Source organism: Trachurus trachurus (genome assembly GCF_905171665.1).
Source record: "Trachurus trachurus genome assembly, chromosome: 3".
NCBI lineage: Eukaryota > Metazoa > Chordata > Actinopteri > Carangiformes > Carangidae > Trachurus > Trachurus trachurus.
The window spans coordinates 39,386,714-39,512,768 of record NC_139893.1 but is presented as its reverse complement, the minus strand read 5'-3'; the positions used below and the strand labels follow the sequence as shown (position 1 = coordinate 39,512,768).

General features: G+C 42.1%; 1 protein-coding gene across 1 annotated transcript; it reads left to right on the top strand.

Annotated features, from left to right (window-relative positions):
• The first annotated feature begins 32,601 nt into the window (after window positions 1-32,601).
• On the top strand, window positions 32,602-114,456 carry glceb (glucuronic acid epimerase b). The gene is made up of 6 exons (XM_083997517.1): window positions 32,602-32,754; window positions 71,631-71,730; window positions 87,553-88,085; window positions 96,952-97,197; window positions 109,884-110,176; window positions 112,241-114,456. Exons 3-6 carry the CDS (start codon window positions 87,566-87,568, stop codon window positions 112,970-112,972), a joined length of 1,791 nt encoding a protein of 596 aa, XP_083853643.1. The 5' UTR covers window positions 32,602-32,754; window positions 71,631-71,730; window positions 87,553-87,565; the 3' UTR covers window positions 112,973-114,456.
• Window positions 114,457-126,055: the final 11,599 nt, after the last annotated feature.

Below are 126,055 nucleotides of genomic sequence, written 5' to 3'. Positions count from 1 at the left end.
GCATATTCATGATAGGAGGTGTGCTCAACTGCCAATAACGGTAGGCTATTAATGCCATTTTTACCAGCCAAGCCACCACCAAGTATTAATTTTCTCCTAATTATTTTAATTCTTTGTTATGTCCAAAGGGGGGAAAATAGGGTAAAGAAGATTTCCCAGAAACCAAAAGGTAAGCTCTTTAAAAAGCTTGTTTGACAAAACCACTCCATAGATATTCAGTTGACTTTTAAGAGACAAATAAAAGCAGCACATCCTTTCATTTGAAACCTTATTAGCAGCAAGTGTTTGAAAAATGACAGTTATCACTCATCCAAAAAGTTTGTAATAACTGATTAATCAACTACATAATTATTGCAGCTCTACATGTTATCAGTCTGCTCTGCTCCATTAGTGTCAAATACACTGCGTCATAAAAGCAGCACACATGCATCATGGATAATGAGGCTAGCCATTTAACAGCTCAACATAGGCTATTATTAATTCAGTATTAATAATTAAAAAAAACAATGAATGCAATCCATGAAAAATAGAGACAATAACTAATAACAATAACAGTCCAAGTTTTGAAGTTGGTGAATTGATTTCATAATTGTGACTGATAAAATCCAGTTTTTCCCTAGAATTCAGCTTGAACATTGGAAAAATGATTCCAATGTCCCACAGAGTCCCACACTGAATTATGTATAATGCATAATGCATTGTTCAGTATAATGTCACATTAATCATTTTATAAATACAGGAACAAAATCAACGTGAATGTTTGATATCTGTAGAAATGTTCACTCTGCTGGAATTTTAAAATGTCTCTCCAGGCTGCATAAAGTTTAGCAGCAGAGTTTGAGTCTGAATGGGTGATTTATGGTTTGAAGAGATTAAAGTAGTGGTACTGCCACCAGAGGGCGGTGCAGTCCTTCTCCATCAACAGATAAGCACTGGGCCGTGTTCATCAAACTGCTGAAAGCACAGCTTTGGACTGAAGTGAAAGATGCATTATATAATATATAGAATTATACAATAGTAATTTTTCCCTCAGGCCATCAGAATTATTAATGGTCTGTGTCCTCTTCCAATGCCACGCCCCATCTCTGATCTGATCTCAGCACTATTATTGATCATTTTTAACAACCACTGTGGTAGCCTACTGGTACTTGTTGGGGGAACTAGCCATTGGTGCATAAGAAATTACAAATACAATTCTTGTAATTTTGTAATCATTCACTGTCAGGGGAGCATACATCAGTCCGACCGCCCAAAAGTCAGACAGCTCATTTCTCCGACTACCCATTCTACAGTGTTAAGGTTAGGTTTAGGGTAAGGTTAAGGGTTAGGGCTACTTAAGTCGGAGAAATGGGAGGTCGGACTAATGGACGCAAAAATAAAGAAATGTATGGTTGGAGAAATGGGTAGTCGGACAGACGCCATGCGCCCTCACTGTCACCCCCACTCAAACAAAACTATCAAACATAAAAAGCTCAAAATAATAACAATACTAGTAGCCTACTTCTGTCAACAATAATAAAACATTGGCTGATGTATTAGTGGAGTTAGTGGCTTTTGTGACATTTTCAGGGGGGGGCTAAACAATAATCATTCATTGGTCTTATTTATATCCATGTCTGTACTTGCATCTCAATTATTGCCAACTGTTTAATCCCCAATTGCAGATTTGTACAGTACAAATGTATTATGGTTCATTTCCCATGTTTATTATCATGTCAACATACAGTTTTAATACATATAAAGTGAACTTATACAGTACATACCACCACTTACTGAACTGTGAGGAGTGACATATGAGTTACTATCAAGTGACTTTGCTGTAGGAAGTCACTAAATGTGTCTTATTGATGAGTGAGGAGCTTTTTTGACTTGGAGCTTTTTCAAAGACCTCTGCAAGTTTGATGAATACAGTTCCCTGAAAAATAGAATTTATTGAGTCTTCATGAACCACAACTCAAACCAACACTGTTGTAAATATAAAATGAGTCATACACTGCAGCTGCATGATGTGTTTTTGTTTTGTTTTTTGTTTCTGAGACCAATGGTTGAGGATAATTCTGGAAAATGTACAGTAGACACAAACTGTTGTGATAATTCTCTTCTTGCTGTAGAGCTTGTAGGTTCACACAAACTTCATTTAGCACATAAATAAACATGTCTGTGTGTGCCTGTTCATTCAGTTGTAAGCGTGTGTGTGTGTGTGTGTGTGATTTGGTGTTTGTGCTTGGAGTGTTTTGGGGGCCACAAACAAATTCTTGTTTAGGACCACCAAAATTCTAGGGGCAGCCCTGTGGAAACGTGTAAGTTACCGAGTTAAATACAATTCTATTTCAAAATACCACTTGTAAATGTAAGTTTATATTTAATATGTTTTTGTTTAAAAAAAAATGTTTTAAATAATATAAAATCTTGCCAATTTCACCTCTATCTGTCTCTGACAAGAGTTGAATCCACAGGTTCAGCAGCTGCCCCTTCAATTGAATCATCATATATATTGACATATAAAATATACTGTGTGATAATCTCACAAAAAAGGACAATCGTTGATTAACCTGCCCAATCTTTTTAATGAATGCTTTAACAGATCTGAACAGATGGTGGCCTCAGCGTCCCTGTCTGGACCACCAACCTGTGTATTAAGAAAAATCACATGTAGCTGTCTCTGCTCAACACATTCATAAGCTAACTGTGGAAAAAAACATCACTGCTGCCAAACAGGTGTATTAGTCCACAGCTCAAAAAAAGAAAAGAAAAGAAAGACACGTTTTTCCTTGGCAAGGGGTTTATGAGAACATGGCCTACATAACTCCTGTGACAGACAACTTGTAGATGAATGACTTATTTTACTTGGCTCATGGAGTTTGTTCACTTCCCTTGATGACAAACACGGGATTGTGCTGTAACTGTTGGTTAATTTCCCAGAGTGACAAACAAATCTCATCAGATGTGTAAGCATGCAGCCTGGAGTCAAAACTGATGTTATTGGCCTGTCTAGAGTTTGAATGTGTGAAATTTGAAATGAAACACTATAGGCTCTATGCACAGCTCCACTACTTCCTGAACTTAAGGCAGCTCCCTTATTTCCTGTCTTACATCATTGGACAAACTGATTAATCCAGGTGTGTCTGAGTAGTCACAATGGTCAGACACACCTGGATTAATCAGTTTGTCCAATAATATAAGACAGGAAATAAAGGAGCTGCCTTAAATTCAGGAAGTAGTGGAGCTGTGCATATGTGCCCATTGCTTCTTCTACTTCATTCCACCTGTAGCCTATATAGTGGGGCGGATTAGCTAAACAATCGTTCACTTTGTGATAAAAGCATGAAATTTGGTGGATGTGTTGGTGAATATGTTTCAAACAAATCTGGATATTGGGCCACCTCAAAAGCGCCCCCTAGTGGCCGTGGCAGCCATTTGTTATGCGAATAAATGAATGATTAATATAAACTGCCCTTTTAATAATACCAACTGGTGATGTATTGTATATTGTTGGAAAGCCTGATTAGTCACCTTTACAACGAGGTACAGCTTGTAAGGATCGTGCATTCATGGAATGAGTAACGGGGCTAAACGTGTGGGTAGCGCACCCCAAAAATGTGCATCCCCATGTGGGGCAGATTAGCTCAATAAATCACAAGAATTGTTTATTTTGTGGTAGAAGCACAACATTTGGTGGATGTGTTTGTGGATATGTTTCAAACATTTTTGGTTTTTAAGGACCCTTAAGATGTCTACTTAAGATTTTTGCTTGTTGCCCGGGTCAACTAGTGTTCCATGGGGGTTTTTTGCCGGTCATTTTGAATTTATGTCCGCACGAATGGCGAAAACGCCAATTTTCATAACTCCTAAACCAGACATCATACAAAGACAAATGAACACACTTTTTCATATAATTATGACACCAGGAATCAAATGGAAAGGTCACTGAGATGGTAAAACCACTCTTTATCAGAGAAAAATGAACTCTCGTGTAGTATTTTAGTATAAATTACTCAAAAAAAAGTTTGGAAATGTTTTTTCAGTCCATAATTTCTCCCTTTTAATAATTCCGGTTGGTGCTGTCTTTTAGACCGATGGAAAGCCTGATTAGTCACCTTTCCAACGAGGTACAACTTCTATGGGTTGTGCATTCATGGAATGAGCAACACAACTATATGGGTCATTCCATGAAATTTTTGGTAATAATATATATTAATTATTATAAATATTTACCAATTTATCGGTGTCCCCTGATTTTATGTCAACCCTGTTACCCTAACCAAAAAACCCTTGAAAAACAATGGTACATCCCAGATTTGACATGATTGACAGGAGTTTGCATCATCTCTGACCCAGGATGCTAACAGCTCAGTAATAAGTAGCTTTCTCTCATCTCTTATGTGCTATTTTTGATGTTTTTTCAAGGTTGGACCGGGGGGGACAAGCATATAACGTCAACCCTGTTACCACTTTTTAACATATAAGTCTAAACAATTTTCTATTTCTCATAATATAATCGATATCTACAGGTAATTACCTTTCAAAGTACACAGTTTGCCCTTTAGCTAGCATTTATTTCAGCTAGCAATGGGCAAATTAGCTTGAAATAGTCAACCCTGTTACTGTCAACCCTGTTACCTTTGCAGTGTAGACAATAGAATGTGTGTCCTGTCATCTATTACTCTTGTCAACCCTGTTACCATAACTTCAACCCTGTTGTTGTCATTAATTTGATAAAAATGGTTTAAAAAAATTGAATTTCAACTGTTACCATTATAATTAAGAATATATAGACTATATATAGAAAATATTCTCAATAATCTCTAATTAGAAATACTGTATATTGTAAAGTTTATGTCGGTAACAGGGTTGACAAGATTAGGAAAACATTAAAACTATAATAAAATATTAAATTCCACAGCCTTAGATGGCACAACATAATTTCTTGTCATTTTAAACTTTCTTTGATTCCTGGCTACTTAAAAAATAGCAATTAAATATACTTTAAATTTTAACTTTTCAAAGTTGAAAAGTTACCAATTTCATGGAATGACCCATATGTGTTGGAGCGACCAATTTATTTATACTAAAATACTACACGAGAGTTCATTTTTCTCTGAGAAAGAGTGGTTTTACCATCTCAGTGACCTTTCCATTTGATTCCTGGTGTCATAATTATATGAAAAAGTGTGTTCATTTGTCTTTGTATGATGTCTGGTTTAGGAGTTATGAAAATTGGCGTTTTTGCCATTCGTGCGGACATAAATTCAAAATGACCGGCAAAAAACCCCCATGGAACATTAGTTGACCCGGGCAACAAGCAAAAATCTTAAGTAGACATCTTAAGGGTCCTTAAAAACCAAAAATGTTTGAAACATATCCACAAACACATCCACCAAATGTTGTGCTTCTACCACAAAATAAACAATTCTTGTGATTTATTGAGCTAATCTGCCCCACATGGGGATGCACATTTTTGGGGTGCGCTACCCACACGTTTAGCCCCGTTACTCATTCCATGAATGCACGATCCTTACAAGCTGTACCTCGTTGTAAAGGTGACTAATCAGGCTTTCCAACAATATACAATACATCACCACCAGTTGGTATTATTAAAAGGGCAGTTTATATTACAGTAATCATTCATTTATTCGCATAATAAATGGCTGCCACGGCCACTAGGGGGCGCTTTTGAGGTGGCCCAATATCCAGATTTGTTTGAAACATATTCACCAACACATCCACCAAATTTCATGCTTTTATCACAAAGTGAACGATTGGTGTAAAATATTGAGCTAATCCGCCCCACTAATATGCAAACAGAACTCCATAGCTTGTATCAGTTGACTCAGCGCTCTCTGGTGTCTCATCATGTCAGATCTTTGAAATCATGTTTTAATGTTTCATAAGCCTTGAGGCTCCGTTCTTGTCCCAGGAGAATAATATGTATAGAAATATGAACAAATATATGGCTCAACCATATTACCGCACATGTATTTAGCTCATAAGCTTAGAGTGTGACTCCATTGCTGTGGTTGACATCAATTCTCTTGGATGAACTCACTTGCTCTGACCGAGGCCCAATCAGCCAACTTTACTGATTAAGGAAGTGAATAGCTGTTTAATTTAGAAATGCCCTGTGCCTTGTCTTCCTGTGCTCCCTCCCTCCCTCCCTCCCTCCTGTGATTACCTCATATATATCACCTGTGTCCCATTTCCCCCTCATGTATTTTACCTCAGTGTTTTCCCACTGCCTGTTGTTGGTTGGGGAACAAAACAACCAAATGTGGCAAGAGAGGTGGGACGGAGAGGGTAAAGGGAGATGTTTATTTCAAAATAGCATCAACGCCAATTGGGCAGGTATTGGACACAGGACAGATAACTAAACCTTTACCAACCTTATCATTGATGGGGTTAAGGCTGTAGGTTACTGTACACTAAACAAGTCATGGAATATCAGACAGGATTGTGTGAGAGTTGTTGTGGTTTGATTCCCAGCTCCATGTGGAAGTGTCCTTGGGAAAGACACTGAACCCACACTTCCCCCTTTATGTGTGCATTAGGTGTGTGAATGGTTAGCTTTCAAGCACTGTGTTATTGCTCTATGTGTGTGAGAAAGGTGGATGTGACATACAGCACAGTGTTAAGCGCTTTGAGTGGTCCAAGTGACTAGAAAAGTGCTGCTATATAAGTGCAGTTCCATTTACTATTTGCCATCGTTAGGAGGAAGAGTGGAACATGTATCTCCAGGGGCGTCTCTAGGATTTTGACACATCCGGGGCTTAGCCCGGAAGAGTGACACATGCAATATATGCCGAAATTTTTAGGCATAGAGACATTCTCCATCATTGGTGAAAAAGGTGAAAACGATGCAATCCACAGATCATCAAATGAATAACCCATTTTGAATTTAGTTCTATGTACTGACATTAGCTAGCTACGTAACAACACATTGTGTTTCCATTTAACACATTAGCAGCTACAGTAAAAGAGGCAGGCTGTGCGGGATCCCTGTCTGCTAACTAGCTGCTATCATGCATGAAAAAGAAAATAAACAAGATGGTTCGATGTTATAGCACATTAACTTCAGCAACTTTCCCCTCTAGAAGAAGCCCAAACTTAGTTATTTCTAGGTACACAATTCTCACACCCTACAATTGCATTTACAGATGCCAATAATTACAGATTGCTTTTTTTCTCATGTAATATCAACCAGAGCAATATCAACTAGCTGCTAGCTAGCTAACGTTAGCTACTACCCTCTTGTAGTTCCAGCTGCAACACTCTTTTCGAAATTATACATTTTTACATCATTTCTATTCCCATTACCTTTTTGATTGCTGACCACCTTTGGGGGAAAACATGGAAATCTTTTTTGTGGCATCTTGATACACTTTAGCTGCTACTAGCTACCAAAAGACAGCTGCAGCTTGCTGTTGTCAAACCTGCCTGCTGTCAGGTATTTGTTGTCAAGTTAAATGTGCCGCTGTTTTGGGTAAATGACGTCAAGTGCGACCTGGAGGTGTTAACCACTTGTGTGCCAAAGCCAAAGTAGTGGCTTTTTAAAAATATAATTAATTGTTACTCAAACCTGTCCAAAAACACTGTTTTATCGAAGCATCAACATAAGATAACCGTAGTTTGAGGATGTGATCTTAAAAAAAAAAAAAAAAAAATTTTTTTTTTTTTTTTTTTTTTTTTTTTTGAAATTAATATTCGGGGCTAATTAAAAAACATCCGGGGCTTTAGCCCCGAATGTTTTAGCCTAGGGACGCCACTGTGTATCTCTAAGGTGTATGGGGCACAGAGAGAGGTGATGAGGAATAATCTGAGGTCGTAGGTTCGGGAATTCAATTTGAAAGGATTGCTGGACCTGATTGAGAGGGCATGGATCAGGGTGGTGGTGGATTTCTTAAAGGCCATTTCCAGTTGCATTGTTCCAGAGAACAAAGGCATGGAGTCCCTCTACTGTTGTGTTCTCTGACCCGGAAAGGAACAATGTGGAAGCCGCGGTAAGTCTGAATTTTGATTTAATTTAAAGCGAATTTTAAAATTTAAATGATGGTCAAAAGGACAATTACCTGCGACCACAGAACAATTTTAAAATTAGTCCAGAGCCCATTAATGAATATTGAAAAAACGATAGATTCTTGTAAACGAATATAAATGTCCACATGCTGCAGTTGGGAGTATGGATGGTATGAAATGAACTAGGTGACCTGATATCTGAGGTAAACATTCATTACGACTGGAAATGCCCTTTAAGGAGCACAAGGACATGAGGTCAGCTAGAATTTATAGGCTATCTGTGTTCTGTGTTTCTGTAAGAGAAACAGTGTGAGTCTATTCTCCACTCCAGAGCAGACGGTGGCGTTAATGCAACAAAGGCGGGGTGCGGGTTTAGATCGATTTATACCAGTTTATTCCGGTTTATACCAGTTTATTACGTTTTAGATCGATTTACTCCGGTTTATACTGGCTTATTCCGGTTTATACCAGTTTATTCCGGTTCAGATCGGTTTACTCCGGTTTATAATATTCCGGTTTATACTGGTTTATACTGGTTTATACCAGATTATTCCGGTTTATACTGGTTTATTCCGGTTTACACAGGTTTATACCAGTTCATTTCAGTTTAGATCGATTTATACCAGTTTATTCCGGTTTAGATCGGTTTATACTGGTTTATATCGGTTTATACCAGTTTATTCCGGTTTAGATCAGTTTACTCCGGTTTATACTGGTTTATTCTGGTTTATACTGGTTTATTCCAGTTTAGAGTGGTTTACTCCAGTTTATACAGGTTTATACTGCTTTATTCCGGTTTATAATGGTTTATACCAGGTTATACCAGATTATTCCGGTTTAGATCGGTTTATTCCGGTTTATACTGGTTTATACCAGTTTATACCGGATTATTCCGGTTTAGATCGGTTTATTTCGGTTTATACTGGTTTATACCGGATTATTCCGGTTTATTCTGCTTTATTCCGGTTTATAATGGTTTATACCAGTTTATACCGGATTGTTCTGGTTTAGATCGGTTTATTCCGGTTTATACCAGTTTATACCAGATTATTCCGGTTTATACTGGCTTATTGCGGTTTATACAGGTTTATACCAGTTTATTCCAGTTTAGATCGATTTATAACAGTTTATTCCGGTTTATCCAGTTTATTCCGGTTTAGATCGGTTTACTCCGGTTTATACTGGCTTATTCCAGTTTATACTGGTTTATTCCAGTTTAGATCGGTTTACTCGGGTTTATACAGGTTTATACTGCTTTATTCCGGTTTATAATGGTTTATACCGGATTATTCCGGTTTAGATCGGTTTATACTGGCTTATTCCAGTTTATACAGGTTTATACAGATTAAAGGCTAAACTAAACCAGGCCTAACCAGGCCATACCAGATCCTGATCCAGAACCAGATTAAAGGCTAAACTAAACCATGCCAAACCAGACTAAACCATGCCAAACCAGACTATCCATCCATTGTCCGCCGCATTATCCGAGTCCGGGTCGCGGGGGCAGCAGTCGGAGCAGGGATCCCCAGACTTCCCTCTCCCCGGACACTTCCTCCAGCTCTTCCGGGGGGACCCCAAGGCGTTCCCAGGCCAGCCGAGTGACGTAGTCACTCCAGTGTGTCCTGGGTCTTCCTCGGGGTCTCCTCCCGGTGGGACATGCCCGGAACACCTCACGAGGGAGGCGTCCAGGGGGAATCCTATACAGGTGCCCGAGCCACCTCAGCTGGCTCCTCTCGATGTGGAGGAGCAGCAGCTCTACTCCGAGCTCCTCCCGGGTGACAGAGCTCCTCACCCTATCTCTAAGGGAGCGCCCCGCCACCCTGCGGAGGAAACTCATTTCGGCCGCTTGTATCCGGGATCCCGTTCTTTCGGTCATCACCCAGAGTTCATGACCATAGGTGAGGGTGGGAACGTAGATCGACCGGTAAATCGAGAGCTTTGCCTTTCGGCTCAGCTCCTTCTTCACCACGACGGACCGATACAATGACCGCATTACTGCGGCCGCCGCACCGATCCGCCTGTCGATCTCGTGCTCCGTTCTCCCCTCACTCGTGAACAAGACCCCAAGATACTTAAACTCCTCCACCTGAGGCAGGAACTCTCCCCCGACCTGGAGGGTGCAAGCCACCTTTTTCCGGTCGAGAACCATGGCCTCGGACTTAGAGGTGCTGATTCTCATCCCAGCTGCTTCACACTCGGCTGCAAACCGCCCCAGTGCATGCTGAAGGTCCTGGCTCGAGGGACCCAACAAGACCACATCATCTGCAAAAAGCAGAGATGAAATCAAGTGGCTCCCGAACCGTACCCCCTCCGGCACTTGGCTGCGCCTAGAAATTCTGTCCATAAATATGATGAACAGAACCGGTGACAAAGGGCAGCCCTGCCGGAGTCCAACACGCACCGGGAACAGGTCTGACTTACTGCCGGCAATGCGAACCAAGCTCCTGCTCCGGTCACCGTACAGCCCTCAGCAGAAGGCCTCCGACCCCATACTCTCGAAACACCTCCCACAGTATGCCACGTGGGACACGGTCGAAAGCCTTCTCCAAGTCTACAAAACACATGTGGACTGGTTGGGCAAACTCCCATGCGCCCTCGAGCACCCTGCGGAGGGTGTAGAGCTGGTCCAGCGTTCCACGGCCAGGGCGAAAACCGCATTGTTCCTCCTGAATCCGAGGTTCGACCATCGGCCGAATTCTCCTCTCCAGCACCCTGGAATAGACTTTCCCCGGGAGGCTGAGGAGTGTGATCCCCCGGTAGTTGGAACACACCCTCCGGTCCCCCTTTTTGAAGAGAGGGACCACCACCCCGGTCTGCCAGTCCAGAGGCACTGTCCCCGACTGCCACGCGATGCCACAGAGGCGTGTCAGCCACGACAGCCCCGCAACATCCAGAGACTTGAGGTACTCAGGGCGGATTTCATCCACCCCCGGTGCCCTGCCACTGAGGAGCTTCCGGACTACCTCAGTGACTTCCGCTTGGGTGATGAATGAATCAACCTCTGAATCCTCAGCCTCTGCTTCCTCGACGGAAGGCGTGTCAGTGGGATTGAGGAGATCCTCGAAGTATTCCTTCCACCGCCCGACCATATTCCCAGTCGAGGTCAACAGCTCCCCTCCTCCACTGTAAACTGTGTTGGTGGAGCACTGCTTCCCCCTCCTGAGGCGCCGGATGGTTTGCCAGAATTTCCTCGAGGCTGACCGGTAGTCCTCCTCCATGGCCTCCCCGAACTTTTCCCAGACCCGAGTTTTTGCTTCCGTGACCGCCCGGGCTGCCGTCCGCTTGGCCTGCCGGTACCCGTCAGCTGCCTCGGGGGTCCCCCGAGCTAGCCAGGCTCGGTCGAGGTCTATGAAATAGCTGCAGGGACCAGTGCCCGTTTTGTCACAGTAAGCCTAATGTGAGACCGGTGCAGAGGCAGAAAATCACTCTTTTTCTCGACGTTTCTGTCTGCCTCACACCCCGTCCTGACATACAGCGATGCGACAGCGACGCGAGCGAGGAAAAGTGATTAGAATGCGTACTTTTCAATCAGCCTGTCCTGACATGCCGCGAATGACGACGCGCCGTCCAGCGATGTCGCTCAACCCTGAAATTAACGCTTGCGTTGTCTCTATCTGGACGACATTTTGCGGCGGTGTCCTGCCCCTAAACACTTCTTATTGGTTGATAAGTACACGCTGCTTCCTGTTGACAAGCTAGTTAGCAGAGACGAGTCTGGCAAGATGGACGAGGAGAAGATAAAATAAGATTAAGATAAGATAAGATAAGATTATACTTTATTGTCAGATCACTCTGAAATTTGTCTTGTGTCCCATGACGTCCAAAGTTTCACACAAATAATAACAAAATACAAAAAACATACATTTACAGAAAGCATAAATGTTACCCTCAAAAGTCACATTTAAAGAAAAACACAAACTACCTCCTAACTCCATTCACAACATAAATCCAACATTACAATGTGTCTTTGGTGCAACACCCAGTGCTCAGTCTGTACATGAACCTTAGGGTCTATTTAGAGACCAAACTCTGATTTAGCAGTTTGACAGACTGAGGGACAAAAGAGTTCCTCAGCCTGTTCAGTCGAGCTTGTGGAACTCTAAACCTTCTGTTTGATGGCAGAAGCTGATATTCCTCGAATAACACATGAGAGGGGTCAGATGAGATATTACTTGCAAGAGACAACATTCTTTTAGTGTATGCTGCTTGAAAATGTAACTCCAAAGTTTGACCCACAATCTTTGAACAGATATGTAGCAGTCTGGTTAGTTTGGTTTTAAGTTGGACAGACAAACAACTAAACCAGGCACTAATTCCGTACTGCATAACACTCTGCACTATAGATTGAAAAAATAATAACAGGATGTGTTTGTTTGCTCCAAATGACCTCAATCTTCTCAAAAAATAAATACGTTGTTGTACTTTGCAACAAATAAAGTCTACATGTACACTCCAGGACAAAGTAGCGTCCACGTAGATGCCCAGATATTTATAGGTGGAAACTTGTTCGATCTCAGCATTATGTACAGTAACTGGTGGAGGGTATGAACCCACTGGGAGACCAAAAATGATTTATTTTGTTTTCTTTGAATTAATAATGAGTGAATTGTTTTCACACCACTTCACTAATCTGTCTGTAGCATGCTGATGAACACAAGGATCATCTTCAGGGCTCAACAAAGACAACAGTGTAGTGTCGTCTGAAAATTTCAAAATAAAAGTATTTGGACATTCTGTTTTACAATCATCAGTATAAAGTGTGAAAAGCAACGGAGAGCTCAGACAGCCCTGAGGTGCTCCTGAGTTAGTAACAAGAGAAGATGAGTATGTCTGGTTAACATTGACTATCTGGTTTCTATTCGTGAAAAATGAATGGTACCAGTGAACTAGATGAGGATTAATCTCCATTTGAATCATCTTTGCCAGTAGAAGTTCTGGCTGAATTGTATTGAATGCAGATGTAAAATCAAAAATCAAAATCCTGTAATTGAAAATGGCATTTCGCCTTGGGAGCCGTCTTCCAGCATAGGGTCGTGTTAACTGTTAGGCTTCACTGCCTACTACAGCGGAATAATAATTCTATAGAAGAACGGTGTCTCTTCAGCCAACCGGCATACTTTATTTCGGTGCCCAGAAACATGTTGCTCTCCGTGAGAGCCAGGTACAGGAGAGAGAGAAAAAGCTGCAGTATTTTTCCCTTCAGGCCACGCGACACACGACCACATCCAGCGCAACAGCGCCTCCCCATGGACAAATACAGTTACATGCATTCATACACTTAAACCACTCTCAACAGTCGCATGAGGTACGGTTTGAGGGGCAAGGCGGCATCTCCAACCATAGCGTAAGGCATTCTTCCCAAATCCTCCGCACCAGGTAGGAAGGCATCATCTGGGACCTGCAGGGTTTTTTCTGCCATCCCTCTTCCCAGTGCAGAGCTGGCGTAGACCCCACCATCGCTAGCTCTTCCAAAGTCACCCACTTGTACAGCCGTAAAGTGGTAATTGGCGTCAGCGAGGGCCAGAAGCACGTTTGAAAAATGCTTCTTGTAGTTGAAAAACAGACTCCCTGATCTTGGAGGTGCAGTGATGGAAATGTGCTTCCCATCAATTGATCCTAAGCAGTTTGGGAAATCCCATTTCTCCTTAAACTGCTTAGCGATCATGCGCAACATGTTTCCTCAATACAGGTGGAGACTGTCTCAACTCCGAGACGATAGCTGTATGCCATGCTGTGCATTGAGTCCCCTGATGCCATGTATCTGTAAAAACAAACAAACAAACAAAAAAACAGTTAATTTTCAGTCAAAGGTAAATTTCTCTCTCTCCCTCCCCAGATGTGGAAGCAGTGAAGGCCAAATGGAAGAACATAAGGGACACGTATGTCCGAAATGTCCGTGTCAGGGCATGTGCTCCAAGTGGATCAGGAGGAGGGGCCGCACCCAAGGAGTACAAATACTACCACATACTGAGCTTCCTGCAGCCTTCAGTGCAGCCAAGAAGGTAACATTTTTTCCACAAGTAACAGTATTGTGTATATATGTGTAGAATTGTTCGTATTTTTCCATATTTGCTTTACTTTTTTCATTAATATTTTCTGTAAATTGTTTGCCTTTAACAGCAATGCAATTAATTCAGTTCCAGGGGAAACCCACCACACAGCCTCTGTCCCCTGCCGAGTCAGCCTCTGTCTTCTGGGTCAGAAGACCAGGAAGAAATAGAGTCCAGTCAGGAGCCAGTTGCTCGCCCCCAAGCATGTACAGGCCCCTGCGCTACTCTAAGCACACACACATTCAGCAGAAAGAAGAAGAGGACCACCCTCACCCCCAATGAGGAGCTGCTTGCAATGCTGAGGAGCCCCATACCAAAGATGATGAAGATGAATTGCTCTCAGTCTGGTTCCTGACGCCGGAGAAACGGGGAGGAACAGCGGCGAATTGGAGCCTGTATCCCCGGGAAATTGTGCGTAACACCCACGGTGAGGCTGCGATTGCTTTCCAATTTTCCTGTTTGAGGGAAAGCGGAGAAGCATAATGCAGTCCCTGCTCCATCACAGGAGGTCCCAGCAGCGGTGCTGTGGCGCCCTCTTGCGGTAGAGCGGGAAAACAATCCCCGAGCTGTACTGCGTATGCGTGAGTGGGCACCACAGGGACAGCCGGGCCTGTCGCTTTGCTCCGCGGGAACGGTGATTCCGATCCCGGGGGCAGAACTGCAGAGGGCTCGGTGACCACACTGCTCATAGACGGGCTATTTTTGTTTATTTGTTTTGTTTTGTTTGTTTTGGCTTTTTTTGTTATCTGCACCCTCGGCTCGTGGCCTGGCTGTGACAGATTTCTTTTTATTTTCACACTTTTGGGAACGTGTGTGTGTGTGTGTGGTTGTGGACATTTGTCTCGGGGCGCAACAGCGCAAACCTCCGAGGCGATGTCTCCCCTCTCGCAGACTGGCTCTGGAGTGGGCAGCGGCGGCGCGGGACGCACATGAACAAGCCAACGGGGAACGACAGGATGTTCCACCCGGAGAGAGGAAGGCTGTCAGGCCGCTCTCTTTTAGTTTCTCGCCTGGGGGACCGAGGCCGCGGCGGTCGGGGGCGGCGGTGGGACTGCGGTCGGGGCGGGAGGTTTTCGGTGCCAGCCGGCTCCCGGCTCCCTCCTCGGCGGGGTGGGCGCTGGGAAGCAGCAGCAAACGGTTTGCGCTGCACCGGTGGTGAAGGCGTGGGTGCTCTGCAGGGAAGGCAAAGTTTCAGGGCTTCGTTGTCCTTTTTCTTCGCCTCGCACCTCTGCTGCATCGTGGCCAATGCAGAGCCGAAGATGCCCTCCGGGACGATTGCCATGTCGAGTATGTCGTCCCGCTCCCTGTCAGACAGGTTAGCGAGGCTGAGCCATCTCGCTCGCTCCTGAATGACGAGGGTCGCCATCACCTTGCCCGTGGCCTGGACTGAGACACGCTGGATGCAGAGGGACAAATCGGAGATCACCGCCATTTCCTCCCACGCGTCGGGGTCCTGCTCGTTAGCAGACGCCCCAAACAGCTCTGCCTGGTAGGCAGTGAGGATGGAGAGAGCGCTGAGAGCCCTGGCCGAGAGGGCGGCTGCCTTGTACGCCCTCTCGGCCAGTGCAGACTGGAACCGCTCGGGCTTCGTGGGCAGCGTCGGACGCCTGGAGGAGGACGCGGATAGCTGGCTCGTGCTGCCCGGGCAGAGATGCGCAGCCACGGGGGCTTCCACCGGAGGCATCGAGAGGAGACCCTGGGCTTCCATCCGCTCGCAGTCGAGGGATGCAGCGATGGGGCTCCTGTTGCTGTAAGGGCAGCTACTCCAAGTTTTGGACAGCTCGCCCAGCAACTCGGGGAAGACAGGGAGAAGCTGTTTCACCGCGCTACGGGCCAGGGGGAGCCGCTTGCCTTCATAGCGGGACCGGGTGGGCTCCGCTATTGCAACCGGCCAGGGGTAGGTTGGGACAGCTTTTCAGCCGGGGCTGGGGCCACGAAGATGTCGTCTTCCTCCTCGTCCTCTGATATGAGGAACGAGGCATAGTCGTCATCCCTGCAAGGCCGATCTCCAGCACGTCTTCCTCTGGAAACGGGGGGACCTGGAGCTGCTCGCACTGGGTGGCCCAGTCGTAGTCGGTCTCCGGGACTTCCCGAGACATGTCCACGTCTTCCTCCGCGGCTGAGCCTTGGTCAGCGGTGGGGAGAAACGGGTCACGGTCAGCGAGGCTAACTTGGCGGGCTAGCCTGCGCCTGAGGCTCTTCACTGTGAACACTTTGCAGTGTCCACAGGACCCGGGAATCTCAAGGGCTAACCTTGCGTGGCCAACCCCCAGACAGGTACTGCACACCAGGTGGGTGTCCTTCCCCAAGATTTTGTTCCTGCAGCCACAGGGTCGAGAGTCTCCTCTGGGGTGAGGGTTTTTAGCGGTCGCCATTTCGCCGACGAGCTGGAGTGCGCGCGGGAAAAAGGGGGGACCGTTGCTAACTGGTGTGTTAGTGGGGGTCGAGGGGAGTAGCTGGCGTGCTAGCTAGCTCGACCGACTCGAGCGTCCGTGGAGGGGAGTCGAGAGAAAAAATCCGCCATGGAGGGGCTGGAAAAGAAAAAAATCTACTGGTCCGGTCTGGTGTGAACGGACAGACAGATAGACACTGGAGAGACACTAGCGTCCGGTGACGGAAGCTAGCAAGATCCGTCCTGTGGACAGTTAAACTAATGAAGCTCCAATGTGAGATAAGCTCTCAAGGTGAGAAGAGGTTTTGAATTGTGGGGGCGTTATCCGCACACACTATATATAGTAGGTGGGACTACTGTGTGTGACGCGGATGAACACCTTCCACCGGCCAATCAGGATTGGCGGATTGAGATAAGTGCTTCTATCAGGGCTGCAGGAGGCTGCATCCCATAGTGAGACACCGAGTGAATAGTATGAAGAAGAACGATATATTTATCAAAAATGGGCCCATTAACAAGCGTGGGTAGCGTAGATTCATCCACATTAACGTGAGACTTTTTTATAACCAAATAGAAATTCCTCGTTAATTAATAATAACCCATAACTAGTCCTACAACTAACTACTAACTTACTTTTTACTTGAGAATTACTGTTCTGAAGTAACAATAAGCACAATATATATATATATATATATATATATATATATATATATATATATATATATATCTATATATATATATATATCTATATATAAACTCTATATATCTATATATAAACTCACTCATTCCGTCCACAAGATATCAAATGGCAACCAGGAAATGACAGGAATCTAAAAATTGCGCCAGAAATGTGTTTACATCCCTCGATGATTTGATTGGTTTGGATTCTGAACCAATAAAATACACTCGCGACAAAATCGTCACGCTGCATATCAGGACACCTTCGCGCAAGTTTTCGTCGCTGTTTCGCTCGCTCGCTGTATGTCAGGACGAGGTCAGCCTGGGGGGCCCCTATCGTCATTGGCAACCAGCTCAAGTTGCCGTGGTAATGTCTGATTCTCATAGCCAGGCTAGCGCCGCCTACTGGTTCCGGCAAATTTCATTTGCCTCAACAATGTAGTCAGGACACTAGCAATGCGTTTCGGTTTGCTCCGTCCGCCAGAGCGGACGGACCAATCAGCGAACAGACGGGTAAGTGAAGGCGATGACGTTGAACTCAAGCGCTCAAGATTAACCTATGAGCTTAACCGGTGTATAGCACACGTGACCACCAAGCAGCAGCGATTAGTTGAAGCAAATGTAAGCAACCGCCTCCCGGAAGCAAACGAATCCCTATGGCTCGTGTTCAGACGCTATATGAAATGTAATGAAGTAAGCGGCTGATGCATCAGGCTATGATTCTCAGGCCAGAGCTTGTTAACTTCATAAACAATTTTTAGTTTAGTTTATTTAGTTTAGAAGGACAGTGTGCCACACACACCAACACACACACACATCAAAACACACAGGTAACGTACACATGCGCGTGTATGCGCGCACTCCTCTCCCACACTCTAACACACACACACACACACACACACACACACACACACACACACACACACACACACACACACACACACACACACACACACACACACAGGTAACCTAATGTGGTTACAGCTCCTCCATATCAGTGCTTATAGAAAGATGATCATGTGTCTGATCAGCTCTGTCTTGACCTTAAGATCGTGGGTTTGATTCCCATGTTGACAGAGATGGCAAAACCGGCCGTAGCTCCCGTGGCCCTCTCAAAATTTCCCAATTTTTGCTCAAGATGAGTGCCTTGGTATTTTGTCTGGTTTTCCTTAGTCCTTAGTATAGTTCCAGGCAGCAGTCATACTCTTCGCCTTTTTCTTCCAACATCGTGCTGAATAGGAAATGGGTTGCAAATGCAGAATGAATGACTGGGGAAGTGGGGCCTGGACACTGAGCTTCAGGCCTCCCAGTGAAATCCATCATGTTCCCCCTGTCATGATGGAAATTTGATTGCTGATAATCACAGAACCAGTTCCCCCTTTTCCTCCTGTTGGGTTAGCAGGATGAAAATCAAAGGACTTGGGCCTACTGGCATGAGAGCTGTGACGTTCCTTTCCTTCTGAAGCTCTCCATTGGTCAACAGTGGTACGAGTGTTTGGATGGGGGCGGGGCTGAAGGGGAATGAGAAACAGATCTAATATTTTACTTACACATACAAAGCCAGGGATCAGTTTGCTATTCAAAGTATAGAAATGGAGCATGATAATAGTATAGTGTAAACTGTGTCTTCCTGCCTCTTCCTACCCAACCGACTTCCTGACTCTCACAGGTGTGAGCTGCTTTTACGAGTTTGTTGTTTGTGTGTAATTATGATTCTTTAATTTTGTTCTGATAAGCTTTTGGGCACACAGGAACGAGTAACCCAGAAAAAGCATCAGCTGCTGCATGTCACTGCAATGTTCAAAAGTTCATGCAGAGCAAACTACAGCAGAAAGTTCAGCCTGTAAGACATTTTTCACAGAGAACATTTTGCCACAGAGGAAATGCACAGATGTGTATAATAAAAATTATTTATGAATTCCATCCGGTGTCTGTGCTAGCTATTTCTCCCTACGTCTGAATGCTGCCCATATGCTCAGGTTTCTCCTACAAAAAGAGAACTGACAACCTGATTTTACGACTTTCTGGGGAAAATGAACAAAACAGAGGCCTTTTTTATGTTATTTGTGACACCTGCACTTCTCATACTAGATATAAGATATCTGTTGTGGAAAAAGGTCTATTTTAGCCTCAGCAGATTTTGTTGAACCTTTAATGAGCATCAAAATCCACATACTGCATAGGAAACAAACCCTTAATTATTTCAGTCCCTGACAAGCTAACAAGACTGTATCATAGTGGTTACTTATAGAAGTCTACTTTTGAAAATGCAATTGTACATATTACATGTGGAAGAAATGAATGAAAATGAAGAAAACATTCCTTCAGTTGCAGTTTCTTTCATTCTTCCAGTATGTGCCTGTGATGGAGTTGAAGAACCACAAGAGGGTGGTATTTGGTAAGAAGAGAGAAGGTTGACAGCACGTGATGAGCAGCTTTTGGACAAATGGCAGTGGGCTTTTTAGTAATATCAATTGTGTTTAGGTTTAAAGCTGTGAATTGCCTTGTTGCAAAAAAACAAAAGCACATTGAGAATTTTAAGAAATTAAGTTATGAAATTTTAGTTTCTGTTTTTATTTCATTGTTAAGATTTTTTTCTTACACAGAATAAATGTAGTTAGTAAGGAACATTAAAAACGGTTTTCATGTCAGGACAGTCAGACAGGAACAGCTGCTGCAGAAATAATCAAGCTTTTTTTTTTTTTTTTTTTTTTTTACCACATGGCAGCACTTTATGCTGGTATCCCCCAACTTAAGTGCACTAAACCCTTTTCATAATGTTACTTAAAGCAGATATCAGCTTCACGGCCGTTTCGGCTAATGCTGCGTTCAAGGCAGGCTTTTGAAACCGTAAGTTACAGCTTCAAGTCACAACTACGACTTGGTAGCGTTCCAGGTAACCCGTAGCTCGTGTTTTTACCATGCTGTTGTCTGTGAAAGTTCCCTATAACGGCCACTCGTAACTTCCGACCCGTGAACTCGTACCAGATCGAACTGGTATGACTTCACAGGAAGGAAAAACACAAAGTACGAGTTTCTTTGAACGCACCATGAGTTAGCAGCCCCCGCCCTTGTCAGGCATCAATTGGTCCTCGTGCTACGTCACCACATTCACGCGCATCCCTTGGCTGCACACACAGCCCTTCATGCCGTTCTCTCTCCTCATTGGATAACACTTGTATCCCACAAGGAAAATTTTCTCCTCGGGTTACAGCAGAGCAGAGTGACGGAGAGACTCGTGTTTAGGCTGAAATACTTCATGTAAGTGATTGCTGACGGAAAATAGGACTATTTAGGACTTATATTAACAAAAACATTCCACTGATATCTGCTTTAATTAGTGGCTGTAATTAAGTCTTCCCCCACAAGCAGCTGTCTTCAAATTTAGAAGAAAGTCTGTGCAGGCTCGGTTTTAAGGTTTCTTCTGTTGGAGTTTGGAGCAGTTTGACAGCTTGCCTGGATAGAAACCAGATTTTCAGATGCAGAACTCAAAGCAGATGCAATGATATAATATGCAAAGTCAAGAGAGCGACTGTGTTGTCAGTGCTTCATTTTGCAGACTTGCACCACATACAGGAGAAATCTGGAAATAATTCTTTAATGTTGTCAGTTGATAAAGTATGGGAACATAAATGATTGCCTAGCCTCTTGGTCTACATAAAAAATATATTCTGTGAAAACAATATACATCCAATTGTAATAAATACACTTTTAATTAAAATGTTTTCTTCTGACAATCTGCCCTTTTTCAAAGACATCAAATGCTTAAATGTTCTGACCATGACCATCTAAAATGTTCTAATATGGAACAACTATTTGCAGCCAATGGGTTATCCTATGCTTCAGTGTTCATCAACATTAAATTCAATCCTATCTCAGCTAATAAATGAAAACCCAACAGGTCATATTTGAACATGCAGCTTAAAGGGATAGTTCAACATTTTGGCAAAATGACCCATTGCCATAATCTCTATAGTTTTAGGAGTAGGTTAATTACCTTTAATTGTCAGTGCAAGCTGTTTTTAGAACGGCAGAGCAGAGCCGCAAGCTGCTCAGAGCTACACTACGGAGGCAAATGGGATTTCTTGGTTTCCCTCATCAAACTCATCAAATACACAATCCAACAACTCCAAAACGCTCTGGTGGACAAGTTGTGACCTGCACATTCACCACGCTATGAGATAATAACGGAACGTTATGAAACAGAGTTGTTTTCGAGGCAAATGCAGAGACTGCTTGCCGAAAAACTGCCTCCAACGGGAACGCGCATCAGCGGTTTTGCACAAATTTACCTCTGTGGAGCTGCTTTTGTTTCCCAGCTGCCCAGGAACTGCCGGGAAATAGAGGAGCCCTTCAAATACACTGCCATAAATAATGCTCTTGTATCATTATTGCTAAAGGAGGATTCAGGAGGGATAATGAAACTTAAGATACCCTGAGCAGAGAGAGCAGGAGAAAAAATGTCTGCAACAAGACTTCATTTATGTGACCACTTGCTTCTATAAATTAAATAGTAAAAGTTACATATAAACACCTATTTTTTTTAAATTGTGCTACATCCTGCAGTTGAAGAAAATAAAGGCTAAATAGACAGAGGCTCCTATGATCACTAGGTGGTGCACAGGCCATGGGGATCTTTTATTCTTGGGCTCACATCTGCCCTGTGGCTCTTCACTGTCTCTCTCTCTCTTTCTACACAATTTTCCCATCTCTCTCTCTCATATCACTATGGTTGAAGTAAAGGCAAAAGCCTGAAAAAAAACTTTAAAAAAGAAAGACACATGATACATGAGCTGCACTCCTAGTATATAGCGCTTTTCCAGTCTTATTGACAAGCCATATTCACCCATTCACACACACATGCGTGCACAGCTCTTTTGTCTACACACACTAATGCAGCACCAGGCATCTAATTAGTGGGCAACCTGCTCCACCTCCTGAACCGCAGCCACCCCAAATGTAATGCTTGGTGCTACTTAACAACCTGCTTAATGTGAGCACGTTAGCATTGTCATTATGGGCATGTTTTCACAGAGATGCTAGCATGGGTTAGCTCATTTAGACTTGATCTGATTTGTTTCTGTCTTTTATTCATAAATTTGATCGTGATAGATTCTAATCTTTATGTTAATTACTAAATGTAATGACTTACAAACTCTTTGTCAACAGTACAGTGGATGAGCACATTCTACATTTGTGCTGCTGTACACTGAGCAGGAAATCAGCATTTTGAAGTGTCTGCTGGTGCTTACCGGCCACTGGTTAGTGCCTGTTGACCTGGATAATATGTGCGAGCCCTCCAGCTGTGGCTGCTGAAGTGTGTAAAGAGATCTTAGTAGGGTGAGTAATACCATCATTGTCTCTTGATTTAACCCTCCATGTGAATTAGATCCATTTTCAGGAGCCAGGATATAGTTCATGATTTCTTATTGTGGAGTTGATTGTGTGAATCTCATTGAGAACAATGTGGTGCCATTCAAATTTATTTGAAAATACATGTATTTTAGTGCAGGGGTTCTCAACTAGTCTCACTCTGGGACCCACATTTTCCCATGGTCATTAAGTTGAGACCCACTTTTATAGAATTCAAACCAAGATTTTTTTTTAAGCCTTTAAAAACTCATTTAGCTCTTTATTGAGCAAAGTGCATTTCAGAGCACATGAATGAAACTGAGGAGGACCATGACAACTGCATGTACGGAAGTGGATAAAAAAATATCAAACTGCACAAAATGATATATTTGACTTCTAATGCATCTCTGCATTCAGAGCATATTCACAAAAGTGAATAAATATCAAATTGCACAAAATAAAGACCCACAAAACAAAACAAGATTCACTGCATTCAGGCCATATTAATAAGAAACTGATATCTTTGCATTCAGAGCAAATAATAAGAAACTGAGGAGGACCATTACAACCGCATGTGTTCACGTGACGTGTGCCTTTCAATACAAGTTATTTTTCTAAATAAAAGACATGTCCAACATCAGATGTGCATTAAATATTATTTACTTTTTTGACCAGCTGTCCGCGACCCATCCAGAACGGGTCCGTGACCCACTTTTGGGTCCCGACCCACCAGTTGAGAACCACTGTTTTAGTGACTACCTTTTAATCTGTAAAAGAATTAGCTTCTCGTATACCTTTGTGCAAAATTAAACCTCTCTGCGTTTTGCAAGAACAATGGGAGCTGGAACAAAATGAGCACTCAAGACCAGCAGCGTCTGTAGGCATATATTATTTATGTTAATTGATTCTGGCAGTTTGGAGACAGTACCTTGTAATGCAACACCCATCCAGGACAGGAAGACGATAAACACACACTAGTCTCCTCCAGCATGCATACTGAACAGGCTGCTTCCTGCTCACACGACTCCTCCCTCTCACATCAACCTGAAACAGCCAGAAACTGAGTGACTCAGGTTTTATTCTGGATGCTGAGGTGTGTTTTGTATTGTTAGAGAAACTTCTCTCAGTGTATTTAGTGATCTTTAGGTGGGGAGTTGTTCATGCAGCTAAAATGACCCCGTTTGTGAGGATTTGGGGTGTACAGTAGTGTTTTACATATTTATCCACCTACACATATTATTTTTCATATCTCAGATGGACTACTCCCACATTATGCAACTTACTGCAAAGCTACAAGCTGGATCTCCCATGCCGAACATGTGTAACATTCACCACAGTGCATGTGAAAGATGCTCATATCCACAAACGTAATGCAACGAAATGAAATGCAGATTGTTCTCATGGGGCGTGGGAAATGCTTTGAGGGGTTTTCTGCTCGTTTCTCAGTTCTTTCAGATCTACTGTAAACTGTGAAAATTAACTGAGTCCATGTTTTCTCCGACATCCTTTTATTTAATCACATGCTGCTAAACTGACTAGAGCCGAGATGAGACGTACACACTTACTTGGTAGAAGTGGAATGAGAGAAAAAGAAGGTCAAATGCATCCTCGTGTAGATGGCAGTGCACTCAGAAACGTGCTGCAATTAAAATTTAATGAGGCCTTTCCATTCTGCTCAGCTAGAGCAGTCAGATGTTACTGTGCAGATTCACAGTTCCTCGCCCTCTACCCCCCCCCCCCCCCCCCCTTTGTGCTTACAGCCTCATCACCTACTAGCTTCTTTTTTGTCCTCTGGTATCCAATTTCAAAACAAACCCACATGAAAAATAATATTCAGGTTAGGCTGCTGATGAAAATCTCCAGCTCAGATTGATCTGGATCTTTGGAGATAGGGGTTGTGTTTCATCTACTAGGATCAGATTTCTTTATAATATTAATGTGAGATAACAAGGGAAGATTTTCAAACCTACCTCTCTTCTGAGACATATGGTTAGACCTGGAGTATTAACCAAAGAACATCCTGTCTTGTACTGAAACACCTCCTGATACATTCACTTGTGCTTCGTGAATCCTGGATTCAGAACATATTTATTGTCATCCCTGTCAAATACGCTCCAATATCATGTGTTTACTGCTTGCCTTTTCTTTCACATTCATACACAAACACACACACATATACATGCCTACATGCACACATACATTCAGACAAATGGAAAATGTACACTCTGTCATTTCATCATCTCTCTCTGTCTCTCTCTTTCTCCCTCACACATTCACACAACCCCCCTGCCTGAGCCTAATCGTATTTCAACACGGTGGATGACACATAATTACATATTTTCCATGTGCTAATCTGCAACAGTGTCCTCATGTTAATTATGAGGTGGAGGAGCATTTGACACAGATCTGATAATCTGTACGGCAAACTGGGATGAGGGAAAGTGGCTCCACTGTAGTGGTTGAGTCACATTTATATTGTCAAATGCTTCTTTTTTTTCAGACTCTGTGTTATGGATTTTAAGCATGCTGGCAGCTTTTTGGATAGCAATGTTGGTCAGTCAGACAAGTAAATGGATTGTCATGGCACTTTGTTCAACATGGTTCGTGGTCCTCAGAGGATGAATCCTACTTCCCCCCAAATCCTCCTCTGGCACCATGCGGCTGGCATCGATGGTCTTGAAAGAATTGCAACTATTAGATGGATTGAGAATGAATTAAAATCTGCATCATTTGAACATTCATGTTCCTCCTAGGATGAAGTGTTATATTGTTGGTCCTGTAACCAACAAGTCTGAAAAAAAAAAACCAAAAACAATCACATTATCAGCAGTGTTCACAAATACCAAACTAACATGGTGAACCTGTGGAAAGACCTTCACAAATTCATATTCAATTCAGATTGTATTGTCAAAGCCTTGGCACAGCAGCAGCTTCAGTATTATGACTGACAGTCATCAAGGCGAGCAGGTGTTCCTCTCAGAGGGAAGCACCATCGCCTCATTTTGTTTCAGCTGAACTGCTCCGAAAAAAACACAACAAAATGTGGTATTCAATATGAGAAACTGTGGAGATAAAATCTGTTATAATTTTAGTGGAATGAAGAACTTTCGCAATTTGCATGACTTCTCCGCATTTGCATAATTTCCATTATTCCATAAGAGGCAGCTTCATAAAGCTGCTCTCATCTGCTCCTGCTCTCTTCTTGCAGCAGACTGGTGTTCTGTCTTAGTTTTACTAGGAAAGTCATAGGTGGAGCGTGGACGGCTCCTTATTGATCAGCTGCTAACAGCTGGAGACTGACTCAGCATGGTTGTTGTCTATCTTGTAGTGTTTTGTGATGTTAGACCTCTCCGTAACCTCCTCGTGTGGAGACATTAAAGTGAATGTGATGTGAGCAGTGTTTTCTAACAAGCTGTCTCATGGTAAATCTGAGGTAAAATCCCCATTTCTGAACTGAACAAATATGTCATTGTGTTTGAATCATGAGAAACATACCTGTATGTTTTGACTAACCCTTTTGTATTGCAGTCTTTTGACTCCTTGCCTGCAGCATTTGGTAGAGAATGAGCACCGACAGTTTCCCAACTGCTGGAAAAATGCCAAGAAAAAAAGGCAACAACAAATTAACCAACTGCCTTTGTTGTCTGAATCCAAATGAGCAAACTTGAGCAATGACCAAACACTTGTCAGTCTGTTTAAAAGGAACAGTTCAGCATCTTAGCATAGCAGAAGACTGATAGGAAGGGAGGAAACTGTCCCTGTGCCAATCAGTCTGAAGGGAGGATGGGGCCTGCTGGGCTGTGGTTATCTCCATACCAATCATCTGCACCATATAGTTCAATGTGCAGCCCCCCCCCCCCCCCCCCCCCCCCCGCTTGCTCCACTATTTCTACAGATTAGTAGTAGATGACACATAAGGAGCAGAGTTGCCTCTAACAGGCAGTCTGATAGCGAGTAGGCATCAAGTGGTCGTGATTCTAGATCCTGTCTCTTAAAAAGAAGTGATTTCCACTCAGTGAAACTGTGGTCAATACAAAAATATGCATCCACTGAAAAGTGCATATAGACTCAAATTTGTCAGAGCACGCTTGCTTGAGTCCCGTGATGGATTACAAGTAAGAAAAGCTGAGCTTTCATTTGGCTGTCAGGAGGAGCTGCCAGCTTCAGCAGTTCTATAACCTCTTAAAAAATGAGCAGCTTTATGGTAATTGCCACAAAAGTACTAAGGCAATAAATAACCAAAGGGAACTGTTGCAAGTGTTTTAACAAAAGCAATACACACATTAGCTGGTGTAACTGTTTTGTCACATCATTGTTGTGGAGCTTTGCATTGGAATACATTATTGTCAGACGAGCTGTGACTTTGTTTAGACTCAATCAATATCATCGTCTGAGGTGCTCTCTGTTGATATTTGTCTGCATTTGTACAAAACATGTAATCACAGTGCATTTCAAATTTGTATGATTCATTTTCTTGAATTTTTTATATCTAAGGTACAGTCAGCTGTACTGGAGACACAACTGCACAAAGAGTGCCTTTGTTCATTGATCTAAAGTCAAAGTGGAGTGAGTGAGAATGGATTTGCATATAAAGATGCAAAACTGTAATGCTTTGGTTTTTAAAAGCTTGTTTTTCTCACTCAGCGGCCATTTTTCTTTTGCTTTGTTCACTGGTTCAACATATACATATTTTTTTCATTAGAGGGAGGATGGCTTACCAAATATTTATTTTTAAAAAATCAACAAACCACTGTTCTCTGGTGTCTCTTTACAATGCTCCACTTAACGTAAGGGAAAGTTAGGTGGATTAAAAAATAAAGGTCTAAAAAGCCACAGGAGATGAATATTTCATGACCTTGAGAGAGCAGATAAAGTGAAAGACAAAAGCTCTGCTCGTGGTGCACTCTGGACGCTCAGATCAATCAAATGTCGGTCGCACTCATCTCTGTGTTGAATCTTAATCTGAGCAGCTGAGACTCGGACATTCAGCGTCTTTGAGGAATGCATCAAGTAAAGGGTTTTTGCTGCAGAGGGAGTGAAATGTCTTATGTGCATGACATACAGGATATTATGTAAAATGAGTGCAATGAGTGGCTGTGCAAGACCTGCAGAAATGTAGACACAAAATTCAGCAGGAGCTTTGTTTAACTGTCTCTTCCCTATGGAGTCTTATTACACTGTAGTGTTAATGAAGTGGTGACATGCAGATACACCACAGCTAACAGTATTGTTAACAGAATTTGCATTTAAAGCTAAATACAGACATAAATGTGACATGATTTGACTCATTCAGAAGATTAACTGGCATATTTTGCATAGATATATAAAGCTTTATTTTTACAGTGTTACAATGTAATACTCATAATGCTTAGTGCACATTGTTCCAGATGTATAGAGAAAGATATTGTGATCAAATGTTTATTTAACAAGAACACAAGTTACAACCAAAAAACATGACTCATTAATTGACAATAGAGACAGTACAAAATTGACTGTAACAATTACATCTCAAAATAATAATAGCAATAGTGTTAACCTTGCACTTCGGTAAGGTGCAAGCTAAACCAAACCAAACCAAAGGTAGGCCTACATAAAAATAATAATGAATAAAATTATTAACAATAATAAAAAATAAAAAAATAAAAAAGAGAGAGAAAAAGGGCACCACCCCCCACCCCAGCAATGTATAGAGAAAGATGTGTTCTTTTCTAGTCCTTCCTTTCAAATTCTTTAGTATAATGTTACATGTTGTATGTTTCACTTCTGCAGCAGTGTGTCTTATAAATGGGTACGTGTATATGTTTGATGCAATAAATGACACAAATAACAAACACATCTGGCTCAGTCTCAGTTTTCCTTGAGCATCTGGACCCTGTCACACGCTTTTCACACAGCAGATAACTCCCAGTAATTATATAAAGAAATGTCTTTCTTTCTTCTTCTTTTTTTTACCTGTTTCAGTGTGGCACATCGAGATGTTCTAGGGAGAGCTTGCAGGCGATTCATTTCTAAAGCCAACTGCATACAGGCATCCAGTATCACTAACAAGGTACCTTGTATGAAAATTAGCACTTGATTATTCCCCTTTGCTTCTTTCTTCTTCCATTACCAGCACAACTTTATCATTCTCAAGGACTTAAAATGTAAATTAGCACTGTAACTAACAAACTGTTATCAGTCTGACGGGTCTCTGTGGATGTTTATGCATTTTATGAAGCCAATCTTCATCAGTGCCGGTTCTATTACAATCAGGTAGCAAAATAAGCGTTGTTATGAATCTTAAGTAAAAAAAAAAAGAAAAAGGAAATAAATCAGTGAGTGGCAGCACAAACTGTAGAGCTTTGAGAAAGAGATGATTACACATAACAAATGTTACACTGATGTAGCTGTACAAGAGAGAAGTTTACTGTGAACGTGTCCATCTGCAGTCCGACCCCGACCTCCACCTCCACCCGCACCCCCCATATCCTCACCTGACTATCTCCGCCCTAGCACAGCTCTGTCTGTCTGTTCACTTCTCTTTCTCATGCCCGAGGTTGATATACTGTACGATACTGAGCACAGCACATTAAAGCCTGCTCTCTTTTCCCAAAACTTGAAATGAGAAACACACTAAGAATACAAATAGCCGTAGATCAAATGAATGGTTGGGGGATTTTCAGGACCTTATCTCACTCGGTTAGTCAGTTTGGAGTTGGCGCCTGTTACAAAGGCCCAGAGAGTGGACTATGGCCTCAGAGATCCTCCCAGCTAGCCCTCTGGCTGCGCTGGAAACAGCTACATATCACTCACATATCAAATATTAAACTTATCTTCAAATATTTGATTATTTTATGAAAGCTTCTTTGAAGGATTTCTCCTTTTTTTTTATTTTACATTTGCCGTATTTTGTCTATCCGATGCTGAATATATATTTTGTTTGTTTTTGAAAAGTTGACCCAAGAGACGCCACGCAGCATCTTTAAGAAGGGATTTTTTTTTAAAGGCAGACATTAAGCCCACTAATCCCTATGTTATGCTTCTGTTGCTCTGGAATGATTTTTGACAGGTATTAAAAGTGGGGCTGGTATTTGAAGTTGTCTTTAGTCCATAGTTTGACGTTGGAGGTAAGTACAGACTTTGAGAGTTTGAGCCACACAAAAAAAAAAAAAAAAAAAAAACCCACAGACATCTCTTCAGCTGTGATGTGTTTAATCAGCAGTCATCATCCGACCATGAGAATTTAAAAAAGGGCCTGTTAATTTCCATAAAATTTCAGTTTAGTCAGGATTGATGGAGGGGGCTGCTGCTGCGTGTCAACCAGAAATGTGATTAAGCTCTGAAATATTCGCTGTCAATTGCAGAACCCTTATTGAGCTTTCACCAAAAGCAACTAACACATTTGCTCACTCGCTATGCCTTCTACAGCAGAAGAAATGAAAAGAGAAAATTATCTGCTTTGAATAACCTTTGTTTAATCCCAAATTCAGCTTTTGGAGTCTGCACTTTTACTGGCAGAACATCCTCCGATTGTGCCCAATATTACGCTGCATATACAGTAATAGGGTATACAGATATGAGCTTCTTTCTGTTATCAGTCCTCTTGTTTTGGATATAGTTCACCTAAATTACAGTATAACGTCACAAGCACACAGTACAATAGCAAATGACCCTCTGCAGCCATGTGTCAAAACTGCTCTGTAACAAAGTAGATCATGCCTCTTTATAAAAAAGAATAGTCCAGTGTTGGCATCCCCTTCCTGTTAGGTGATTAGGAACTGATAACTGATAACTAGGAGTCGTAGGTAGGATGAATATACCTCACACTGAAAATAAAGCTCCACATAACACTGTCCTCCCACAGTCATTTTCACACAGTGCTTTAGGGAGAATGTATCACCAAGGGATTCTTTTTTTTGTAATAGAGGAATATTACAGTGCCTATAGAGAAGCAACATAATAAAACAATGACAAATCTACCTTTAAGAACATTTCTGCGTAGGAAATTCACAAACAGCTCAGTGAACATATTTCCCCCAGCTCCCTGATTAATTTGAATGATCATCATATTTTGGGTTCATATCTGACTTCGAAAGAAAAAGCAACAAAAACAGAGTCTACAACCATGCAAGAGGCATTCTAAGGCAACATCACATCACAATGCAAGCATGTTCATGTTTAGCAGGCATACTGTTTTTAAAAATCATGTTCACTATCTTAATCCGAATTCAACAGATGACGGTGATGAAGTTGGCATTAGTTTTACAGGGATTTGCTCATGAACCATCATGTTGGAGACATTTCTTTTTTTTTTTTTTTTTACTAATGGTGATGTTACATTAATTTATCTTCCCAGGAAATGGGTACCACTAATTAATTTAATTAATATTTAATATTCATCAAGGCGTTCTGACAAGAGATTAAAAGAGTTCATCCTCTGGGAACAATAAATGTCTGTAGAAAATTTGGTGCAAATTCATGTTGAGATATTAGATAGGCCTAAGAGAAAACTGTCACCTGCTGCAACATGAAAAATAAGGTCACAAAAATCTGTAAAATTCCACCTCCTTCCTTCAGCTCTGTCCGTGTCAGTTTACAACTTTAAATAGATCACAAAGAACACCAGCTGACTGTATTCTGGGTTTAATAAGGGCATCAGGAACAGTGATAATGCCAGTCAATTGCGTGGATATGAGATACTCTCAGTGAAAGTGTGTGAGTGCATACATGTTTTTTCAAAGGAGAGAGAGATATGCAGTCTTGCATCATATATGGCTGTAGCCTGAGAGCCGTTTCCCGGTGATGATATCATCCTCCTCTCTACTTTTCCATGGTGTTTTATCAGAAACTTGCCATCATGTAGCTACTGAAGAGTGGGGAGTGTTGCATTGCTTTGAAACTTTGCTGAAATACCCTCATGCATATTTATGCAAGACACATTCAGGAAGAAACATTGAAGCAAGTTTATGACCATCTCTACATCCCAGTCAAAACTACTGCAGCACACTGTTTGATTTACAATAATATGGGACAGGTGTATTTATTTCCTGTTTTATTTTTTTCAGGTTTGCAGGGGTAAGTTGATTAGAAAGCAAAGGAGGGTTTGTCTTTTAAACACCCTGTTGCACTCGACATTTAAGAACATAACCAATTGTAAATTATAGGGTACTTCAGGCAGGCTACTCAATGAAGTTATATTAAGATTCACAATAAGCCAAAATCAAGAACATTTGACTCCACCTTCCAATGGCTATTAGTCTTACATAAAGTGTAGAGGAACAAATGTAGCCTATAGAACAAAATGTATATAGGCTATGTAGCCTATAGCTTTCTACTTAAATAGTTTTTGTACATAACAGTACAAATCTTTGTTAGCCTATAACAAAATGTATAGCCTATATAGTTTTCTACTTAAATAGTTTTTGTACATAACAGTACAAATCTTTGTTAGCCTATAACAAAATGTATAGCCTATATAGTTTTCTACTTAAATAGTTTTTGTACATAACAGTATAACAGTTTTTGTACATAACAGTACATATCTGTATATATATATACTGTATACACACACACACACACACACACACACACACACACACACACACACACACACACACACATATACATGTATCATATTCTTGTAGCTACATAGGCCTAGTAATGCTCTGTAACAAGTGAATTTCCCACACGTGGGATCAAGAAAGAGTCTTATGTCTTGTGTCAAACAGTTACATCAAGTGAGCAAACATCAACTGTGTGTCAGTGTGTGAGAACTCATAGGCTAGAAATGTGAACACCATAATGTGTCACCAAATCATCATTTAACAAAATAGCCTAGAGGAAATGTTGTAGCCTACATTTGACCTGGATTATGAAAATGTTCAAAGAAAAAGAGAGAAAAAAAGGGGAAATGGTTGTATCTTAGATAGGATATGTTAGCTTAGTTTTTATTTTGCTTTGTTTTATTTTATTTTATCTGCCAATGCATGTCTCCTCCTCAGCCTTCTGCCACTAAGCAGCCCGCTAATTTGATTGGGTCGTGGGCGTGATGGAACCCTCGTCCTATCTCGCGATACTGAAAATCCTTCCCAGTGAGAAGCAGATCCCGAGCTGCACTCAGTCGCTGTTGTGGCTGGGAGGCGGTACAGCCAGCCACCCTGCTTGGCCCGAACCGAGGTTTCTAGTCAGAGGAAAAACCAGGACTCTTTTAAACTGACCGAGCCACCGAAGACCAGAACCCAGTCCTCTCCCGGGACCAAGTCCTGCTCTCCACGACACCTTTTGCTCCTCCAGGTAAGGCTGCTAACGTTGCGTCTTGTCGGCTCCCTCTTGTCCAGACACTCATATGCAGTGCTGCTAGCTGATATTTCCACACTTCACTTTCACATCAGCGGAAAAAAGAAAAAGAAAAAAAAGCAAAGAAACATTAAAACCCCAGCGGTCCTCGTCTCCTCTTCTGTCACGTCTTAGCCCCGCGAAACACTTGACTGTTGAGTCTTTAATTCAACCTTCATCTGGTCGGCTGCTGACCAGGAGCCCGGGGGGGAGTGCAGGAACTTCAAACCTCACTGTTGACTGTCTGTGAAATGCATAGGCTCCCCCTGTTAGCTTGTATGCTAACGACACATCTGCTTACTATAAAGTAGCGGTCCGCCGGCTCACTAGCTAGCTGCTGCTGTCGCCACAACGTTATCGGCGTTTTAAAGTGTTGTCTTGTCTTGTCGGTGAGGTCGAGATGAGGAGGCTACGACAGAGAGCCATGACAGGCTGTGTGTGTGTGAGTGTGTGTGTGTGTGTGTGTGATGTTTTTCAGTGTGTGTGTGTGGACAGACCAGGTCAGGAAACCGACAAACTTTACTCGTGCCACGGGTCGTTTTTAGGTTTAGGTAAATATATGTTTTTTTTACTACAAGAAGTTGCAACAGAATGGCGACAGTGCTTTGTTTGAAACTCAATAGGCTAATTGAAGTGTTCAAATGTAATATAGTGAATAGGCTTTTACTCACCAAAAAGCAACAAAATAGGCTAAGTATATTAATAACTATATTATTACATTCAATCAATACTTAATGGGATTATCTTTTGCATTTAAAATGGCACCACCAGATGTTCTTGGTAGCTACACTCCTTGGTTTCCCAAGGTGTGCTTGTCAGGTAGCTGTCCCAGCATGTCAGAGAACTTGACATAGTTCCTCTGTTGATTTAAGATGTTTCAGTGTCTTCCGCCTCTTTGTGTAATTTCAGTCTGACTCCATGATGTTGCAGGACTTATGTTTACCTTGACGCTACAGTATAGCTGATATTTTGGGGTGGTGGTGCTGCAGACAGGGTGGATCCGGGACCCATAAGAAGATGCTTCCCTGATGAAAAAGAATCCAAACACCTAAACGTGCTTAAAAATTTGCAGTATTTTCCTTTCTAATTGCAAGTTTACCTCAGTGTCTCCGTTTAACGTCTCCATCCTCAAAGATTTTTTTCCCCCTATCCTTGAATTCTCCACCCACACATCCGTGCAGCTGTCCTGTTGTTGTAGACTGGATAGAAAAGACCGTCATGTGCAATTGTGCTTGAGGGAGTACAGAAATTAGAGATGCAATGACGTTTTACTTTACTTTTTAGTAATCAGTGCCATCCTTGACTGCACATCTTGAACTGTCTAATACCTGTCTGTCTAAGTAATTACAGAACTGCTAACAATGTGTATTGTTAAAGGTGTACAGAAAAGAAAATTGAATTTGAGCCCACTTTGGGTCATAAAATTAATGTGATAACTCATCTTTCAGACGTTGTAGGCCAAACTTTGTGCAAAATTCTATTTTTGAGTAAATCCGGGATGAAAGTGTGTATTTTTTTTTTTCGCATTGGATAATGCAGGCGCACGGATTATACGTCAGCCTGTACACGATTCACCAGCCACTGATATTGGATCCGTCATCCGTCATTCAAACGTCTGAGACACGCACACACACACGGATCTCGGGCTCGCTCCAAGCTTTGAATATCCCGCCCGCTCGATAACGACCAATCAAATTCGTTTTCCTTACTCGGGTAAACTCGTGTTGCAGCTCGTGACAACTCGGCGCGACAAACAGGACAAACGGCCATTTCTGTACACCTTTAAGGCTCTTCTCTATTTGGTGATGAAGGTGCAGGAGTGAACGATCCCAAAAATCTTAATTCCAAAACCATTACCTATTGAAAATCCGGGTATTCATATAGTATATAGCTACAGGCTTTATATTTCATTGATATGTGATGGTCAGAGCAGAGGTGTAGTGCTTTGTTTGATTACTGGAGCACTCCTGTGACATGACAAAATAAGCCACCACCCAAATTTATTAAAAACATTCTGTGCTTTGTGTATGTCAAAGGTATTTTGGGTGTTATGTTCATATCAGACTTTATCAGCTCAACTTAGAAATAAACTGAAGACTAAAATAGAAAAGAACAAAAATGAACACATTTTATATCTGATGTCTAATTTTGAACAAACACGGCTCACTTTGCTTGTTTTTTTTCGATGTCGACTGGCATGCTTTTACCACTATATCTGCAATATGCAAATGTTGACCGATTTGTCCCAGCCCTAGTGTTATTGATCTAATGGGCAATCATACTTAATTAATCCATTCATTTATGTGAAAATGAGGATTACCCTGAAGGAAATGGAAATCCTTTGTTAAATGTAAATTGTGCCATATGTCACATAATGAGCTCCAGATACTAATGTATATTCCCCAAAAGGAGCTGAGAAGGTTAGAGACTGTGGATGTGACTGAGGACTTTGTTTCCCTACTGGTCTGCACCTCGCTCACTTCTCCCCTTTGTGCCTTCAACAGAACAAATAATAATTCATGCTGGTCAACTCTCTGATTGTGCCGGTGGTTGCTGCACACTGGGTCTTTCTGCTATGAAGCAACACCATAGGTCACACTATAGGTTTTTATGGTGGCTGACTATAAACACCTTAAATGCTTCACGTTTCGCTCAAAATGAAGCAGAAACATGTTTTAGCATATCATAAATCCCACACCTCAGTAAGCTGACGTGTGCACAGCCACAATTTTAAAATAACTAAGTTAAAGTAATACAAGATTGCATTTTTAAAGGAATAGTTCACCCAAAATTCAAATTTCACTCATTAGCTACTCATCCTCATGTCGACCAAGAGCTGTGAGAATTTTCAGAGTCCTCCGTCCCTTCTCTGAGTTATGGGGGGGTCCGTGCAGCAGTATTTGTCCATATAATGGTTGTCAATGGATACCACTTTTCTTCGTCCAAAAAGACACACCAAAAAACATCCAAATACCTCCACACTGCTCGTCTGTAATGTCCCTCTTGTATTGGAGCCCCGACATGAGAAATTGTTCCGCCGGTCAGGAAGAGCAGTGAACTGAGACACTGGGAGATTCCGCTACAAACAAGCTCAAAATATAGACTTATTTAATTTTCTTCTGAACAATTTCTCATGTCGGGGCTTCAATACAAGAGGGACATTACAGACGAGCAGTATGGAGGTATTTGGATGTTTTTTGGTGTGTCTTTTTGGACGAAGAAAGTTGGTATCCATTCACAACCATTATATGGACAAATACTGCTGCACGGACCCCCCCTGTAACTCAGAGAAGGTACGGAGGACTCTGAAAATTCTCACAGCTCTTAGTTGACATGAGGGTGAGTAGCCTAGATAATGAGTGAAATTTGAATTTTGGGTGAACTATCCCTTTAAATGGTGTAAGAACAGGATGATCATTTCATCATATGTTCATATTTTCATCAGTGTCACTCAAGACCTACTGTTGCTGTTGGTGACTGCTTTTGTGTTGGGAGGGGTTGAATCACCCAACTCTTCTCCAGACTCTTGTCAGATATGCTGAACAATTGAGAAGGAAAGCAGAGCTAATAAAGCAGTAGGTAGCTGAGAAAATCAGAAGCAGATATTTCTATCTGGACTCTAGACTCCACAGCTAACTATGCACGTCAGACACGTGTCCTTTCAAAGCCTTTCAAAAGCATTTATTAAATTATGGGGGGAAAAAAGGACTTGTTGAGTCTTTGTTTGCCACATCCACGTGTCAAAAACTGCTTTGTCGGAAAACTGCTTTATAAAGCAGTCAAAAACTGCTTTATAATTATTTCTCAAACTGAATATTACCATTTAAATTAATAAACTAGTTTTATTGCTGACTTTGAGAATTCTCTAAATTCAAAAGATATGATAGATCTTAGTTAGGAAGTTAAAAGTGAAATATATACGGGTGTAATTATCCAGAAACATTTTTGCTCCAGTCGTAATCTGTGACATTATGGCAGCCATTCTGTCAAACTTGGCAACCAGCAGTGATTCCTGGCAGCCCGTCTGGCTACCATTTCTATAAGTTGCTGTCAGGCACTGTCTGGTTTCATTTGGTGCTGATGAACCAGAAAGGCAAGAAGGAGAAAAAGTGAAGGCAGAAGACTTAAAGTGATGCAGAACACACTGACACTTCAGAGGTGGAAGTGAAGAGCTACGGTTTTCATGGTGCCGCTGAGAAATGATGTAGACAAGATGCACACAATCTGGAAATATATTGTTCATGTAACACATTTCCATTATATGTCTGTGTACGTGGATAAAGATAATCTAGATACACTTTATTTTTTAGAGTTTGTGTTGTTGACCTTTACAGATAATTTTCTAGACCTTTTCTGAAAACAAAAAGCTGCATGAGGAACATCTGATAAGAATGGTGCTAGTTTAAAGTTTAAACTATAAATATACCAAAATAAATGTTGGTTCAACTAGCTTTAACCATAGATTGTCTGTTTCCTGGTTTACACGTTGTGGAATTTCACAGAAGTTGAAGCTTAGTTTGGCAGAATAAGAGCTTAATACTACTTACTGACGAAAGCTGCTTAAAACTAAGGTGCCTGTGTTTGTGCCAGGTGGCTGGTGCAGAGCCGTGGGAAAAATACATGGAAATACAACGATGAAAACAGAGTAACTGTTAATTAATAAGAGGTGGTATATGGCTTGTGGCTTGGTATATGGTTTCATAGGCAGACAGGGTGTGAAGAAACGTGCTAACAAAGACTTAAAAACACAACTCTGCCCCGTACAGTGTGGAAGTGAACTATTTTTGACTACAAAAGTGTTGGCAGGTTGCTAATTAGACAGTCAGCGAATAAGACGACAGCACTGACAGGAAGGGAAGACAGAATAGACTTTATCGTACTAGAAAGTATTATAAGTATTATATATAAATATAGATATAGGTAAATGGTATGTAAGTGAATACTTCATTAGCAGGAGAGGAGATTCTCAGTGATACTTTAAATACCAACAACAAGCTTTTGAAATCCATAAATCTCAGAACCTGGCAAAGTAATCCTTTAGTCACTGGTATTGATCAACAGCTCTATCCGCCCCTCTTAGATGTATTAAGGCCACTTCCTGCTGCGGTGCAAAATGTTCCTCTTCAGAACTCCAGCAGAAAACATTGTGCAGTATTGTGTTGTATTTATGTGCTATCATATTGCAGTTTTGTTCTACTACTATTATTAAATTACTGCTCCATTCGACCACGTTGGTATTTGTCTTTCACGCCACCCGTGACTTGTTAAGAGTTTCCCACACAAAGAGCTGATGACGTGTCTCTGACGTTTTGGTTTCTCTTTCACACATAGAAACTCATATGGACGCAGTCATTGTCACAAAGACCTATAGATGCAGCTCTGATCTGCGAGCCTGTTGCTGTTTTGTTCACAGCTTCTGTGGTGTCTTGGCAGAGTCTATTTACATGATTTTACCAAATCCTCACGACTCAGTGGCATTAAACACGTCACAATCGTAGTCTCCATCTTCCCCCATTCAGTTCCTCATCTGCAGTAAAAAAAAATCTGAAACGCACACAGGAGCCTATCTTGTGCTATCTGCCGAGTTTGGCAGAGTGCGGTTTTGATTTATTGTTGATATATGTCCTTCCAAAGCCATTTCAGTCTCTTCTCTGATGAGTGCCCTTAATCAGCACATTTCACCACACTGCATGAAACAGTCAAGTGTCCTTGTAGCTCAAGTTCTCTCTCCTTGTTTCAAATGGTAACCGTGTTTTATGTTGAACTCTACTCCTTTCTCCCCTTCGCTGTGGTATTTGAGCTGCAGAAAGTGGATATGCAGCTTGTAGCACGTCCAGGCCTTTGCTGTGTTGAGCGCAGTAATTAGTATCATTAAACCTGGGACCACGGCTCACTCGTCTTTGATCTACCCACTCGCTGGATTATGCAGTTGCCTTTAAATGAATATCACTCCTTGTTATTACATTGTTATGTCTACGTTTTTTTTTTTTTGCCATGTCTTAACTCATTGAGTGCCAACCACGTAATTTCTCGTTTTTCGTTCCCATGCGTTGAGTGCCAAAAAGGAGATTTTTCGTTTTTTGCTTTTTTTTTATATTATGAAAATAGACACTTTAATACACATTATATGTAAATTTGGGGACTCTACGACGAGGAGAACTGAAATAGATGACGATCAAAGTCACATGACAGCTCATGATCTGGAAGTTTTTATCATAACTCGGCTTCTGCAAACGGAGTTCTGCATGCAGATGCAGCGCAGCTGCTCCGCTGCTGCTCTGCTCTCACCCGCGCTGCTGCAGCAGCTCGGAGCTGAACCAGGAAGCTCTCAGCCGACAGTCCCGCCCGGTCTTCACCTCGAGCAACACCGTGTCCTCCCCAAAGTCCTCCCGCGGTAAAATCTGATGGTCTCTGGGCCAAAGCAGACCGGTACCACCGACCCGTACCACAGCAGGACCGCGACCACCGGCGGGACCGTTGTTCGCGAGACGCTGTGGCCGACAGACCCTCACGCTCCGCGGCGAGTGGCTGTGACATGGCACGGTGCGTCTGTGTTATTGTTGTTTAGTGGCGCCCCCCCCGCCCCCGCTGGTGGATTTGTGAATAGAACAACCAGTGTTGTATATATTTATCTTATACGAGCCCTTTGATCCAGAAATGCGAGTGTCAGAAGAGCGACAGGCACAAACAGAGCACCTTTCATAAAAGACGCTCTATCTCCTTTTCTAGAAAAAAAGGAGGGATTTTGGTGAAACCCAGCCATGTTTAGCTTGAGTTTTCTCAGGAACGGAGGCACGTAGAAACAAACGGTTTGTGGTCATTTGAAGCATTAAGTTAAACCTTTCAATTGAGCTACAGTATGTGTTGGTGGCAATAATATAGAATACACTATGGCTCTACATAAAAAGTCAAAAATGGTCTAAATTGCCGGTACACTTGACTAAAACTTTGGAAAGGAGCGCGGCACTCAATGAGTTAACATGCCCGTGGATCCACGGGAGAAAGATCCGAGTCCAGGACTGATTACATATCCTGACGTGTGTAGGACAGTCATCTGCCTGTAGCTTGAATTTCTACAATAATGGTCACAGCGTGGACTTGGACTGAAGCCTGTGTCATCTGAGCAACAACTGATGTCAGCTGACGGTACTAATTTAGTCCTTCTTATCATATTGTATCATATTTTGTGCTTGGCTCTAGGGGACTTTCTATTCGGTATATTTCAAAATTTTGATTCAGACCTTTTGAAAGTGTAATTTGCCGCTTTTTTTTTCCTCAACTGATGATCGGAAGGAAATGTAATATTAATTTTCATCTGTGTTGACACATCTTGATTTTGGAGTGTGTTTATCATCTTAATTAAGCTTTAAAAGAAAGGTCTCAGTTCACTCCTCACACTCTTTCCCATCTGTTTTCCTCCAGCAGCCCCAAAAAGGGATAATGTTGCCAAATGATATGCAGAGATAAGGGACCATTTATATGTCTCATACTGGTGCAACAGATCATTGTTGATCCGTACGGTTCTCTCTCCACATCGGCACACAAGTGGTCCGCGGACTGGTCGATGAAAAAAGAAAAGTTGTGCGTGTCGTGTGGGAGCACTGAGACTGACGCGCACTGCCTAAGTGTTTCTGCCCACCGCCCCAGCCGAATGACGGACATTTAAAACAACCCAACAACAACTGCTTGTATCCTTAAAGTTGCAGCTCTGCGTCATGCACAACAACATTGTTCATTCTACAAACATGTGTATACCACCCACCCCCCCGATCCCAAAATGATCCGATCCGTGACTCAAAACCGTGAAACAATCTGTGAGGTTTTTGATCTGTTGAACCCAATCTCATACTGTAAGTTAGCTTCCCATGGTTTTTGAAAATGATGCAAAAAAAAAAAAAAAAGTTTCTGTCTTAGAACTGTGAAAGTCTCAAATTGCTCATCCCACAGAGAAATGCGCACAGACTGGATTCTGAAACTGAGCCTTAAAGCAGATATCAGCTTCACGGCCGTTTCGGCTAATGCTGCGTTCAAGGCAGGCTTTTGAAACCGTAAGTTACAGCTTCAAGTCACAACTACGACTTGGTAGCGTTCCAGGTAACCCGTAGCTCGTGTTTTTACCATCCTGTTGTCTGTGAAAGTTCCCTATAACGGCCACTCGTAACTTCCGACCCGTGAACTCGTACCAGATCGAACTGGTATGACTTCACAGGAAGGAAAAACACAAAGTACGAGTTTCTTTGAACGCACCATGAGTTAGCAGCCCCCGCCCTTGTCAGGCATCAATTGGTCCTCGTGCTACGTCACCACATTCACGCGCATCCCTTGGCTGCACACACAGCCCTTCATGCCGTTCTCTCTCCTCATTGGATAACACTTGTATCCCACAAGGAAAATTTTCTCCTCGGGTTACAGCAGAGCAGAGTGACGGAGAGACTCGTGTTTAGGCTGAAATACTTCATGTAAGTGATTGCTGACGGAAAATAGGACTATTTAGGACTTATATTAACAAAAACATTCCACTGATATCTGCTTTAAATGAGCTGTCCCAATTTCCATAATTTTGTGTCTCATTTTGAATACTTCCATTTGAGTATGTAGCCTAGGTGCGTTCACACTGACAAGTATGTCAAAATGCAGTGAACTTGGGATGTCCCGATACCACTTTTTCACTTCCGATACCGATATTGCAGCCTTCAATATCGGCCGATACCGATATTGATCCGATATTAGGGGTGGTGAAAAAAATCGATTATTTATATTTTTCAAATTCTAATACAAAGGAGAGTCCTCCTGTTGCTGACTGACAGGCTGCTGCTGTCATGTTCTTCTATGGGACAGACAGTAGTGAGCTTGCTTTTAAACAGTAAAATATTAAAAAGTAAACCTTATTTACAACTGTTTGTATGTACATCAATGTCAAACAAAAGGCAAAATCTTCTTGCTTCAAGGTTTTATTTGTCACTCCAAATTGAAGATTATAGCCTGCCCTACAGTAAAAATGGCATACATAAAATAAAAAGAGGAGTAAAGCAATATATTAAGCAGCAATATTTAAGCATCAAAGATGTTCAATCAAACCCACATAGTTTGAAACACACACAGCCAGTATCAAAACTAAACATAAAGTCTGCTAGCTTAATGCTAACGTATAATATAAAATCTCATAGACGGGCTAACAGAAATTAGCATCGCAGCCATAGCAGTAAAGCTACTGTGTTGGAGTGTGAACGAGAGAAGTGCTGGAGCGGAATAATGCACTGCTTTTATCGGAGCGTTTATATTGGAGATTTTAGATGCAGTCCGATATAATCTGATATTCGTTTTTTTGGCTGATATCGGACAGATATCTGATATCAATATCGGATCGGGACATCCCTACAGTGAACTGTAAGTACCCGGATGGTGCACTCAGAACGGTCAAAAAGTTGAGTGTGGAATGATGGACATTTCCCACCTTCGATGATCGCCGTCTTGGCCACGCAACGGAATATAATATGTAAATCAACATACTGGCAGGCCAATGTTTTCTGATGGTAAGAGAAAGGCGATGTATATCCACCTCACATTAAATAGGTAGCAAGCAAAAAAAACTTAATCTGAAACTGAAATCTACTGTAGATTGTTTTCAGTCAGTCAGAAAACAGTCAGCTAGTGACTGAGCCTGATGGACTTATTGAGCCCAGAGAGGAGGTTTAAAATGTTTTGTAATGATGTGTTGGAAGAGCTTTACTGAAATGTTACATTACATTTTTCAGCTGGAACAGATTTTACTACAAGGTGTCCCTTTCTAAATTATTTGTATAAGGGCATTTTGGGTAAAAGTTGTAAATCAGCAAGCACAACAACTTTATTGCAGCACTCGGCATATTTTTAAATTAGTGCGATGCACTACTTTGAGTTTGCAGCTACTTTATTCACAGGATTTGCCCAAAACATTCCCACCTGGTTGGATTTAGTTTTCTTTCTTGAATATCAAGACGATCATCTTGAAATTTGTCTCTTTTTTTTTCATGCTCCTCGACAATGACCGTCAGCCTGGAAGCAGTCAGACTGGCTGCATTGTGCATGTTGGACCTTTGAGAGCTGTTACTGCTGTGACCTAGTATTTGTGCTCTTGTAGTCTCGCCTGCTCAGTGGATATTTCATATTAGTAAAACTGGCTGGTTGTGTATCCACTCTACAGACCTCTGTGTAACCGTCTGCCCCAAACTTTAGAGCAGCCAGTTCAAAGGCTCAAATATTGTGAACATTGGCAGTAAAAAAGGGACAACTGTTCTACTGTCCTTGAGAGTCCACACTGTCATTGTCTGGACCATCCACACCCTATAATAAGAAGTGCTTGATGCCGCCTCTCACTGGGAACTGAAACACCCCAGCTTGGACCTGCTGGGTGTGAACTTCCTTCTTTCCTCTCAACACCGGAAAATAAAGTGCGCTATTAAATTCACGTAATGCACCACATACCGCCTCGACTAATCTCACAAAGCAAAGCTCGAGTTGTGTTGAGAAAATGCAACAAAGGCAGCTGGAGTGAAAGAATGTGGCCCAGTATTTGCTGGATAAGTTGCTTTCCATTAAGAATAGCACCTCTTTAAAAGAATGAGAGGCATTAAGAGCTATTGTGGATTGTAAATTGTTGAGGCCAAGCTATTATACCCTCCTCCTTCAGCTTACCTAAATAATGTTGTGTGAGATCTGCCACACCGCTGTAGCTGCTTGAGCTTGCACATGCAGGGGTTTATCTTTAAAGGGATAGTTCAACATTATTTTGGCAAATTGACCCATTGCCATAATCCCTATAGTTTTCAAGCTACGCTACAAGAAATCCCATTGGCCTCCGTAGTGTAGCTCTGAGCAGCTCACGGGTCTTCTCCGCTGTTCTAAAAACAGCTTGCACCGACAATTAAAGGTAACGAACCGACTGCTATGACTATAGGGATTATGGCAATGGGCCAATTTGCCAACATGTTGAACTATCCCTTTAACACAGACAAAGCCAGGTTGAAGAAAAAGAAAAAGGTCTGCTTGCATGACACTTCCTGAAGCCTTACCCCCCTGGGGCTCAAAACTTACCCCAGTCACAAGAATGGCCGCTGTGCCCTGATAAGTGCATCACTGTTCTCAGTGCTAGGAAGCTGCAGGTCGAAGGTTGTTTGTCTGTTCAGTTGTGCGAGAATTCAACAACATGAACTGCACAATGATGGTAAAACATCAGAGGACATAGTTTCATGCAGGGGTCAGACCTTTGAAATGCTCATCGTGTCACATTAGGCGATCAGAGAGTCATAAATTCTTACCGTGACTTGGCAGACTGCGCAAAGGACCGACCAATCATAGCTTGTCTTTCATGACTTGATGATTGATGATCAGGAAAGAGGTGCCATGGACTGATTTCACTGTTCCACCTGACAGCGCCATCATCCTTCTTCTTTTTTTCTTCTCTGGCACTGTTCAGCCACAACAGCATCGCTGCTACGGAGTGCAGAGGTGATGTTGAGTCCTCTGACTGTCACTGCAACAGCATCACAACATCATCACTAAACTGTGCTGGTGCTTATTTGTGATTAGAGGGATGGCTGATCCATGAAGACTGACACATTTATGTAATGTAGTAATGAATACACAACCCTTGTGTCATCAAACATAAGGTGTGAGCCCACTGCAGAAGGGTCTCATGTTATACTCATGTATGGAAGCTGCTTGACACATTGTGATCCTTTAGGTCAGTGGTTAATTTGTCCATGAGGAGGTCCCAAAACACCGAGGGGAGGGGGGGGCTATACAGGCACTGATGCACATATGCCCACTAGGCCTGTTGGATTAATCGTTTTAAAATTGTAATCGCCATTATTTCGTTAGGACGGTGTTAAAAACGTGAAATCATAAAATCTATTTTTTACTCTAACAGCCCCCGTTCATGTATCTGGACTGCGCTGGGTTACCTGGTGACTTCCGCCTCCTTCCTCAGCTTGACTCGGTTTAGGTCTTTTTCCAGTACAGCTGAGTTCTTCAGCGGGGGCGGGGTCGTCATTAGATTGATTCGATTCTTCTACGATTGTTTGGATGGCGATTCGATTTAAATTGCGATTCTACGATATTGCCGATTCTCTCGATTTTTAGTCTGTATTTTTAACATTTATCTGCACACAAACACTGTAGGAGCCTATAAATGAACATACTCCATTATAAAGTGAACTTAATCCCTTTTCAAAACCTGTACTCTCTGTATGTAAAAAAGGCTAAACGGCCTAAAAAAAACGATTTTTGAAAAAAAAAAAAAGATTTAAAAATCGTCAAAAAAAATATCACGATATTTATGTGAATCGATTTTTTCTCCCACCCCTAGTCGTCATATCATGGCGGCTACGGCCACAGTGTCTCGTCCTTTTTTTTCGATCCTCACTCGTCTGCACCTCGATTACGGACCACAGCGTTGTTTTCCACACAGCAGCCGTTTAACTCAGTCTTGGAACAGATCAGTGGTCGCTGCTGTCGGTGTGTTTTTAAAATTAGCGGGTTTGAATAATTTTTTTCCCCTTTCCCCCCCTCTTTTCTTTTTTCTCAGATTAAAATGCATCCAAAGTAGGCAAACAGCGATCTATAAGTAACTTCATAGAGAAATAAAACACAGACGAAGCACAAATACAATGAGATACACCCATTACACGCAGTTTATGTACAGATTTTGATTGACAGATGATCGAGGTTCAGGATCCAATCAAATAGGTAACGGTCCCGACTGGCCAGGTGCTGGATCTTGTTCCGGCAGGATCCGGCACAAATTAAGCACTGCTTAAAGGGACATTGTGTAACTTCTGCTATTCTCTATTAACAAAAATCGATTATTTGGTTCTTCAGTCTGTTTTTCATTCATCAATAATCCCCCCCCATCAACAAAGTGAAGTGTTCCTTTCAGCTCTGAATGAGCCGTTCATATCATTCATATCTCCATGGAGCGGGTAAGCTCGGTGCTGCTGCCATGTTGTGTCTCCATGTTTTTACGTTCAGTGGCAGCGTGACGGTAGGAAACCACGGAAACTCAGCGGAGACACCGGAGCTGTCGGCTCAGGTGGAGGTGGCGTCTGTGAAAAGTCACCGTGGTAACGCAGTGAGGAGGAATGGAGCGTTACACTGATGCTGCATTCACCTGCAGTCGGGCAGACGGCCGTCGCTAACAAACCAGATGTCATTTTAGTCACAGAAGTCCAGAGAAAGACGGTAAAACGTGGGTCAGGTAAACAATATCACATCGCCATGACAACATATTGTCACGTGTATTGTTTTGCCTCGTGCTGACGACCACTTGTTTACATAGAGGCTTGTTCATGGATGCAAACAGCGCGCCGAAAAGCGAAACTCTCTTTTTTCATGACCAATTAGGTGACTTGTGTGAATCGTTCAGATCCGAAGAGTTTTTGTTTTTGGGAGGGGGGGGGTCTCAGCGTCTCAGCTTGGGTCAGTAAAATGTTTTTCTAACAGGCTGACAGTAACAATCACGTGAAACTGAGGCAAACTCATTCATGGTTGTCTCTGATTATACTGATAACAGCCTACCTCCAATGTAGACGCGCGACATGCACGCTCATTAAAGCGGCGCGTATCCGCGTACATCGGTGCGACAGCGACGTCGTTTTTCCCCCCGTGCATGTGGAGCTGTGCGCCGCGGACATGCACGGTTCCCTACGTTGCTGTGTCAGGCAGGTGTCTCCCACGGAGCTCTGCCCCGTTTCAGAGGTGAAGGAAGCTCTGAGTGGAAAGACGTCGCCTCCGCGATGTAGAATGTGTTCAATTAAAGTGAAACTAACACATTATATAGGCCTATATGTCCATTACACACTGAATGAAACATCCCATGTCTTTATTTATTCAGTTTATTTTAATAGTAATAATTATGACTAACATTCAGTGAAGACCTAAAAATCAGTAGCCTATCTCCAAAATGGAAATATTGCAAAGGTTTTTTTTTTTTTTAAAGCATTTTTAATATAGAAATGTTGGCCTTCTGAAAACTATGTCTATCTGTATGCACTCAATACTTGGTTGGGGTTGAACTACTGGAAATTGCCTTTCCGTGATATTGTAATGTACTTATTTGTTAAAGCAGATATCAGTGGAATGTTTTTGTTAATATAAGTCCTAAATAGTCCTATTTTCCGTCAGCAATCACTTACATGAAGTATTTCAGCCTAAACACGAGTCTCTCCGTCACTCTGCTCTGCTGTAACCCGAGGAGAAAATTTTCCTTGTGGGATACAAGTGTTATCCAATGAGGAGAGAGAACGGCATGAAGGGCTGTGTGTGCAGCCAAGGGATGCGCGTGAATGTGGTGACGTAGCACGAGGACCAATTGATGCCTGACAAGGGCGGGGGCTGCTAACTCATGGTGCGTTCAAAGAAACTCGTACTTTGTGTTTTTCCTTCCTGTGAAGTCATACCAGTTCGATCTGGTACGAGTTCACGGGTCGGAAGTTACGAGTGGCCGTTATAGGGAACTTTCACAGACAACAGGATGGTAAAAACACGAGCTACGGGTTACCTGGAACGCTACCAAGTCGTAGTTGTGACTTGAAGCTGTAACTTACGGTTTCAAAAGCCTGCCTTGAACGCAGCATTAGCCGAAACGGCCGTGAAGCTGATATCTGCTTTAATGGTGACCGGGAAATTCCTCTCTTTTTTGGTCCTGACCCGTTTGCATCCCTGCTTGTTTATGCCGTTACATGCAGCGGCTGTCGTCCGTCTGCCGTCTGCCCAATTTCACCTGAATGCAGCATGAAAAATATGATTGAGTTGCATACAACCGCAACGCTATGGGAGGAATTCCTACACAATATACCTTTAAGATCAAAGCCAGGAAATATTGCAGAATTTATTGAACCAAATGAGACAAGGTAAAATAAATAGACGTGGGAGTGTTTTTTATTTGAGAGTTGTGAAGTGTTTTGATTCTTACCTATTTTCTTCTACTATGACACGGTAAAAATAAGCAATTTGAAATGGTCTCTCAGCGGCTGTGAGGTCATTCAACCCTCATCCTGACATCACATATTTTGTCATTTTTTAAAGCATTGTATTTATGCAAGCCACGGTATAAGTGTGTTACAAAGTTTGAATGTGGATTGCCCTTGGAAATTCTTAACCAAATTCTGCTCAGAAGTTCAGAGCCCAACAAGCCCCTTCATAATGGCTGCTTTGTTGGCTTCTAGTTCACTTGTTTCTTGTTTTTCTAGCCTTCATTCTTTGTTAATTTCTGGCAGGGTTTGGAGGAGGGGGGGTGGTGGTGGTGGTGGTGGATGAGTCCAGCCTCTCTGTGGGACACCACTGTTCTAAACCCTGGCCCTGTGACCCCCACAGTACAACCAGGCATGGCGTGCTTCAAAGGCAACACACAGACAGCTTATGTCTGCATACTTTGGAACCATAACCCTCCCCCAGGCACCCTCCTTTATACCCCTCCTCAGCGCTAAGCACCAACGACCCAGCACAACAAAAGATAGTGGCCCCAGATGCCCCTGAGGCACGCAGACAACAGATACGCTCCCCGCCTCATTATTCTCCCTACCTTTTTGGCTTCCATTGAACACATCTTTCCAAAAAAAAATATGTCTTGTATTGTGGATGCAGCCAGGATTAAGAGCTGGTAGGTCCAAATAGGCTTTCCAAGGAATTGTAACACTCTATGGGGAGTGGGATGCTCTGGTTGGCTGGTTCATGATCATGTGTGGACTGCTTGTGCCTCTGCCTTCTGTGCTGTCTGTCGGTACCCGAAACCCAAGAACCCCACTGCCCTGCCCCTGCCCCTCCACATGTTTGGCTTTAACCACACATGTAAGTCCAGAATGAAGTGCATGGTCCTCTCAGCCAAACGTGTCCATTCAGTGGCGGTGAATGGAAATGCAACTGTGTCGTCTCTCAGCTTATATTCTGTGGAGCCAAAGTTAATAACATCCCTCTTGTTATACTAACAAGATGAATGCTTCTCACTTCATTTTTTTTTTACTTGCCACAAACTCATCATTCACTTCTCCAAAGAGCTCCGGTCCATAATGGAACTGAGGTTAAAAACTCAACTTGGCACCAGCTATACAAACAGCATGTTTGCCTTCCCCCGTCCATGATTGTTGGTTATTTGTGCCAGTGGAGTGTCTGTATTGACTCTTCATTGTTTTCCTGCTACTTTGTATTCATTATGTATTCAAAGTGAAATTACAGCATTATGCCAGTGGGTCTTGCTAACTGTGCATTCGCCACCTGAACTTGTACTGAAATAAAAATAAATTGCTGCAATTTTGAAAGCCAATTTGAGCTATTTTTCAAGCCAAAATACCAAACATTACCCGATTCCAGCTTCTCTTATGTAAAGACTTGTTTGTTTTTTTCTTTGTGTTGTTTGATAGCAAACATACAATCTTTGACTGCTGGTCGCACAAAGCGAGTGGTTAAACAAACACACCAGCTCGAACATTCAAAACAGTAATTGAGAGATGAAAATCTCAAGTCAACAGTAACTTCTGCTCTGTGCTGGAGCTACAGAATTACTGAGCACTCGCACATTAGAGCAGTCAACCATGATGCCAGTGCAACTCACATGAGGCTGCTTACAGCCATGCTTTGGCCTTGCTCCCAAGCAGGACCTTGTAAGTGTGTTGCATGGTGCTGTGATTTTCTTTTCTTTCTTTTTTTCAATTTTGTCCTTTGTCGGAGAATTTAAGCAGTTAGTCATAGGACTGAGTTCAAACCTTCGAATGGTGCTGTATTTTTATGAATGAGTTTCTTTGTCGTCCAGTTTGATGATTGAAGGACTCAGTTCATTAACCTTGTGAAGTAAAATGTCCCTGGACTGCAGTTTCGTATTCACTCTCATAAGAGTCATCCCCTTTTTACTACTCAGGAAGGATAAAGGATGTCTTTGTTAATTGTTTTAATGGCCTCCTCCACAACTCAAATATTGCAAAACTGGGAGACTCATCCTCCCTGAACTGAATTAGCCTCCGTTGACCCTGCTCTGCTATGCCTCTGTGACATTCACGCTTGATTAGGCTTGCAAATGAAGTTTTCCTTCTTTTGAGGTAGGAGGTACGACCTTGGCCCCGGAGACCTCTTAAGTCTTTATTGGATTGACCAGACCATAATAAGCTAGGAAGATGTCCCAGCAGTGTTTGGCTGCAGCCAGTGCACCTGCTTCATCAGCAGTTCTTTCAGCTTTTCTTGGGAGCTCCATTGTAGCCTCATGTTTGGACACTTAAAGTGTAAGGTAGTGTCCAAGTGCTTTGTGTAAAGATGAACTAGCAGGGTCAAAGGAACCTCCATTTCTCACTTGATTATTCTATTGAAGCTTCAACCCACTGACACTGCAGACAGGAAGTATTCAGACGCTGTCACATTTTCACATTTTGTTATGTAGCATTTTTGTCCTCAGCTGTCTACACTCCACACCCCATAATGACAAAACAACAAAACTGAAATTTACTGAAAAAGGAACAACTGAAATATGGCAGGTGCCTCCCGTTTCTATTGATCTAATGAGATGTTTCTATTGGGGGTAGAGCCTACCTCCCAACAGAGACAGAGGAAAGAGAAGACATATCCTTATAGGGCTGTCAAACTTCCTCCCAAATCCGATTCAAATTTCTAATGTGTGTGTGTTTTTTTATTTTTTAGCTCATCATATACACCTATACCAGCTCATTATTACGTCCCGTGTCCACTAAAGGGCATTCCAACCAAATATGTTATGTAACATTTGCAACACGCTTAAAGCAGAAGGAAGCGATCCGGTGGTTTTGGCTAACTTCTTGTCAGCCGATGGAGTTAGCAGTCCCCGCCCTCGTCCCTACGTCACCACATTCATGCGCATCCCTTGGCTGCACACACAGAGAGGACCGCCCCTTTATGCCGTTCTCTCTCCTCATTGGATAAAGGTTGTAGGATACACGGAAAGTTTTCTCCTCGGCTTACAGCAGAGCAGAGTGACTGACAGACCCGTGTTTCAGACCAAACACTCTATAGAAGTGATTGCTGTTGGAAGATACAACTATTTAAGACTTATGTTAACACAAACATTCCACTTACTTCTGCTTTAAGTTTTACCAACTCAATATAAAACTCGAAGAAGGGAAATCAAAATATTATAAGTAGCGGTGCAATGGATCACAGTTGATCTATGATTGGCACATAAGTGGTCCGCCCGATCAATAAAAAGAAAAAAAGAATGTGCGCATGTAGTGTGGGAACACGTAGTCGCACCGACCCAGCCAATAAACAGGCATTTAACAAAACTGAATTAAATTTGAAGCTGCAGCTCTACAGTACGTCAACAGCAACTAAATAGTTTGTTTTATCAACATGTTTACTACCCCGCACATCGCGACGCACTACGTTAATTTGCGTCATTGGAAGGCACACATTCAAACGTCAGTTTTCACCTTCGAATGTTCTCATTTTGAAAATAATTTGAATTCTGTTCGAATAGCGAAGTTCGATCTGAGATCCCTAAAGAAAACCTGGTCCAGGAACAGCAGGGCGTCAGGACCGTGTCACAGGTTTCACCTCTACAGCCAAGCCGACTCAATTCTGTGGACTCTTTTAACATCTTAAAGGGGACGTATGGAAATATCACTGGGTGTTTGTCCTGCTGTCCAGCCCCCAAAATAGAAACATTCACGTAACAAATCTGTATTGTTCAGGCTCCTGGGATTGAAATCCTTGTGGTTTTTACGAGCTGTTACCTCATTTTTCATCCAATGATGTCATTAGTTTTTGAATTTGCATTATAGCCTACCATCCCTACCTGTGAATACTAATTTGCGTTTAAAGGGACAGGCACTGAAAGCAGCCGTTCTGAACAAGGCTGTTTAAAATGGATGAAAAGAGCTGTGATGTTATGTTGGTATTTTGACCAAAGCATGTCACAGACATGTCTGTAAGACACCTGGGGACTGTTTTGATTTGTGGAAAAGGGGCAGAATATGTCTCCTTTAAGTGAGACTTGAAAATGGCTGTCTACCGATGACCTCATCCAACCATTTTTAACACACACATTGTTCTCAACTCTGCACCCAGTCTGCTGTGTGTGTGTGTGTGTGTGTGTGTGTGTGTGTGTGTGTGTGTGTGTGTGTGTGTGTGTGTGTGTGTGTGTGTGTGTGTGTGTGTGTGTGTGTGTGTGTGTGTGTGTGTGTGTGTGTGTGTGTGTGTGTGTGTGTGTGTGTGTGTGTGTGTGTGTGTGTGTGTGTGTGTGTGTGTGTGTGTGTGTGTGTTGCTTCCAGCAACGAATGTAAGAGAACCGTCACAAATATTGAAGTTTTTAATTGCAACACGTCTGCCTCCACCGGTATGACAGGTCACAATGCGCAAAAGGACAAATGACTGTTTTTAAAAGCTTTCACTAAGAGTTACAAAAAGAGTGATATTGATTGGTCTCCTGGATGTCCAGCATTTTGCATGAACTTAGATCGAAAACTGTGTGCAGTGCCATTTCTAACCGCATCGACTCTAGATCTTGTTATTGTTAAGAGTGAGTCCAGTGATGAGAAGAGTTCTTTGAATGTGAGCAGGGAGTTGGCTCTAATCGGCCTCTTTCACAGCACACATCCTAACTCGTCATAGGAGCAAGCACAGGTGTTACTGATAAATTGAACCACGGCTTTGTTGTAACTGAAGTGGCCCATAAGTCGTGACAGCTCATGTTTTACAGGACCCTGAAACCCAAGCTATCAGCTGCTGTTAACATGGATATTTACACCTGTAGGCCTCAAACTATCACATAGTTATATGAGTTAAAGTTAGTGCCTGTGTTCCCAGTGTAGCCCAAGCTATAAGTGTGTGACTGTAGATGTAAACCACAGCACTTATTTAGCAGTGCTTATTGAATGTCAGACATGAATTTGTCAGATTTAGGTTTAAGATTAGTTAATTAGTTATTTTAGCTAACATTTTAGGGATGTCACGATTACTTGTTTTCACAATTAATCGCGGTATTAAACTCCACAATTAATTAATCATAAAGATTCCTAAATACCGTTACTTTCCCAAAAAGATGATGTTGGAACCTTATCGGCAGATGTGCGCAAAAATAAAGGTAAATGCACAGATACTGGTCCATTTAACTAACGCAACACTGAATTGGTAGGAATTTAAATGTTAGTGTCATATTTAATTTTAAAAAAAAAGCAAAACAAAACAAAAAAGATTAAAATAAACACAAACATTTGGTATAGATGACAATTTATGACCTGAATATTTCAAACACTTCCCCTGGGGATGAAGAATTGGTCATACATTAATAGATACTTGAAATATTTAGTGTAAACAATGAGTAATGTAGTTGGCTATATTTTATTTTACACATTCATAGTGTTGTGAAATGAATTAATGCATAATAATCGTGATAATCGTAGTACCGTGATTATTTCTCTGACAATAATCTTTTTAAAATAAAATGTATAATCGTGACATCCCTAATACATTTGTCTGCAATCACCAAAGCTGGTATAGGATATCATTGTAAGTGTCTGCAGTTTATTTCTTAATTTCTCTTCCACTGTGCATCAGTCTCAGACTTCCTAATTTACCTCACCATTGCTTCTCTTCCTCCTACAAATGAGCAGGATGTTGTTTTGTCATTTCTACTAATGAGCTTCTGCTCACATTGGCAGGCCAAAGAGTATTTAAGTTGCAGTAGACGGCTTGATTTCAGCCAACTTTTTTCCAAAATGACTACAAAATGAAAACTTGTGGCGCAGTCAGTCGGTGGCGTGCGCTGTGCTGTCGCTCATGAAGAAGGGAGTTTGCTTCCTTTCCTCATGAGCAGTTCTCCTTTGGGTGCTCTGGTTTTCCTCCCACAGTCTAAACACATGCAGGTTAGCTGAACCGAAAAGTCATGCAGGGCCCCGTCGATGCCCTTCAGAAAAATCAGATATTCAATGAATTATTAAAGGGCAGTTGTGCTTGTAAGCATGTCAACTTGTAGCATGCAGTCTTCTCATTTTCAGATTAGCTTCCTTCAGTTTAATGGTAGTTAAAGGGATAGTTCAACATCTGTAGTTTTAGGAGTAGTTACCTTTAATTGTCGGTGCAAGCTGTTTGTAGAACAGTGGAGCAGAGCTGTGAGCTGCTCAGAGCTACGGAGGCTAATGGAACTTTTTGATTTCTCTCATCAAACTCATCCAATACACAATACACAACCCAAAAACTCCAAAACGCTCTGGTGGACAAGTTGTGACCTGCACATTCACCACGTTATGAGATAATAACACAACGTTTCATCAAGCAGTCTCTGCATTTCCCTCTAAAACAACTCTGTCTGGTAACGTTGTGTTATTATCTCATAGTGTGGTGAATGTGCAGGTCACAACTTGTCCACCAGAGCGTTGTGGAGTTGTTGGATTGTGTATTTGATGAGTTTGATGAGGGAAACCAAGAAATCCCATTAGCCTCCGTAGTGTAGCTCTGAACAGCTCACGGCTCTGCTCCACCGTTCTAAAAATAGCTTGCACCGACAATTAAAGGGACAACGAGGAGTTTTGGAAAAGCGAAGTGTTTTCACACTACATTTATGAGCCTCCGCGCACCGTAAAATTCTTTGACCGGCGCAAGACAGACTCATGTTTTCATTAATCGATAATTAAAGTCAGAGGTTCAAAGAGGTTCACATACCGTCGTAGTTCCGACCATAAACGGCGATTTGGCGGCGTTATTCTCATGACTCGCCACGAAGGAAACGCTGGTCGGCTTGACCAGCATTTCCGCCACCACTAATGATAACAAAATAACGATAGAGACAAAACGATATATTTATCGAAAATGGGCCCATTAACAAGTGTGGGTAGCGTAGATTCATCCACATTAACGTGAGACTTTTTTATAACCGAATAGAAACTCCTCGTTGTCCCTTTAAAGGTAACAAACCTACTCCTAAAACTATAGGGATTATTGCAATAGGCCAATTTGCCAAACTGTTGAACTATCCCTTTAAAGATAAGCATTCAAAATTCAGTCACTGGTGATGTTCTGGCCAATACTTGCATGATAAGCCACAGGTGTGATGCATAAACAATTTTCCAACTTAGACTTGTCAAGCTGGGACACTGAGCTGGGCTACAATAATAATCATCAGTGTTGTTTATTTCTAAGCCCAGTGGACTGAGACACTCATTTCTGATTTGCTTCCACTAGCATTCTAGCACGACGTCCGACACAAGAATCAAACCCGCTAATTTTAAAAACACATGGGCGACAGCGACCACTGATCTGTACTGAGACTGTTATTCTGTCACCTGAGTTAAACGATGCTGTGTGGACAAACACGCTGTGGTCCGTCATCGAGGTGCAAAGAAGAGTAGATACTGAGCAAGAGTTATCTGTAGTTTACCTTAGTACTCGCGAATGCCCGACCCAGCGCTGGACTTTGCTGTGAAGACATGCGGCGGTGGTGTATTTGCCACAGTTTTTTAAAAAAGAAAGAAATTTGAAGGAGCGGCAGCTAGGATTTAGGAATGGCGGCCTGCCACTCCTAAATGAATGTAGAGGAAACACCGGTGTTGTTTGACATCTGCCTCGTCATTACGAATGCTGCTGAAGTCAGTAAGTCTCCTGTATGCCGACTGCAGGACAGGGATTGAATTGACTGTCTTATCTCCAGTTACCACATAAGTACAGGAAAGTGTCCTGCTCCTCCACCGCCTCTAACTACTTTATACCACCACCCGTGCCTGAGTAGAACATTGGTTACTCAGCTCAGCTCTGACAACAATGACAAATGTGATAGACAACAGCTATCTCAATGTCCTGTCTTCACCCTGCTGTGTCCATCTACTCTAAAAGACAGTGTTTGAATGTCCAAACAAGCAAAGACTGCCCATTCTCTCACATTAGCCGTTTGATTGTGTGTTATTTCCTTTTTTCTTTTGGGTGTTATTTACCTTTGACTTAGTGTAGATATTGTGAATTAGTTCATCCTTATAGCTGCAGTCATCTCATATTATACATTTATGTGTATGGTTATGAAAAGGTAACTATGGTGCCCACGAGTTAACACACAGACACAGATGCGCGCACAGCACACACACTCTAACAAATGATGTGCTGGCTCAACGTAAAAAAATTGAGGTAAGAATTTCCATGGACATTTTTAAGTTATTTCAACTTAGCTAGTATTAAGTACATGCCACAAGACTTCTCTAGTTAGGCCAACTTAATTACTTAAGTACAAGCAACATGATTTCCCTTGTCCTCTACAAGCTTATTTAAGTCAAACCAACTTAATTTTAATTGTGTTAAAATTACCCCTTTTAGTTATTCTAACTTATTTATTTTCATTTCATTCTACTCAGAAATGTCCATGGAAATTCTTACCTCAATTTCTTTTAGTAGTAAGAACTTATTTATCTAAGTCAGAATATATCACACATTGAACTTTCAGTTTGATCTAACTGTTTATTCAAAGAAAAGTCAGCATCTCACTCTACAGCAACAGGACTGAGTGTATATGATATTTAAAAAAAAAAAAAGTAGCATTCATAAAATAAATTAAGAAACTTACAATATAAAATATCCCTTTAAAACAGTATTTTGAACACAGCATACAATAAATTAGGAAACTTACAATATAAAATAGCCCTTTAAAACAGTCTTTTGAACACAGTCTGAACATTTTGACAGTCATACTCTTGAGACTGATTTTCCCATGAATGTTGACTCCAGGGCAGGCTGACAGTGGTGATCTGTCTTAATTCTTGGTTTATCTGAATAAAAAGAAAAGGCACAGATAAGTACAACATGCTAATTTATACAATTAGCACACAAACTACTGCAAAGAAATGGCAGTGCACACTCATGCTATTCTAACAACTAGCTTATAACTAGTCCTGTGGCATCTCAACAATATTTGTTTGTCAACACACAGCATCTAGTGGTGAAAAACGATTTCTTGTAGCCTACTAACTGTACTGATAGCTTGTGAATAAAACGAGTCAAGATTGTACTCACCAAGCTGTAAAGTTTGCAAATGGGTGTCTCCAACTCTGTGCTCTGGTCACTGGTGTCTTTCCAATGTGCTTCCAACAGGCGTGCCGCATGGTTCGCACTAAACATGTACTAGCAGTTAGCCTGTACTCAACTTCTAACAAAATACAGACACAGATTTTTAAGTTGTGCTAACTGAATACACCTCTATGTTAAGTTAAGGCAGAAATATCTGTTCAAAATTCATGTATTATTGAGTTACGACAATTTTATTTATTTTCATTTAGACCAACTTATCAAATTAAGTTATCAACTCATTATAATGTATATGCATAACAAACTTAATTTTTTAAGCAGAAAAAGCTCTTGATTTTGAGCTATACAAACTAACCCCATGAATCACTTTTTAGACTTCTGTCATGGTCAAAGTGACTGTGGGCACATTTTAAAGGGATAGTTCACCCAAAATTCAAATTTCACTCATTATCTACTCACCCTCATGTCGACTAAGAGCTGTGAGAATTTTCAGAGTCCTCCGTTCCTTCTCTGAGTTACGGGGGGTCCGCGCAGCAGTATTTGTCCATATAGGCTAATGGTTGTCAATGGATACCAACTTTCTTCATCCAAAAAGACACACCAAAAAACATCCAAATACCTCCATACTGCTCGTCTGTAATGTCCCTCTTGCATTGAAGCCCCGACATGAGAAATTGTTCAAAGTGCAAATCTCGCGTGATTTGCACTGACCGGCGGAACAATTTCTCATAGCTCTTAGTCGACATGAGGGTGAGTAGATAATGAGTGAAATTTGAATTTTGGGTGAACTATCCCTTTAAAGTTAATGTCACATGAATTGTTCCAGTCATTGTGGTGGATGTTCTGGGTTCAAGCTGATAGATTTGTCCCCATAGTCAAAGAAAAGGCCCGGCCTGGTACAATCTGTAAAACCTGAACAACATTGTATTCCTCAATCACCTGAACTGCAAACAAACAGACGTATAATAACATCAAGGCTTTTAACATGCGGCTGCAGAAACTCGTATCACGTAAAGACGATGCAGAGATAGGGGGAGGAAGTGGCCTCAGAGAGGATGAAGAGATTTATCAAAGAGCAATTACGGAGAAGAGAGAAAACGGGAGGATTGGCAGGACACTGCTGCCCTGACTGGAGTAATAATTTGCTTGGAAAGGCCTCTTCTAGGTAACCCTGCAGAATATGGCAAAGACAAGGTCAACCAGAAAGAGCCGTTTTTACATCACCCCCAGGCTTTTACCTCTTCTCTCTCTGTCTCTCTCCTCATTGCCCCACATGTTCAGCCTCGTCACTGGACGACCCACACACTCTTGACATTTCTGCTGAATTCTTAAGCTTGGCGAGACAAGGTGCTTTACATATTAAGTCTCACCACTGACTCCGTCTTGATTATCTCCACTGCAGCTCTTCGAGTTTTGACAGTTTTGCTCAAGTTGGACATGGAAAGTCTGAGATACTTGAACCAAACACTATTTTTGTTTTAAAGGGACAACGAGGAGTTTCTATTTGGTTATAAAAAAGTCTCACGTTAATGTGGATGAATCTACGCTACCCACACTTGTTAATGGGCCCATTTTCATTAAAGCAGAAGTAAGCGATATTTTTGTGTTAACCTCTTCAACTCCCGGGGGACGCCGGCGTCCCCAAGCCCCGCCCCTTCTGCAGTCTCAGCTTGCCCAGGCTTACTACAACACTAAACATGGCATTTTTAACCAAACCAAAGTATAACCATCGTTATAAATCTTTTTCTTTTTTTTTTCCTCGTTTCAACCGCTGTTCAACCGAGGGAGGCGGTCTCATGATTTTATTTTGAAGTTACAGGAAGACGGATGTTGATGTTAGCAGCTTCCGGAAAAGTCAATGGACAATATAAATACAGATTTAACTTATTCCATCGTAAATGTTTACAAGATGGAGCAGAAGAAGAGTTGTAAATGTAAGTGTGCGCAGATCCGCGGTGTTGTTGAACGTCATGTCAAAACACGGAGCAAATCATCACGATCGTCACACGTGTGTGTGTGTGTGTGTGTCCCTGCTGTAACGGCTGCTCGCGGTCGCGGTGTTACTGTAGCTGAACGGAACGTCACAATGTCACAACCATAGACTGTATGGCCAAAACACGGAGCCCCCCCCCCCCCCTCCTCCCGTGTGTGTGTGTGTGTGTGTGTGTGTGTGTGTGTGTGTGTGTGTGTGTGTGGGGGGGGGGGGGGGGGGGGGGGGGTTGATGACAATCAAATCAATCATGAATCATTCATTGATTCATTGATTTCAGTGATTTGATTCTCAATAAATTGCTTGACTTGGATTCAGATTCAGCCTATTTTTCCCATTTTGACTCTCATGTCCGCCTGGATCTGGTCTGTCAGTCACTCTGCTCTGCTCTGAGCCGAGGAGAAAACTTTTCTCGTATCCTACAAGTTTTATCCAATTAGGAGAGAGAACGGCATGAAGGGCTGTGTGTGCAGCCAAGGGATGCGCCTGAATGTGGTGACGTAGGGACGAGGACCAATAGATCCATGACGAGGGCGGGGGCTGCTAACTCCATCGGCTGACAAGACGTTATGGTGCGTTCAAGGCAACTCGTAACTCGTGTTTTTCCGACCTGGGTCGGAAGTTACGAGTGGCCGTTATAGTGACTTTCACAGGTAAAACAGGTCGGAAAAACACGAGTGGGTTGCCTGGAACGCTACAAAGTCGTAAGTCGTGACTTGAAGCTGTAATTTACGGTTTCAAAAGCCTGCCTGGAACGCAGCATTAGCCAAAACGACCGGATCGCTTACTTCTGCTTTAAATATATCGTTTTGTCTCTATGGTTATTTTGTTATTATTAGTGGTGGCGGAAATGCTTGCCGAGCCGACCAGACTCTGACTTTAATTCTTGATGAATGAAAACATGAGTCTGTCTAAATGTAGTGTGAAAACGCTTCGCTTTTCCAAAACTCCTCATTGTCCCTTTAAAGTCCCCCTCCCGTGACCCTTTTTGGTCATTTTAAAACCAGCTCATTAGCAATGCACCTCTGGAGGGTGGGCGGAGACTGCGCTGCTCTGCACCCGCCCAGCCACCTCCTCGCACCGACCCCCACGCTCGCTGACAGCTGGACATTGTAAAACTCCACATTGGGATTCGATCCCAGACTGGAACATAGTCCTTGCTCACGGTACAAGCTGCTCTACCAGGTGAGCTATACCTGTCATACTTCGATAGCTACACCGAGCTGCCAAACCTTTAACCTCTGAGCCAGATGCAGAGCGGGGCGGGAGCTTGTAGCACTAGTGCCCTCCCCTGTCAGCTCCAGTCTCCCTGAAACTGCCAGTTTGCGTCTGCCATTGGTTCACAGCAATTTGAAGGCAGAAAAACTCAGAAATGCAATTTTGCACTTCCTTTTCTGCTGATATGTGCTCTAACACAAGAAAAATGCCACAGGAACACGTGAAAAGCTCAAAAAACACAATTTTCACGGGAGGGGGTCTTTAATGGGTGAAGGAAGGACATATAGCAAAACACATCACCAGGCTCAAATCTAATCTCCTTGCAAAGTAGATTTTCTCTGCAACAGGAATGATGTTATTAAATCAACAGTTTGTCTTAGAGTAACACAAAGACATACACAGTGCACATTCATGACTTTTCAGCAGGACCTTGTTTGGGTAATTATTCCTGCAAAGACCTCTGGCTATCTAATCATTTATCACCAACACGACCTTGGATCCCTCTGGAGAAAACCCTATGAAACACTTCCTCTCCCACGCAGAAACCACGGCGAAGAGTTCCAATCTGCTTCCTGCCTCCGTACCCCTCCTCATCTGCAAAAAAACAAAACAGTGTTTTCTTTTTCCATCGTCATACCCTCATTACCCCCCCCACCTCCCCTCCACCCACCCCAGCACTAGGAGAGCCAGGAAACAGGGAGCGGGCTTTCTGTGTCGTCCAAAATGTCATCTCATCTGGTTGTCTTTATCTGCAGCTCCTTCCCTTTCCTCCACAGTGTGTGTGTGTGTGTGTGTGTGTGTGTGTGTGTGTGTGTGTGTGTGTGTGTGTGTGTGTGTGTGTGTGTGTGTGTGTGTGTGTGTGTGTGTGTGTGTGTGTGTGTGTGTGTGTGTGTGTGTGTGTGTGTGTGTGTGTGTGTGTGTGTGTGTGTGTGGGGCCTTACAGCACAGAGCATCACACACATGTAACTTATTAATGCTGCAAATGCCGCCTGCATTTAGATATTACTGGAAGTGAGACAACTGAGTTTGGCTTACTTGAGTGCGCCTGTTATGATCAATGACCCGAAACATTTTGGCGTCCCACTTTCTTTTCTTTTTTTTGTCTATTTCGGTCTCCGTTGCGCTCCCCTCCGTCTCTTCAGTCGAAAAGTCTTGACATTTCATGAGCAAGACTCTCTGATTGAGGAATAATGATATATGCATATGCAGAATTTGTTCGGAGAGAAGAAAACCTCCGCCACCCTCCTCTCTCAGGAGCCCCTTTGTTCCCCTGTCTTTATTTTTTCATTCCGTCATATCTGCTGGAGATTGAGCGATATATACCATCAAAGCCTTTTTGAAGCCTCCACTCTCTTCCAAAATCCTTTTGATTTCCGACAGCACGAGCTGCTTAATATTCCAAACTAGTCGGTGGCCTTTTCAGAGAACTAACAAGGTTCTGAAGATGCAAGTCTTGTCTTGGTGTGAGAGGCAGCTGGGGCACAGCCCTCTGCTTTTCCAGAGCTCACACCCAAGTGTTTGTGCTTCCAACAAGTTCAGAGCTGTTCGTCAGAAACACACACTCTGATAAGACATGCTCTGGTGTCATTTGTCTTTCTTGTACATGGCTCTGCTAGAGTGCCCGTCCTCTGTCCTGTCAAAAACCAAATGTTTTCGCCGCATCGCATCATGGTGTGGTTCTTTATTTTTGTATTCTAACGGAGGGAAATATTAGTTTGTGTGTTTTGATCATTTAAAAAAAATTTAATCACATTGAGGTTAAATTGATCTGCCTGATTTTAGAGCTAAAACTAAAATATGATCAACAGAAAATTAATTCAAAGTGATTTTGACAATGACACATTTAAATTTTGTTTTACTGTGTGCAATGAAAAACAAAACATATCAAATGAACACAACAATGAATCTCAATAAATTAATTGAGAATAAATGAGTGCATGTATGTAGTGCTGCCCCCAAATAGTCGACCAAAATTTCATGGTTGATTGGTCGCAGAAAAAAAAACAAAAAACATTTGGAGCCGTGTTTTGTCAAAATAAAGTCAAAAACAATATGACTGAACTGTATATGGAAGGCTATAGGGCTTTTAATTTGAAGGACCAGCTACAGGAAGTCGTGACACTCCCTATGTGTCCCTATTTTATTTTATTTTTTTGTCAAAAGCAACTTTTTCCGATGTTATTACGTTTCTGGTTTGGAGACTCTTGGAGGCTGCTGTTGGGGGGGTTGATTAGTCCACTAATCGCCCTGAATGACTAGGGGTGGGCAAAAATATCGATATGGCAATACGATATCGATATAAAAAATTTGAATATCGATTTTTTTTCTTTTTTGGGGGGGGGCTTTTGATGCCTTTATTGATATTATAGTTGAGAGAGACAGAGAGAGGGGGGATTGAGGACTGTAGCCTCTACATGGGGCGCCTGCTTAACCTCCTGCTCCACTCGACGCCCCCCAATATCCATATTTTTTCAATTAATAAATCATGTTTCAGACGTAAATCCAGTACGACTTCCACACCTCTGCTCCGCGAGGTGTCACTGTACTGCTACCTCAGACAGTGTGTTGTTCATGCAAATATGTTGTTGAATAAAATGGCATGGATAATTTGAATTACATTGTTTTGACTCAGTTTGTCCCATAAATTATCACTATCATCTGATGTATATACAATTCGGATTTTAAGATGCATAATGCCTTTTACATTTTTCAGTGAACTATGTAGAATATCGTAGAATATCGCAATATATCGCAAAATTTGGATATCGCAATATCGTATCGTGATGCATATCGTATCGTGAGGTCCTTGGCAATGCACACCCATCCATTGGTCGACCAATAGAGTCTTTGGTCGGGGCGGGGGCAGCCCTACATGTATGTGCATTGTGCGATTTGCATTTAGAGTTTTAGAAACTAGCAAGATGGCAGCTTTGCTCTCTGTGCCAGTGTTGCTTGGTTGTGTGTGTGATCTGTGTAGGTTTCTGACGTCATCGTTATCTAAACGTCTTTGGTGTTTGGACTGTTCCAAGATAAAAGAAGACATTTGAAGCTCGGTCTCTGCAAAACTGATAGCTGTGTTGTTGTTAATATTTTTTGTTCTTTCAATGACAAAGCAATGTGTTGCTGAAACAGTAAATATGCAGAATAGTTGGTGATTAAAGTTGCAGCTCTCTTTATTTAAAAAAAGAAAATGAAGATTAATCTGGTCCTATTCTTTGGAAGCCAGGTCTGCTACAACAGTATCTTCTTTTGAAAGCAGACAAGCAAACATTTATTTTCTCACAAGCTTTTTAAAAGTTTTTAATTGTTTTTAATTGCGCTTGTCATTTATGTTATGTTATGTTATGTTTATTTATTTGATATGGACATCACAAATACATTAAGACTGTTCCAGTGGACAGACCAGATGCTTCGCTTGAGTGTGTTTAGCACAAGTGCTAATTTCAATGTGCTATATAAATAAAAATTGAAATTAATTGAATTAGCTAAACCTAACACAGGGAGCTTCAGCTCTGGGTCTGCAGCGTGATGTGTGGTGTAGCAGTGGTGGATGCTACTTTGGTTGCTGTGTGTTTTCAGTTTCAGTTGTTTTGCATACTTAATGAGATACTGGCTAATTCCTGAGCCTACAGCTTCATCGCTGGTGTTTGAGCCTATTTATTTGCTCAGTCTGTGGTTTATTACTAGAATCTGACGGTATACAGTCTTTTCCATCAGCAGCTTTTTCTTCCAAGCATGAAAGCAGAGTTCACTAGAGACAGCGCCACAGAGGCTTGACAGGCACCAAGGGTATTTACTCAGCCTCCAAAAACTTCCAAACTCTTATTTACTTTCATCTTGGCTTCCTCTTGCAAGCTTGCCTTTGCTGCCTCCCACTCCAAGTCGTATTCTCTCATCCTGTTTTCTTCACTTCAGAGTTGGAGAGTGAAGCAGGAGACTCTCTCAGACACACTTGAGTTTTCAAGTTTCTCTGTTTTGTACCGCATTTGTGCACCGACTCCACCCGCCTCCCCCGAGCCTGAGTTTTTGTTGCCTCAGCCTTTAACTGTGTCACTCTTAACACTGATATCACCACAGACTAATGGCTGAATACTAAACAAACGGAGCTTAGAGTATATGTTTGTTTAAAGAGGTTACTTATGAACACATGATGGTGCTACAGGTGAAGCGTGAGAGTGTGTGGTTTGTGGGGAATTCACACAAAAAAACAAACAAAAAAAAAATTCTGCATGGGGGGAAAGAAAGAAAGCGAGCGGGTAAACGGCTTCACCCAATCAGAGTGTATTTCTCTGCAACAGATCTGCATTTCTCCACAAGCACAAAGAGAGAGAGCAGTGGAGCCCCTGAGTGTATGCAGAGCAGCACTAAACAACATCAGAATCTACTGTCCGTATCCCTGAACGCTTGTGACAGCCACAACGCATCTCTGGTCACGTGATGCAGCCCCGCTGAAACCCTCTTTGTTCACTAAATCCAGTGTGAAAATTACCCCAATGTTTTGAGAGTTGGGAGAGGGCGGCATGGGGCCAGTGCTCTGGAAGAATCTGCCTAGCGTTGGTGACTCGCTCCAGCCTGTAGGGTTTGTGGCTTTTCACTGGGGACTAGGGATGGGTACCGATACTCTGTACCGGGAAACTGGTACCGGTACACAACAGTACCTGTTTTTGGTACTTTTGCGTGTATATGTGGTAATTAAAGTTCTGAATTTTGAATATTTATTTCTCAACAACCTCACAACTCCTCAGCCATTAAAGGGATAGTTCAACATTTTGGCAAATTGGCGCATTGCCATAATCCCTATAGATTAGGAGTAGGTTTGTTGCCTTTAATTGTCGGTGCAAGCTGTTTTTAGAACGGCAGAGCAGAGCTGTGAGCTGCTCAGAGCTACGCTACGGAGGCTGATGGCAGTATTTCCTCTAGGATTATTTTAAGGAGTGGCTGAGTGGCTAGCACAACACTTTCACCGTGCACTGCTGTCATGCATGCGCGCTTTTCTGTGTGTGTGTGTGTGTGTGTGTGTGTGTGTGTGTGTGTGTGTGTGAATGACAATATAAGAAACAGCGCTATGCGGAGATGAATGAATGGAAGACATGTGGCGGTGGTGTATTTGCAACAATTAAAGAAAAAACTGTGATGGGGTTTTTGGGTTTCCCTCATCAAACTCATCAATTACACAATCCAACAACTCCACAACGCTCTGGTGGACAAGTTTGTTTGTTTGTTTGTTTGTTTGTTTGTTTATTAAAGACTCCCATACTCTCCCTGGGGTCTTGTTGTGACCTGCACATTCACCACACTATGAGATAATAACACAACGTTACCAGACAGAGTTGTTTTAGAGGGAAATTCATGCAAAACCACTGATGTGCGTTACAGTCGGAGGCAGTTTATCGACTAGCAGTCTCTGCATTTCCCTCTAAAAACAACTCTGTTTCGTGACATTCCGTTATTATCTCATAGCGTGGTGACGGCTGTTTTTCAGTCGGGGCTCTAATATTGGCATCAGACAGACCATCCCATAGACTACTGACGCATGCGACTCGAAGCCTTCAGGTACTGAAATGTGGTACCGTTTGACTTTGGCTACTCGTTACTTTGGGGATTTGGTCGGTACCAATAAAAGTACCAAATTAGGGACCCTCCCTACTGGGGACATGGATTAGACTCTGTTAAAAGGACTCAGGATGTCATGGAGAGGTGCACAAAGCAGTGGTCAGAGCCTGTATTTTCTGGGTGATGATGGAAAAACCTTAATTGGTAATATTTAGTTTTTGTGGTCAGGACATATTTCTCTGATTCAATCAGAGCAGTACTGTATTAATGCAGCTCTACATTACATTCTATCACTGCAGTCTATATTAGGATGTACCCCAGGCCCAGACTGTCTCATTCTTATTGCTTGTGACAGGTCATAATGAATAGGTAATGAGCAAGAATTTCAATTATTTTTGGAGTGCATTTTTTTTGTTTAACCTTTTGGTATAAAGCACACATAATGTAAAATAACCTGAAAAGAGACACCTTGTCTCTTTTTTTAATTTATTTTTATCTCCCATCCAGTGATGGACCGTCTCTTCTAAATTTAGCATGTTGTCCCTGTGTGTCTTTGTACGCACACAGAACAGAGCGGACCACGCGCGTTTATTGGTTTTGACTCGGCACACAGATGTGTGCCTTCAAAAATACATAAATCACCGTATGCAAGCAGACAGCACCTGGAGAAAAAAAACAACTAAGGCTGTTTCTCACCCAGCAGCTGCTTTCCTGTTGAACTCACTCATTCTGAGCGTAAAACTGAAATGCACGATACAAAGTGATCCCATTTCATCAGTTTGTTTCCACTCTGCAAGCAAGAACCCCCAATTCCTTGAGCTCTTAACTTTACAGAGCTCTTGGACATTGCTCTGGGCATCAGATGGCCACTGATAGCTGGCACCGTGGTGGCATCAGTGGTGCGATCATTCAGTGTTTGGCTAGCCACCGTCTCCCCAGAGGAAATCTATGTATTATGAATGCCCAACAGATGGGTCCCCATCCCTCTCCCCCCCCCCTCCCCACTACAAGTCCTGATAGATGTCCGCTTGTGTCAGGATGGCAGCAAATGAAGAGCGACTAAAATAATTAATGACCTAATATCATTCTCAGTCAAGCTGCCGTTAAAGAAATATCCTCGGCCTAATGTTGAAAATGTATTCACAGGAGAGAGCCATAAAGTGGATGTTGGTGATTCATAGCCGAGGTGTCAGCGCCCGGCCCAGGAAAGGTGGATTGAATGGGACGGTATGTAAAGGCTATGAACACAGTGTCAGTGCGGCGCTGAGCTGCAGAGCCACATGCTAACTAAGCCACCTTGAAGAGCTGCAGCAGAGTGCAGCTGCAGCTCGACTCTCACTATCCCTGATTACACATCCTGAACAGACTCTTTCTGCCCCGGTTCAACTTCAACTTCAGAAACGACAACTTCACAGAAATTTGAACATGTAAAAATCTCTTGGAAAACGAACTCTTTCATCATCCACTCTGATGTCAGTCAGGTTTATTTTGGAATATTTCAAATAAAATAACTTCTGCCACGGCCAAGATGCTAATTTGTGATCACACGTCAAAAAAAAAAAAATCTGAATTTCTGGTAAGTCCAGATCATCATGAAAAGTAACTAACTTCTTTTTCTTGGTGTACTTTTTGGCAATACTCACTTTTGGATAAACACTTACTGAAAATGATAAATGTTCTGACTAAAACATATCGAAGCAATTATGTGTCATTATTCAAATTAAAATAGGTTATTAACAAGAAATACCTTTTCATTTACAAAATATAGCTCTTTTTTTTGGACTCATAAATAAATGAATAATCAATAATCCAAACTTTCATCTTCTTCTTTAGCCACTGGTCCCGCTCGGCTCTACACTTCTCCTAAAAAGTCCAAGCAAACTCCCTTCTTTCTATCTATCTATCTATCTATCTATCTATCTGTCTATCTATCTATCTATCTATCTATCTATCTATCTATCTATCTATCTATCTATCTATCTATCTATCTATCTATCTATCTATCTATCTATCTATCTATCTATCTATCTATCTATCTATCTATCTATCTATCTATCTATCTATCTATCGCATTTTCAAATTGAAATTTGGTAACTTTTTGCTGGAGAATGTTTTGAAAATTAAATCTTAAATGTAATTTTCTTCATCATAAAGCTCTGTTATTTGGACCTAACCAACTCACGTATCCCTCCGCCCAGGGTTAGCGCCCGCCGATCAGCAGTTGGTTAGGTCCAAATAAAAACTGTGTTTTTCCTGCACTTTGAGGAGCTGGAAAAAATTAGATTGTAGCGAACAATGGAACTGTGTATTTTTTTTCAGGTAAAACCTCTTTTAGGCCGTGAAAATAGGCCGTTTCTTTGGGTCTGTTCACAACACTGTATGTTGTAAATCTCTGGGCAGGGCTATGGGCTGGCGTTGCTAACGGGAGGAGTGTAGAGAGTCTTCTACTGCAATTAAAGTACTTAGGGGCTATTTGTAGATCATACAACCCCACTTTTTAAAAAAAATGCTACTATCCCTTTAATGATTATAACGAATATCATGGTTTTCAATGCATCTTCTCGGTCTGGTCTGGTTAATGGGAAGAAGGAAAATAAGGAAATCTATCTAACCAACCAGTTTTAGCTAATTGCTGTAGGTTAAGGTTAGGCTATGTTTTTTTTATATTATATTGTCAAAGTGGAATAATAATAGTCATATAAACAGACATGCTCACTAACATTAGTTAACGTTAAAGTTACATTACACAGTGTAACCAATTTGTTAATGAATCTAACAATCAATATATCTGTGCATGTGTGTTGTTTCATGCAAGCAAAGCAGGTGAAAATGCAGATGTCAGACAAAGGTCACTTCTAATAGAACATGTCAACAGACAATCAGAAAAATGATCTGAATCATCCCCTGTAGTGTAAAGACGGCCTTATTCACACAGAGGAAGCTGGTGGCACCTTTAGTAGAAAGAAAACAGAATGGTGTTATTTATTTTTGCTTGTCTACACACTGCAACATGTACAGATTAGTATGTACTCTTGACCATCTTTTTGGGTTTTTTTTTTTTTTTTTTTTTTACTTGTGACTCAACTGAGATGCTTCTTTAAGGTGCGCGAGGTGATAACCAGATGTTCAGAGAGTGAGAGGAGATACCTGAAACCAAATGTTGCCTCGATAGCAGGAGTGGTGCAGGAGAAGCTCTTAGAAGAAAGAGCCAGGGTGACATTTGCTCTCATTTTCTACCTCTCACCATCTGCCTGCAGCACACCTGCCTCCAGAAAAAAAACAAAAAAAAAGCATCAATAGTACGCCCATACAGTAGCCAGGGAATATTGATTAAGACTGCTGACATTTCTACTTCCCTTTCTCTCTGGATGGGTACAACCTGTGCCATCTTTCAGATGAAGGCGGGTTACATACATATACATCACTGCATAATGCCCTCGCTGTGATATTAGCTCAGAAACACATTGATGGAGCTCTAACCTTATGCAGCTTGGATCGTATGTGCAGCTTGTTGCAACAGGCTTTGAACATAAATTACTTTTAATCACAGGAATTTGGCTTCTAGGGCCGGAGTTGTGGCACAGACTGACTGACATGCAGAAAGGCTGCAAAGCTGCTGCATCTTGTGTAATTCCGGGTTGGTACCAGACAAGCTGTTGTATGGTAATAAGAGAGTTTTAGTTCCTTACTCGGTTAGGCATCGGCAGTCTGATCTTTTACTGATCTTTACATTCTTCAGATTTATACATTACTTGTATATACTGAAGAAAGAAATGTGAATCAACATTAAGTATCAGATATTGATGTGCGGTTAATTACACCGATGGCAGCTAAGTGCTACTTTGACTCATTTAACTCATCCCTAATTGGATTGCATCATGATAAAATACCACTGTTTGGACTCGTCTCATTCCGGGCCTTCTCTGTCTGTCTTCTCTGTGAAACAGCACTGAGCCATGTGATGACAGAACAGAAGCAAGCCCAGCTGGTTTCATTTTCAACAATATTTAATCTAAGTGCTTTGTCAATAAGCACATTTCATGAAAAGATCAATATGCTGTCTTTGATGTGGCGATTTAGCACCTTCTTTAGTTTAATAGCCTGTTTCCACGGCAGGCTAGAAATACATTGGTGAGATTAATTGCAGTGTAAAGTATCCATGTCACTCTCTGCATATTTGCACTGATAGATTGGTTGTACATTAATGACCCTGCTGTCGGAAAGCCTATAAATTCATCACGGCTGCAATTACAAATATGAGTTTGTTTCTTCATTTTGGTTTACAGTGCATCAGTGTCGCAGTCTATGGGCCATTGATTTAAGGTTCATAATTAGCCTCAGTGGGGGGAAAAAATAAATAAATAAAAATAGTTCATTTTGTTCCCCTCAGAAAAAGTTTCTATGGTAAAGTGCTTAGCATGCAGGAGCCATCAGTCACGTTTCACCTGCAGATACATTGATCCTGTCAAAGGATTTCATGTGAAGAATGTAGCGGCTGCTTGAACCCAGATGCATGGAGGGAGTACTGACTTAATCCCTCTGTGTGATTATCAGCTGATCTGAAACTGTGCTGCTGCTTTAAACCTTGCATTTGACTTGATTAAAATGAGCCTGGGAGCTTGTCACCTGTCTAGTGTTTTTTCTTAACTTTCACACAGTGTGTAGTAGTGAGATCGGTGCCTTAACCTCCATATGACCCTGAGAAAGGCAGCTGTTAAGATTAAATAGCCAGACTGGCTTTGAAGCAGTTCATTGTTTATCGATGGCCTTGGTCTGTCTCTTTTACATCCCTTCATTTACAGTACATGGAAATCAAATCGAACTCAATGCGTTTTACAACAATTAGAACAGTAACAATACAATTGAGGTGCAATAATAGTGCAATGAAAACCTTACATACACAGATACAGTATAGACACTCAAAGACACACAGCACACACCCACCTACAACACAGCACTGTTGTATAACGGTGTTTCCACTAGGATTTTTTAAGTAATAACCCCGCCAACGTTGTTTATTGATAACCCCCCTAAAGTGTCTCAATCTGCTGAGCGTTGTCCACTAGCGCGACTCGGCTCGATACGTCTCTAGGCTACTCGTTTTTTTGGGGGGGTTTTGCTTTTCCACTAGCACTCGAACGCATCGTCCGACACCAGAATCAAACCCACTAATTTTAAAAACACAGTGGCAGCAGCGCCCATAGATCTGTACTGAGACTGTTGTTATTCTTTCACCTGAGTTCACTGACCGCTGTGTGGAAAACCACACTGTGGCCCGTTGCCGGGGTGTAGACCAGCGAGTTTGGAGCTGACGAGAGGATCAAAAAAAGAGACCCAGATGATGCGGCCGTAGCTGCCGTGATATGACGACCCCGACCTCGCTGAGGAGGAACTATGAAGAACTCAGCTGTCATGAAAAAGCACCTAGAGCTGTAACTGTGTAGTGGAAAGAGATGCAAAGTAATGGTAGGCCAACTAGTAGTGGAAACCTGCTTTACATTGTTTTAACATCTAAAAAGAAAAAAGAAAAAGATAATTTGCCGTGCGCCACGATCAGTTACATGTAGCAGAAACCCTGTATAAAGAATTTTTTTTAATCTGTTTTGAAAAGAGGTGACTGATGCTGCTGATGTCCATTCATGACAGACTGAAGGACTCTTTTGTCCCCTGCACAGCACTGCCCAGCTACAGCATGGGAAACAATGATAGCACACAGCTCCTTTCTTTCTTCCTTTGTACAGTTTTATAGCTTTCTACATTATGCATATTTACGTTGCTACAGTTTTTTCTTTTTACTCTCTATTTATTCTATTTTACCATTTTATTCATAACATATACATGTATATAGTGTATATATTTTTCTTACTTTTCTGTGTTATGTTTATATATTGCTCTTGCCCATATCTGTGCTACTGGATACTTGAATTTCCTTTGGGATCAATAAAGTATCTTTAAGTCTAAGCCTCTTAAGTCTAATGTCATGCATATGAATGAGGAGGTATGGTTATATACTGTACCTTCATTCATAACTTTGAGCTGCAGTAGTGGTAGTAACTCTTCTTTATCCTCTCATCTACAGGTGTTAAGGAAGCTGCAGACAGTGACAGAAGATCCATCTGTGTCAACACTCTGATGAACATCAAGAGGATGCTGTGCATTTCTTTGTGAATGGATTAGAGGTCAGTGTGTGTGTCCGTGGAGTTCCAACAACAAGCCTGCATGGAGCGGTTTGTGGTTCAGCTCTCTCGGATTCAGTGTCGATCGTTTGTCCGTGCGCGCTCTGTGGTTATTATCATGTAGTTGTGACACTGGCTAATTCAGTTTGATGAAATTAAATAACATGCTGCATATGCAGTCTAACCTCTTTTGCATGCAAATTTGGTGCTAGACTTCATTACATGGACAAATTAAATCTTCTGCATAGTCTTCTCTCCACTGTGGAAAGGGCCTGGACTTGCTGGTATGATGAAACGAATAAGCATGGCTGTAACGAGTCGCCCCTAAGCCCTGCATTCCTCCTCTTGTCATCACTGAATCATTTCTGATTGCATAAGGAACGCCAGAGCTCTTTGAACTAACTCTGGGTGCATTAGCTTGTATAACTGGGGTAATTGTGTCTGCATGAAGAAAAGCTGCTATACTCAGGGCGCTGACACACACCCCGATACAGCACTGCCATACTCACACACATTTTGTACATAGACAACATAATTGGAATGCAGTTTATTATTTGTTGACGTTTTTTTTTTCTTCTTCTTCTTAAGTCGCTGACAAAACAGTTAGCATTCAAGAGCTGCTATTTCCCTGCTAACTGCAGATTCTTGTTACAGCCCTTGCAGAGCATGTGCACCAGATTCTACCGTAGCTTTTAGCACCTTATACCAGTCCATGCACCATATCTTAGGTCCATATTTGTTTCTATGTCGCTGTGCGGCAAGCAGCTAGCACGACCCGCCTCTAAAATGATGCATTCATTTTTTTTTTCTCTTGTCTCCCCTCCATTTGATTAAGAGTCCGCTTAATCCCTCAGTAGGCCGCAGTTATAAGCCTTTTGGTAATGACCTGCTTAATCCTTCAACTGGAGATAAAACACACAGGCACATTAACTTCAAAGCAGTTTACTCACTTCCTCGGCTGCTTCTAAACAAACTTGTGTTACTCTGTTGCTTTATTAGACCAGCGCCTGCCATTCTTTTGAGTTATTCTAGAAGACAGGTGCAGGAAAGGCGTGTTGAGATGCTGCATAGTTTTACAGGTTAATGTGCATCACACCTAAAACCACCATGGAGTTGTACATAATGTGAAACTGTGTCACAGTGAATTGATTCACCACCTGACAGGGTTAGGTTAACCTGAAAATTAATCTCAATATATTTTCTTTTTCTCATTAATCATTTTAATTCATTTTACATAATTACTGAGGACTAGTTCCTTTACACATGTCATAATAAACTGAATATTTCTGGCTTTGGAGCTGTTGCATAGTAAAAAAAAAACTGTGAAAATGATATGTAGACATCACGTTGGAATTTAGGGAATTGTTACAAATCATTAATCCAATAACTAGGATGGTATTCTGAGTTTCAGACATGATGTCACTAAATGGTAAATGGTCTGTATTTTATATAGCGCTTTTCCATCGGAAACGATACCCAAAGCGCTTTACACTATATCATACATCACATTCACCCATTCACACACACATTCACACACTGATGGCGGAAGCTGCCATGCAAGGTGCTAACCACGACCCATCAGGAGCAAGGTGGGTAAGGTGTCTTGCCCAAGGACACTACGGCAGCAACCGGGACAGAGCGGGATTCGAACCGCCAACCCTCTGATCATTGGACGACCCGCTCTACCACCTGAGCCACTGCCGCCCCAACTTAACTAGAGTTAAAGGAGACATATTCTGCCCCCTTTCCACAAATCAAAATAGTTCCCAGGAGTCTTAAAGACATGTCTGTGACATGCTTTGGTCAAAATCCCCCAAGGATCAAACATCACAGCTCTTTTCATCCTCTCTAAACAGCCCTGTTCAGAACAGCTGCTTTCAGTGTCTGTCCCTTTAAATGCAAATGAACCACTGCTTGCCCCGCCCCTTCTACTGGTCCCAGGTAGGGGTGGGGTTATGCAAATTCAAATCCTAGTTACATCACTGGAAGACAACTGAGGGAACAGCTCATAAAACCACATGGATTTCAACCTAGGGAGTCTGAACATTACTGATTTTTTGGTCAATTCTCACATTTTGGGGCCGGAAGCCAAGACAAACACCTAAATATATGTTAAAGAGCCTTCAAAAAGTGATATTTCCATAATATGTCCCCTTTAACAACACTTATGAACCATTTAGAACTTGATTTTAAAAAAGGGGGGAAAAAAGACACTAATACATTTAAACATTAGTGAAAACACAGTCGGCGTCCCCGGTGTTGCCCTATGAATATGCAGGCCTCTCTGCTCGCTGTGACTGCAGCTCTGTGGCATCAGCTGCAGTCACAGCGAGCAGAGAGGTGAGAGAGGGAGGATCTGCAGAAACTGATCACTGCAGATTCTTCAGAAAATGTATGAAATGACATTGATTAGCTTGCTCTGGTTACCAACTGTACAATTTAACCTGAGCCGCACACACAGTGAAGCGGCGTAGCAGGATGTGAAGTGAAGGGGATGAAGGGGTTAAGGAAATCTGTATTCGTAGCCTTTGATTTCTAGGCGTAGGATTTGATTTGAGAGTTCAGAGTCACATTTCCTCTGCCTGGATCCTGGCTCCTGCCAGACAGGATGTATGTGTTGTCGATGATGGGGCCGTATCATGTTACATCTTCCTTCCACTTACTTTGTTTACACTCTTTTATTTGCATAGCGATACAGAGCGAAGGTGAGATGTACACATATGGTGGAGTACAAAAGTCGATCAGAACCTGTGGGAAGGGACTGAGCCAGTTGGTCCCATCCAACTTTAAATCACAATCTGATTGTTTCGTTCACCTGCCGCTTTCCAGACAGACACATGTAGCTGTAGGAGCTCTAGGCCCTTTTCTTTACCAGTGATGAACCCATATCAGTGAGTCAGCTAATCTCATCTAATTTTCTGTCGTTTAAAGCAACACAATGTAACATTTAGTAGCTCTGGTTGAGAAGGGCAACTGTCTACTACTTGCTACTTGTGTCGTAAACAGGACTGTATGCTGCATCCCCAGAGAAGCACAGTAGCCTTAAGTGAATTTGTTGCCGGTGCCAAGCAAAGAGGGTTTTGTGTGTGGCAGGAGCTCCGGAGGGGGGGTCGGGTCGGCCAGCGGCCCAGCACAGGACGCTCATGTGTGGGTGAGAGGAGCAGGGAGACTGGAGTACCAGGACCACTGCATCCATTATTAACTGTTAACCGATAAGATTACAACGTGCTGCACGATTTGATAAAAATGTGCGATTGCGATTATGGTGGAAAATATTGCGATTTGCGATTGCGATTACAATATTGTAAATCAATGCTGTAATGAGTCTATTTGCTTGATCATCAAACACAACACAGGAAATAACCATATTTTAGGAGTGTATTTTTCAGCTCAATCATAGCCAACACATTTTAAATAATAAGTGTTTCCTTACAGTATATGCTCTTTGTATTACATTTTATTTATTTATTTTATTTAACATTTATTTACGCAGGCGAGCAAATTAAGAACAAAATTCTTATTTTCAAGTGCAGCCTGAAGGGGAAGGGGGAGGGGAGTGCTAAAAGTGAAAACAAGGTTATATAAATTCCACTTAGAAAAATTCAATATAACATAAAAACAGGTAATTTTTTGTGCAGTTTTGTAGTCTACTGCGTTGCCATCATTTATTACAATGCATTTCTCCCCCCTCCCTCCTCTCTCACAGCACACATGTGCTTCTCACACCGGTAACACAGACACACACACACAACGGAGGAGAAGAGAGGAGACGGCAGATGAGTGTAGCTGTTACTTAAAAAAAAAAAAGGGTCTGCTAAGCTGCAAACGTTAGCGGCTCCGCTCCACACTACAGGAGAGATGGTCCTGTTTACAGGCTCACGCCGTCACACATTTATTTACAGTAAATCGCAAAATCGCAGACTTTCGTGCGATTGCATAATTGCACAGCGTGACATCGAGATTATGATTGCGATTCGATTAATCGTGCAGCACTAATTACAACGCTCGTGGGGGCGATCACTTTTTTTGGGCTACTGGTACATTTGTTGTCTGACTTTCTTTCACGGGGACTGCTGCACATACTGTCAGTCCTCCTGTCTAACTTTTAGCTGGGAAATATGACTGAAGGCACGTGGAAATCTGTACATGTCGACACGCCCCCATGAATTGATGACATAAGGAGCTAATAAAAAAATTAAATTAAATTAAATTAAATTAAAATTTTTCTACCACTTCAATGAGTTTAGAAACATTATTTTAAGGTTGAAAAACTACATAGTGCTGCTTTAAAAGGAAAAAAATCTGATTAATCTTTTGGGGACAGTAAAACTTAGGTTTCTGCAGCAATTGGAATAGAAATTTGAGGTTAATATATAGAAAAATTTGGCTAAAACTAGAATTAGAAGGGAAAATTTATGAAAAGACAGATACAGAACATTTGAAATGCCAATACATTTGGCCTTCTGAGGTCTGTAAGGGCTCCACACTACTGTACATTTTGTAGGAACAGGAGGAGAGTGAGTGGAACAGGTAACAAACAGAATGAGTGAGATAACGATGAAAGTCATTTTTCTTTGTTGCCTAAACAGTACACATGATCATAATCAGGCTCGAAAACCACATCGCACACCCACAACAGACAGGCACATAAAGACCCGCATACGCCATCCCATCTTCACAGGAGCAAACAGCCTCACAGCTTCAACACAAGCCGATGATTTACAGGCAGTCTCAGACCTCTACCTTACTTCACCGGTGGAGGAGAGCGCTGGAAATGTCAGGAGTTTAAGCAGAGGGGCTCCAACACCTGCACCTCGCACACATACACCACGGTTTCTGCTCCAACAGCTCCCCAAGGGTGGCTCAGCAGCATGCACTCGCAGCTTTTATTGCTGTGATGACGGCTTGTGATTTTTACGTCAGAGGAGGACAGCAGCAGAAGAAAAACATCTCCATTCACCCCGTCCCCGTGCCGAGCCCTGCAGCAGTTAGACAGCGCTCTAAGTGTTGTTGTACGTTCTGCACCGGGGACCCAGACGGCAGATTAGCAGCTAGTTTGACTCCAAGTGCATTTAACAAGGTCACGATGTGTTTTTATTTTTTGCCTTTGGAAAGGTTGGATTTCATGCACTGCTCGAACTGAGATGTTTCTGTCTCATTATTATCAAAGACCTGCTGATACTAGATGCCCACTAGAATGTTCCCAGCCTTATTACCAGGGATCTGGGGATTAAAGATATCCAAATATTTGCATGTGCTATTAAGTTGTTATCTATGCACAGCAGAATTAAAACCCTCAGGGGTCCCTCGGTCCTTTTTTGGACCTTTTTCCATTTTTCTTTTTTGATTTGCTGAGCATTTTGGCTGTGTTACAGCTAAAGGTTTGGATTTCTGCAAGTTTCTTTTTTTGTCAGGTCATTGATAGACTGGTAACACTTGTTACACCCTTTTGGGTCCAAAGAACTGCTATAAATGCTCATCAATATCCTTTTCAGCTTTTTTTGCATAAATCTCTTAAACCACTTCAGCTCTGCTCAAAACTACGAAACATTCATTAATTTGGGGGATTTTAACCTTTTAAATGCCAGTTTGATGTGGTGTCAGACTTTAAATTTCTGTTTGAAGACATCAAACTGGCATTTAACGGGTTAAAATTCTGAAAAAATATTGAATGTTTGGTAGTTTTGAGCAGAGCCAAAGATGGTTTCTAAACCAAGACCCCCCATGACGAGTCAGCTTCCTGTATGTATGTCACGTGGGTTTCTGCACGGCCACGCCTTTTTAGGAGACGAGCAGCAGCCCTGAGTGTATTGACTCCAATGGGACAATTGAACGTGAACACAGATTATGGTCGATCCTTTCGCCCCACAGTCACTGAAGTAAATTTTGGACTCATTCCTCACAAGCCACATCTCTTCTGAACATTTTGACACAAAAATGAACTTTGTTCACGACCTGTCTCTGTCTCAACAACACACTCTCGCCAGATTTGGCACAGATCTCCTAGGCAACGTCAAACAAACGGCTGCGAACTCCCGTGAAAATGATTTAAATAATTTTCGTCATGCTAAATATGTTAGTAGTGTAAATATTTAATGAAAATATAATATCTCACTTTCATCCACACACGTGGAAGAGTCATTTCTATCATTGGAGCAGCCTCTCATGGGCTATCTTGGTAAATAGAGTATCTTTGGCAGAGATGAAGTGGCTTAAGAGATGTATGCCCCCCAAAAAATCAGGAAAATATTGATATGTGATGATTTTATAGCAGTTCTTTTGTGCGTCCATTTTTGGCCACTTAGGGTGCAAAATTGAAAATCTGACTGACACCACATAAAAAGTAGTAATGCAATGAAATCAATGTTGGTGCAAATTTTTGACATATCTAAGTCTAAGACTCTAATAATTAGCAATGCCCCAACTCCCCCCCCACTATTCATTTTATATAAAAAAAAATCTCATATTTTGTGTGTGTGTGTTTTTTTTTATAAAACAAGAGGCAACATGTCTTCAAACTGGCATTTAAAGGGTTAAAATCCCCAAAATAAATCAACATTTGGTAGTTTTGAGTAGAGCTGAAGTAGGCTAAGAGATTTATGCAAGAAAAAAATATTGATATATGATGATAGCAGTTGGAGGAACCCACAAAGCACAGTTTTGAATCCAGGCGATGGCCGCCTGCGTTTGGTGAAGTGGACGTCAGGACGTCAGGAGCTGCAGTTTGTACCGGTCCATCGCAGCTCAAAGGCAAATTGCTCACAAAGTCCGACGCCTTTGATGATGTGCAGAAGCAGCAAGAAGCAGCAAGAAGCAGCAGTGTGTGATTGGACATGTGAGCTCCCTGGGACCTCAGGTTGTCAGGACTGTGAAGTTGCGTATGATGGTACTGCAGCCGCAGCGCCGAGCTGTCAGCGGTATCATGTAGGATTTATCAGCCTGGGATCATGGAGCTTACAGTCAGACGTGACTTACCAGCTATTTGTTGGTATTAGCGTATTTTCTGCAGGGCCGTTTTGCATTTGGTAAATATAATGGCTCCAATGATTATAATTATATCTCTACGGTTGCAATCACCGTTTTCATTATTGATGAATTTCTTTATTGTTTAATCACAGAAAATGTGTTTTACAACTATTTCCCTCTGGATAGCAACTCGGTGAACGTCTGTGAAATGAGTAGAATGGTAATTATTCTTTTTAAAACGGCACAAGCCTCTCTTAGTTCCTCTCTCTTCCCCCCTGCGTTCATCAACACACAGGTTTTCACAATGACTGAGGCCATTGGGTCCAAATCTGAATGTCTCACCTGCTATTTCAGGCACTTTTCAATTTCCCGTGGAAGGACACCGGGTGCATGTAAGCCGAAAAGCTGCTTTTGTTTTTGCAGTATCTTTCACCTTTATCTGTCAAGCAAGGAGGACTTTTATCCTCCGACAGGATTGCCTTCCACCTCCTGTCTAGTTGCATCTATCTATCTATCTTTTTTTTTTCTATGTCGGTGTCGTTTTCCTTCAGGATCACAGCAGCGTTGTTACCAGTGGGATTATATCGATGCAAACTCTCCTAAGAGCTGATAACGAGTGGATTACACAAAGGTCCATCCATGTTGTTTAAACAGCAAATCCTCAGACTTGATGACCAAATAAAAGTGATGCAAATATCCAGAGACAGAGCTTCCTGAACTTGTTTGATCTTTTCTAGATAAAGATTGTTGGTTAAGATTAGAATAGAAATCCCCAGTGCTGAATTCAGTCAGAACCCCGCTGCCCTAACAGGTTTGGTCGTAGTACAACTTTCTCTGCTGTTGAATGAGAACCGTCACATCTTAACATAAGTCATTCAAGGCTTTTGAACAACTGATACTGTTGTGTTCCCAGCGAGAGGGGACTCTTACAAGATGTAAGTGAATCTGGGTCAAAATCCACCGGAGACAACGCAGCTACTGTACTGTCTGTGGAACTGTCTGTGTAACTGGCCAAATGTTGTTTGTTTGCCTTGTAATTAACTTGTGCACAGCAGCTGATGTGATTTACATCTTGGTTTGTCAAAACCCAGTCAAGAGGACATCAGGAACAGTGTTAACCTGAATTGTTCACACATCAACTTAGTTTACACAACATAAAATAAAAGTTACTCCTTTTTCTACACTCTTCATGTGGATCCTTTTAAAGGTCCAGTGTGTAAAATGGAGGGAAAACTGTAATATCTAGCGTTCAGATTCTAGGTTGCAGCGCTCACTCACCATCACACGTCTCTATTTTAGTTGTCAATTGATTGCCAAACATTGTCCTTAAAGTCTTTTTCTGATCATTTTATGCCACTATTATAGTATAAGCCTAAACATAGTTTACTAATACACATACACCTTATGAAGAAGAAGAGACATTTATAGGCTTCGCAACTGAATCCATAAGGCTAATGTCAACAGATGCTCATTGACATGCGGTTGTTGTTTATTAGAAATCAAGTTCCTCCAGATAAACAGTTTGTGTCGCTCCACTCGTGTCTTTAAAGGAGACATATTCTGCCCCCTTCCCACAAATTAAAATAGTTTCCAGGTGTCTTAAAGACATGTCTGTGACATGCTTTGGTCAAAATCCCCCAAGGATCAAACATCACAGCTCTTTTCATCCTCTCTAAACAGCCCTGTTGGGGCGGTGTTTAGCTCAGTTGGTAGAGCATCCACCCCATGTGTTGATCGGCTATAGTCCTCACTGCAGGCGGCCCCAGTTCGAATCCCGTGTAGAGCGGCCCTATCCTGCGTGTCATTCCCCCTCTCTGCCTCCCGTTTCCTGTCTCTCTGAACTCTCCTGTGCATCCTAAAAATATATATAAAAAAACAGCCCTGTTCAGAACGGCTGATTTCAGTGTCTGTCCCTTTAAATGCAAATGAACCACTGCTTGCCACTGTACCGGCATATCATGCCGTGGACAGGGACGGTCTGTGGCGTTTGAACGCACCTCCAAACAAAAAGTCACGGCGTGGTACTTCTTTTAGATGTTTATTATCCAAGTAAGCAAAGACATAGAAAAAGTTGAGTTCATAATGATAACAAATTTCAAAAGGTAACGAAAAAACCATCCAATCAACGAAATTTGTAACTTAAAGGTCGTAAATCAATAGTTGTGGTCAAAAACTATATGTAACCACAGTCTATCCACCTGTCCGATGACTTGCCCCGCCCCCCCAGTGACGTGTATTCAAGTAATGATGCTACAGTGACGCAATAAACTTCTACAAAAATAAATTACCAAGTCAAATTATATAAACATAACTGATGTGTGTGCAACAAAATACAAATTGTACTACTTTAAATGGCTACATCACTGGAAGACAACTGAGGGAACAGCTCATAAAACCACATGGATTTCAATCAGGGAGCCTGAACATTACAGATTTTTTTGGTCAGTTCTCATATTTTGGGGGCAGAAGGCAAAACAAACACCTAAATATATGTTAAAGAGCCTTCAAAAAGTGATATTTCCATAATATGTCTCCTTTAGTTTAAACCACGGCAGATGAAGCCTGCGCAACATGATGATGTCATTAAAAGAGGACCATGGAACCGTTGAAAACGAGGCGGAAATAGTGATGAAATATGACATTTCTGTTATTTTCATCCAGCTGTTTTTTATACAGATGAATGGAAATGATTCTAATGTTTAGGCTAAATGATTGCAGTCAGCTCAAATGGCCGCGATCAGGCCATTATTGTGACAGGCCTAGTAACAGATTAATGTATTAAAATATTTATTAATTGCTACAATACTGTCCAAAGGTTCACTCCACGAAGAATCTTGCTGGATGATGTTGTGTTGGATGGATTATGACTCAGTGATGTTTTGCCATGCAGCCTATACAAAGTCATATACAATATGCACTCGCCAGCCTTTCTTCAATAGAACACTGTGAGCACTTTGTGTTGAGTTGTGTACTGCTCTCTGCCTGGACGCTGCACTGAATAGCTTTGTTTGCAGTCGTTTTCACATTGTTGGACATGTTGTGTGGACATTGCAGTCCTGTGTTTGTGCTGAATGCAATCCTCACTCTTATCAGTGCAGCGGAGTGGTGAGCATCCCCTCCCTACGCTGCCCTGGGAATGTCTAGAAAAGTTCAGGGTTGCAGTGTATATATGAAAGCAGCTTATGAATACCAGTCTTATGCTTCCTCGAGCTCTTAAATCTGAACATGTGGGTATTCCACTTTAACAACCTGCATTCAGCTCTGTCCTTGAATTCAGAGCATGTGTTCTCCCTTATAAACTTCATCAAATATAACAAGCTACCAGTGGAAAAGGACAAGTTCTGGAGGAAGATGTAGCATCGACTCAAGTGTAGCCCTTTAACTCACTGATTAGAAGCCAGCACATTTACAGACAGGCCTGGTTTACAAAGATAATAATGTTAACCTTTTTCTTACACCCATGTCTTGAGGATATTATCCGTCTCTAGATTGGATCCTGTCTTAATAAAACATGCTTGATATTTGCAAGTCTCACTGCCAAATAACTTATTCACAAGTGACTTTTCAACTGTGAGTCATGTATCACATTAATCCGTTTGACTGTTACTGAGTTTTCTCTGCGGCTATTTTTTAATTTATTGCAATGAAATATGGAATAAGTAAAGTTTTGGTCGCCCTTGATTGAATTTAGTTCTCTTGCTCGCTTGTCTCTCTTCTGCACACTCTCTGTCTTGGTCTTCAACTTTTTTTATAAGAATTGTTCATGTCTCCAGTTGGTTCCTACAGTAGTTTGTATTGGCCAGTCTGTTTGTGCCAGATGTAAGAAAAACCACATGAACTTCACATGTGAAACATTTTGCACATGAGAATCATGTTATTTGCACATGGTAAACATGTGGTTTTGGCCCAATTTTATGTGAGTCACATGTATGCAGCAGTATTTGTCCATATAATGGTTGTGAATGGATACCAACTTTCTTCGTCCAAAAAGACACACCAAAAAACATCCAAATACCTCCATACTGCTCGTATGTAATGTCCGTCTTGTATTGAAGCCCCAACATGAGAAATTGTTCCGCCGGTCAGTGCAAATCACGCGAGATTTGCACTGACACAGGAAGAGCAGTGAACCGAGACACTGGGAGCTTCTGCTACAAACAAGCTTAAAATATAGACTTATTTAATTTTTTTTGGAACAATTTCTCATGTCGGGGCTTCAATACAAGAGGGACATTACAGATGAGCAGTATGGAGGTATTTGGATGTGTTTTGGTGTGTCTTTTTGGACGAAGAAAGTTGGTATCCATTGACAACCATTATATGGACAAATACTGCTGCGTGGACCCCCCCGTAACTCAGAGAAGGAACGGAGGACTCTGAAAATTCTCACAGCTCTTAGTCAACATGTTTGAATTTTGGGTGAACTATCCCTTTATTTTGTAATTTGCAAAACCTTCCTGCAACATCAGTGGGTGTACTGCTCTGACGTCAGGGTAAAGAGCGGCTGTGAAATGAGACATGGCTGTAGACGAATGGTCTCCAGTCGTTGTGAGGCATTAGGATCCTCTCCATGCTGCAGTGCTTTAGCCCGTGTCTATCCACCTTCAGCCTGAGCTCAACACAAGTGACGAATCACTATAAAAAGAGCCAATTATTTATAGTTGGTTCCCTGACAGGCTTGGTCCTACTTATCTTTCAGGGTGCAGTCCCCAGGCCCTCCGCCTCACATTTTCAGCTTTGACAGAGCTCCCGTCGGCCCAATCTTTCATTACTGGGCCAGGCTGACATTTCTCCAAGTATCAATGATAGTTTTTATGTGTGGCAATAATTTATCAGGCACAGAAGACCCACCAAAGCTTTCTTTCTTCCAACACTGACTGGAAGACAATGGCAAAAAAAAAAAGTTTTAAACCAGCGCATCTTTGTAAGAAAATATTTAAAATGTTTTTTGGGCTCTAGAGTGAATCACTTGTGTAGTAGAAAAACAATATGTTCTGTGCCAGTTTTATTGTTAGACACGTACTAATCCCTTTGTAAAAAAAAAAAAAAAAAAAAATGCCTTCATTGACTTTTACAGTTTTACTCCTAGGCTTTAATTTAGATGGAGCCCATTCTTCATCTTCTTCAACTCCCTCAGCATTTTTGCTTGTTAAGCACTCTGGGGGTCCTCTCTCCTATTTAAGAGTCATCGGAAATATTAACTTTGTTCAAGAGGCTGCTGCCACTATAATTTGACTCTGCAATGCTAAAGCTGATTACTATTGTCCAATTATTGCACAGTAATTGAGCTGACCTTTGCAGCAGCTCGGTAGGTCTTCTGTCATCCCCGGACCCGGCTCTGTTATCACTGTAGTAGTAAATTCTACGCGCTGTAATTAGTGTGTAGGAGAAGACTTCAGTATGCTGTATTGATTTCTAGCTGGCTTGGTGAAAACACCCGACACACACGAGGCACGACACTGACCCACTCATCCATTAACATGGCTGATTGGCTTTGTGTGTTGGCTCAATAGATGACTTATAAGAAACCTGCAGTTTCCAATTCTACACTGTGTTCAAAACTAAATAAAAGAACATTAAAATTAATTTTAGATTAGTCGAGTGGATTTAATTTGAGCCATAATCCCTATCATACCTGCAAACTAGTCACCTTTCGCGGCACACAGCTCCATGGACCTGCTTCTACCGCCGGTGTTCTGTCAGACCCGTTCTGCTCCGTTTGAAAGGCGAAGGAAGCTCGTATGTGGAAAGACGTCGCCGAGATGTAGAATGTGTTATAGAAGAGAAACACACTCCTTTCATGTGCTGCGATTTTCAACCCCCTTAAGCTACATACAATGCTGTGAAAAAGTATTTTCCCCTTCCTGATTTCTTACTCACACTTGTTATTGAAGATCATCAAACAACTTTTAATAGCCTAGACAAAGATGACCAAAGTAAATATAAAATGCACTTTTTAAATGATGATTTCATTTATTAAGCGGAAAAAAGTTATGCAAACCTACCTGATCCTATGTGAAAAAGTAATTGCCCCCTCTTGTTAAATCATGAACTAACTGTGATAAACCTTTTTATTTTTTTGGAAAGCTGAGTTCAATTTCCACACCCTTTCTACTCTCCGGAGTTTGCAGGTCTGCCTATAGTTTTAGGAGTAGGTTCATTACCTTTAATAGTCCGTGCAAGCTATTTTGAGATCGGTGAGACAGACATGAGCTCTGCACGGTGTGTGGTATTTCCGGGCTTTCCCTCATCAAACTCATCAAATACACAATCCAACAACTCCAAAACACTCTGGTGGACAAGTTGTGACCTGCACATTCACCACGCTTTGTAAACATAATACAACGTTACAAGACAGAGTTGTTTTCGAGGTAAATACGTAACCGGGACATTCTCGACACGGCTGCTCAGCAGAGTGACTTCAAAAGCAAAATTAGTTTTGAGTATTTGCTTCATGTGTCATAATGTTACATAATTATACGTTATTATCTCATAGTGTGGTGAATGTGCAGGTCACAATTTGTCCACCAGAGTGTTTTGGAGTTGTTGGATTGTGTATTTAGTTTGATGAAGGAATTGTAGAAATACTATGAGCCTCTGTTGTGTTAGCTGAGCAGCTCGCGTCTCTGCCCCGCCGATCTCAAAACAGCTTGCACTGATAATTAAAGGTAATGAACCTACTCCCTAAAACTCTAGGGATTATGGCAATAGGTGAATTTGCCAAAATGTTGAAATATCCCTTTAATCAGTGAGCTTTAGAAATACTGGTGGATTTTGCAGCTAGCTGTTTCTTCCTGTTTCTGGACTTGATGCTAAGCTACCTACAGACAGACATGACGGTGTTTTCATCACTCAGCATATTTCCCAAAATGTTGAGCTAATGGAGCTTGTGAGTTTCAGACAGAAGCAGACCGAACTTGAAATCCACCCAAAACAAGAATCAAATATTACCCAAACACTCCAAATACTGCTCCATATTGCAGACAGTGGTTGACTGTTGGGTTATAAATGAGACACTGGTACAGAGTGGCAGTGGGAGCACAGATCAGAGCTTCTCATTGATCACAAACTTGCACTTTTGCACATCAGACCACACGGTTTGATTCAGTTTGGAGCACACAGACGTAATTAGTAACAGACTCTACGTTCACCATCCCTGTGCTGCTCCAGTGCCTGTGACTCATCCAGCTGGGCTGTCTCCTCATCAAACACAACTGAGTGGAAATGTGATTGATACAAATTACAACTTGTCATCTATTTAAGGAAACTTCCTCCTCTTTGGCTCTATGTAATCACTGGAGAACAGTTGTTCTCCACTTTCGCTTCTAAACTGTTGGTTCATCTTGATTGTGACTGAAAATTGTTGTTACCAACCTCATTTAATTGATCTATTGGGTTTAGCCGCTCTTAGTATTAATAAACTGGCTTTTCATCGATCTAGAAAATTAAACTTGCAAAATTAAAAGTGCTGAGGGCTGTTGTGTCGTTCAGAGGTTATGAATTTACATCCGTTTAATTAAACAGGTCACAGCATGTCACATAAAAAAGCAGAATCCCAGTCTCAGTAATCAGGGTAGAGGATCAGAGATTTATGGGTCTAGATTTCCTCCTGGAGAAAGCTGCTGTTTTGTACATGGGTATTTAGATATACACATACAGAAATCTTCAGTCTCGCCGTGAAAGATGCACAATGAAGGACCACTGCACAAATGAATGCGTCTTTGTTTTCTTGATTGTCATTTAATTCATAGTCTAACTGGATTTGACACTAAGTCGCCTCTAGAAGTGTAGATGAGTCAGTTTCCAGCTAAATTGGTAAAAGAGATTGTGAGTAACATTCGGCCGTTTGTAAAATTCAATCAATCAAACAAACTTTATTTGTAGAGCACTTTTCATACAGCAAGCAGCTCAAAGTGCTTTATATGATAAAAAATAATAAAAACAGAGTGGGCATTTGAACATAGACTAGACTTTAGACATTTATTGTCCCTCTAGGGAAATTATTTTTCACATGACCATTTCACCAGACACATACAAACACACACAAATTACAACACATTGCCACACATAGACACACAAAAATTAAAAACCTGAGGAGATAAAAAATACCGAGGAAACGCAATCTTGACTTGACAATTTGTACTTGTGGGGAAAAGACTAGAGAGCAGATAAAAACCACGATAGAATAGGTAAGAAAAAAATAAAAGAAATTATATAGATACAGTATATGTGTAATATATCCATAATTCAAAGTTAAACCGTTAAAACAATAAATAGTGCTATAAATCTTAAAGGGATAGTTCAACATTTTGGCAAATTGACCCATTGCCATAATCCCTATAGTTTTAGGAGTAGGTTTGTTACCTTTAATTGTCGGTGCATGCTATTTTTAGAACAGCGGAGCAGAGCCATTATTATCTCATAGCAGGTCACAACTTGTCCACCAGAGCGTTTTGGAGTTGTTGAATTGTGTATTTGATGAGTTTAATGAGGTAAACCAAAAAAGTTATATGAGTCTCCGTAGCGTAGCTCTGAGCAGCTCACGGCTCTGCTCTGCTGTTCTAAAAATATCTTGCACCGACAATTAAAGGTAAGAACCTACTCCTAAAACTATAGGGATTATGGCAATAGGCCAATTTGCCAAAATGTTGAACTATCCCTTTAAATAATAAAATTCAGTTAAACTAGTAAAAAGGCATGTCCCTATTTTTGCGTTTCAGACATGTTTGTGTTGAGAGGATGAAGTGTGTATTGTCACTATAGATTAGACCAACATCTTGTATGCATGTAAATGTTGTCAGTGTATATTATGGAGTGTCTCCAGGTTGCTAAGGCATCCCTTGTGTTTGTGTCACCCAGGCGAGACGTGACCATGCGCTGCCTGGCCGCTCGGGTCAACTACAAGACCCTCATCGTGATCTGCGCCCTCTTCACCCTCATCACCGTGCTGCTGTGGAACCGATGCTCCAGCGACACCGCCGTGCGCTTCCTGCCCCGCGCCGCCGCCGCCGTGGCCCCCAGCCCCAAGGCGGGCGACGCCAGCATCAGCAGCCAGCAGCACCCTCCGCAGCCCCCGGAGCCCCCGCCCGTCGTCGGAGTGGTGGGCGGGATCAAGTACGAGGAAATGGACTGCCTGATCAACGACGAGTCCACCATAAAGGGGCGGCGAGAGGGGGGCGAGGTCTACCTGCCCTTCAGCTGGATGGAGAAGTACTTTGAGGTGTACGGCAAAGTGGTGCAGTACGACGGCTACGACCGCTTTGAGTTCCAGCACAGCTACTCCAAGGTTTACACGCAGCGAGAGCCCTACCACCCCGACGGAGTCTTCATGTCCTTTGAGGGATACAACGTGGAGGTCCGGGACCGCGTCAAGTGTATCAGTGGAGTGGAAGGTGAGACAGAGCAACACAACATGGGATTATGATCAATCTCTTTTTTTTTCTTTTTTTTTTTGAATATATATATATATTTTTTTTTTTATCCCACATAAGACGCTCATATGACAAACTACAAAAATGGGGGAAATAAAGTAGATAAAACAGCACGCAGACAAAATAGAAATAGAAATAAAAATAAAAAATTAAAATACAACATACAAAAAAAACCAACAAAAAACACCAACAACAGGAAAACAAAATAAAATTAATTATAATAATAAGAAACAATAAGAAAGCAATTTATAAGATTACCACAGTTTACCTATACATCTTTCATTTACTAATAGCCATTCAATCATTTGTGAAAAAAAAATACAGCCGTACAGTTTACATGATAGAAAATGGTTGAGGAAAAAGAAAAAAGAAAAAGAGGAGGGGAGTGTAGACTACCCAGCCACTAACTCTATGAAGGAGCGCCAAGTCCTATGGAAGCTCTCTTCAGAGCCCCGCAGAGTAAATCTCAGCTTTTCCAACGCCAGGTGTTGCATGGCATCTCTCCTCCACATTGTGTGAGATGGTGGGTTTGTCTGTTTCCAGTTCAACAGAATGAGCCTGCGGGCTAATAAAGTTGTGAACCTCGCCACAATTTGATTAGACCCCCTAAGGGGGCTGTTCTCCCCTACAACCCCCAAAATGGCCAACACCGGGTCAGGGTCAAGTACATGCCCAAAGCAGTCTGACAGAGTCTTGAATATAGAAGTCCAGAACTGTGACAACTTTGGGCACGACCAAAACATATGTGCCAGTGTGGCTGGGTGAATCTTGCATCGGTCACATAGTGGATCTGAATCTGGGTACATTTTACTAATTTTAACTTTGGAGAGATGAGCTCTATGCAAAACCTTTAACTGTATGAGGCCATGTCTAGCACATATGGAGGAGGTGTGGACATTCCTCTGTGCATTCTTCCATTGGTCTTTTGACAATTCTAATCCCAAGTCTTCCTCCCAAGCATTTTTTAGATGGTCTAGAGTGATCTTTGCGTGTGCAGATAATTGGTTGTAAATAAAGGATATCACTCCTCTAGTCGTGAGATCAACAGAAAAAAGTACATCCAATTGCATAGGGTCAGGAATATTTGGGAATGTAACTGACTGGGATTATGATGAATCTCAATGGTTTTTTATTTAAAAACCCAAACCCTTTAAGATTTAGTTCTTCACATTCCCTTTTTTTTGTCGAGAATATTTCGCAAATGTTTTTTTCAACTTTTTGTACAACGTTTTTAATTGTTTGTGTGCAGGCTTATGAAGCTTACAAGTTACTAGAGCATAAAATACTTAACAAAATCCAATAAGACAGTGCAAAGCTTTTAAACTAAATTCACTACATTTGTTGTGTTGGTTCTTCCTCCATGCTAACTGAAATAAACAGCTGAGTTTCTACAATCATTCTACATACACCACAGATACAACATAAAGTCAGTGTGTGTTGACCAAATACCTGCAACTGGGAGTTTATTTCATACTAAACTAATCATAATAAACCCCATGTGTCTCATTAACATTACATTAACTTAATGATGTTGGTCTGGTTCAAAAAATATGATGCATCATAAATGCAATAAAATTCAATCATATTTAAAAAGACGTTTCTGCCACCATGTTACTTTAAAGCCAACACCGTCACATCAGCTTTTCTCCGCTCAGATGCTTTGTGCGTCACTTTGTGTAGACGTCCTGCTGGATCTCCATTAAGTGAATGCATCCTTCCTCGTTCCTTTGCACCTTCTGTCCATCCTCCACGCTGTTTTCTTTTCAAGGTTCCTTTTAAAATAATTGCCAGGGAGGATCAATAGCTCATTTTAAAAGGCTATTAGTTTAAACCACATTATCAGCAATATATTCCGTGCCCCATCGGCTAGAAGAAGTGGTCCTTCATACTTGCCTGGAATTACAAAACAGATATTTATTACCCTTCCCTTTCTGTCAAATAGGTAAAGCCACCAGTAAAACAAAAGCACCAGTATCACACCAGACGCTCAAAGTGAAGTGTCCATCCCCTCAGAATTTCAAACCTATCAGTGACATCTGTGAAAATGACAGACAGGGTGTGACAAATAGTTATTGGACCACAGTCCTGGGTCCTTTTCCTCTCAGTAGTTGATGAGTAATGATGGCTAGTGTCTGTAAGAGTCATTTGGCAGCAGTAAATTGGTGTTTTTGCTGAGATGGATGGTGCAATTTTGACATTGACTTTTATTTTTTTAATGTATTGATAGAAATATTCTTCTCAAACCCCAAGGCAAAGACAATTTCTTAATATCAAAGTCTGTAAGAGACATGTATGTCATAATGTCATATAAAGCTGAATTGGGAGGTAGCTGAGACAACACTCCTGTTCTGTTAGCTTCCCTGACTTTTGGTGTTTTCATTACATTCATTGTGTCTTTTTGTAGTTTTTAATACGAAAGAAATGTAGTTCTACTTAACATCCTTAATTGGGTTAGGTGCACCCAGTGGTAAAGTTAACATAATACAGCATATAGTGTATTTTTGGGTGGGTATATATATTATAAATGGGTCAGCCAAATCTGTCAGTAGTTGGTGGCTGAGGAACAGACGAGCTGTTCGCACCCTGCAGTGGCCTGCAGAGCTTCTTTTACTACAGAATTAAGGAGTCCTATGCGCACACGCTTGTGCACGCATACACACACACACACAATTTATCAAGCTCCATTAATTAAGCCCAAGGCTCTTTGCTATGTAGCACTACACAACTGCAAGTATACACACACCTCTCTTCAACTTAGCATATTTTTATAGGTGAAAATAGCAGTTCATTAATTAGCTTGTCACAGTCAGGGGTACCTCAGGGCTTAATCAAGGTCACGGGAGCATTTCTCTCCCGATACAGCCTGTTACCCACAGAAAAGTTGCCTTTAACAATATGCATTTAATGCTGAAATGACCCTTGTACGTCGCTGCAGCAGTCTGGTATTTATCACCTACCTTAATTGTAACTGAGAAATCCAGCTCCAGCACTCACCTGCTTCTTTACACTGTGATAATATTTGGATGTAAAAAAGAAAAAATATTCAGCCATGAAACACTTTTAAGAACACAGCACTTTTATGTGTTATTACTTGTCACAGCTCCTGGAGGGTTTGTGGTTTTATAGAGGAGGGTTACTTCACCGGAGCCTCCACAAGACAAAGAACAGAAGCTGAGAGAAATGAAGCTCCAGCAGCCGAGCCACTGTCATTAGTGGAAGTAGATAATCCTCTCTAACAGCACCCTCTTAAATCACTATCTGCCTCATTTTGGGGTTTTCCCTTCACTTCCTTTATCCTCACACCCTGTTCTATAGCAGACCAACAACACACACACACATACAGACCTTAAACAGGTCTTATAGTCTTTCATGTGCTTGATTAAAAATGCTCACATTCTCTCCTGCAAGCTTGGAGCAAACACATACATGATGCCAGATCTTCCTTAACCTAAACCCTGTGCACACTCAGCCTGCTGACAAAGATAAATATAGCACTTCCTAGAGAAGACAGAGGAGGACTCGGAACAATAGTCTGGGAGAGGAATCCAGGACACTGTTGCAAACCACTGTGGTTAAAGCCCCGACTCCGAACCACAGAGTAATCTAAACAGACAACACTTTGATCCCGGTTCAATCTGGGTATTGTCAAAAAAGAAAATTGGTTGGAGTCGGTGTGCAGGCGTTAATGTTTTCATTTGTGTTGGGCTCCAAAAGGCTTGCAACCAGAGTGCATGTGATTTTCATATGATTACCTTTTACACCCGGGTTACAGCTGGGTCCAGCATTCAGCCCCTCCATGCTCAGCAGCAGGTAGTGCAACATTCAGTAAAATATCATGACGTAGAATGTCCAGTTATGAAGTAATGCAAATGTTAAAGGGACAACAAGGAGTTTTGGAAAAGCGAAGCGTTTTCACACTACATTTATGAGCCTCCGCGCACCGTGAAATTCTTTGACCGGCGCAAGACAGACTCATGTTTTCATTCATCAAGAATTAAAGTCAGAGGTTGGAAGACGATCACATACCGTCATAGTCCCGACCATAAACGGCGATTCGGCGGCGTTATTCTCATGACTCGCCACAAAACCGAAAGTAAAGAAACGCTTGTCGGCTCGCCCAGCATTTCCACCACCACTAATAATAACAAAATAACATAACCAAAACCATATATTTTTCGAAAATGGGCCCATTAACAAGTGGTAACGTAGATTCATCCACATTAATATGAGACTTTTTTATTGTCGCAGAATTTTTCGTTCTGCCGCTGGAGAAACTCCTCGTTGTCCCTTTAAAGGTGTTAGCTACAAGTTTAATTCCTCCCGGCTAGTACGTATCACACTCACACTCACCCACTCTCGCTCCAACCTTCAATTGTACTGGCTGCCAGGTACGCCTAGGGAGCGGTTAGTACCTAAAGCTAAGCTAACGCTAACCGTATTTAACGAGCAGCAGACAGTGTTGACAGTGGACTAGAAACACATCTGAATCATTTCACACTAACTCACCTGCAGACAAACCGACAAACCTGCAGCATCACACCTGCACTGGAAACGCTACAGTACCGGCTGACCGTTAGTTAGCATTAGCATTAGCATGATGCCATTCCTTCATAGAGGCAAAGACGGTTTATAAACCAAGACCTTCCATGACGAGTCAGCTTCCTGTATAATGTCACGTGGGCTTCTGCACGGCCACGCCCCTTTAGGGAGACCAGAGGCAGCCTGGAGTGTATTGACTCCAATGGGACAATTGAACGTGAACACATATTATGGTCGATTCTTTCTCCCCACAGTCACTGAAGTAAATTTTGGACTCATTTTTCACAAGCCACATCTCTTCTGAACAGTTTGACACGAAAATGGGAATTTTCAGACGGACACATCAGGAGAAAATCCACTTTGTTCCAGACCTGTCTCTGTCTCCACGACACACTCTCGCGAGATTTGGCACAGATCTCCTAGGCAACGTCAAACAAACGGCCGCGAACTCCTGTGAAAATGATTTAAATTATTTTTGTCATGCTAAATATTACTGTTAGTAGTGTAAATATTTAATGTTATAATAAGTAAATATTAATATCTCACTTTCATCTACCTACAAATTGTATAAATCCACACACACGTTCACAGACGAGGTGGTGACGGTTGGCCACGCCCATTTAGAGAGACAGGAAGTGTATACCATTTCATATCATTGGAGCAGCCGCTCATGGAGTATCTTTCCATTTATTGAATATCTTTGATAGAGCTATCAGGATCTGGTGAGCTCCACCTCACGTAACGTCAACGTACTAATGCTGTTGGCACAGAGATCATTTCATGTCGACGTTGCCAACGTAACCAGATGTAAATATTTATATATTTTGGACCCGTCAAAATTTATAAAACAATTATTTATATGCTATTAAAAAAAATCTGTAAAATTAATACTTTGATTCTGCACCCCTCTAGACGTTCTGTGGATGGATGTATTAGTTTTGAAAAATTGTTGTAAGTAGCTTGTAGCTATAACCTTTAAATATGTATTGAGCTGATGTGGCCACTAGGAGGCAACCAGACACTCACATAAATGGTAAAATTAAGTTATCTGTTGATAAACCATTGAAAACCATTTGGGCTCCAATGTCTGAGCTTGTCTGTTTATCTAAAGGAACCCACTGAGTTGAGTCTGAATTCCCTGTGGTTTCATCACAGTTATCAGTCCCCGTGTATGACATATTGGAAATATTGAACATCTAGCCCCTAATAATCAATTTTAATCTCTACTTAGAAGTTTCACTGACCCTTCAGAGGTCAAAGACGGCGACGAAAACCGAGGAGGAAGGGTGTTGTTACACAACGACAGGATGGTGTGGCACTTTTTCTGCTGCAGTAACTTCAGTGGGCTTAGAACCTGCTGTAATTGGCAGAAGACCTAGTTTTCCAGATTTCAAGTTCAAGTCCACTCTCTAGAGTTATGAAAATATGTGTGTGTGGGGGGGGGCTTAACAGTCAATTCCACATGGATTACTCTGTGTTATTCAGTGAGTAGCACAGTGTTATAGTGTTAGGACTTTGACAGTCATTTGACTTAAGTTGTCAAGGGAGATGCCAGTAACAAGACAGGCATGGAGGAAAGCCTGGCAGGGGGATTGGAAGTGTGTGTGTTTGTGTGGAGATGGAGAGTGTGTGTGTTTGAATACATTTTTTCTCCTTACTCTTTTATGAACACATTAATCAAATATATCCAGTCAACAGGAAGCATTTGTGGGACTTAACTTCATCAGTGTGGTATATAACCCTGGTCCCTGCTCTGTACTCTTCATATTCAATATAAATAATAAGAAGCAGCATAAATTCATGCTCCATGAGTCAAAGCCAAAGAAAATCCACAGTTTAGATACTCACTTGCTACAATAAAGCATACGGTGCATGATTAACACTCTATACTTATTTTGTAATTAAAAGCATCGTGTTAAATTCATTATAAAACAACTGCTAATAATTTATCACTAAATAACGTATGTGTATAAAAACCGCAGATTCACAGTCATTCATGCAACAGCTCCACATGCCACACCATGCCTCTGTGCAGTCTTCTTTAAAGGGATAGTTCACCCAAAATTCAAATTTCTCATTATCTACTCACCCTCATGTGGACTAAGGGCTGGGAGAAGTTTCAGAGTCCTCCGTGCCTTCTCTGAGTTACAGCGGGGCTCCGTGCAGCACTATGACGGTAGCGAACGGAGCTCACTTTTCTTTGTTCAAAAAGACACACCAAAAAACATCCAAATACCTCCATACTGCTCGTCTGTAATGTCCCTCTTGTATTGAAGCCCCAACATGAGAAATTGTTCCGAAAAATATTAAACAAGTCTATATTTTAAGCTTGTTTGTAGCGGAAGCTCCCAGTGTTGCTCTGCCGGAATCTCGTGCGATTTGCGGAGCCGTGAACTGGGTGTCAGTGCAAATCGCGCGAGATTTGGACGGACCAGGAAGAGCAGTGCTGGGAGCTTCCGCTACAAACAAGCTTAAAATATAGACTTATTTAATTTGTTTCAGAACAATTTCTCATGTCGGGGCTTCAATACAAGAGGGACATTACAGACGAGCACTATGGAGGTATTTGGATGTTTTTTGTGTCTTTTTGGACAAAGAAAAGTGAGCTCCGTTCTCAACCGTCATATGGACATGCAGTGCTGCACGGAGCCCCGCTGTAACTCAGAGAAGCCACGGAGGACTCTGGAACTTCTCCCAGCCCTTAGTCCACATGAGGGTGAGTAGATAATGAGTGAAATTTGAATTTTGGGTGAACTATCCCTTTAAGCCGACCTGTTAACCACCTTAGTACAGAAGCAAGTAGAAGAGGGGCACCCAGGCAGATGTATCCACCACACATTTATTCCCCACATGAAGAACCTGGGTGCAGTGGGATGGGATGGTGCTGCAGCTGTGGTTTGTCAGGCTGCAGTGAACCAAATGAGCAGTGTCAGTGGACGGGACGGCAGCGAGGGATCATGCCCCTGTCACTGCATCCAGTCCTGCTGCAGAGGGGGGGGTCAGGGACGGCTGGGGGGGAAGGTTCTTGTTAAAGGTTCTCACTGTCAAGTGAAAAAGAGATGTGGGAAGACATTAGTCACAACAAAATCTGGAAAATAACATCATTTCGAAGAATCTCGCCGCTTAACCTTAAAGGGATAGTTCAACATTTTGGCAAATTTGCCTATTGCCATAATCCTTATAGACAATAGGAGTAGGTTCATTACCTTTAATTGTTGGTGCATGTTGTTTTTAGATCGGCGGGGCAGAGACGCGAGCTGCTCAGCTAACGCAGCTAATGGAGGCTCATGGTATTTCCCTCATCAAACTCATCAAATACATAATCACAACTCCAAAACACTCTCGTGGAGAAGTTGTGACCTGCACATTCACCACACTATGAGATAATAATGTACAATATTAAAACTATAGGGATTATGGCAATTGGCAAGAGGCGAATTTGCCAAAATGTTGAAATATCCCTTTAATGTAATAATTAAAAAGATAATTAAGTAAGTGAAGTATTATTTTACGTTAATTTATGTCCAGAGTGTACAGTCAAAAAAACAGTGAAGTTTTATTTCCCTCATCTTTTTAACTCATTTTACACAGGAAAGTACAAACAAACAGCATAGTGGCATGAAGTGGTTATGGGATGTGTTTGTTTAGGGAAACAGCAGGAGGAGAGTAGAAGACAAGTGATCAGGTGATTATTCTAGTTTAGAGCCACATTATCACCAGCTCTAATCTCAGCATATTACACTCTTCTTCTCAGAAGGATGGGGTTTGGGTTTCACGTGTGCTCTCTGTGTCACAAGGTCTTTAAGTGAACTATCTGTTAATCAGAGTAATTCTTCTGCCGGAGCTATTCCTGGCTGTGTGAAGAGGGAAGCTCGCCTCCGGTGGAACGCTGTAGATTAGCTTGGATTTCACCACACAGCCGGAGCCTTTATCACCATCGCTGGTGTGGTGTTGCTCTAACCTTTTTCTGACATTTTTTCTTTTACTTTGTTGTCTTGTTTCTGTAGGCCCACATTTGAGTCTCAGCTGGACTCATCCAGTACTGAAAAGTTTTCCAGCACTGAACTGATTTAGTCTTTCCTCGAGCCAGAAGAGCTTCTATTTAACGAAGGAACATCTACTTGAAATAGACAGCAGAGAGCCTCAAAGAAAAACCTCCACATAAAACAAGATTTATGCTGTAAAAGTGAGGAAAAGGGAGAAAAACAACTCCAGCCGTGGTATCTGAAGTGTACTTTCTCTTTATTTAATTTGACATAATTCCTTCTTATCCTCCTTCTCCATCCAGGCGTGCCTCTGTCCACTCAGTGGGGCCCTCAGGGCTACTTCTACGCCATCCAGATCGCCCAATACGGTTTGAGTCATTACAGCAAAAACCTGACGGAGCGCCCCCCCCACGTGGAGGTCTACGATACGGCCGAGGAGAGGGACAGCCGCGCCAGCACGGCGCCCTGGAGTGTGCCCAAAGGTTGCGGTCTCAGCCGCGTCCACGACAAGACCCGAGCTACCTCTGTGCGCCAGTTCAGCGCTGCAGGTACGTGAGCCCCCCCCCACCACCACCACACGGCCTCAGGGCACGCAGCTTATCTGCTTTCACTCAGTCTGTAGGAGGCTGGATATGCCGCTGCACCCTCAGGACAGGATGATAGTCAGGGGTGAGTCACCACAGCGGGGTGAGGAGGAGACAGGCAGGATGACTGCAGACCAGCCACAAACAGCAGAGACATGGAGAGGGAATGTTAACCCTTTGGGATGACCTGCTTTTCTGCATCGATTGGTCCAAAAACGTAAAACAGACACACACCCATCAGATATAACAATAGTTGTGTTTCCATCCACCTTTTTTTATTCGCATTTTCAAAAATTGCGAATAAATACTTGGATGGAAACGCCAGAAATTCGAGAAAAAAAAGGCAGTAAATGCGCATAAAAGTTTTTACGCTTTGGGGGGGTGGATTTGTCAGCGTATCGATAAAATGAAAATGCGACTTTTTGTTATGGAAACAGGTTATGAGAATTGAGGCAGAGTTTGTGGGTGAAGTGCTGCTGGACTCCCCGGTCTCCCAGCTCTCCTCTGCACACCGCAACACAAACGCGCTCCATAACCCATAATCTTTTGTTTATGACGGTTAAGACTACACAAACACACGCTGTAACATCGTATATGTTATGTAACGTTATCCACCGCTCCATTTATTGATTTTTCGCCGGCTTCGTTGTCAACAAACGCACGTGGGCGAGAAGAGCACAACCAAAACAGCAGAAAAGCGAGCGGACTGTCACAGTTCCCTACTGTCTTTCTGTGTAAATATCTCATGTTACAACATGAAAACCTGACGCTTATATTCAAGTGCGGCCTATAGTGTATTTTCTTTTAAATTTAGCTGGTGCGACTTATACAAGTGCGCCTATAGTCCGGAAAGTACTTAATTATCCATGATGTTGAGTGTCAGCTGTCAGCTGAGTGTCAACTGTTGTCATGGATACATTCACGCTGTCTTATGACGTAATCTCACGGCGCACTCCTCCTCTCCCAATAATCGCAAAACAATAACGAATGGAAACGGGCATAAATTCGCATTTGCTTTTTGCGCATTTTCACAAAATCCGCTCTTAAATTCGGTACATTTGGATGGAAATCCAGTTAGTGTGTCCACCTACCTAATATTGTGTTGGTCCTTTTTGCTGCCAAATCCACAACAAACTGCGCTGCACTGTGTGTTGTGACAGCTTTCTATCAGAAGCAGCATGAACTTGTTCAGTCTGAGCAACTAACAGTATCTGGTCTGTTGGATGGAGCACACAGGCCAGCCTTCAATGAGCCGCTTCACCACTCTGCCTTCTAGGGCTGATGTCGAATAGTCCACTATTCAACTATTGGAGGTCTGATTCGACCTTCAACCTCGTCGCCGAATCGTCACAAAATGTGGTTGTGAAAAAACCAGATATACCATTCTGATCATATAGGGGTGCTGCCTGCTGCTGAACATCTGATTTGACAGAGAATTCTGTTTTCAAATGAATGAATGAATATTTCTTTTCGTTGTGGCCCATCCCATATGGGATTACAAGACACATTTTCTGACAAATCAAAAACTAGACAGTCCTTCCTGTCACACAAGTGCGACACATTAATATAAAACTTCAGATTACTTTCAGTACTCATCTGTATATCGCTCTTCGTCTCATTGCCCAGGCATCGTCCAACCACACAAATTCTTCTTATAATATAGGCCAGACTGTTTTGATACAAACATCCCAGTGAGTGGTGGAGGACCGGCGCACCCGTCTCTCTCTCTCTCTCTCGACTCTTTTCTCCGGAGCGGAAACAGACGGATATAAGATCATGAATCAACGAGCGGAAAAACAACATGATTCGACGATTATTTGACTATGTGCAAAATCTGAGGAATCAGATTTGACTATGAAAATCCTTAGTCCAGGACACTCCTGGTTCCTTCCTTGGACCACTTGATAGATCCTGACCACTGCAGACCAGGAACAGCCCAGGGAGCTGCAGCTGTTCACATGAGAGACCCAGTGGTCTCAGGGGTCTCATTTATAAAACTGTGCGTAGGATCGTTACTAAAAGGGTACGTACGCCCAAAAGCCAAGTTTTGCGTGCGCCAAAAATATTCAGACTTATAAAACCCTGCGTACGCACACTTGCAAGCAAACTTCTCTTTATAAATCACAGAGTTCCTACAAGTGTGCGCAGCTGAATCCGCTTCACGTTCCGCCCTGTACACGCCCTGTTTCAACCCTAGATGGTCGATGCAAACCTCCTCATGAATGTGATCTGCATGTCAATGAGCCTGACGTGCTCTACTTGTTCTGTCGCTGTTGTGAATTAGCTGCAGGTGTGAAAGTGACAACGTGACGTGTTGCTGCAGCTGTTAACGGCGTCAGCGGCTCAGAGCGCACGCCGTGTTGTTTTGGTGCGCTGCCTCTCAAATGCCAGACCCGGTTCGGCACATGGTTACAACAATGACAACAGTTGTAGTGAATCTGAAACAAGTTATGAACCAGTCACCACCATCATGGGCCAGGCAGTCGTTGATCCCTGAAGACCCTCTCCCTCCTTATTCTCCTCCAGCGGTGCCGTGGTGCAGCATTACGCACGGAGCTCACTGCTGTATTTATATATTTACAGTAATTAGACTGATCAATAAAAATGTGTTGAGTCAGTCAGTTAGTGGTATCCTCCATCCTGAAATACAGTATATTCTGAAGAATTAACGAACATGACGCTTTTATTTATGCCGGTTTTCTCTCAGTTTTTGTGATGAACAGCATTAAGTAGGACTGATAACAAGAAAACAGAGTGTAACGATTGTGATTAGTGGCTTTTTCCCAGTCTTTGATATTTAATTGACTCTTGATAGGACCGGATGCTTTATCCCATGCAGCCGCGCCGTCCTCTCCTACCTCTGCGCTCTGGGAGTGGACAATATGACAGAGAGATGGTGGTGATTAAATATAGAGAAGGAATTTTGATTTTGAATTTTCAGTTAAATTCTAAGAAGATGTTTCTGAAACACAAGTCCGATGCAAAATAACGCTGTTGAATTAAATCACCGTGGCAACATGGATCTAACGCATACGGGTTGAAATTAAATGTGTGACGGCCGATAATAAAAACATAATCGTTCTTCTCACTCTACATTTCCTGAGTCTGACTTCAGTTCACCACCACACCGTCTGTGTCGCCAATGGGCTCTATGCACAGCTCCACTACTTCCTGAACTTAAGGCAGCTCCTTTGTTTCCTGTCTTGCATTATTGGACAACCTGATTAATCCAGGTGTGTCTGACCATTGTGACTACTCAGACACACCTGGATTAATCAGTTTGTCCAATAATCTAAAACAGGAAACAAAGGAGCAGCATTAAGTTCAGGAAGTAGTGGAGCTGTGCAAAGAGCCAGTTCCCCTTTTCCTCCAAACCATGCGTACACATGGCTCAGAGTTTGCTTAGGGCTGCGCACATTCTCCCGTCAAGTTTGTTTTTTATAGATCACAACCTTGGCGTGGAAAGTCACGTACGCCACTTTCAGGCCCGTTTTGTGCGTACGCAACGGTTATAAATGAGACCCCTGATCCTTACAACGACCATTTTTCCTGCTTCGAACACGTCAACTTTGGTGCTATGATGAGGAGTTATTCAGTGTTCACTTCACCTGTCACTGGTCAGAATGTTAGGCCTGATGGGTAACCTTGTGTGTCCTGATGAACATCCACATTGAACATTCCTGGCGCTGTTGGAAGTCAAAGTAAAAATTTGACGATTTAATACTTATTAAATCCAAGGATTCACCTGGAATTGAACAGGCTGAATCTCTGTTGGTGCCGATAATCTCACAACCTTCTTCAGCTCAGATACTTGAGAATCTCTCTCCAGGTGGTCTCACAGCTTCCCTACTAGATTAAGGTCTGGGCTGTGACTGGCCCGCCCCAGAAGGTGGATTTTCTTTGTCTGTAGCTGTTCTGTAGGAGATTTTCTTTGATATTTGGGGTCATTGTGCTGCTGTGGCACTCAGCTGCTCCTGAGCTTCGCTGGGTGTTGTCCTGGAAGATATCGTGATAAAGCTGGGAATTTATCTTCCCCTCTATAATGACAAGATCAGCCCCAGTCAGGATGTTCCCTCCACCTGACTTCACCTGTGGGATTATGTGTTCCTGTGTTGGATTACAGTGAGTTTTTCTTTCCTAGTGCTCCATGTTCCTCCCATATAACTCCACAATTTCATCAGTCCATAAGTCATTTTGTCATTAATGTCATGTCATGTCAAGATGCTTCTTGGTAAACTTGAGGGATGAGAGCAGAGTTTTTTGGAATTTGTTACTGACGATCCTGTGTGTTTTTGGAGCCGTCTTTTCCGGGCTCCCACTTGTGGAGAGTGAAACCACAGAACCACAGAACTGAATCATCTCCATTTATAGACACGTTGGCTGTGCACTGATGGAGATCTAACCCAGGGGTGCTCAATTAAAATTCATAGAGCTCCAGTTAGACACGATTTCCTCAACTAAAGGCCTGGAGCAGGGGTCCTGGGAGGGAGGGGGGGCTGTTGGGTTAAAAATAATAACTTCTCTAATGATAATTAAATCTTCTTTCTCATTTCAAGGTCAATAAGGGCTGTAATTAGTGAAAATACATAACAGAGAGCTGTTTATCTTCAAAGAAATTACTTTTTTCTACAGATGAATGCTTTTCAGTTGTAGTTTAATAGATGTTTTGTGAGTATTTAGAGCAGCAGGAAACTAGATGGGGGATTGATTTAACTACATGTTCACCCACATCAAGTCAAGTTAGCCAATGCAACTGCGAAAGTCACTGGTGCTCTGTGGAACTTTCTTATTTTGATCAAACCATTTATAAAGAGTACAGTTATGTCTGATAACAGAATGTATTTAAAGGGATAGTTCAACATTTTGGCAAATTGGCCCATTGCCATAATCCCTATAGTCATAGCAGTAGGTTCATTGCTGTACCTTTTAATTGTCGGTGCAAGCTATTTTTAGAACGGCGGAGCAGAGCCGTGAGCTGCTCAGAGCTACGCTACGGAAGCTAATGGAATTTATTGGTTTCTCTCATCAAACTCATCAAATACACAATCCAACAACTCCACAACGCTCTGGTGGACAAGTTGTGACCTGCACATTCACCACGCTATGAGATAATAACACAACGTTACCAGACAGAGAGAGAGAGTTGTTTTCAAGGTAAATGCAGAGACTGCTTGCTGGAAAACTGCCACAGACGGGAACGTGCATCATCTGTTTTGCATGAATTTACCTCTGCTCCACCGTTCTTTAAATAGCTTGCACCGACAATTAAAGGTAACAAACCTACTGATATGACTATAGGGATTATGACAATGGGCCAATTTGCCAAAATGTTGAACTATCCCTTTAAGATACCAAGACAATGAATTGACATTAGATAAAATTTCACTGAAAGCTTTTTGTGTCTTTGATAGTGAATTGATGAGATTCACAAGTATCTCATCCGTCTGCGTTGCCTCTAATGTGTTGATTTCTCCATAAGTATGTGATTAACAGCAGTTTTATCACCTGTAATAAAACTGACTGACTTTGCACCGTGTCGGCTCCGACCAACCACATTTAATTCACCTCGCTCTCTTTGCATCCAAGGCTCAGGCGGCGCCGAGGACACTCTGCTCCAGCTGCTCTCAGACCTTAACAGTCATTTGTTATTGTGTGCAGCGTTCGCCGTCTGTAAAGAGGGAAAATATGAAGGAAAACAGACTTTAGACGTATTGTAATTTTAATGATGTCCCAGACAGAGTGGTGTTCAGGGCTGCAGTATGAATATACGGTGAGGAAAAACACCGTCTGACTCAGAGCTGGTGAGATTGGAGTTCTCTGTGACTGACTGAAGAGATGCAGTTGCGTATAAATGCTGCTGATTATCCCTGTTCCTGTAACTAATGACAACTGTTTCTGGGAAATCGACTCGACTGCTGTCGCCTAATGTTGAGCTTCAGAGATGGTTTTGTCGTTTCACTTCAAGGGTCTTCTAAAAACCCAACTCCTGATGCCACTAATAAGTGGGTCGCCCTATCTGGACCTGCACCTCTTCACCTATGAATTATTTAGAGTTATTCAGTGCGACAGTGTTTCTGTTTTAACCGGTGCAGCTTCTGGAGCCTTTGTGGCTCTGGTCACATGATACTGCACAGCCACACATTGCAACTCAGAGAGTGAGATAGCTTTGCAAGTGCTGTCACACGGCTGGAACTCAAACTTCCCTTTCATTTTTTTATTTTTTATTATTAAATTAAGCGCTCAATATTTATATGCACATCATTCAGAAGCTCTCTGTTATGTACTCATTATAGCAGCTGTTTCCCTTTAAAAGAGAAAAGAATATTTTAATTATCATCATAGTTATGTTTGCCTGAGGAAATTCTGTGTAAATGAACCTGGATTTTTAATTGAATACAGTACTGTACAATAATACAATAATACCTATCTTAGTAAAAAATTCTGTGAAAATTCTGTGAAAACCAAACAATTCAGAGGGACATAAAAACAAGAACAAAAGCAATATTTCATAACTCTAGGCAACCTAACACACAGAACACAAAAACAGGTGCGGCTTCATTACTGGATCATTAGTGCAGTGTAAATGACAGTCTCAATATCAGTCGGAAAAATTGCAATTTGAATTTAAAGCAGGTCAGCTGTACACACGCCCTGCCTCATCTACTGCTTCATGGTGTGAACGTTGAGCTGTAGTCCCAGCCCTCTAAGCCCCTCATCCACAAGACTGACCCAGGTTCTCTTGCTTCATCCTCAGGGTGGCAGCTTCACTGTAGTGCGGCCATGGAGACCCTGTGGTTCCAGCTCAGGCTCTCTGTCCTGCACAGACAGACGGTGTCTAAGGTGCTTTGCTTTCACACAGGCAGTAACCATGTTTCCATCCACTTGTCGATCGTTATCGATAAAAATATGAATGTGAATAATGCTGGTTTAAGTGCGTTTCCATCGAACACCTTTAAAGGGACAACGAGGAGTTTCTCCAGCGGCAGAACGAAAAATTCCGACAAAAAAGTCTCATATTAATGTGGATGAATCTACGCTACCCACACTTGTTAATGGGCCCATTATGGAACGTTACGAGATGGACTTGTTTTTGAGGTAAATGCAGAGACTGCTTGATGAAAAACTGTCCCTGACGGGAACACGCATCAGCAGTTTTACATGAATTTACTCGTAACGTTGTGTTATTATCTCATAGTGTGGTGAATGTGCAGGTCACAACTTGTTCACCAGAGCGTTTTGGAGTTGTTGGATTGTGTATTTAAAGGGATAGTAGCATTTTTTTTAAAGTGGGGTTGTATGATGATGAAGTACTTTAATTGGAATGGAACTGTGTATTTTTTTTCAGGTAAAACCTCTTTTAGGCTGCGAAAACAGTCCGTTTCTTTGGGTCTGTTCACAACACTGTGTGTTGTAAATCTCTGGGCAGGGCTATGGGCTGGCGTTGCTAACGGGAGGAGTGCAGAGAGTCTTCTACTGCAATTAAAGTACTTAGGGTCTATTTGTAGATCATACAACCCCTCTTTAAAAAAATGCTACTATCCCTTTAATAGTTTGATCAGGGGAAACTAAGAAATCCCATTAGCCTCCGTAGTGTAGCTCTGAGCAGCTCGCGGCTCTTCTCTGCCGTTCTAAAAATAGCTTGCACCGACAATTAAAGGTAATGAACCTCCTCCTAGAACTATAGGGATTATGGCAATGGACCAATTTGCCAAAAATGTTGAACTATCCCTTTAACTATATGCCTGATTATCTGTGCTGATAGAGACTGGGAATCTAGCCTAGTTTTACAGCTGTAAAATAACCAAGACCACAAGATAGCTGGCAGCAGGCTCCTATCTGGAACTGGAAGAAGTCAAAGTCTTTTATCCAGTCGTCTGTGGCTCTCATCTGATCCCCTGCTGATACTTCCCCTCTCCCTCCGTCTCTCTCTCTCTGTCCTCTATTGAGCCCCCGTCTCTACTGTAATTTTCCCCTCCTCCTAATTCTTCAGCTTTCAGCCTCTCATCATCAACAATTTCTCTTCATTTCACCGCTCCACGCCTTTCTCTCCCTCTCTCTGTCTGTTCAGCTCCATGCTCACCTCGCCTTAAAGCTCCAGCTCATCACCGCAGCTCCGTCTTTCCTTTGACATCATCATGGTTTCATCATCTCCCCTCAACCCTCCCTTGGCAGTCTTCATTCTCCATTAATCTTCCCGTCTATTGCTAGACTTAAATCTTCCACCTCTATTTGCTCATTTCTACCCACTTATCACCCCTCGTCCCTCGTGTACCCCCCAAAACGTTGCAGTCGTATCTGCCCCGTCCATTTTAATGCCTTGTTCTGCTGCCTCATCCAAACTTCTTTTTGTTTTCCTCCTCTGCTGTCAGTTTCTCTCTCCGTCTTGTCTCCCTCCAGTTCCTCTCCCACTCCCTTCCTTTTTGTTTGGGTCTTTTTTCTTCCTTACTGTATCTAGGGCACCGGTGTTGAACAGCCTCTGAAATCCTCTGACAAGTGGATCAATCGTCTGTCCCCTGATAATATCCAACCATCTGCACGTTGCTGCACGAGCGCTGTCCTCCGCTGAGCACCTATATTTTCCAGAATTTCCTTCGTGTTCGGTCAAACGTTCAAAAATGTAGTTTGTAGAAACAAACCCCCTGTTTGAATTAGCGGGGTGTTGGCGGTATACAGATGCAGCAGCAGCTGTCGCCAGCTCCAGAGCCTTTAAAAAGTTTTCACTAAGCTTTGATGTTTCATTTCCTTGCAGCATTAAATCACTGTAGATGTAATGTGGCTTTTTATACACTGATAAACAACAAACCCTAATGATCCCGGTCCTGGTTGATCCCGAGCAGCTGCTTCTTCAGGAAGACAAACATGTCAGTTGGTCAGATGATCTCATGCTGCTGCACTCTGTAGAAGCAGTTTACCAGGGAGCTTCAACATTCTCCCTACGCAGCCAGCTCGCGTCCATCCAGGTCCATTAGATCGCACCAAACAGAGCACCCGGTTAAATGTAACACAATGGATCATAAAATCATCACTTTGTCAACATCAGTCACACCCGCTGGCACAAGCCACATGTGACCAGTCAGTCGGAGGGGGGCTTAAGATAACTGGACGTAATGGATGCAGAACAATTCATCATGGAGGTGGAAAACTGCAACATTTTATGATATGGTGGATATGGCTACAAAACACCCGTTCATCAAGAACATAAAAAAATCATTGAGCAACAGCAAATCAACCTCAAGAGAGCAAAGTGATCTGTTGTTTACATTTTAATCTCACTTTATACATTATGATCATGTTGCTTGCAGATATGCAACACATGCAGTAGGCGATGGTTTGCTCCGTCAGTCGGAGACAAACTACAGCCTTTACTACAGGTAAAGCTGAAGACCTGGAGGTTTACAGCTTGTCACCTTAAACTCTGTTGCCTCTAACTTTACTCAGCTCTGACTGAGTTATATGAGAGCGGATACTAAACAGACAGGATCTTCATTTTCCTGTAAATTCCTCATGTTTTGATTGACTAAACTCCATTAAACTCCACCATCATCAATAAAAGCTATTATACAGATAGATATTTAATAAGTCTACATGGATAGCTACTGGAGGAGAAATACTGACGTGATGGGTTTGATTTTACAACTTTGATATCAGAGTGGATGTGAGTTGGCCAAGTCAGAGTCCAGATCTAGATTCTTCTTTTTAAGATTTAATGGCTTGTTTTCAGTTTTGCATTGAAAAAGGAGAAAACATTTTTCACAAAGATTCAAGGTTGTGTTCAGAAACAGTTAGAGTGGGCACACAATATTGTGAATACATATACTGTATATATATATATATATATATATATACTGTATGTGTGTATGTATGTATATATATATATATTTATATATATAAGATTCAGAGTCTTTGGTACTGTATCTAACCCATAAAACCTCCTCTGATTCAGTGTTGTAACATGTCGCACTGAAGCCATGAGTCAAGTAATTGATTAGTCAATCAATAGGAAATAAATAAGCAGCTAATCTCATAATTGTTCAATTGTGTTGAGTCATCTGTCAAGTGAAAATCACCAGAGACAATTTGATGGTTTCAGCTTCAATCTCAGATATGAAAATGTTTATCTTTGTCAATATGCGTTACATTCGAGTTTTATGCATTTTCCACTATTTTCCATGGTTATTTTCAAAGATATAAATAATATCAATTGAGGGAATGACCAATAATAGAAATATGAACATTCCAACTTCCTGCGGGGGCTGGCTGAGTATTTCTGTAGCCACTGACTCCTGTCTGGGTGTGGAGAATGTGTTTTGCTAATCACAAGGGCATTGACTAATGTGTTGTCACTTTCATCTTCTGTATCCACTCACATCCAAATACTTACCGTACGCATATTTTCAAGTGTTCGTCTTTCACACTGGCACTCACACAAGAGCGTGGCTGACATATTTCTAGCTGCGTGTCATCTCCGTATCCCGCCTCACTGCTAAACAGCCAGAGAGCGGTGGAGAGCATAGGAGGTGGAATCTCGTCTATATTCCCTTCCCATCCTTTATTGATGGCAGAGTAATCACAGGGCCAGGGTACAAATCCACTTACTCTCTGCATTGCCTTAAGTAATGGATTTATGAGTGCATTAAAGAGTCGTAGTCATCCAGCGGCCCCTGCCAGACTGGCTCTCTCCTTCATTCTCCTCCTGATCGACTGGCTTTGTGTCTCAGTTGGCCTCGTCTACTTCTGCTTTCTCAGCTCGTGTCATGTGAGATCTCTGTCTCCGATCCTCAATTGTCTTCTCACTATTGGCTCATTTTCACTCTCTCCACTCTCAGCCGAGGCTTTAAGAGCAGTTGTGCGACTCATCATTCCATTACCCTCCTTTTTTTTTTTTTTTCCTCCTGACTCCTACATGCGTCCCTCCCATCGTCCTTCGGGGAGCCGTGATTTTTATTTTTATTTTTATTTATTTTTTATTTTGCTGTTCAGACCCAGTAACAAGGCCAGAGGAGGGTTAGGATCGTTCCAGGAGCTGGTAGTGCTTTAGGCTGTTGAAATGAAATCAGAGCAGCAGCCGAATACTGAGAGTTGATAGAAGTGAAAGAGGAGCCGAGGCGCTATGGAAAATGAGAATCCTCTGAGTTTGTATCTTTGAGATTTGTAGGGAGGAGATGTTGTGGAGGGAAAAGTCACCGCAGTGAATCGACTTCTCGTTTTCACTCCATCTTGCAGCCGCTCTGTTCTTCTTTCCCTCAGTTTTCTCCCTCTATTCCCCCCAGTCCGTCCTCCTAATTAAGCTCAGTGTGCAGTGACACATCTGTACTCTACATCCCATGAGAACTTGTCTCTGTGTGTCTGTCTGCTCTCTCTCTCCAACACACACACACACCCAGTGAGGCTCTTCACACAGGTAATAACGATACAAGAGCTCAGTGATAAAGAAGCTTTGACCACAGATCATTTCTTAAGTTGTCTGATTGTTATCGGTCTGAGAATGTGACTGCAGAGTGTGAAAAGACGAGGTGTCATAGGAACACACCATCAGCAGAGAGACGGACGCACTGCAAAAGGCTTTCAGTCAGTTTGCTAAAAATAGTTCATTGTCATCCAGTAACTGTTGAAGTTCAGTCAAATCGGGTTAGGCAATTTATTTCTGATAGAATTTGCTTGAATGAACCCAGTGACATTTCCTTTCTCCTGCTGGGTAACACTTTATAAGAAATACACACTATTAAGCATTAGTTAAGCATTAATAAACACTGAATTCATCATTTATAACGCATGAATAATTAGTATGTAGTTTATAAATACAGTTAGTGCTTATCAGTGATGAGTAAAACATGTTAACTGTGTTTATAAATTACATACTAATCAGTATTCACATGTTATAAATGATGAATTCAGTATTTAAAGTGATAGTTCACCCAAAATTCAAATTTCACTCATTATCTACTCACCCTCATGTCGACCAAGAGCTGTGAGAATTTTCAGAGTCCTCCGTTCCTTCTCTGAGTTACGGGGGGGTCCACGCAGCAGTATTTGTCCATATAATGGTTGTCAATGGATACCAACTTTCTTTGTTCAAAAAGACACACTAAAAAACATCCAAATACCTCCACACTGCTCGTCTGTAATGTCCCTCTTGTATTGAAGCCCCGACATGAGAATTGTTCAGAAAAAAATTAAATAAGTCTATATTTTAAACTTGTTTGTAGTGGAAGCTCCCAGTGTCTCGGTTCACTGATCTTCCTGTGTCAGTGCAAATCTCGTGTGATTTGCACTGACCAGCGGAACAATTTCTCATGTCGGGGCTTTAATACAAGAGGGACATTACAGACGAGCAGTATGGAGGTATTTGGATGTTTTTTGGTGTGTCTTTTTGGACGAAGAAAGTTGGTATCCATTGACAACCATTATATGGACAAATACTGCTGCGCAGACCCCCCCGTAACTCAGAGAAGGAACGGAGGACTCTGAAAATTCTCACAGCTTTTAGTCGACATGAGGGTGAGTAGATAATGAGTGAAATTTGAATTTTGGGTGAACTATCCCTTTAATGCTTAATACTGTGTAGTTATTATAATGTGTTACCTCCTGCTGTTCTCATACATCACGCCCACTTTTATATCTGCTGCACCCTCCCCCTCCCCCCACCACAGAGTCCTCAGAGGGCGTGTCCCTCCAGCTGGGGAACTCCAAAGACTTCATCCTCAGCCTGGACATCAAGTTCACCTCCAACGGCAGCGTGTCGGTTGTCCTGGAGACCACGGAGAAGGGCCCTCCCTTCACCATCCACTACGTGACCGGCACGCAGCTCATCGCCTTCAAAGATCATGAAATCACATACGGAGTCGGGCCGAGGACCAGCTGGACCACTCTGACCCGGGACCTGCTCACCGACCTCAGGAAGGGCGTGGGCCTGTCCAACACCAAGGCCGTGAAGGCTACCAAGGTTGGTGCAAGAAATATACATGTAGCTATGTGACTTCATTAGAGAATACATTTTTTCATCAGCTGATAAGGAATCGGCCGCTAGGTTGATCATTGAGTCATTTCAACACTTGGGAAAGTAGGATAAACATTTTTCAATTTTTGAAACTGTTAATCAATTTATCAAGGAAATATTCAGAAAATCACTCAATAAGGGAAAGAATTCATAATAAGTGTCATGGGATTTAACGCTCTGAGGCACTGACCTTTACAGCTCTGAAATAGTGACATCACTGGCTAGAGTAGAATTTTCTTTGTTCCAAGCCACAAATTACACTCTACATGATTTTTTCCACAATTGTAGACAGACTTGTCCTCTCTCTCACGATGTGCTCAGAAAAGCGGAGAGACTTCCAGAATTTGAACTGTGAGCCTCTGAGTGAGGCCCATTGACTCCAATACAAAGATTTTCTGAGACAAACAGGAAGAACTTCTGCTTTTGACTCGCACAGGTTTCCAAAATATTTACTCTAGAAACAATAAAAACATATCAAAATATTGACAAAGTCCTGTGGACGCTCACGGTCTGCTTCTTTTTCTGATAGGAGCTGCCGTTTTGTCACAATGAGCCACAATGTGAGACCAGCGCTGAGATAGAAAATTGCCCTCTTTCTTGACGTTTCTGTCTGCCTCAGCAGGTGTAAATCGTCTATTGTCGTGGCAACCCCCTCACATTACCGTGGCAACCTCTGAGCCTCAGGCCAGAGCCACAGCTGAGACCAATTAATTAATCAGGGACTCCTCTGATATCACTGCAGTTTATCCACTTCTGACCCCTGTCTCCCATACATTTATATCAAGTCTCTGTCAAACACAACCACACACACCAACACACACACGCACACGCTCTTCTCTCTCTCACACACACACACACACACACACACACACACACACACACACACACACACACACACACACACACACACACACACACACACACACAGGTAACTTTATGTGATTACAGTCACACACAAATGCACACAGACAGGTTGACAGCTCCTCAGTGTTTAGAGCAGTGTTTTTCAACCGTGGGGTCGCCTGGAATTCAAATGGGGTCGCCTGAAATGTCTAGTAATTGATTTAAAAAAAACTTACTGATAAAAATATTTTTAACTAATAATTATTCTTTTAAAATGATGATTAAAAACACCACAATCTTAAACAACTGTATTCTATACTTTCAGTTTCTTGAATATAAATTGAGTTCAAATAAACAAAAAGATTTGAGCTGGCGCATCTTGATTGACAGCTGTGATCGCAGGGTCGCCGAAAATTAGTGATGTGAAAATGGGGTCACGAGCAAAAAGAGGTTGGGAACCACTGGTTCAGAGAAAGACCATCAGGTGTCTGTCTGATTAGCTTTTCCTTGACCTCGAGGTTGTGGGTTTGATTCCCATGTTGACAGAGGTCACACCCTCAGTAGCAGTTTAGTTTAGTTTAGTTTAGTTTATTAGTTTAATAAGGGACAGTGTGCAATTACATTAATCATTTAAAGGAAAAAAAAAATGAAAAGATGGTTGCACCAGATTTAGCTCCCAGCTAGTTTCCATCTGTAGTCCCTACACATAACATAAAAGTGATAAAATACACAGAATACAAGCTACTATACAAAGGTGAGGCATAAACAGACACAGTTGGACAATGGACAACACTGAAACATGTATGAGGTAGGCAAAGTGCAAGGTGCTTATAGCAGCAAGATGTTGATTGTTATATACTGTATGTGTGGTGGACAAAGTGCAAAGCGCTCATAGCATAGGTCCCCGTGGCACTCTCAACATTTCTAGAAGGAAATTTTCTAGTTAGATTGACTTGCCTCTAAGTTAATGGTATCAACAAACAACAATTATAGCTTCATTGTAAATGTTGATCATATGTACTGTAGAGGTATTTTTGTAATATTTAACTTTTACTTTTAATAGAACCAGGTTTCTGTGAGAATATCAACATGAAATGTTCACATGTAGAGATACCCAATCCTACTTCCATTCATTCATTATTTTATCCCCCCCCTCCTCCCTCTCAGATCATGCCCAGGCGGGTGGTGCGGTTAGTCCTACATGGGCGCGGCTTTGTGGACAACGTCACCATCTCCACCACCGCCCACATGGCGGCTTTCTTCGCCGCCAGCGACTGGCTGGTGCGCAACCAGGACGAGCGAGGCGGCTGGCCCATCATGGTCACCCGCAAGCTGGGCGAAGGCTTCCGGCCCCTGGAGCCCGGCTGGTACTCGGCCATGGCTCAGGGCCAGGCCATGTCCACCCTGGTGAGAGCCTACCTCCTCACCAAGGAGCAGCTTTACCTCAACGCCGCCCTCAAAGCCGTGGGGCCGTACAAGGTGCCTTCAGCGCAGCACGGGGTGAAAGCCGTGTTCATGAACAAATACGACTGGTATGAAGAATACCCCACCACGCCCAGCTCCTTCGTCCTCAACGGCTTCATCTACTCCCTGCTGGGACTCTACGACTTGACTGAGACGGCCGGAGAGAAGCTGGGCAGGGAGGCGGGGCAGCTGTTCGGCCGCGGCATGGAGTCGCTGAAGGCCGTGCTGCCGCTCTTCGACACGGGCTCCGGGAGCATCTACGACCTGCGTCACTTCATGCTGGGCACCGCCCCCAACCTGGCGCGCTGGGACTATCACACCACTCACATCAACCAGCTCCAGCTGCTGGCCTCTATAGACAACGCCCCCATCTTCAAAGATGTGGTGAAGCGTTGGAAAAACTACTTAAAAGGGATCCGTGCCAAGCACAACTAGGTAAAGCGTCCTGTACCCCACACATGGCATACATCATCGATGAGGAACAGGCTCTACTCTACGTACACGGACCGAGTGGATCATTGAATGTGTGGTGGGTGCTCGCAGCGTGTGTCTGTGTGCATCCCAGTTTTGGTTGAGGATGATGTTTTAAAGGATGAGTCTAGTCAGCTGCAGCTCTCGACTCTGAAACTTTCTCGTGTGCTCTGTTGCAGGTTTGATAGTTTCTGCAACACTGACTGTAGCGCCCCACGCCTGTGTTTCTTCTTTTTTCTTGAGCTAGTGTTTGTAATTATGCACAGACCTAGTTTCAGAGTGTGCGTTTGCGTGCGTGTGTGTGTGTGTGTCTGTGTGGGTGTGATTTAAAGTATCAATATACACTTTGATGTTAGAGAAAGACAAAACTTCTCACATCTCTGACATTCTTCCTCTAGTCTCTTCTCAAACTGTATTTTTTTACCATCTCATCCCAGATTTGCAAAGTTTATTGAGAGAAATAAACTGTAAATAACAGAATATATTATAAATTATTTGGAGAATATTGCCAAAAAGATATTGATATAAGATACTTTTGGGTTGTATTTCAACACAGCAACATTGTTTCATCCCATTAACTTTGAACACGTATAAGGAGGTTTGTTTCTGACGTTGAGGACTCAAACGCTTTATGCTTCCAAACCAGAAACTTCCAGGTCTTTTCTGAAGCCCCTTTTCTCTCAAATACAGATACCTAATCACAAATAAGTGGGAGGGGTGTGTTATTTTGTGCTTGAAATACTTTTTATCTTTGTGTGTGTGTATGAGTGTGTGTGTGTGTGTGTGTGTGTGTGTGTGTGTTAAGGTGCTTGAAACAAACTTGATTTCTAAGAGTTAAACCGATTCCGCTACCAGTCACTCTCCTTGGTTCCTACCCATAATTCCACTGTGTTTAGCATTCAGTCAGAGTTGCCTGCGTGACCGCGTCTTGACTCATGTGACTTACACTTGCTGTGTTTCAGTTGACATCAGCTTCAAAAAAATCCAATAATAATCTGAAGAAAAGAAAAGAAACCATGATAAATCATTTCTCTTAATGAACTGTGTTGGAGCTGCTGTGATGCCATCCCATCGTGTCTGTGTGTGATGTTTAGAGATCACACGCTGTTTGCTACCATCCTTAGGTGCTAACAAAAACCAACTGTCAGCCGTTCAGAAAAACCAAGTGAATAATTAACGTGCTGAGGTAATTAGTTCTGCATCACTCAAAAGTTCAGCTCCATTAGTAAAGCAGAAGTTTCCCATCTCAGAGATCCTGGCTGAGAATCCCAACGGAGCCGAGTCGAGGCTTTATGAACAAAAGGCTAGTGTCTACATGTGTGTGTTGCCTTGATGTGACAGACTGTATGACACACAGATAATATTGCTGATCATTTCTTCAGCTCTTTACAGGTGTCTTTTACTGTTGTGACCACAGGGAACTGCAGGTTGACTTTTAATTAATGTGTGTTAGTAATGCCTGCCACACACATAAAGATTTTATAAATCTCAACCGATTTATTATCTGTGAGAGACCCCACACATGAAGATAAAAAATCTGTGATTGAACAGTTTTGATCGTATTGTGTGTGGTGTGCTGCGATATTCCAAACACAGCACACCACACACATTAAGATTTTTCAGAATCTTGACCCTCTGGTCAGAAAACAATCCGGCATCAGCAGCGATACCAGGGCTGTCGTTGTAGCTACTCTTTCGGGTCTATTTCCGGAATGGACAATGAGAGCGACGTAATTTTTTTTTTAATGAAAGCGGGACACTTCAGCCTTTACAACGATCCCATCTGTGTGTGTCTGTGGCTCCGGACGCCGAGCAGTCAAGCGGCTGTCCAATAGGGACCCGTGCGCTGTCACATGACGGGCTGTGAGCGGCGGTCACATGATCGTTTAAACATGGCTGCTATATTGCTGGCTGTTGCCGGCTACGAGCGCTACCGTCTTTGCTATCGGCTATCAGGAAACCTCCCGTGTGCGTGAATGTCTGTGTGAACCTCATGTAATGCCAGGGCTGCACCGTGGCTCTCTATGAGGTTGCCGGTGTTGTGCGGTGAAGTGGCTTGTTGCCGCGAGCAGCATGCAGAGCTCGGCCAGCAGAGCTCGGCAAGCAGGCGCTTCTCTGCACAACACCGGCTTTCCACACACAAGATGACTTTTGATTGAAACGGCCACCGAAGTCGGCCCCGATAATCGTAAATATTGAACATGTTTAATACTTACGATTATCGGGGCCGAACGTTTTCCGAGCCGATTGTCGGGCGAATTTTGACTCTTAACACACCACACACTACAAGAGAATCTTATAAGATAATCTTAAGACCTTAAGATAATCGGGCGGTGTCTGTCCGTGGTCGGAAGGGGGAAAATCGGGGCAAAATCAGCCCGATTATCTTTATGTGTGTGGCAGGCTTAAGTCAACTAAACAGCAGATCAGTCTAAAAAAGGCCCATGGGTAAGATTAGAAATGACTTTAAATTCAAACTTCTATTCCATGACATTTCTATAAAAAGCTGCAAATGGATCCCTGTGTCTTTGTTTAAAGGGACAGTTCAAGATTTTGGCAAATTAGCCCATTGCCATAATCCCTATAGTTTTAGGAGTAGCTTCATTACCTTTAATTGTCGGTGCAAGCTATTTTTAGAACAGCGGGGCAGAGCCGTGAGCTGCTCAGAGCTACGCTACGGAGGCTAATGGGATTTCTTGGTTTCCCTCATCAAACTCATCAAATACACAATCCAAAAACTCCACAACGCTCTGGTGGACAAGTTGTGACCTGCACATTCACCACACTATGAGATAATAACACAACGTTATGACTAAATTGTTTAGTCGTTTTAGAGGTAAATTCATGCAAAACCACTGATGTGTGCTCCCATCTGCAAGCACTCTCTGCATTTGCTTCGAATACAACTCCCTCTCCTCATGTTCTGTTAGTATCTCATAGCGTGGTGAATGTGCAGCTCACAACTTGTCCACCAGAGCGTTTTGGAGTTGTTGGATTGTGTATTTGATGAGTTTGATGAGGGAAACCAAGAAATCCCTTTAACCTCCGTAGCGTAGCTCTGAGCAGCTCATGGCTCTGCTCTGCCGTTCTAAAAAACAGCTTGCACCGACAATTAAAGGTAACAAACCTACTCATAAAACTATAGGGATTATGGCAATGGGACAATTTGCCAAAATGGTGAAATATCCCTTTAAGATAAGATTATTTATATCCCTTCAATGCCCTCGGTTTGAACACCAGCATTATTAGCTGTAGCTAAATTTTCTTTCGTTTCCATGCACTCTCTCTGACCTTTCTAGGTTGTTACTTGCCTGCAAACTCCTGTGCAAAGCTCTTCTCCTGTAATTGAATCTTGCAGATGATAATTGCAGGATACGAGTGTAGGCAGTGTGGATGTCTGCGTCGTGTGTTTGAGGAGAAATGTGGGCAGCGGAGGCACAGCTGCATCCTACCACCATTCCAAATTCATAGCATTTAAATAGACAAAGCCGGAGGTATAACAGGAGCTGGAGGTAAATTATCCATAAACGACACAGAGGGGGCTTGTCAGTCCAGGACAAGGCTTTGGTTTCTGCCCTCAGCCACTGTGGCTGCACAAACTCATGGTTTTTAATCCGAGCGCTGCCCTGCTGACCGCCGTACGAGGAGAGATGAGCTCGCCGAGACACTAACAATTCAGCGGGCTAATAGGCTGGAGAGCGGCCGCTAGTCAGGGGATGAGTCAGCATTCACTGGCATCGCTCTGGAAAACAAACCAGAGCAGAGTCCTCGGTATCAATGAGGCTTTCATCGATCTGGTTTAAAGATTATTAATGAGAGGTGTGAGAACCAGGCCGCAACATGGTGGCTTCTCTTCGGCCGTTCTCTTGAAACCGGTGTAAACTTTTCAGACGAGTTCCGTTTCCCCACGCAGGCTCATGTCAGGTTGTCACAGTGTGAACTATTAACACCACGTCAGAGGAGCTGCTGATTCATTTCAATAGAACAGTGGACAGAAAAGAGCTGCTTTGGGGCCGACCTCGCAGCTTCAACCTGCTTTCAGGGTGAAGTGAGGACTGATGATGCAGCGCTGTAGCCTCTGTTAGAGATACAAACTGTCTGAGACTTAGTCAGAATCATTCAGGAATAAAGTCATAATGATACATGAAAAGAGGAATAATATTAATAGGATTAAAAAACAGTACCAGTACAGTCCATACTGTATAGTGCATATATACGCTGTTAGTCATGTAATACAACCATTCTCTCTCTTAATGTGACTGAAAAATATCGTAACTTTGAAATGTTGTGACTTTTTCTACTTTTTTTTTTTTCCCTCGGAATATTGTAGTATCTCATTCTTCACAGTGGCCCAGATCCTCTTCCACTGAGGTTTGTGTTGTGGATGGATGAGTTAGACTGAAGGTATGGGCACACACACACTTGCTGGTGTGTTCATTTCCCGGTGGCATTTTCTTCCCATGGACACTTGCATAATTCATACTCGGCCATTTTGACAGGACAGTAGATGTATGTAGTTTAAAAAAGGGAACATTCAGGACTTGAGGTTTTGTGTGCATGTGTGTGTGTGTGTGTGTGTGTGTGTGTGTGTATGAATACAGTATGTGGCTCCATTTTGTTTATACCAAAGTCATTTTTTCCAATTACGGTTTGAATTTGTCCACTTTTGTTTTCAAGCCCATTTCCATTCAGCATTTAACGATGAGTCTCCTTGGGGATGTCGCTGAGAGACACTGCCTTTTGACAAATACTAGTTTTGCAAATGTAGGTTGAATAGATTCTAGCAAAACTAAGACATGTAACTTGCTTATCATAAAGGGGATGTGTGCAACTAGAGATTAGCATTTAGTCAGCTACTGTTTTAAAGGGAAATGAGCCAATTGTTGCAAGTTCTCCTTGAAAGGTTTTGCTTTTTTTTGGTTGCTTTTGTTTTGTTTTTTGAGGGTGTGTGTGTGGGTTTTTTATTTTTCATCATTTGTTGGATCAATCAACTGCATCAGATGTTTGTTTTTTTTAGATAGACAAAAGCACAACTGCCGTTTAATTATCACATTATTTGGTTGTATTTCTATTGGATTTCTTGTTCTCTTTCTTTTCAGGACAATGTGCAACGCCTTCATCAAGAAAGCTGCTATTATTGTTCACTGTGTGATTGATATTTTTCCTCATTTTAGTGGTATTTCTGTCTGTCTTTCCACTATACACTAAAAGACTTTAGCATATGACCACTGAGGTCAAATGTGATTTATGCAATAAAATGTTTACTGGGGTCTTGACACCACAGGAGACCCAGAGCGGTTGTATAGACTTTGCAATCCAAGCACAATGTGCAAATGCTACCATTTTTTAGTCCAAGGAAGAGACGTGTTTATATACAGAGTAAAAATCTTTGTGCTTTAAAAAATTTGCTTTTTAAAGGTGTAAAAAGAATAAAAGCATTTTTCTTAAACTTGTGGTCAAATCTCCAACTCTCCTACAGTGTATATAGAACATGAACCCAGCAGTGTGATGAAGATGTTTGGATCAGTGTTAGTCTTGTGTGTCTGGTTTATCATCCTGCCACTGTTCATCTGATACAATTGGCTGAGAAATCAATCAACAGAATCTTCAACTGCAGCAAGAATGAGTGGGTTTTATTCTCAAACAATGCAAAACATTGTCAGTTTCAGCTCCTCAGTTGTGAGGATTTCTTTCTTAGTTTCTCATTTGATCAAACACAGAGCGTCCATCAGACAAAACAAGATGCGAGAAGTTCTGTGAAGACAGCTGCAGCAAATCATGGACATTTTTCACGCGGGAAAAACTTGACACAGCTCATTTAATTTCAGGAGGACGCACGATGTCGTTCACAAAACAGAATTATGAAGGAAGTTGCAACTCATCAAATTATGTGGATGGTGTTAAGATAAAACTTAAAACGCAAATTAAAATCACATAAACGATACTAATGAATAAAAAACCACTAATAAAATAAAACTGACAACCAGTCAGTGAAACGGTGTGTAAATTAAACCCATTAAAATAAGAATAAAGTGTGATTTACAAAAGTTAATTAGAAATTAGGTAAGACCAATAAAAGTAAAATGAAATGGTAAATTAAGACCAGGAACCCAGACAACACACGGATAGATGGCTGGATAGATAGATAGATGGATAGATGGATAGATAGATGGATAGATAGATAGATAGATAGATAGATAGATAGATAGATAGATAGATAGATAGATAGATAGATAGATAGATAGATAGATAGATAGATAGATAGATTGCATATCTGCTTGCTGTATAGTCTAATGACAAACCCTCTCCAGAATAACATTTATTTCTACCTTGCTGTTGACACTGACTTTGTTTCCAGACTTAAAGCAGAAGTGAGTGATATATTTGTGTTAATATAAGTCTTAAATAGTTATATCTTCCGACAGCAATCACTTACATAGAGTGTTTGGACCGAAACACGGGTCTCTCAGTCCCTCTGCTCTGCTCTGAGCCGAAGAGAAAACATTTATCGTATCCTACAGTTTTTATCCAATGAGGAGAGAGAACGGCATGCAGGGCTGTGTGTGCAGCCAAGGAATGCCGTGAATGTGGTGACGTAGCGACGAGGACTGTTATGGTGCGTTCAAGGAAACTTTTATTTTTCCGACCGTGAAGTGGTACCAGTTCGATCTGGTACGAGTTCACGGGTCGGAAGTTACGAGTGGCGGTTATAGTGACTTTCACCGGTAAAACAGGTCGGAAAAACACGAGTGGGTTGCCTGGAACGCTACAAAGTCGTAAGTTGTGACTTGAAGCTGTAATTTACGATTTCAAAAGCCTGCCTGGAACGCAGCATTAGCGAAAACGACCGGACCACTCACTTCTGCTTTAAAGAGGAACTACCGGTATGCAAGTCTGGTCGCTTTTCTGCTGTTTTGCTAACCCTCCACCTGGCCATGTGCATTTGTTTACAACAAATCAATACATGGAACAGTGTATAACTTATAACTGCTCAAAAAAATAAAGGGAACACTTAAACAACACATTGTACAGTACCTCCAAGTATATCACACCTGTGTGAAATCAACCTGGGATGATAATTTTGATTTACATTTTTCATTTTTATGTTGTGTTGTTCTCAACACACTCTACTATATATTGAATAACGATTTTAAACTGCAATATTTCATTAATTGAGATCTAAGATGTGTTGTTTAAGTGTTCCCTTTATTTTTTTGAGCAGTGTATAGCACATAAGATTGTACGACGTGACTATCTGTGTAGTCTTAACTGTCATAGGCAAAAGATTACAGTTTACGGAGTGCATTTGTGTCACGGTGTGCAGAGATGAGAGCTGGGACACCGGGGTGGCGGCCAAGTAACTACACTGATGTTGTAAGGTTGGTTTTCAGCCATGAGATGCCAGGTGAAGACAGAGAGCCTCCGTTCTCACTCCTAACAAGTCACAAGTCTTGTAGTTAACTATCACAATTACTCTGGAGCTTTTTAATTATGGTAAAAATGTAGCGTAGCCACAGGAAAAATCCTGCTTATAGTTCCTCTTTAATGTTGGTGCTGTTGAGTCTGATAAGTATTGGTTGAGCTGCTCTGGTCCACTGTGGAGCTGCTCTGACTCTGCTGTAGAAAAACAGTTTATACTGAACGTCCTTCTCTGCTGAGAAGAAAAACAATCCTGATTAATAATTTATCCTAATTAGGCTATTCTGATCCGGTGAGAGGCGCAGACACCTGAGAAGGACTGTATCTTCTGCCACCCGCTTGCATTTTTCATTACCTTCTGGCATTTATACAATCCAGCCATAATTTCTGCCTCACAGCCACTCACTTCACCCCACGCATCCCATTCCTCCTCTTTCCCCCGACATTAATGATATTACCATCCCTCCTGACAGCAAGTCTGTCTCCCAGTCCTGTAATTAGCCCTACATAAAGCCAACAAGCTCAGTCTCTTCACAGCCTCGGTGCTGCTGCCATTCAGATGCCTTTGAGATGGCCGTGATAACAGCTCTGTGAGTCATTGCTATTCCAGCGTCTGGAGGCCAGAGCCTTTATGGAGTCCATAAATTCACCCTCTTTGATGAAATTAACACACTGTTGACCCCTGCATTGTTGGATGTATAGCGTGTTGTTCGGGGTCTCAGGGAAGTGGAAGCATCCAGCCAAAAGAAAACACAAACACAAGCCTCCATGATTACGTTCCCATGAGTCCCACAACATTTTGGAGGTTTGATGGAGGTTGATGAGTGTCTTTAATCTCCAGTTGGATATTTGGGGAAAATTTCTTTTGCTTTTTGGCAGTGAATTGAAAATCAATACTTCTCTCACATCTGTCCATTCATTATATACACCTAAGGCTACAGCCTGCAGCCATTCAGGTTAGCATGAGCACAAGAACCTGGAGGGGAAACAGACAGCCTCCCTTCAGATAGCCAGAAAAATAGTTGATTTTACAGTTGTTTTTTTCAATATCTTCATTGATTTTCTCGATATGATTTTCTTCCTGGACTATCAACACTACACGTAGTAAACACAACCATATACTCAGTACAAATACACTCGGCCTTGTCAAAAGAAGAAAGAAAAGAGGGAGAAAAAAAGGAAAAATACCTTTCTGAAGTGACCCTGGGAACTCAACGCACTGCAACTTGAGAAAACATGCAAAGACACAAACACACTTCAGTGTTTCAGCAAACAACTTCAACAAAGTGCTGCAACTGTGGGAAAAAAAACTCACAACTCAACGGAAGTGGTTCTGTGGACTTTAGAAGTCATGAGGTGCGTGGGTCTATTATAAAGGCACTATGTTATTTAAGCTTAGCCTTTAGCTGGGTGCATCACTTGTGTCCCCACCCAGAAACACTTATGTAAATGTCCACAGTTTCTTCTCAAGCTTGTGCATTTCATTATATTCAGGGGATTGTTTCCAGAGTTGAAAAAAGTCTTTCCACTTGCCCTTTAGCAGTGTAGGTTAGTCTTTCCAGACCTTTTTATATCCAGTCTATGTTCTGGACCAGAGAGAGCTCCTTTGTCCACACACTCATTGAAGGAGCATCCTCATTGTCCCAGCTCCTGCCTGAAAGAAGTTCAGAGTCCAAGAGTTTTCTCTAGTTTGATGTTTGACATTTTTTGGATCTATTCCAGGCTTACAGTTTGGCCTTAAAGGAGACATATTATGCCCCTTTTCCATAAATTAAAAAAGTCCCCAGGTGTCTTAAAGACATGTCTGTGACATGCTTTGGTCAAAATCCCCCAAGGATCAAACATCACAGCTCTTTTCATCCTCTCTAAACAGCCCTGTTCAGAACGGCTGCTTTCAGTGTCTGTCCCTTTAAATGCAAATGAACCACTGCTTGCCCCGCCCCTTCTACCGGTACCAGGTGGTATTATGCAAATTCGAAAACTAGTTACATCACTGGAAGACAACTGAGGGAACAGCTCGTAAAACCACGTGGATTTCAACCTAGGGAGCCTGAACATTATAGATTTTTTGTCAAATATATGTTCAAGAGCCTTCAAAAAGTGATATTTCCATAATATGTCCCCTTTAAAGGAATTTTGGTATCAAAAATCATAACAGACATGTTATAACGTTGTTCCAGAAGTTTCAGAGCAACCTTCCTGACTCACATTGGAAACATGTTTTTGTGTGTGGTAGCCTACCTGCTAAAACAAATGAAATTGTTTTATGGTGGGTGGGTTTTAGCTAGCTCTCTCCCCCTGTTAAGAGTCTTCATGCTAAGCTAAGCTAACAGCCTTTGATCGTAGCTTCTTGACGGACAGACACGAGAGAGTGTTCAGTCTTTTTTATCTGATTCTTAGCAAGGGAGAGGAGTATTCCTTTAAATCCCTGCTCTGTTATCAGCAGCTACCTGAGCAGTCTGCTGTGAAGCTTTTCTAAATCATTAGACAATCAGTGTCTGCTCCCCTGAATCATCCCCAAACTTCACTTCATTTCTTGTTTCATTTGTGCCATTGAGCAGACACAGTCAGATTCAGCTCAGCTTCATCCCCTCTGCCAAACCAAACGCTATAGAGACAGATAAATGGTCATTGCACTAAAATGAAATCTCCTATCTCCATTTTCAAACCTGGTAATTGCTGTATTCTGTTCATTTACGAGCAGCTGGCTCTCTTTGGTTTTACGTGGTGGAGAGTGGAGTCACCAGCCGAGTCGGAGATGGTGATGGCGCTGGAAGAGAACAATTAGGAGACAGAGCGGCGGTGGGGGGTAGAGTAAAGTCAGAGATGATGCAGAGATGTACCAGAGAGAGAGAGAGCGAAGGAGGAAAAGCAGCAAAAAGTCTGAAATTCAGCAGAGGAGGAAAAAAGAAAAGAGAGCGCCTGGAGTCTAACAACTATTAATAATGTATCAGGAGGGCGGCTGCCACACATGCTCCTCATTTGGAGACACAAACTACACCTCATCAGCCAAAACACCAGGGAGGCACCAACTCTTTGAGCAGCTGCAGTGCAGTCTAACACCCATCTGTCCCTCTGTAGCCCCACAGAGCCTCCACAGCACAACGTCTTGTTATCATCATTACAAATGGTTCAATGTAAAGTCAGAAAATGACTGTCTAATGAAAGAAACGACAGCAAAACATCAGATAATGAGGCATTATTATGCTTGCATCTGAACTTTCTCTGTGTAGATTCAGTGTTTTTATTTATTGTATTTTTTTGGTTCTATTAGGGACACCATACTGATACTGGGTATAGCGCCCACTTTTGTTCTCCCAACAGCCTCGGGCCCTCATGTCATGGATTCCACAAGATGTTGGGAACCGTCCCGTGAGACTCGGCTCCATGTCGACATGATTGCATCACATTGTTTCTGTAGAGTTGTCAGCTGAACGTTCAGGCTGCCAACCTCCTGTTCCACGGCATCCCGACGGCGCTCCGCTGGATTCAGATCTGGTGACGGCACTGAGATCGGCTGTGGTACAGTCAGCTGGGAATCGCTTGGTATTAAGGGGCCCAAAGTTTGCCAGGGAAACTTTCCACGGATTCAACACGAGGCAGGTTGGGTCCATCATGGATTCAGGGTTTGTTGATGCCAAGTTCTGACCCGACCATCTGTGAGATTGAGACAGAAATCCACATTCATCAGACCGGTACCAGGCTGCTGTGCTGGTTCAGTCTTCAGCTGCTGTCCACTGCTGGTCCTGGCTGTCAGGGCTGGAACCAGTTGTGATCTTTTGCTGCTGTTGTAGCCCCTTCACCTCCTCTGACCTCTCATCTACACACTGATTCTGTCCACTGAACTGCTGCTCGCTGCTTGCTGGATGCTTTTTGTTTTTGTCTCCATTCTGAGTAAAAAAAAAAAAAAAACTGGGGACCGCTGTGTGGGAAAGTCTCAGTAGACCCCAGCAGTTTCAGAAATCCTCAAACCAACTTTTATCTTACTGACAATAATACCACAAGTCACTGACATCACTTTTTTTCTTTTTAACCAACATTCTTTTTTATTGTTTTCACAACAAAGAATTTACACTGCATTGCAAATGCATTGACAAACATGTCAACAGAATGCAGCATTAAATACCAATACTATGCGGATGATATTCAGCTGTACATGGCTCTACGACCCAATGACACCTCTCAGTCCTGTAATCTTGAGGCATGCATATGCAAAATCAAATCATGGATGAGTCAAAACCTTGTGTTCAAACCATGTAATAAGCAGATGTCTCCAACCTTTTGTTGTATTGTTGATGGTTGCATGATTACGGAAAGTCCCCATATCAGGGAAATCACCAAATCAGCTTTCTTTCACCTTCGTTCGTAACATCGCCAAAATCCGCCCCGTTCTGTCCCGTCACAACGCTGAAATTGTCCTTCATGCTCTAGTATCCTCCAGATTAGATTACTGTAACGTTCTCCTCTCCGGTCTTCCCGCCTCTACAACTCATAGTCTTCAACTTGTACAGAACTCAGCTGCTAGAATACTGACCAAAACCCATAGATACAGTCATGTAACTCCAGTCCTGAAATTTCTCCACTGGTTACCGGTCCAGGCCAGAGCTGATTTTAAGGTCCTTCTCCTTACCTACAAGGCACTGAATGGCCTGGCCCCTTCACACCTGTCTGAATTACTCATAGCCTATATTCCACTCCGTCCTCTCCGCTCTGTAAATTCTCATCTTCTGGTTGTTCCCCCAGTCAATAAAAAATAATTTGGTTATAGGGCCTTCTCCTACCGTGCACCCTATTTATGGAATAGTCTCCCACTGCATATCAAATAATCCACTTCCACTGTAATTTTTAAAATACTTTTAAGAAACACCATCTTACACAATATTTTGGCAAAATTTGAGTTTCCTATTTATCTCCCTGTGCGTTCTTTGCTTTGCTTGTCCTCCACAGTATGTTTGCCTATTTGGCCTGTATTTTTCTGATCATTTATTGTAAACTGTTTGTGTAAAGTGACCTTGCTATTTTTATTATTGTAATAAGTGTATTGAGACCATGTTGCACCATGGTGATTTTACACTTGAAATAAACTAAACTAAACTAAACTAAAAACTAAACTCCTCCACCCCCCTCCCTCCAAATTATTCCAATTCTTGGTTGGGGATCAGGTTAGTGAGTTAGTCCATATTAGTTCATTGTATAGGAAAAAAAGAAGAAACATATTTCTGCATTAGGTACATAGTGAATAAGGGGTCCCAGATCTGATGGACATGATGTTGTTGATGTTTTATTGTACAGTATATGTCATTTTCTCTAAGGGGAGAGTTGTAGAAGACTCAGACAAGCACCTGCTTACATTTGGTCTTCTGGCGTTTTTCCATGAGAGGGCTATTACTCTCTGTGCCATTAACACTCATGAGTCTACAAATATCCGTTGATTCCCTTTAATCTTCAAATTATCTGGATATAAACCTAATATAAACAACTGTGGGACTATGGGTACTTGAATGACGTCATATTTTTACTTATCCTGATGTTTGATGTGAAATAAACTGAAGCTCTTGCTGAACCTGCAGGACTTCATGCATCAAACTGACTGGTTAGATAATAGCAGGGATTAACAGGTGGACAGGT

Coding starts and splice junctions, on each gene's coding strand:
- glceb (XM_083997517.1), top strand. CDS start 87,566: ATGCGCTGCCTGGCCGCTCGGGTCAACTACAAGACCCTCATCGTGATC. Junction 97,198..109,883: donor GCGCCAGTTCAGCGCTGCAG/GTACGTGAGCCC, acceptor CCCCCACCACAG/AGTCCTCAGAGGGCGTGTCC. Junction 110,177..112,240: donor AGGCCGTGAAGGCTACCAAG/GTTGGTGCAAGA, acceptor CCTCCCTCTCAG/ATCATGCCCAGGCGGGTGGT.